The sequence below is a fragment of the Ahaetulla prasina genome, chromosome 4 (genome assembly GCF_028640845.1).
Source record: "Ahaetulla prasina isolate Xishuangbanna chromosome 4, ASM2864084v1, whole genome shotgun sequence".
Lineage (NCBI taxonomy): Eukaryota > Metazoa > Chordata > Lepidosauria > Squamata > Colubridae > Ahaetulla > Ahaetulla prasina.
In genome coordinates this window covers 24,591,215-24,714,991 of record NC_080542.1, presented here as the reverse complement: position 1 = coordinate 24,714,991, position 123,777 = coordinate 24,591,215, and the positions used below count along the sequence as shown (strand labels likewise).

Here is a 123,777-nt window from a genome sequence, read left to right as displayed (position 1 = left end):
TATTCTATTCTATTCTATTCTATTCTATTCTATTCTATTCTATTCTAACAAACAGGAAGCAGCAGGTGAAGCTAAGCAAGATCACATCAGATACCTGTACAATTAGCACAGAGGCCCCCCAAGGCTGTGTGCTCTCCCCACTTCTCTCTGTATACCAAAGACTGCATCTCTAACGATCCATCTGTTAAACTACTGAAGTTCGCAGATGCCACAACAGTGATTTGTCTTATTCAAGACAATGATGAATCCCCATACTGACGGGAGGTTGAACAACTAGCCTGATGGCGCAACCGGAACAATCTGGAACTGAACACACTCAAAACCGTAGAAATGGTGGTAGACTTTAGGAGAAACCCTTCCATACTTCCACCTCTCACAATACTAGACAACACAGTATCAACAGTAGAAACCTTCAAATTTCTAGGTTCTACCATATCGCAAGATCTAAAATGGACAGCTAACATCAAAAACGTCATCAAAAAAGGACAACAAAGAATGTTCTTTCTGCGCCAACTCAGAAAGCTCAAACTGCCCAAGGAGCTGCTGATCCAGTTCTATAGAGGAACTGCACCTGTCTGATTTGGTTCTGCAACCCAACAAGAGAGAGACAGACTTCAGAGGATAATTAGAACTGCAGAAAAAACAATTGCTACCAACCTGCCTTCCATTGAGGACCTGTATACTGCACAAATCAAAAAAGAGGGCTGTGAAAATATTTACAGACCCCTCGCATCCTGGACATAAACTGTTTCAACTCCTACCCTCAAAATGACGCTATAGATCACTGCACACCAGAACAACTAGACACAAGAATAGTTTTTCCCCAAACACCATCACTCTGCTAAACAAGTAATTCCCTCAACACTGTCAAACTATTTACTAAATCTGCACTACTATTAATCTTCTCATCGTTCCCACCACCCATCTCCTTCCATTTATAACTGTAACTTTGTTGCTTGTATCCTTACGATTTATACTAATATTGTTTCCTGATTGCTTATTTGTAGCCTATGACTATCATTAAGTGATGTAAGTGTTGTACCTATCTTTTCTTTTATGTACACTGAGATCATATGCACCAAGACAAATTCCTTGTGTCCAATCACACTTGGCCAATAAAAAATCCTATTCTATTCTATTCTATTCTATTCTATTCTATTCTATTCTATTCTATTCTATTCTATTCTATTCTAACAAACAGGAAGCAGCAGGTGAAGCTAAGCAAGATCACATCAGATACCTGTACAATTAGCACAGAGGCCCCCCAAGGCTGTGTGCTCTCCCACTTCTCTGTATACCAAAGACTGCATCTCTAACGATCCATCTGTTAAACTACTGAAGTTCGCAGATGCCACAACAGTGATTTGTCTTATTCAAGACAATGATGAATCCCCATACTGACGGGAGGTTGAACAACTAGCCTGATGGCGCAACCGGAACAATCTGGAACTGAACACACTCAAAACCGTAGAAATGGTGGTAGACTTTAGGAGAAACCCTTCCATACTTCCACCTCTCACAATACTAGACAACACAGTATCAACAGTAGAAACCTTCAAATTTCTAGGTTCTACCATATCGCAAGATCTAAAATGGACAGCTAACATCAAAAACGTCATCAAAAAAGGACAACAAAGAATGTTCTTTCTGCGCCAACTCAGAAAGCTCAAACTGCCCAAGGAGCTGCTGATCCAGTTCTATAGAGGAACTGCACCTGTCTGATTTGGTTCTGCAACCCAACAAGAGAGAGACAGACTTCAGAGGATAATTAGAACTGCAGAAAAAACAATTGCTACCAACCTGCCTTCCATTGAGGACCTGTATACTGCACAAATCAAAAAAGAGGGCTGTGAAAATATTTACAGACCCCTCGCATCCTGGACATAAACTGTTTCAACTCCTACCCTCAAAATGACGCTATAGATCACTGCACACCAGAACAACTAGACACAAGAATAGTTTTTCCCCAAACACCATCACTCTGCTAAACAAGTAATTCCCTCAACACTGTCAAACTATTTACTAAATCTGCACTACTATTAATCTTCTCATCGTTCCCACCACCCATCTCCTTCCATTTATAACTGTAACTTTGTTGCTTGTATCCTTACGATTTATACTAATATTGTTTCCTGATTGCTTATTTGTAGCCTATGACTATCATTAAGTGATGTAAGTGTTGTACCTATCTTTTCTTTTATGTACACTGAGATCATATGCACCAAGACAAATTCCTTGTGTGTCCAATCACACTTGGCCAATAAAATTCTGTTCTGTTCTGTTCTGTTCTGTTCTATTCTATTCTATTCTATTCTAGAGATGCCAAAGGAACTGAGCAGTAGAGAGTTACTACATCTGGGCTGCTCATTTTCGACCACTGAGGGACCTCAAAGAGAGGTTTCTTTTCTGTTCAGTATCTCATTGTCCTCCTCTAATTGTCCAGATTTTGAGAGTTCAGAATTACTTAGTTGTTTCCTAAATTTTAAATAATCTTTGTTTTTTATGCTATATTTATAAGTCTTCATTTTTCCCTCCCTTCTTTCTCCATATAAACAAATACAATCGCCCACATGGTGAAAACTCTTTTATCTGAAGCCTATGAGAACTACTGAACTTCTAATTGATATAAGATACCCAGAAACCCCAAGCAAGAAAGACAGAATGTATCTGACCCACCATGGGTAAGAGGTTAGGTCTGAGTCTACACAGTAGCTATATGGCAGTAAAGCATCAATATTAATACTCTTCCACTCACATTGCTTCTGTAGATGGTCATGCAACAGCACCATATAGGACAATGTTTCTCAACCTTAGCAACTTTAGATGGGTGAAGTTCAATTTACAGCATATGCCAGCCAGCTGGGTGGGTGGGTCATTCTGGGAATTGAAGTCCATGCATCTTAGAAGTTGTCAAGGTTGAGAAACACTGATCCAGGATGATTCCTCCCACATTGGAAAGAAATGGGTAAAAAGGCTTCCTGGGAGGCTCTTGGTACTTATTCACACAACTTTTTGGTAATAAAGTCAATCACATTTGCCCATTATCTCTTTATGGGATGGTTCTGAAGCAACAACTGTGAAGAGTCTTGTGGTATTACTTAGGATTCTTCTCTGTGGATTGAATCAAGTGAATAAGGGACCTTTTACATAAGTTCTGTAAGTTGTGATCCAGACCATGACCCCCCCTCACTTTTTTGAGGGCTGGATAATCTGGATCTGAGAGGTCATCCTTGCCTTGTTATGAGAGAGAGCATGATGCCAACAACCTTGAAAGTGGAACTCCATAGCATGGCATTGCAGCATCAAGTATCCCTTCACATCTATATAACAATTAAGGTAAAAGCGGATGTAATTAACAGCCACATCTTCCCTCTCCCTGGTTTTTTTATTATTATTTTTTCTTCTGGATTTTTAACTATTTGCTAGATGTATTTCCACATTCAGACAAATTCATGCTATTTTGTTAATCTTCTGTTCTCTGATAAATATCTTAATATAGGTTTGGGACATACAAAGCAGAAGTAGGCCACTTTGATGGCTTGGGGGACTATTCTTAAGTTTGTGGGTGGAGAGGTGTCTAGATAGGGCAGAAGGATGGTTCCAAATGAGCAATGCAATATCATAGATATTGATGGGATTAATATTTGATTTTTGACAGGGAGGGGAGACCAGAGAGCTTCCTTCCTTCCTTCCTTCCTTCCTTCCTTCCTTCCTTCACCTCCCCATTTTTGTTGAGTTCCCTATTGTTAGAAGACAATGCCTCTGACTTGGAGAGATTATAGTTGGAATGTGATCCAGGGGTCTCGGAGCTTTGAGATTTCAGACAATTTTGAGATGATAAACTCTTCACTCCTGATATAAATAAAAGCAAAAAAAAAAAAAAAAAGAGGAGAGGCCTGCTTCTGCAGTTGTAAATAGAAGACACCGTTTCTCAACATTAAGCATGTTGGCTGGGGAATTCTGGGAGTTGAAGTCCATGTATCTTGAACCTGCTGAGGTTGAGAAGCACTGCTTTAAATAATACTGCATCTCCAACAGTAGTCAGAAGAGGATCAGTTTCATAAAAGGATGTTGATAAAACTGGGCCAAAAAAATGTGTGCAAAGTAAGTCAATACACTTTTTCAGTTCCCATCACTTTGCAACTTAACCTCCCCCACCCCCATTTCATTAATCAATTAAATAATTATTTGTTTCATTTGTGTCAGTCATTGATATCAGAAAGAAATTGAATTGCTGGAGAGATTCATGAAGAAGAGAGGTTGATTTATTGTGTGGCTTGTGGCACAAGACTGGTCAGAGAGGCACATGACAAGGAGTCAGGGAGTGGGACAGGAAAGCATTCAATTCAACACAAAGCAACACAAGGAAAAAAAGGATGAGATGTAATCAGCAGTCACTTCTGTTGCCAGGGAGACTTTCAGATTGGGCTCCACATGCTAAGTTGCTTCCCTTTTACTTCCAGCGACCACCAAGCCTGGTTTTTCCAGCACCCTTTTTGCTGTTGAGGAGAATACACACACGCATATATATATATATCACAATGTGTGGTTACTAGCAGCAAACATTTTTGTATAATATTCACACAGAGATGTGTAATTTTTGTGTAAAATTCAAACCAAAATTCTAAGACGTGAATATGCATTTATTTCTGAACGTTATAGAACATGCAAGGGTGACCTTGCATTTAAAATGACTCCCATACACACACACACACACACACACACACACACACACACACACACAAAATGAAGAAAAATGTATAAACACAAGGGGGGGGGAACCCTTTGCAATCCTGGGCTTTCCTGCCATGTTGAAGCAATAAATATATAAAGAATCAAATTTATAAAAATAACTGATCCTTTATCTATATATCCTACTACTATATCTTATAAATAATCCATTTTCATGATACACATACAAATATAAGCATTTATGTTTCCCTTCTTTCTTTAGCGAAACAGGAGGGAGGGAGGAAGGGAAGAAATAGTTGCATTAAGAAGAAAAGGGAAATAAGAGAAAAAGAGATGGACAGGAGGCAAGAGGAACGGGAAAACTCAGTGTAAGCATTACACTAAGGGTTAAAATTTACCAGGCAAGCTGTGCTTCCCAAATCATTGGTGACCACTAATTTGCAAAGAGACTCATCAATTCAAAATTCAAAATCTTCAAAAAAAAAATGCCTTTTTCACCTTCACTTATTGATGCTCACTTTTTTTTAAAAAAATATTCTCACAATATAATATTCTCCCAGCCATGCACAAATATTTTGAAGGGGAAAAACATCTTCCTGTTGGGTGAATAAAGGTAAAAGAGTCCCTGTAGGTTTTACTCCGCTAGACGTTGCCGACTATAGGGAGCGGTGTTCATCTCCATTTCAGGGCCATTGAGCCAGTGCTGCCCCAAAGACATTTCCGTGATGATGTGGCCAGCATGATGTCACCGAGTGCTGTTACATTCCCACTAGAGTGGTACCTATTTATTCACTCACATTTGCATGTTTTCAAACTACTAGGTTGGCAGGAGCTAAGATGAAGATAGGGGTTCACCCCATCACATGGCGCTCTGGTCTTGAAACTGGGCCAAGAAGCCTTAACCACAGAGCCATGGCACCACCCTGTTTGGTAAATGCAAAAGTGCATATATTTGGTGGTGTTGATAGGGTGTATGACAGGGAAAATTGGAATGTGGGATTCATTGCTCTCTTTTTAAATAGTAGAATGAAGCACAATAACTTAATAACTCACATGCACCTTCATTCATATTTCCATAATGGGACCTTGATATTGAAATACCCATTTTACAAAAATTGAAACTTCTGGATTAGAATAAAGTAATCTGTTCATCCCCCCCCCCCAATCCTAGGGGAAACTTTCCTGATTCAGCTGTCTCCAATAGGCTGGACTAAACTATAGTTTCTCAGCTTTGTCGACATGAAGATGCATGGACTTCAGGTCACAAAATTTCCCAGAATTGCTGACTGAGGAATTCTGGGAGTTGAAGTCCACACATTTTCAAGCTGATAAAAGGTTGAAAAATTCTGGACTAAAATGACATAGTCTTCAGCCAACATTAAGGGAAGAACAATGCTTATTTACAGGCATCCACCAGTGAGACCCTTGGTAAGCAGAAAGATCATTTTCCTCATGCCCAAACGAATCAGAAGGAGGTTGGCAAGATGAGACCATTAGCTCATAGGAAATTAAGTTTTCCTCACGTGTTTTGTGTAGATAGCAGTTCTGAAAAGAACTTCATTTCCCACAAGTCTTAGCACTAATAAGCTCTGTTATGCTTTTTTGTGGCTATGGGAAAAGTGCCATTGATTAGTCTGTAAGAAACATGCAAAGCAAAAAGAAAGAAAGAAAGAAAGCATAGCAACTAAAGCATGTGATAGTCTAGAAGTAATCGAACAAACATATGTGGTTTCGTCTTGGGACATGAATTTAAGATAGTGTCTCTCGTTTCTAGTGTCATCTAGTCCTACATTAGAAATATCAGTGTTCCACTGGTAAAAACACACATGGTTGTGAGAATAAAAATAAGGGGAAGGGGAATTTGAGTTAGAAAAGTTGCTGCGTTTATGTTGCTCCCATTCACACACAGGTTACTCACAATTTCTGGGCGTGGCTGATGCGATTGTACAGAACATTGATCTGGAGAAGGGAAGATAAAAACAAACAGAATGGAAGTGATGTTAATATGATTTCAGTATCACAGAAGGCTCCATTTTTAAGAATAACTGGCTTTTAATGCTTCCTTTTCATATAAGCAACTATAAATAGTTCACCATGCTTACTCAGTAATGTATCCAAGTAATTCATTCTTTTTGACAGAACTTATGACAAATTTAGCTAAGACTGGCATTAAGAACAGAAGCTGAGTAGATACTAATGTGCGTGCAGATTTCAGAAAGATGACTGGTATCAAAATGGGCTGGCCAGGCAACAGGATATTTATATATCGGATTCTTTGGTTGTTCTAGCAGATGGATGATGGTGGAGTTAATTGTGGCCTTGAGGTACTTGAGAGAATAGAGAGTAGGTAGTCCTTGACTTACCACCACAACTGAGCCCAAAATTTCTATTGTTGTGAAACATTTGTTAAGTGAGTTTTGCCCCATTTTATAGCTTTTCTTGCCAGAGTTATTAAGTGAATCTCTGCAGTCGTTAAGTTAGTAACATGGTTGTTAAGTGAATCTGGCTTCCCCATTGATTTTGCTTGCCAGAAGGTTACAAAAGGGGATCACATAATCCCAGGACACTGTGATTCTCATAAATATGAGTTAGTTGCCAAGTGTCTGAATTTTGATCACGTGACCATGGGGACAATGCAACGGTCATAAATGTGAAAAACATGGCCATGTCACTTTTTTTCAGGCCGTTGTAACTTCAAATGGTCATTAAATGAACTGTTGTAAATTGAGGATTACCTCTATAGATTCTTTTGACTTTCTAAAACAGTTCCTTATTCCACATGCTATATTCTCCAACAGGCCATGTCTTTCTGTATGCAAGTAATCCTCAACTTACAACTATTCTTTTAGTGACCATTCAAAGTTATAAGAATTATGACATTTTTTTTATTTATGACCATTGCAACCTCACCTGGTCACATGATTGAAACTCAGACACTTGGCACTGATTCATATTTGTGATAGTTGCAATGTCCCAGGGTCATGTGATCCCCTTTTGCAACCTTCTAAAAAGCAAAGTCAATGGGAAAGTTCAATTCTCTTAACAACCGTGTTACTAATTTAACAATTGCAGTGATTCACTTGACTCACAATGGCAAGAAAGGACAAAAAATGGGGCAAAACTCACTTAACAACTGTCTTGCTTAGCAATAGAAATTTTGGGCTCAATTGTGTTTTAAATCAAAGATTACCTGTAAACACTCTATCTTAAAAATACCCCAGTTACTTTATTCCATGGAAAGGGATTACAGGGAAAGAAGTGACATTTCTGAAACTTCTTACCATTTTAAAATTTCATTACATATATACCAACATCAAAAAAAGGAAGAATTTAAAAAGCAATAAACCATTGAAATGTTTGATCAGGATACTAGAAGGGTATGATTAATCTCTAAAAATGATTAACGAAATTTTACATTAGGATTAAGAGGCACAAAACAGAATTTAGAAGATGCAGCATTGGAGAAATTAAAAGATGAGAAAGATTTCCTTTCCCTACCAAGAAATGTTATTAATTTGGGAGAAAGTTATAACTTTCTGACATTTCGTAATACCCCTCTGAATATGCTATTTCAGCTTTAACAGCTTCTTTCAAAAGACAAATCCTGCTTTCATCCTTCTCTTCCTCAAACCCTTGTCTTCTCACCTCATATTTTTGACGTCTGAGTTTCTCCATCAGATCAAACTTCTCTGATTCTAGATGATGGATCCAATCATGGAGCTCCTTGGCCTTTTCCCTGGAGACACAGGAAAATATGATCCTCCAGTAATGTCACAGAACCCTTCAGCCTAGGTCTCCTATCCACCCCACCCTAGGAATGTGATTACACAGAGTTCTCCTCTGGGTCCCACCTCAGCTGTTGCTCGCCTAAATTGTCTATGTTCAAAGGTTTTCGTCGCTCTGCTAAGATCCGGATCTTCATTTCTCGGCCAGTCTGCCGCTTGCCACGTTTTTGCTCTGCCTGAAAAACAGAATAACAGAGTTGAGAGGGACCTGGAAGTCTTCTAGTTCAATCCCATGCTCAAGCAGGAGACCCTACAATATTTTTTAACATATAACAACAGAGTTGGAAGGGACCTTGGAGGCCTTCTAGTCCAACCCCCTGCCCAGCCAGGAAACCCTACACCATCTCAGTCAGATGGTTATCCAACATTTTCTTTAAAATTTCCAGTGTTGGAGCATTCACAACTTCTGAAGGCAAGTCGTTCCACTTATTAATTGTTCTAACTGTCAGGAAATTTCTCCTTAGTTCTAAGTTGCTTCTTTCTTTGACCAGTTTCCACCCATTGCTTCTTGTTCTACCCTCAGGTGCTTTGGTGAACAGCCTGACTCCCTCTTCTTTGTGGCAATCCCTGAGATATTGGGACACTGCTATCATGTCTCCCCTAGTCCTTCTTTTTATTAAACTAGACATACCCAGTTCCTGCAACCGTTCTTCATATGTTTTAGCCTCCAGTCCTCTAATCATCTTTGTTGCTCCTCTCTGCACTCTTTCTAGAGTCTTAACATCTTTTTTACATCGTGGCGACCAAAACTGGATGCAATATTCCAAGTGTGGCCTTACCAAGACATTATAAAGTGGCACTAACACTTCACGTGATCTTGATTTTATCCCTCTGTTTATGCAGCCCAGAACTGTGTTGGCAGCTGCTGCACACTGCTGGCTCATATCTAAATGGTTATCCACTAGGACTCCAAGATCCATCTCACAGGTACTACTATTGAGCAAGGTATCACATATACGGTACCGGTGCATTTTGTTTTTTTTGCCTAAATGTAGAATCTTACTTTTTTCACTGTTGAATTTCATTTTGTTAGATAGCGCCCAATGTTCAAGTCTGTCAAGATCTTTCTGTAACTTGAGCCTATCTTCTGGAATGTTGACTATTCCTGCCAGCTTGGTGTCATCTGCAAATTTGATGAGTTCCCCATCTATCCCCTCGTCCAAGTCATTGATGAAGATGTTGAAGAGTACTGGGCCTAAAACAGAGCCTTGGGGTACTCCACTGCATACTTCCCTCCATGTGGATGTAGTTCCGTTGAGGACTACACGTTGAGTGCGGTTGGTTTCAGACAAATGGTTTTCCAATCTCTTCTTAAAAACTTCCATTGTTAGAGTATCCACAACTTCTAAAGAAAAACTGTTCTACTGATTAATTGTTCTGTCAGGAAATTTCTCTTTAATTTTAGGTTGCTTCTTTTCTTGATTTGTTTCCATCCATTTCTTCTTGTCCTGCCTTTAGGTACTTTGGAGACTAGCATGACTCCCTCTTCTTTGTGTCAACCCCTGAGATATTAGAACACTGCTATCATATCATCCATAGTCCTTTCAATAAACTAGACATATCCAGTTCCTGCAACCATTCTTAATATGTTTTAGCCTCCAGTCCCCTAATCATCTTTGTTGCTCTTCTCTGTACTCTTTCTAGAATCTCAACATCTTTTTACATCGTGGCGACCAAAACTGGATGCAATATTCCAAGTGTGGCCTTACCAAGGCATTATAAAGTGGCACTAACACTTCACGTGATCTTGATTCTATCCTCTGTTTATGCAGCCCAGAACTGTGTTGGCTTTTTAACAGCTGCTGCACACTGCTGGCTCATATCTAAATGGTTATCCACTAGGACTCCAAGATCCCTCTCACAGGTACTACTATTGAGCAAGGTACCACATATACGGTACTGGTGCATTTTGTTTTTTTGGCCTAAATGTAGAACCTTACTTTTTTCACTGTTGAATTTCATTTTGTTAGATAGCGCCCAATGTTCAAGTCTGTCAAGATCTTTCTGTAACTTGAGCCTATCTTCTGGAGCGTTGGCTATTCCTGCCAGCTTGGTGTCATCTGCAAATTTGATGAGTTCCCCATCTATCCCCTCGTCCAAGTCATTGATGAAGATGTTGAAGAGTACTGGGCCTAAAACAGAGCCTTGGGGTACTCCACTGCATACTTCCCTCCATGTGGATGTAGTTCCATTGAGGACTACACGTTGAGTGTGGTTGGTTTCAGACAAATGGTTTTCCAATCTCTTCTTAAAAACTTCCATTGTTAGAGTATCCACAACTTCTAAAGAAAAACTGTTCTACTGATTAATTGTTCTGTCAGGAAATTTCTCCTTAATTCCAGGTTGCTTCTTTCCTTGATTAGTTTCCATCCATTACTTCTTGTCCTGCCTTCAGGTGCTTTGGAGAATAGCTTGACTCCCTCTTTGTGGCAGCCCCTCAAATAATTGGAATACTGCTATTATGTCACTTCTAGTCCTTTCTTTCATTAAACTAAACATACACAATTCCTGCAATTGTTCCTCATATGTTTTAGCCTCTTCTTTGCACTCTTTCTAAAGTCTCAACATCTCTCTCTTTTTTAATATTGTGGCAACCAAAACTGGATGCAATATTCCAAGTATGGTCTTATCAAGGCATTATAAAGTGGTATTAACACTTCACATGTTTTGATTCTATCCCTCTATAGAACAAAAAGGAACAAACCAGAATGGCCCAGGATAATGTCAGGTTGGGTGGAATGTTGGACAGGCTGCCTTCTAGGCAAGTGAGCCCATGCCTTGGCTAACTCCTCTCCAGCTACCTGCCTTGCTCTACCACTAATCTCCTGGAATGAGAGCAAACCACATGTAGGCAAGCATCTCCTCTTTCTCCTTCTACTTGCTGCCACTGCCTGCCCAAGACTGCTAATCTACTGTTAAAGATGCTGGTTGGGGCCCCCAATTAACTGAAGCATCAGAGCAATGGGACTCCAAAATTGCAGCAGCACCATTGAGAAGAGACCGAGTCTGGAATCTGGGACAGTTGCTTTTCTACAAATGTGTAATCGCTTAAATAGAACTTTCCCCAAGATGCAGCTGCTTGCCTTTTAAAAAACGATGAGTAAATCTCATGAGATGTTGACATTCTCTCATAAACTCATGCCAGAGTAGCCTTACTACATAAGATCTAAGGGGTACCTTTCCCGAAAGTCATAGAATGGTGTCCATTTTTTGAAATATTATAATATATATTATCTTTCTATTGGGCACCTGGAGAATAAGATCATGTTTCTGCTCCTTAGAGTAGGAGTCTATCAAATCAAAACCACTTGATTGTGTCACCCACCATAACAGACAGAACATTTCTTATGGGATTATATTTTGCAATAATAGATTCATGTGCAGCTTTATCTTGATGTCTCCACCTGAAAGAATAAAATGAAATTGTGGTTCCCTCCCAAGTGAAGCCACCACAAGCTTACCTTGATCAGGTATCCACCAAAGTGAGCTCCCATGTTGGACAGCACTTTCTTCTTCTTGGCATCATCTTCAGCTCTTTTCTTTGCCTCTTCTTCTTCTTTCCTCATCTTTTCTTCCTGAAAAAGAGGACACCATGGAGAACATTATTTAAAGGTATTTTCCCTGCTTCCTCTTGGGAAGAACTATCAACATGCCCTTCTATATCAGATGGAAAACTATGGAGACTCCAGGCTATGCAAAGATTTCCAAAGATCTCTGGTATAACCTTCCAAGACTTTCTACAAATTATCAGCAAATGGGTCAGTCTTAACACAGCAGATGATGGATGATTTAAAATACCAATAGCAATTATAACCATTGTATTATGATTACAATACACTGTATTGTTTTTCATTGGTTTAATTACATTTAAATTAAAAGTATATATTTTCCTGCTCCTTTCCATTTCTTAGGTTATTTAGTTTACTTTATTGATTAGCCTTTGGGCCATATCAAAGTACAGAGTTCTAGACACAAATTATTACTAAAATCTGATAAAAACAATTTAAAATGGAATTGGATAAAATACATTTTAAAATGAAATTGGAATAAAATACAATTCAAAATGAAATTGGAATAAAATACAATAATTTAATATATAGATAAATAAAATATGATAAAATTATATTTCAATGTCACCCCTACAATCTACCCCAATCGGTCCCATATATGCTGATCTCAACCAAATCATTTTGCTTAAGTACCGTGCTGTGTTAAATGTTATTTTCAGATTCTGGCCATGCATAATGTAAGTTGTTTTGATATGGGGATCCTAATGGGTCATACATTTGATATGTAGACCAACGTACCTGTCTTTCATTCTCTTATACAGGCAATAATCAAATAGGATGAGTCAGATCTTCTACCTCTGTCTCTCCACAAATGCAGAGACTATTGTAGGGTATAGAATGGAAATCTCCAATATCTGATCATTGTGTCAAACTGTTTGAATCTCATTCATGTAAATATCTTTGTAAGATGTTTTGGCAGTTGTAACTGTAAATAGTAACCATGTTTTTCCCAAAATAAGACCCTATCTTATATATTTTTGAACGCCGAAATAAACGCTTGGCCTTATTTTTGGGGAGGTCTTATTATTTTGGGTGCATGGAGTAAGTCAGGGCTCCTCTTGCCGTCTTACCTGATTTCCACCTCTGTCTCCCTAGCCTTAACCCGAGGAATTGGTGGGACTGGCTGCGCATGTGCTTAAATATTTTTGGGGAGGGCTTATTTTTGGGGAGGGCTTATTTTAGCGCATGTGCTCAAAAGCCCAATTGGGCTTATTATCCAGGGTGGTCTTATTTGGGGGGAAACAGGGTATCTATTTGAAAAGTATGTTTGTATTTGCTCAGCCATTTCTTTTTTTTTATTATTGAAAAAGTTTTACAAAATTTTAACAAATATCTCCCCTCCTTCCCCCTCCCCCTCCCCCCCTTCCCCCTCCCCTCTTTGCCCCCCCCCCAGACTTCCCAGAGCAAAATACAGGGTATAACAAACATCTAACAATCATAAGCTAAACATATGCTAACTATCCATAAATTCTCATCCTCCCCTAGGACCTTAACTCTCCTTTTACATACAGAGAAATATAAATATAATTCTTGCAGTCTGTTCATTCAAAAGCTATTTGATATTTCTTGGTCTGGTATTTATTTTGAATGTAGTCAATCCATCTTCTCCATTTGACTATGTATCTTTCTTGTGAACAGTCTTTCAAATATGCTGAAATTTTTGCTATCTCTGCTAAGTTTGCAACTTTTAATATCCATTCTTCAATCGTAGGCAAATGTTCCTTCTTCCAATATTGTGCTACCAATAGTCTGGCTGCTGATATTAAGTTTAAAATCAATTTACTCTCTATTATCGTACAATCCGAGATTATACCCAATAAAAACAATTGTGGAGTAAACTGTATCTTCTTTTTCAAAATATTTTGCATGACCCACCAAACTCTTATCCTAAATGGTTTGATTTTTTTACAAGTCCACCATATATGATAATAAGTAGCATCGTCACAGTCACATCTCCAACATTTAGCTTGCAAATTCGGATACATACAGGCTAATTTTTTAGGGTCTAAATGCCATCTATAAAACATTTTGTAAAAATTTTCTCTTAAATTTTGTGCTTTTGTAAATTTAACATTTCTAACCCAAATTTTCTCTCAAGTTTCCATCATTATAGGTTCCTGTATATTTTGTGCCCATTTTATCATACAGTCCTTAACTAGTTCCGTTTCTGAATCTATTTCTAACAATGCATTATACAACCTTTTAATATGCGATTGACTTTGATCTCTAATCTGTTTTACCAAATTTTCCTCATTTTGCATAATACCAATTTTCTGATCCTCTTTCCATCTAGCTTGCAGCTGTCCACACTGAAACAAAGTATGAATTATCCTTTCTTCTTTCATTATGTTTAAAGATTTCAATTGTAATTTACCCTTTTCCATAGAAAGAAGCTCTTTGTAAGTAATCACCTCCTTTTTTTGTTCTGTACCTATGTTTTCTATTGCATGCCTGGGACTTGCCCATATAGGTATTTTGCAGTTTAACCTATATTGATACTTTTTTCCAAACCCTCAACAAAGCATTTCTAAGTATATGAGCTTTAAAAACTTTATCCACTTTTTTGTCATACAATAAATAAGCATGCCATCCGTATAACAAATCATAACCCTCTATATTCAATATTCTTTCTTCTGTTAAATTAAACCAATCATTAATTAGTGATAGGGCAGCTGCTTTATAATATAATCTTAAATTAGGCATTTTAAGACCCCCTCTTTCACGTGTATCCTGTATTATTTTCAATTTTATTCTCGGTCTTTTACCAACCCATATAAATGTATTAATTCCATTCTGCCATTCCTTCAAGTTTGCATCTTTTTTAAGTATTGGTATCATTTGAAACAAAAATAAAAACCTAGGCAAAACATTCATTTTAATTACTGCTATTCTTCCCAATAAAGATAACTGCAACTTTTTCCAATTCTCCATTTCCTTCTGCACTTTTTGCCATAAAACTTCATAATTATTTTTATATAATTTCACATTTGAAGCTGCAATATACACTCCTAAGTATTTAACCTTTTTTACTATTTCAAATCCTGTTATTCTCTCTAATTCTATTTTTTGCTGTATAGTCATATTTTTAGTTATTATTTTTGTTTTTTGTTGATTTACTTTAAATCCAGATAGCTTTCCATATTGACTAATTATATTCATCAAGTGTACAACCGATTGTATTGGTTGGGATAAAATAACAACCAGGTCATCTGCAAATGCCCTTAATCTATAATCTTGATGTCTAATTTTAATTCCTTTTATTTGATTTGATCCACGTATTTTATTCAGTGAAGGTTCTAACGTTAGAATAAACAATAGTGGTGACAAGGGGCATCCCTGCCTTGTCCCTTTTTCAGTTCTAAAAACTTCTGTTAAACTACCATTAACTATTAATTGTGCTATTTGTCCCTGATATATTGCCCTAATTGTTTGTGCAAAATATTCCCCAAACTTCATCTTTTCTATTAATTTAAATAAAAATTTCCAATTCAATCTATCAAATGCCTTCTCTGCATCCAAGAAGAAGAGCGCTGCAGGGACCTGGTTGTTTCTCTCCAGATATTCCAATAAGTTCACAATTTGTCTAACATTATTTCTCATTTGTCTCCCTTTTATAAAACCTGATTAATCATTATGAATCTTTTGTTGTATAACTAACATTAATCTATTTGCTAGTATTTTAGCAAAAATCTTGTAATCAGTATTCAGAAGTGATATTGGCCTATAATTTTCTGGTTTAGTGCAGTCTTGATCTTCCTTTGGTATCAGTGAAATAAAAGCGGATCTCCAGGATGGAGGTACATCTCCTCCAAGTTGAATTTTATTAAATAACTCTTTAAGCAGATCCACCATTTCAAGCTGTAGATTTTTATAATAAACAGCAGTTAATCCATCTGTTCCTGGAGCTTTACCTGTTTTTAACTGCTTAATAGCTAAAATAATTTCTTCAGAGGTTATAGATTGATTCAATCCTTCCCTTTGTTCTGGCGTAAGTTCAGAGATATTCTCTTCCTGTAAATATTTATCTATATCTATATCTTGAATTGGGTCGCTAGCATATAATTTTGTATAAAATTCTAAAAAAGCTTTTTTAATCATATTCTGTTGACAAAAAAAAAATGCTCAGCCATTTCAAGTTACCCACCTTATTAAGGATAGCTATATCATTTTGGGCTTCTATATCTTTAATTCTTTGGGCAGCTTTTTTTTAAAATTGTTCTCATGTTATGCAAGAGATAGGAGGCCACAGCTTCTTACAAAATTTGTTAGTTTGGTGATCCAGGAGATTTGTGATTGTGATTTTATCTGCTGTAATAGACATAACTTGAGGAGTCTATCAGTCACCATTTCATTGACTTTGTGGCAGTAGTTATATGCTCTAATTTTGTGCATGAATTGTATGAATTCCCAATTCAGCTCTAACTGCAGCAGCAGATCTTCTACACCCTTAGGTCTTATCTCGGTTACAAGATTGTGCAGAATATTTAAAAGACAAGTGGGGCTCTTGTTTTGAAATGTTCCAACCAAGAATATACAACTATTGTTGACTGGCTTAGGAATGTTTGAAGAATTTTAGCTCTGCAAATTCACATAGAAAATGCCTGGATTCACAGGCTCAGAAAGAGATTGGAACACATGAATGTTTTCATATACAGGTACTCCTTGACTTACAACAGCTCGTTTAGTTCAAAATTACAATGGCACTGAAAAATTTGACTTATGACATTTTTCACAGTTCACATTCTGATCATGTGATCAGAATTCAGATGCTTGTCAACTGGTTCATATTTATGACTGTTGCTATGTCCCAAGGCAAGACCAAACTTCTGGCAAGCAAAGTTAATTGGGAAGCCAGATTCACTTAATAACTGTTTTGCTAACTTAAAAGCTACAGTGATTCACTTAACAATTGTGGCAAGAAAGGTCATAAAGTGGGGGAAAACTCACTTAACAAATGCCTCACAACATCAGAAATATTGGGCTCAATTGTGCTTCTAAGTTGAGGACTACCTGTATTCTTGAGCACAGAGAAGGTGCTTGCAACTAGATATACAGGCATGATAAAATGCCTAAGGACAGCCCACTCGGACTTTTGCTATACAACTGTGAAAAATAATGATGGTTTTTCCTTCCTTCCAAAATAAAAATAATTGGCCCTACACAAAACGCAATGTCAAACTTCAGCAACCAATTTTAAGGCTGTCTTCAACATATGGCACCGCTACACAGCTGCTGTAGCCCTAGAGGCATTCAAAATGACAGATTTCACACAATGCATTACGCTGGCCACTGTGGGAAACTGAAACAGATTGGGCAGCTAAGAACCCACTCATATTTATAATGAGCCCTTCCATTCAAGAGACCTCAATTACCAGCTGAATGCTAATGAATGTTCCTAAGATAGCTTTCTAGATTCTGCTTCTCCTCTTTGCTCAGTGAAATTTCTCACATGCTAAAATTTATACCTTCCCTCTTCTTGGCTCCATCCTTTTTTTTTAAATGATGTTAAAATAGTGGAATACAAAATAAAAATATTGACTATGGAATAGTGATGGCTCTTCTTAGAGTTTTTGCCACAGTTTAGGTCTGATTCTCCATGGCACTGAGCCCTGGAGGAACAGACCTTAATTCTGGCAAAAATGCTAGCCAGCCCCAAAGTTTGTTCTTCTCAATGGGGCAGAGTGGCAACATAGGCCTCTCACCACACCCAAGGTGATCACACTTTCTCCCCAGCACTCCACTTAATGACCCAAGTGGTCACTTTATTACCACAACTGGGAGAGCCAGTATTGTGGTTATTGAGTGAAGCCAATTATGGTTATAAGTGGAGGACTATGTATAAAAGTCTAAGAGATCATATGAGTTAAAGAACCTTCACATTTCTTCCCTCGCCAACATAAGAAGTCTACTGATCATTCCTTTCTAAATATTTTATCAGGCTCTAGTAGACTTGGAACAATATTTTCTCATGAATTTAGTTTCATTTTTAAATCCTAAGACGTATGTTTCACTTTTTTAAAACACTAAACTGAATGATTTTTTTCAAAATTGGATACTTTGATACTGTCAAAGATTGAATCACTTTGTTTCTTTCAAACCTTAATGCTTTTCAATTTGCCAATGAACTGGTGGGGAGGGAAGGGAGAGATGGAATGCTAAGAATGTATGGGGAAATCATGAGAGCTTTGAAGCCATCAAGGCAGTGGTGGGATTCAAACAATTTAACAACTGGTTCTCTGATGATTTCTTCCAACAACCAGTTTGCCAAACTGCTCAGAAAATTAACAACCGGTTCTCCTAAAGGGGTGCAAACTGCCTGAATCCCATCACTGCATCAAGGTCATCACTGCAATGCTTGAGAAAGAAATAGACTCTCCCATAACAAAAGGACATAATTGGACAATGGGATCACCAGGGGTGGGGAAAAGGGGAAGCTATTGTTTAACTAGGCAAGTATTTGCATGGGAAAACCAGAGTTGTTTTTGTTTCTTCAGTACCAATATGGCATATCCAATAAAGTTTTTCTTTTGGGAATTCAAATCCCCCAAGAGTGTTTCCTTATTTTGGGTTCACTAGTCAGACAGTTGACAGATACTTCTTTCCATAGATCAGAAACCAAACCAATACACTACTAACTTTCATTTTACATTTTCATATCTTATAAAATTGAACCCGGCTCCCATTTTAGTACAATCTTTCAAAAATTTTAAAACAACTGCTAAAAATCAGCCAATTTAAAGTGTTAATTCCTTGTTTTAGCACAAGGATTCCAATTTAAAAAAAATCTTCCTGGCTATTTCCAGACTTGAATTATATCAGTGTTGATTTCTCATATGATTCAGAGTCAAATTTCTCACTATCGATCACCAAACATACCTAGTTGATTTGGAAGAAAGCTGAAAATGAAGCATCTAAATTAATAAATTTAGATCTTAATACCTGCTAAGTTTTCAAAGGTTTTACACGGTGGAATTCCTGGTAGTCTCTGAGCTTAGTTGTTTGTTTGCAGACATCTCACTACCCAACTAGGTGACATCATTACCATCATCGTCATCAGTTTTACATTCTTTCCTATTCCATTCTAGAAAATTATGATACTCACAGCAAGCTTGGCCTGTCGTTCGCGTTCTTTCTCAGTGCGGACTCGCTGTTGTTCGGCGCGCTCTGCCCTGCGATGTTCCTGTCAAAGGACACAAATGATGACTTGAACTCAAGTGATTTCATCAAAGCCCATTTTAGCCAAGGACAAGATGATGTATTCCCCGCTCCCTTCCTTTCAGAAAATTGTGGAACTCTATTGGCAAATGAAAGCATCCTATGTACAGGTGGTCCTCAACAGACAGTAATAGAGCCTGGAATTTCTGTCACGATGGGTCATAAGTCAAGGCACCTACATGATTGGAAATACTATGACTTTTTTGCCATGATTATTAAGTGAATTCTGGGTTCTTTAAGTAAACGTAGTGGTCGCTAAGCAGATGCTGTGGTTTTTAAAGAAATCAATGTTATTTCTATGAGTGTTTTTTGCCGGAAACTGGCTGGAAGCCAGGAACTGGGAAAAAAAATCATGTAAATCATGGTGTTGTCTTCACAGAATACTGCAAATGGCCGTAAAGGTGAATCAGTGGCCAAGTGGTCAAAATGAGGTCATGTGACCATGTGGGAGGGGTCTAGGACTTTTTCGCCTTGAACTCTTGGTGCTGCCTGTTTCTCCACCAGGGTTTCACCTCTGTGTTATTACGCCTCGGCCCTTCCTTCCGTCCCAGTCCCTTTGCTGCGGCCCATTCATCATAGTACAGTTTGCGTCGGGCTTTTGGGCGCACAGGACAGTTTGAAGCCAGCCAATTGGTTTGGGGGCTTTGGGAATAGAGCGGGGGCTGCAGTTTAGAGGGAGGCTTGAGAGCAATGTGGTGGTGGGGGATCCAGCCACAAAAGACAAGGGGGCAGGCGAGAAAGAGGTCTATAGAGGAAAATTCCCAGAAAAGAGTAGGAGTTTACTAGGAAAAGGCTAAACAGTCTCAAGTGCTTGTTAGGAGACAGAAGGGGAGGGGTGGAAGCTTCCGTATGTAGGGAATGAGGGAATTCAAAAATAAAATAGTAATAAACTTGTTTATTCTATTCTATAATACGTTATGCTGCTATAAAAGTATTTTCCTTTTAAGCATTTATTTGTTAAGCATTTATAACACATGTACCTATGTAAAACTTACATATGAAATCAATTGTATCCTTCCTGCATTAAGATCTAAATCCTTCATAAATCCTTTTTCTTTCTTAAATGCCATCCCATTTTCCATAGGGGACCAATTAGTGGCCAATTAGGAAAACAAAAGGAAGGAATCTGTCTGTTGCAGGGGGATGTAGATCTAGATTAGGGTATATAACTGAGTTTCACAATGTAGTTAGAGTATATGCTTTGTGGAAATTTCTTTCTGTGCCTATGGTGCACATGCTTGGAGAAGGACATGTGGGCATTATCTTGTTTTTTTGGCATAGGAGAGGGGCCTGCTGAGGGTGCACGGAGACATTCCTTAAAACTGAGATATGCTATGTAGATGTATAATGGACAGGTACGGAGAGGTACGGGAGGTGCTGAAGAGAAAGTAATCTGAGAAAACAAATAGAGAAATAATGTATTCCTTTGTGGCATCTTGGATTAGCTGAAACCTCAGAGGGCCTGTTCAATAAGTCCAAAGGAGGTGGGGCATTGGGGGCTTCGGGATAGGGAATTATAAAATGTAATGCTTTTGAAATTTTAGGTGTGGCTTCCTAGCTCAAACTCCTTGTTGAGATCTGCTGGGATACCATCCTATTTTGCAAAGTTGTTTTTATTATTTTCTTTTAATAAAGTCTGTTTTGATCGATCCATGCTTGTTGGTTGAATTCATTTCCAACATCTATACCTGATCCTGCCTCCCTGACACCGAATGGGAAGAGAAGAGGGGGGGGGGGAGAGAGAGAGAAAAAGAAAGAGGAGAGAGAAAGAAAAAGAGAAAGAAAGAAATGCCTCCCTCTGAACTGCAGCCCCCGCTCTACTCCCAAAGCCCCCGAGCTCCTGCACTGACTGACTGGCTTTGAACTGTCCTCTGCACCCAAAAGTCTGACACAAAGTGTACTATGATGAATGGGCCGCAGCGAAGGGACTGGGATGGAGGGGCCATAGCCCAAAGTGCCAAGGCTTAATAATGTGGAGGCAAAACCCTGGTGGAGAAACAGGCAGCGCCAAAAATTCGAGGTGAAAAGTCCCATTCTGACTGGAGTGTGCAGCCATAAGAACTCTGAAACCAGATTGTAAATAACTTTTAGGAAGTCTGTTGTAACTTCAAATGATTGCTAAACAGCCAGTCATTAAGCAATGGCCACCTGTATTTGAGAATTTCTCACAGAAGACTTTGCAGACCTTGTTTAGGAATGATCACACTTAATTATCTGGAAATGCAACTACAGATAGTCCTCAATTTATAACCCTTCATTTAGCAACTGCTTAAAGATAAAACAATATTGAAAAAGTGACTTCTAACTGATCCTCACACTTATGCCAATGTAATATCTTCAAGGTCATATGATCAAAATTTGGGTGCTTGGCAACCAGAATGTATTTATGGCAGGTGCAGTGTTTTGGGTTCATTTGAAGTGCTGTCCCGGTGTCTGGAAGCCGTACGGGCCTGGATGGGGAGGAACAGGCTCAAACTTAATCCCTCCAAGACGGAGTGGCTGTGGATGCCGGCACCTCGGTACAGTCAGCTGCAGATGCGGCTGTCTGTTGGGGGTGAATCATTGGCCCCGATGGAGAAGGTACGCAACTTGGGCGTGCTCCTGGATGGTCGGTTGTCCTTTGAAGACCATTTGGCGACCGTCTCCAGGAGAGCATTTTATCAGGTTCGCCTGATCCGCCAGTTGCGTCCCTTCCTGGACCGGGATGCCTTATGCACAGTCACTCATGCTCTCGTTACCTCTCGCCTGGACTACTGCAATGCTCTCTACATGGGGCTCCCCTTGAAGAGCACCCGGAGACTTCAGCTAGTTCAGAACGCGGCTGCGCGGGTTATTGAGGGAGCGGTTAGGAGCTCCCACATAACACCTATCCTGCGCAGACTGCACTGGCTACCTGTTGTTTTCCGGGTGCGCTTCAAGGTATTGGTTACCACCTTTAAAGCGCTCCATGGCTTAGGACCGGGCTATCTACGGGACCGCCTACTGCCGGCTTCTATCTCCCATCGTCCGGTACGCTCCCACAGAGAGGGACTCCTCAGGGTGCCGTCAGCCAAACAGTGTCGACTGCTTCTCTGTGGGAGCTCCGACCCTGTGGAACGAACTTCCCCTCGGACTTCGACAATTACCTGACCTTAGGACCTTTCGCCGCGAACTTAAAACTTATTTATTTCATATGGCTGGACTAGCCTGATTTTTATCTTTATTAGATGGGTTTTTAAAATTTTGTGATTTTACGGGGGAGTATGTTTTTTTAACATTTTGGGCATTTAAATTAGTTTTTTAAGGGATGTTTTTAATTATTGTGTGTATCTATATTTTATCTGCCTGTTCACCGCCCTGAGTCCTTCGGGAGAAGGGCGGTATACAAATTAAAATATTATTATTATTATTATTATTTCCGACCTTCCCAGCTGGCTTTTGATAAGCGAAATCAATAGGAAAAGCCGGATACACTTAATGATCGTGCGATTCACTTAACTGCAATTATTTGCTTAACAACCATGGCAAAAAAGGTTGTAAAATCAGTCAATGCTCACTTAACAACCGACTTGCTTAGCAACAGAAATTCTGGTCCCAATTGTGCTTGTAAATTGAGGACTCCCTGTATCTCATATTTTGGATTCAACTTTCATCATGGTGCCTAACTAGCCACCAGGTGGCAGTGAAGAGCAACATTTTGTTCCCTTGAAAGATTGAGTGTTCCTGATTTATTAAGACTGTACAAGTTCAGTGTTAGATTGAATGCTATGTGTTAAAACCAGTGGTGGGATTCAAATAATTTAACAACCGGTTCTCTGCCCTAATGATTTCTTCCAACAACCAGTTCACCAAACTGCTCAGAAAGTTAACAACCGGTTCTCCCGAAGTGGTGCGAACTGGCTGAATCCCACCACTGGTTAAAACCCTCTTTCCAACTTCCCTGAGTGGGAAAGCAATTACAGTTCTACTTATTTCAGTTGGCAGAGATGGCTGTAGAAAATTACAATAGAAGAAAACAAAGCAGAAAACGTATCAGTTAATACAGTAGTCCTTGACTTACAATAGTTCATTTAGTGACTGTTAAAAGTTAACCCAACACTGGAAAATGTGACATGATCATTTTTCACAATTACAACCTTTGCACATGATGTCCAGGATCACTTGATCAAAATTCAGATGTTTGGCTATCTTGTTCATATATATGATGGTTGCTATGTCCTGGGGTCATGTGATCCCCTTTTGAAATTTTCTGACAAGCAAAGTCAATGGGGAAGCCAGATTCGCTCAACAACCGGGTTATTAACTTAACAGCTGCAGTGATTCACTTAAAGCTCACTTAACAAAAGTTTCAGTTAAGAACAGAGAATTTGGGCTCAGTTGTGACCATAAGTAAGGGACTACCTCTATACCAACAGAGAATAAATTGAGGAAAACAAATGAGGCCAAAGAGTAAACAATGATCCACTTGGTGCACAGGGGAAGTTGCGAGGCTAGAAACTAGAAGGCTGTGAGTTCTAATCCTGTCTTAAACACAAAGTCATTTGGGTGGCCTTGGACCAGTCATTCTCTCTCAGAGGTAAAAAGGAGGCCATGGCAAATCACTGCTGAAAAAAAATATGCCAAGAAAACTGCAATGACTAGTCCAGGCACTGGTGTAGTCACACTGCTTTGAGGGCACAAATAAACATAAATATGTTCTAAAAAAATATTTCATGTAAATGAAAACAAAAATATCCCAAAGGTGCTTTTTTAAGGAGGCAACTGGAGTTTTTTTTTCTCTGAAGACGTTTCGGTTCTCATCCAAGAAGCTTCTTCAGTTAAGCTCAGAACTGAAGAAGCTTCTTCGATGAGAAGTGAAATGTCTTCAGAGGAAACCAGAAAGCCCAGCTGCCTCTTGAAAAAGCACCTTTGGAACAAACATGACTTGGATGACTGAGAATCTCCATAGACAAAACCAAAAATAACTTTCCCAAACCGGGCAACGCTCTCAACTCCCCCCTTCCAAAAACATCAGGATAAACGAGAGATAGTGACACAAAGCTATGTACTATAAACTTATCGAAAGCTTTCCTCCCTCTGGCAGTGCATTCAAGGAACAAAGGCACCAGGAGAGATAAGAGAGAGAGACTCCTACAAAAACATGACAAGCACCAAGTTCAGTGATGTGCGGTCTGGTTGATTTCAGGGCCCCTCGGGAGTTGGAGTTTATGGATTCTTGGGCTTGCCAGTAATTGAACTATTTGGCATAGGTGTTCAAACACTGGAATAGGAGTGGGAAACCTGCCAAGTGCTAGTCCAGCTTTAAGTAAAGAAGCCAGCTGAGAAACTGGGGGGGGGGGGGTTTCACAAAATCATGTGACGTATTAGTACCGCTTTAAAAATCCTTTTTAAGATCAGACCTGGAATACTGCATCCAGTTTTGGTTACAACATTACAAAAAAAGATTTTGAGGCTTTGAAAAAAAAAAGTGCAAAGAAAAGCAACTAAGATGATTAAAGGCCTGGAGACTAAAACATATGAAGAATGTTTGCAGGATTTGGGTATGGCTAGTTTAGAAAAAGGAAGACTAGGGATGACATGATAGCAGTATTCCAATACTTGAGGGTGTGCCACAAAGAAGAATGGCTCAACTTATTTACCAAAGCACCAGAAGGCAGGAAAAGAAACAACGGATGGAAACTAATGAAAGAGAGGAACAAGCTGGAATTGAGAAATTTCCTAACAGTGAGGACAATTAACAGTGGAACAGCTTGCCTTCGGAAGTTGTGGGTGCTTCATCACTGGAAGGTTTTCAGAAAAGACTGGATATCCACCTGTCTGAAATGGTATAGAGTCTCCTGCTGGGTTGGACTAGAAGACCTCCAAGGTCCCTTCCAGCTCTATTCTGAATGACTAACTTGCTCTAAGGTACTCTGGGCTGCCTAGGAAAAGGTGGAGGAAGGGAAGAAGGAAAGTCTGGTCAAAGGGAATAAATTTTTAAAAATGGCAGAAGGCAACTGAGATAGGGGTAGTGGCAGTGGTGAAATCTGAACTGGTTTACTACCGGTTCGCTGGCTGCGCATATGTGCTATGCGTGCATGTGCAGTGCACACCATGTGCCAAATGCAAGGTGTGTGCACGCTTTTGCACGCCAAAAGGAGGCATAGGGTAAGTAGAACAGCATGCAGGGGGGTGATCAGCTGTGGTGCACAATCTTTTTTTTTACTTTTAAAAGCATTTTTTTGCAACCTATTTGGCCAAATAGATTGTAAAAAAATGCTCTTAAAAGTAAAAAAAAAAAAAAAGCTCCGATGATCATGATCATGCAGCTCAGCTGGGATCGTCATAGCATTTTTTTTAACCTTTTAAAATCATTTTTTACAAGCTATTCGTCCAAAGAGGTTGTTAAAAAATGCTTTTAAAAGTAAAAAGAAAGGCTATGACGATCAGGCAGCTCAGCTGGGATTGTCAGTGTCTTTTTTTTTTAACCTCTTAAAAGCATTTTTAAAAAGAAGTGGCAAGCGGGGAAGCAGGCGACCTGGCATTGGGTGCTCATGGGCGGGCGGGGGGGGCCGGATTTTTGCTACCGGTTCTCTGAACCACCCACTGCCATCGCTACCGGATCGGCCAATCCAGTCCAAACCGGGAGCATTTCACCCCTGGGTAGTGGTGACATAATAAGAGCTAGAAATGAAGCAGCGCTAGGTGAGGAGAAAGGGGGAAGATCAGGTTGGGTCCTGGAGAGACCGGGTAGGAAAAGGAAGCATGAAGACTGGAGCTAGTTTGGAAGGAAGGAGTTTGGAAATGTGGATTGGGCTGGTGTGAAAAATGGGTTTAAGAAGGATGAGAGGATCCACTAGAGAAGTAGGGAGGGAGGTATCTTAAGGGAGAGTTTAAATTTGGGGGTTGTATACTGTATACAGGTAGTTGTCGACTTACAACCATTCGTTTTGTGACTGTTCAAAGTTACAACAGCACTGAAAAAAGTGGTCCGTGACCGTTTTTCAGTCTTATGACTATTGCAGCTACTCTTCATGGTCCTTTGATCAAAATCCAGGCACTTGGCAACTGGCATGTATTTATGAGGATTGCAGTGCCCTGGGATCATGGGACCCCCATTTGTAACCTTCCCAGCTGGCTCCTGACCTGCAAGGACAATGTGGGAAGCCAGATTCGCTTAACAGAGCTGCATGATTTACTGAACAACTGCAAAAATTCATTTAACAATTCTGGGGAAAAAGGGCTGTAAAATGGGGAATAACTCACTTCAAAACTCCTTGCTTAGCAACAGAAATTTTGGTCCTTGTTGTGGTCATAAGTCAACGACTATCTGCAGGTATAAAGGGCCAATTTGGTGTAGTGGTTAAAGACATCAGGCTATAAAGTGGAAGACTGTGTCCAGCTGAAGGCATAAAGCCATTTGGGTGATCGTAGGCCAGCCATTGTCCCTTAGCCCTAGGAAGAAGGCAACAACAATCCTCTTCTGAAAATCTTGCCAAAAAAGCTGGACTTGTCCACGTGGATGCCGGATCTCAAAATTGACTCAAACTCATAAAAAAAACCCGCCGACCTCACCCTTGCAGATCCTGTCGCGTATGTGGCTAAGTAAAAGAATCAGGCTGGGATTGTAATTCATGTAGCAGCAGCTTTGTTAGCTTTTAAGGTGCCACAAGACTCCTTGCCTAAGTCAATGTGGTTTTGGTTCCATCTGTCAACAAATATTTGGTTTCTTTGCAGTAAATTCAACACATGATGTGCAAGCACAGCCAGAAGAGAAGCGTGTTCTTAAACACCCACCTCTGCTTGGAATTGGATGGTTAGACTTCAGTGCCTCAGGGGCTATCAATGGGGCAGACACGGAGTCCTGGGGGCTTTCTGGATCACCTTCAATCATAGTGGAATTGTTGGCTTCAACACTCCTGGAATCACAGTCTCCAAGACTGTTACCCCTGAATTCCCTTACCTCTTCTTGGCTCTAAGGTTATCAAAGATAAGGATTAGTGGGGGACATCACAACTGCCTTCCGGTTTTTGGAAGATTGCTGCTACTGATCTCCAGTCACAGAGAAGAGGGGATTAACTTGTTCTCCAAAGAACCAGGGGGCAGAACAAGAAGTAAGGGGTGGAAGCTTGTTAAAGAGAGATCTAACGTCTACATGAGAAGACATTTTCTGACAGTGAGAACAATTAATCAGTGGAATAGCTCGCAGCCTGGAGCTGTGGGTGCTCCATCACTGGAGGTTTTCAAAATTGGCTGACAACCCTTCGACCAGGATGGTTAAGGTCACCTGCCTTGAGCAAGGGGTTGGAATAGAAGATCTCTGAGATCCCTTTTAGCCCTATGAGTTCAGGCTCTACTCCATCCTCCTCCTTCAAGCCCCAGTCCAGAAGGCCATTACACCATCCTGCTCAAGGTTTTGCAGACCATGGTAGGGTCAGATTGTATGGACTACAAAGTTACAATGGCCTTAGAAAAAGTGACTTATGACCCATCCTCGAAGTTATGACCATCGTATTATCTCTGTGATTGTGTGATCACAATTCAAGCACCCAGCATTGCATTGCTCCCATTTCTGAAGTTTGCAGCATCTTGTTTAAAATGCTTTTAAAAGTAAAAAGAAAGGCTATGACGATCAGGCAGCTCAGCTGGGATTGTCAGAGTCTTTTTTTTTTTAACCTTTTAAAAGCATTTTTAAAAAGAAGTGGCAAGCGTGGAAGCGGGCGACCTGGCATTGGGTGCGCATGGGCGGGCGGGATTTTTGCTACCGGTTCTCTGAACCACCCACTGCCATCGCTACCGGATCAGCCAATCCAGTCCAAACCGGGAGCATTTCACCCTGGGTAGTGGTGACATAATAAGAGCTAGAAATGAAGCAGCGCTAGGTGAGGAGAAAGGGGGAAGATCAGGTTGGGTCCTGGAGAGACCAGGTAGGAAAAGGAAGCATGAAGACTGGAGCTAGTTTGGAAGGAAGGAGTTTGGAAATGTGGATTGGGCTGGTGTGAAAAATGGGTTTAAGAAGGATGAGAGGATCCACTAGAGAAGTAAACTGAACAGTGGGGACAGAGAATTAACTGATACAGAAAATTTCTGTCCCCAGCAATCAAAAACTAAAAGGGTTATCAGTGCATGTAACATAGATGTCTGTATGGGTAAGACTATCAGCCCTGCTATCAAGCAAAACCAAGCATTTAACAGTGAGTGCCATACCATGTGCACTAAACCAACAGGTGGCAAGAAAGTAGGGGCAGTCAACACAGGTTATGTAGACAGTAAACACAAGGTCAATCCAAATGGACTCAAATGTCTATACACCAATGCACAGAGTATGAGGAATAAACAGGGTGAATTAGAAATTCAAGTAAATGAGGGCAGATATGATATTGTTGCCATTACGGAAACTTGGTGGGATGAAACTGACAAATGGAACATACAGCTAGAGGGATATAAATTATTTAAAAGAAATAGACCAAATAAAAGAGGAGGTGGAGTTGCACTATATATAAGAAATAACTACATCTCTACAGAAATAGAGCACAACAATGATGAAAATCATCTTGAATGTATTTGGGTCAATATAAAAGGGGTGAAAAACAATATTGCCATAGGTCTATACTATAGGCCACCCAACCAAACAGAGGAAGTAGATGAACTTTTTGCTAGTCAGCTAACTAAGGTATGTAGGAAGCACATCACAGTAGTAATGGGGGATTTTAACTACCCTGACATCAACTGGGAAACAAACTCTGCACCAAGTGGAAGATCCAACAGGTTCCTAACAAACCTAGCAGACAACTTTGTTTCCCAAAAAATAGAGAAGGCGACAAGGGGATCAGCCATACTGGACTTAATTCTCACTAACAGAGATGAAATGATAGAAAGTGTTGAAGCTACAGGAACCTTGGGGCAAGTGACCACGCTATATTGGAATTCGACATTAAGCAAACACAAGTAGTAGAACAAAGTCAAACTAGAGTCTTGGACTTTGAGAGAGCTAATTTCAATAAACTTAGAGAGAGCTTGAGAAGGATTCAATGGATGAGATTCCTCAGGGGAAAAACAACTCAAGAAGCTTGGGAAATTTTGAAAAGTGAGATTATAAAAGCGCAGTCTAACACAATACCAATGAAGAAGAAAAATAATAGATCTCAAAAAAACCCAGCATGGATGCATAAAGAACTATCTGACAAATTGAAAGACAAAAAGGACAAATATAAAAAGTGGAAAGAGGGGTAAATAACTAAGGCAGAATATCAGCAAATAGCCCGAGCCTGTAAAGATGAAGTGAGGAAAGCTAAGGCTCACAATGAACAAAGGCTAGCGACAAAAGTAAAAAATAACAAAAAAAGCTTCTTCCAACATGTTAAAAACAAGAAAAAAGTCAAGGAAACAATTGGCCCATTGCTGGGAGAAAGTGGCAAGAAGATGACAAGCAACAGGGAGAAAGCAGATCTACTTAACTCATATTTTGCATCTGTCTTTACACAAAAGGAAAAAACAATCCAACCTATCAAAAGCAGCACTACAAAAAACAGATTAGAAACACAAGTTAAAATAGGGAAGAAAATGGTAAGTAAACACCTGTCTACCCTAGATAAGTTCAAATCACCAGGACCGGATGGATTACACCCCAAGGTTCTGAAAGAACTGGCAGACGTGATTTCAGAACCACTGAATTATATCTTTCAAAGATCCTGGAGCACAGGGGAGCTGCCAGAGGACTGGAAAAGAGCTGATGTAGTTCCCATCTTCAAAAAAGGAAAAAAAACAGATCCAGGAAACTACAGACCTATCAGCCTGACCTCAATACCGGGGAAGATTCTGGAAAAGATAATCAAGCAACAAATCACTAAACACCTAGAAGCAAACAAAGTAATAACCGAAGGCCAACATCGGTTTGTCAAAAACAGATCATGCCAGACTAATTTCATTGCATTCTTTGACAAAGTGGCAACATTAGAGGACCAGAGGAATGCTGTCGATATAATTTACTTGGACTTCGGTAAGGCATTTGATAAAGTAGAACATAACCTACTACTAGATAAAGTAGAAAAATGTGGGTTAGACAGCACCACCACTGATGGATTCGTAACTGGCTGACCAACCGCACTCAACGTGTAGTTCTCAATGGAATTGCATCTTCATGGAAGGAAGTATGCAGTGGAGTACCCCAAGGCTCTCTTTTAGGCCTAGTACTCTTCAACATCTTCATCAATGACTTGGACGAGGGGATAGATGGGGAACTCATCAAATTTGCAGATGACACCAAGCTGGCAGGAATAGCCAACACTCCAGAAGATAGGCTCAAGTTACAGAAAGATCTTGACAGACTTGAACATTGGGCGTTATCTAACAAAATGAAATTCAATGGTGAAAAAAGTAAGGTTCTACATTTAGGCAAAAAAACCAAAATGCACTGGTACCGTATATGTGGCACCTTGCTCAATAGTAGTAACTGTGAGAGGGATCTTGGAGTCCTAGTGGATAACCATTTAGATATGAGCCAGCAGTGTGCAGCAGCTGCTAAAAAAGCCAACACAGTTCTGGGCTGCATAAACAGAGGGATAGAATCAAGATCACGTGAAGTGTTAGTGCCACTTTATAATGCCTTGGTAAGGCCACACTTGGAATATTGCATCCAGTTTTGGTCACCACGATGTAAAAAAGATGTTGAGATTCTAGAAAGAGTGCAGAGAAGAGCAACAAAGATGATTAGGGGACTGGAGGCTAAAACATATGAAGAACGGTTGCAGGAACTGAGTATGTCTAGTTTAATAAAAAGAAGGACTAGGGGAGACACGATAGCAGTGTTCCAATATCTCAGGGGTTGCCACAAAGAAAAGGGAGTCGGGCTGTTCTCCAAAGCACCTGAGGGTAGAACAAGAAGCAATGGGTGGAAACTGATCAAAGAAAGAAGCAACTTAGAACTAAGGAGAAATTTCCTGACAGTTAGAACAATTAATAAGTGCAACAACTTGCCTGCAGAAGTTGTGAATGCTCCAACACTGGAAATTTTAAAGAAAATGTTGGATAACCATCTGACTGAGATGCTGTAGGGTTTCCTGCCTGGGCAGGGGGTTGGACTAGAAGGCCTCCAAGGTCCCTTCCAACTCTGTTGTTATATATATATATTATATAGTAGGGAGGGAGGTGTCTTAAGGGAGAGTTTAAATTTGGGGGTTGTATACTGTATACAGGTAGTTGTCGACTTACAACCATTCGTTTTGTGACTGTTCAAAGTTACAACAGCACTGAAAAAAGTGGTCCGTGACCGTTTTTCAGTCTTATGACTATTGCAGCTACTCTTCATGGTCCTTTGATCAAAATCCAGGCACTTGGCAACTGGCATGTATTTATGAAGATTGCAGTGCCCTGGGATCATGGGACCCCCATTTGTAACCTTCCCAGCTGGCTCCTGACCTGCAAGGACAATGTGGGAAGCCAGATTCGCTTAATAGCCGCAGAGCTGCATGATTTACTGAACAACTGCAAAAATTCATTTAACAATTTTGGGGAAAAAGGGCTGTAAAATGGGGAATAACTCACTTCAAAACTGCCTTGCTTAGCAACAGAAATTTTGGTCCTTGTTGTGGTCATAAGTCAACGACTATCTGCAGGTATAAAGGGCCAATTTGGTGTAGTGGTTAAAGACATCAGGCTATAAAGTGGAAGACTGTGTCTAGCTGAAGGCATAAAGCCATTTGGGTGATCGTAGGCCAGCCATTGTCCCTTAGCCCTAGGAAGAAGGCAACAACAATCCTCTTCTGAAAATCTTGCCAAAAAAGCTGGACTTGTCCACGTGGATGCCGGATCTCAAAATTGACTCAAACTCATAAAAAAAAAAACCGCCGACCTCACCCTTGCAGATCCTGTCGCGTATGTGGCTAAGTAAAAGAATCAGGCTGGGATTGTAATTCATGTAGCAGCAGCTTTGTTAGCTTTTAAGGTGCCACAAGACTCCTTGCCTAAGTCAATGTGGCTTTGGTTCCATCTGTCAACAAATATTTGGTTCCTTTGCAGTAAATTCAACACATGATGTGCAAGCACAGCCAGAAGAGAAGCGTGTTCTTAAACACCCACCTCTGCTTGGAATTGGGTGGTTAGACTTCAGTGCCTCAGGGGCTATCAATGGGGCAGACACGGAGTCCTGGGGGCTTTCTGGATCAGCTTCAATCATAGTGGAATTGTTGGCTTCAACACTCCTGGAATCATAGTCTCCAAGACTGTTACCCCTGAATTCCCTTACCTCTCTCTTGGCTCTAAGGTTATCAAAGATAAGGATTAGTGGGGGACATCACAACTGCCTTCCGGTATTTGGAAGATTGCTGCTACTGATCTCCAGTCACAGAGAAGAGGGGATTAACTTGTTCTCCAAAGAACCAGGGGGCAGAACAAGAAGTAAGGGGTGGAAGCTTGTTAAAGAGAGATCTAACGTCTACATGAGAAGACATTTTCTGACAGTGAGAACAATTAATCAGTGGAATAGCTCGCAGCCTGGAGTTGTGGGTGCCCCATCACTGGAGGTTTTCAAAATTGGCTGACAACCCTTCGACCAGGATGGTTAAGGTCACCTGCCTTGAGCAAGGGGTTGGAATAGAAGATCTCTGAGATCCCTTTTAGCCCTATGAGTTCAGGCTCTACTCCAACCTCCTCCTTCGAGCCCCAGTCCAGAAGGCCATTACACCGTCCTGCTCAAGGTTTTGCAGACCATGGTAGGGTCAGACTGTATGGACTACAAAGTTACAATGGCCTTAGAAAAAGTGACTTATGACCCATCCTCGCAGTTATGACCATCGTATTATCCCTGTGATTGTGTGATCACAATTCAAGCACCCAGCACTGCATTGCTCCCATTTCTGAAGTTTGCAGCATCTTGTAGTCACATCAGGGATAAAATGCACTTATTGTCGCTACTGGATTGGAAATGTGAGCACTCACATGTGCTATGTTTGCTCGTGCCTTTTCTGCACAGAGAGAGGTGATGTTGTCCAGGCGGGTGGACGGAACCTCCCACCTCTGGCCCTACCAGTTCACGCGAGCCTGATAAATCCGGCTGGATTTCACCACTGAGTCACATGATTATGTTTTAATAATAATAATAATAATAATTTAATTTGTATACCGCCCTTCTCCCGGAGGACTCAGGGCGGTGAACAGGCAGATAAAATAAAAACAATACATTTCAATAAAAACAATATTTAAAAGATATTGCCACCTCTCCAGCCCCCTTGCAACAAGAAAAGTCAGTTGGGGAACCTAAGTTGATTAACTTATAATATGTTATAATATATATAATATTTGTGTGTATATGTGTGTGTGTGTGTGTGTGTATGTATGTATATGCGCGCGCACACACACACACACACACACACACACACACACACATAAATAAAATGCACAGGTACCGTATATGTGGTACCTTGCTCAATAGTAGTAACTGTGAGAGGGATCTTGGAGTCCAAGTGGACAACCATTTAGATATGAGCCAGCAGTGTGCAGCAGCTGCTAAAAAAGCCAACACAGTTCTGGGCTGTATAAACAGAGGGATAAAATCAAGATCACGTGAAGTGTTAGTGCCACTTTATAATGCCTTGGTAAGGCCACACTTGGAATATTGCATTCAGTTTGGTCGCCACGATGTAAAAAAGATGTTGAGACTCTAGAAAGAGTGCAGAGAAGAGCAACAAAGATGGTTAGGGGACTGGAGGCTAAAAGTTATGAAGAATGATTGCAGGAACTGGGTATGTCTAGTTTGATTAAAAGGACTAGGGAAGACATGATAGCAGTGTTCCAATCTCTCAGGGGCTGCCACAAAGAAGAGGGAGTCAAGCTATTCTCCAAAGCACCTGAGGGTAGAACAAGAAGCAATGGGTGGAAACTAATCAAGGAGAGAAGCAACTTAGAACTAAGGAGAAATTTCCTGACAGAACAATTAAATCAGTGGAATAACTTGCCTCCAGAAGTTGTGAATGCTCCAACACTGGAAGTTTTTAAGAAGATATTGGATAACCATTTGTCTGAAGTTGTGTAAGGCTTCCCGCCTAAGCAGGGGGTTGGACTTGAAGACCTCAAAGGTCCCTTACAATTCTGTTATTCTGTTATTCTGTTTTCCCAATGGGATATGGCCTGGGATCAAATGATTTGCTGTGAATAATAAATAGATTATGCAATGCAAAAAGGAGCGTAGGTGTGGACATTCATGTATGAAAGCGCAAGGTAATTGTGTTTGACAAGGAAATTACAGTAAACAGTTGCAAGTTTTACATAAACGGTAAAAAGCTAGAGCAAATAGATAGGGTTGAACCTTTATTGAAGAAACTTATGGGTAGAGAAATTGACAGATGTACAAATATTTGTCAAGAAAAATGGACGATACATGGTCTGTTTGATCTGTGCATATTTCTCAAATAATAAGATGCTTCTTCCATGTTTCATGGAAATGCAAGGTGAGTATATCAGAACTATAAAAGAAAGCTGGCATGGAGTTCAATAGAATAGAATAGAATAGAATAGAATAGAATAGAATAGAATAGAATAGAATAGAATAGAATAGAATAGAATAGAATTCTTTATTGGCCAAGTGTGACTGGACACACAAGGAATTTGTCTTTGGTACATATGCTCTCACTGTACATAAAAAGACAAGATACATTCGTCAAGAATCATAAGGTACAACACTTAATGATAGTCATAGAGTACAAATATGTGAAGTAGAACAAGAAGTAGAGCCAAGAATTAATAGGTGCTGAATTAATGTGGACTGGACAGAAAAATATTCAGTCCATAATAGTATAGAGAAAAAAATTAGCACGAAAGAACTGTATTAATATGGTTTGGTCATATAGAGACAATGAATGAGATTCAGATTGCAAACCAAATACATGAAAGAACAGCAAACAGATCAAAAGAAATGGGAAGACTGAGAAAGTCCTGCTTGGGTAGAATGATCTCATATTTATAACAAAACAGGTGAATTTAAAGAACAAATGGCAATGTATGAATTGGAGTAAAGACTTGGTGGAAAGAAGGATGATTTGCAAGAAGGGAATTTTATGGTATTATGCAAAACCTTTTCACAGTTTATATAATACGGATAGAGTTTGGTCGGTCTGTCTGTCTTTCTGTCGGTCAGTTTGTCTGTCTGTCTGTCGGTAGGTCTGTCTGTCTGACTGTCGGTCGGTCGGTCAGTTTGTCTGTTGGTCGGTCGGTCGGTCAGTCGGTCGGTCAGTTTGTCTGTCTGTCTGTCTGTCTGATTTTAAGGCAGTGTTTCCCAACCTTGGCAACTTTAAGATAAGTTGTCTTCAACTCCCAGAATTCTCCAGCCAACCATGGTCCCTAGACAAGACAGGAAGGTCTGGAAGATTGGCCTTTGGGTTTCTTTTGTTTACTCCTTGAAATATTTGCCAACTGCCAACAAACCGTTCAGAATTTTATCCAGAGGTGGACAGCCCAGAAAAATGAACTAATTCAAATAGAAATGTAAAAAGATAACATGGCTGCCCCTTTAGCATCAAGCTACACACAGAACTAGAACTCACAATCCTTGACATGAGGCCCACAAGTTCTTCCTCTTCTTTTTTCCTCTGCTCAAAGTGTACATCAATTAGAGTTTGCAGTTCCAGGAGATCTTTCTCCATACGCTTGCGGTGGATGTCCTGTTCATCATCATCAGAAGGAAAAAAGAGATATAAATAATGAAAAATATTTCTTTCTAATATCTCTGAAGGACATTGTTGTCCTTTTGTGCTTGCCAATGTACTCCATCTGAAAGAACTACGTTAATTGGCAATAGTTGTAGATATGAAGGGCTGGGAAATGCCCATTAGCACATTCACTCATGTAAAAAAAATATTATAAATGATAAAGAAAATACTCACATCAAAATCCACTCTCTCTCCCTCAGGGATTTTTGGAGGAGCTAACTGTGGAACCATTGGCCTTTGTTTGGGAGAGCACAGACCAAGAAAGAAGAATATTGTTAAATTGAAGTGTTATTTTGGGTACCAATCCCACCTCCCCAACTATAAAATCTTTAAATAATTTTTTTCATGATATTGATTGGTGAACACAACCAAGTCAAGTTTACAAACTATATAAGGCTAAAACAATGCTTATTACAAGTAGTCTTCAACTTACAACCATTTGACCATCTGAAGTTACAACAGCACAGAAAAAAGTAATCTATAGCAGTCTGAGCCAACTCTGGTGGCTCAAACTACTAAGACAATCTGTTATTAACACAGCTGCTTGCAATTACTTCAGGTTCAAGTCCCACCAGGCCCAAGGTTGACTCAGCCTTCCATCCTTTATAAGGTAGGTAAAATGAGGACCCAGATTGTTGGGGGCAATAAGTTGACTTTGTATATATTATACAAATGGATGAAGACTATTGCTTAACAAAGTGTAAGCCGCCCTGAGTCTTCGGAGAAGGGCAGGATATAAATGCAAATTAAAAAAATAACAACCATTTTCACATTTATGACCATTGCAGTATCCCCATGGTCATGTGATCAAAAATTCAGGTGCTTGGCAACTGGCATGTGTTTATGACAGTTGCACCTGTCCCAGAGTCATGTGATCACCATTGTTACAAATGGTTGTAAGTCAAGGACTACTTGTAATCACATCTTTTGATTGTAAGATCGCATCGCGGAGGAAAAATGGGATTTCATTGTAGAAAGACACAGGAGCTGAAAAAATGATTGCAACACTACTGGGGTATAACCCCTTCTTCTTACCTCGGTCTAGGGCGTTCTTCTTCTGTGAGAAATAGAAGATAGAAAGACGATTATTAGATGCAGAGAAAGAAGAAAGCTTTGAACTGCGAAGGACTTGTTAGAGGTGATGCAGGAAATTGAATTATGCATCATCCTAACAGGGGATGGCATACATTTCTACACATTCATAAAAAGAGGCTAATTAGGGCAGGAATAAAAACTGGCTGACAATGTTGAACTTTCCTAGCGAGACCTATATTTCAATAAAGTGACTGTTTGCATTGGAGTGACTGAACTGGAGAGGTGTTTTGGTGACTGCTGAGATGTGTTTTATACTTGGGCTGGATAAATGATGTTACAAGGCAGTCCTCACATTATTGTCATCATCTGCTGGGCTATTCATTTAATCTTGGCACCCAATATTTTGATCAGCACTGGGGTGGACAACCTATCATCTTTCAATTGTTGCAGACTTGCAATTTCCAGCAACACCAGTAAGCCAGAATGAGACAATTTGCTACCGTTAACTCACCACAACCAATTCACTGAAGTCAACTTGCCATGGGCAGCATGCTACGGGACAAATCGCCATGAGAGCAATTCAACAAACACAAAAGTTATCTTCATGTCAATGAAACCATGGCCGCTAATAATAAAATAAAGTAAATTCAGAAATACAAGAGTTACAATAGTTTTGACGAAAACGTGGTTACCAATAATAAAAGTAACTGAATTAAAGCAGCATTGGATTGTCCCATGGTGAGTTATCCTGCAGTGAGTTGGCCATAATGAGTTGTCTGGTGGCCAATTGGCCATGGAGAATTGGTTGCAATGAGTTGTCCTAGACCCCTGGTAAGCCAGCACAATGGTGAGGGTTGCTAGAAATGATAGCTTGAAGCAACTGGAGAGACTAAAATTGCCATCAAAATTGGCCTTCTGTAGGGTTGCTTACTTAAAGTGGAATTGTTCTGCCCTTTAAATGGCTATTTAACCTTCAGAGATCTTGCCAACCTTTCGTTGTCACTGTGTGATATCAACAATCCTTAGATTGCCTCTCTTAGTCAATAGCTCCCTCCTCTGCCCCCAAAAAGTGATTTGACAACTCTGGTTTGAAAATTGAGCCTAGAGATGAGCTCTAAATCTAAACCAAACCCCAGAAATCACTCCATGAAGATAGATACCAAACAAAATACAGTTTTCATGATCTGACATTGGTTTGCTCACAGCCATGTCTATAGGTACTGGAAAATATCTACAACCATCATGTGGGCTTCGATATGTTGCTTCCCTTATAGACATGAGAGGGGTATGCGTGTTCTTAGATATATAGATACATGGTAAGAACACAGTGCTACACACTACATGCATGTATCCAGAACATACATAGCACACAGACAACATCAGAGGCCCACAGATATATCTTTACAAAATATATCAGCTAGGCCTGTTCTTTTAGAAACCTGCAGAAATCCTTTTCTTTTGGGGATGTGGATGGGTGGGGAGGAGGAAATACAGGTAGTCCTTGACTTACAACCATTCATTTAGTGACCATTAAAAGTTACAACAGCACTGAAAAAGTGACTTGTGACTATTCTTGACCACACAGCTGTCGCATCCCCATAGTCACATGGTCAAAATTCAGACATGTGGCAACTGGAATATATTTATGACAGTCGCAGTATCTCAAGGTCATGCAATAACCTTTCGTGAACTTCTGACAAGCAAAATCAGGTTCACTTAAAAATAGTGTTATTAACAACTGCAATGATTTACTTAAGAACTGAGGCAAGAATAGTGGTAAAATGGGGCAAATGTCATTTAACAATGGTCTTGCTTAGCAATAGAAATTTTGGGCTTGTTGTAGTTGTAAGTCGAGAACTACTGTACATTGGAGGAGATGGAGTAAGAGCAGTGAGAGAATTTCTGGCAAACAAGACCAAGAAGCCAATGGCTTTATAGTGGGCACATGAAGAAACAAGATGGCGGAGAGGAATAGCATTTCAAATTCATTCAACACCTTATAACTTTCTTTTACCACTATAAATTCATTTATCCCTATGTCCATTTCTACAAGTCCCATCCTCCACTCTGTCTCCAGTGCTTACTATCTATATGGGGAACTCTCCCTAGAAGCTGCTAGCGATGGTAAATGAAATAGCATTTTGTTAGATCTTATTTCAAGCAATGACCCCTTAGATAGAATTAAACTAGTATTCTCCCTGATGTGCAAGATTTTTGCAGGGAGGTGCTTATCAGGGGAGCACTAAAGATTATTTCTGCACTTGCTTATAGAGACTGGATCACTATTGCTTGTCTCTTGGCTATTCTGGGAGATACTGTACTTATGAATAAATCGAGAATTTTAGGTGCCAAAATGCACCCCCCAGAACTGGGTTTGATTTGTCTGTAGATGGGCTTACCATGAGTATATATGGTAATACATTTTAAAAGTACCCATATATCTTGCATATTCTCATGTATAAGCCTCTCTATAGATAAGTTCATTTTTTTAAACAAAATACCAAGAAAAATGGCTAATCCACAGGTAAGCCGACTGTGAAAATTAAAATATACAAGCATTTTCAGGGCTGTACATTTTATCTCTGTGTTGTATGTTTTTCACAGTATTAAAAATTCAAAGGTCAGCCTATCTGCAAAGGGGCTTATACATGGGACTATAAGGTACATTAGGACCATAAGTTTCCCAGGATAAGAATGTTGCAAATATCACCCACCAACAGGCACCCAGTCTAAAGCGTGGGAAGTATAAAGTAGGATTTCTGTTAAGCTCTAGAAAAGTCAGGAGTAAAAAAGGAGTCAGTTTTAAACCCAAGAGCAAGGAAGCCTTGGGTGTCAGCTGCCAAAAAGCAATCAATGTTTTAAGTGGTTTCAGTTGCAGCATTACAATAAAGGTTTGTAACTACAGTACTCCTATGACATCGAATTTCTAGGAAACTTCACCCTAAATGTGGACCAGCCAAGGACAGCCTGACAGCTGGCACCTTCTATCCAGCCTGTTCGCTATCTAAGACCATGATTCAGATCCAAAGAAGGAAAGGATTGTATCTTGGCCTCCCCAAGAGATTTTTCTCATCCCACCCACCCTCCCAAGAGGGAGAAATGTAGTGAAGGATAAATGTACCTGGCTCAGGAACCTGGTCAGGTTCTTCGGCTACTGCAAACAACATAAATCGCAGAGACGAGAGGTTGGAAAACAAATATTGGGCAGTGGGGAGGAAGAAGCAAGAACAGAGAAGGGGGTGGTAGAGACCAAATCCAGGAGAAAAAGGAAAAGGTAGTTAGATCAATCCATCTGTAGATCACTTTCCCCAAACTGGTGCACACCAAATGGATCAGATACAAGCTTCCCATTGAATCGAGAGCCAGAAAAATCTGAAGATGATGAATGCAAGAGTCTGATACATTTAAAGGACACCAGATTGGAAAAGATTTCATTTAGAGATGGAGAATAAAAGGATGACTCATTAGCCAAAGGAAAGAAAGGCCATCCACTGTATCATGGATAAAGATTGTATGGGGAGCAATCAAGGATATCTTTTTCCCTACCATAACTAACCCTTTTGTTCTATTACACTTCAAAGGCCTCAGATTAAAATGCTGGGACCATTTTTTCTAAGGGGAAAAAAAGTTGTATGTGTGTGTGTGTGGGGGGGGGAGAGAATCAAGGAAGTGCTTATAGGAGTCAGAAAGTTCTGGTATATTTAAGGTAGGGTTTCCAAATTTTGTTAACTTTAAGACGTGTGGAAGTCAACTCCCAGAATTCTGGGAATTGAAGTCTGCACATCTTAAAAGTTGGCAATTCTTGGTTTAAGAAATCAAGCTTGTTGTCTCTTTGCAGATTTCGAATTGTCTGTTTTCAAACTTGACTGCTTTTTCAAAAAATCTTCCCACATCCCTAAGCGGGACCAGGATATGATAAAGGATCTTTGGGTTTCGCTTGATAGCACATAATCCACTTGGCAAATGCAATACGGGGCCGTGTTCTTAAAAAAGCCTTCCAGAAAATTAAAAAAGCACGATTGTCCTAATTCCACATTATAAAAGGAAAATAGCAGTAGCAAACACATTGACTTCTGTAACTGATTTTTTCCCCGCAGGCTACCCCAACATTCCCAGGGCGCAGTTCCATAAAGTTTCACATATGCTTGACTCACAATCACATAAGCAGAAAATCACACCAACTGGCCCAGCGAAGACTTTTGAGGAAAGCGCATTCCTGAGAAAGGTAGCGTGCATGTATGTGAAATGTTGCCTGAAAATTTACCCAAATTGAACTCATGGTTCCTTTGATGTTCCTGCCTTGGTGGCAGTTTTGACTGGAAGCCATCTTAGAGTTATTGCCAGCCAATCAAATATCATACAGAAAGTGTAGTCGCTGGTTGTGCAGTAGTGTCCCTAAGGGCAAATTGTCCTCCTTCAAAGAAGAGAATAAAAAGTTTGATTCAGTACTATAGCTTCTCCCTGGTCAGATTTAAAGCATTAACAGCATCAATTTGCCCTCTGAGATGTTATTATTTGACTGCTATTCTTCCTACGTTGCTTAGTGCTTTTTTGGACTCCTTGACTCCCAAACATTAAAAGAGGTCCCATTTCTTAAGAAATACAACAAACATTTGTAGAAATAACTCTTGGCTCTGCACTGATTGAAAATGTGTGTTATTCAAAATGATCCAAAATTACTCAAAAGGACCCAAAGAGTGCACTCAAGATGTTTTTTCTGGATACCAAAAGCTGAAGAAAGACATGTTGCAAAATTATCAGATGTTAGAATCAGTTAAATCAAAAGAAAAAAGCAAAAAGCAAAAAGAAAGAAAGAGAAAAGAAAAGAAAAGAAAAGAAAAAAGAAAAAAAGGGAACTATTTCAAGGGTAAATCAAACAGCTTCAAGCACATAAGTGAGGGGATACAGATCATAAAAACAATATTGGATTTAAATATTTTTAATGGATCTAGCTATACTACAGAGCAACCTTCCTTGATCTGAAAAACTTGGCAGCCTGTTGTAATCCCAAACATTCCCCTTCAGTCCCATTGGAATGGAGCCCTATCTTCCAAATCTTATTTACTATGTCCCACTCCCTTCAGGAAGGAAGAGAATTGGCGGGGGTGGTGGGTAGATCAGTTTAGGATTTGCCACTCCCATTATTGATCCTTATCATTCCCCAGAGTATCTGTGTCCAGTCACTGGATTCTCTCCAAATAATGTGTGATAAAGCCTGAGAGAGGTTCTCCACCTTGGTGCTGCCCTTGGACTTTATCAGAATGTTACTTGAACACTGGGGCAACCTGTCTTACTCAGAATGAGATAGAGGCAAATTCATAGGATTGCAGGTGGGAATGACAATAAGTTGCAAATGCATGAATGGGACAACCATGTCCTGGACGATTGAGAATCTCCACTAACATTTACTCCATGGTAAGCACACCTTAATCACAACTGTGCACCTGATCATTGTCTCACCTTCTTCTTCTTCTACTTCTTCTCCAGCAGCATGTTCCTCTTCTTGATGAAACAAAGAGAAAGAGAGTGAGACAGATGTGGAGATGTTCTTAAATTAGCAGATGAGGAAGAGATTTGGTGATCAACAAATATGGAGTATTTAGAGCAGAGGTGTCAAACTTGGGGGCCGCTTAGATCTGGCCCACAGGGCCGCCCTGGAAATAGTGAAGGACCAACCCACAGTGCCTCTGCCAGTGAAATCAGAAGGGCTCCTGAGCTCCATTTTCATAGGCAGAAGGTTGCAGGAGGCCGTTGCAGCTGAAAAGGGAACTCGGGAGCCGTTTTCGCTGGCTGAGTGCTCATGCCACCATAGGCGCCCCCAACATGAGTAATATCAAACTGGTCATGCCCATCCCGGCCCCCCCAAGGTCAAACACATGCGGCCCTCAATGAAATCTAGTTTGACACCCCTGATTTAGAGGTTGCTTAATAATTGCAAGTTAGAAAAGATGATGGAAATAGCTATGGTTAATATATACAATGATAGCCCATCTTTTAACATGGGGGCATAATAAAGATAGTCTTTGACTTACAACCATTTGTTTAGCGACTGTTCAAAGTTACAACAGTGCTGAAAAAAGTGACTTGTAACTAAGTAGGAAGACAGCCAGTCTTCATACTTACAACTGTTGCAACATCCCCACGGTTAAAATTTAAAATTGGATGCCTGGGCATATATGCACTGTGATGCAGTGGTTAGAATGCAGTATTGCAGGCTAACTCTGCCCAATGCCAGGAGTTCAATCATCATCGACTCAAGATTGACTCAGCCTTCCATCCTTCCAAGGTCGGTAAATGTTGGGGGCAATACGTTGAATCTGCAAACCGCTTAGAGAGAACTGTATAGCACCGTGAAGCGGTATATAAGTCTAAGTGCTATTGCTATGAATTTACAATGGTTTCAGTATCCCAGGGTGATACATCCCCATTTGCAACCTTCCCAATCAGCTTCCAACAAGCAAAGTCAATGAGGGAAACCGGATTTGCCGAAAACCGCATGATTCAATTAATAATTGCAGTGATTCACTTATGTAAAAATACGGCAAAAAAGGTTGTAAAATTGGCCCAAAGATACTTGTTTCAAACGGCAAAAGAAATGAATAAGCTTCTGGATGAGGAGCGAAATGTCTTCAGGGAAAAACAAAGAAAGTCCCACTGCCTTTTGAAAAAGCACCTTTGGGAGAACCATGACCTAGATGTCTGAGAATCTCCATAAGATATAAAATTGGATACAACTCACATAATAACTGCCTTGCATAACAACAGAAATTCTGATTCCTGTTGTAGTTGTAAGTTAAGGACTACTTGTAACTTGCAGGACTACCTGTAACCAGTATCACATATGATCACATTGGTCCAAGGGGGAACAAGTGAAACATCCATCATGATGCAAGCTTTGCTCCTTTATCTACTCGTACTTTAATCTGATACTGTGATGCAGACACAAAAGAGCAAAGCTTGTATTGAGATATCACAACACCCATTTCCACCTTTTGGCATCAGCCTGGTTATGCATGTGATCTGTCAAAGTCTAAAGGGTGGCCTTGAAGCCTTTTCCAAATTCACAGCTCCCCATTAATTTTTAATGCAATAGATCTAGAAAATGTTTTGATGCATTGGAAAACCTTTCTCTCAAAGAAGTTGACATTGTTATATAGCAACAGACAAAAATTCCATACAGACAGTAAATAAAGAGATATCAAAGCTGGATTTTATGATGAGAGGAGTTGAGCAAACTGGGACATTGGTCTTCAGGTTTCATTACTCTGAATTAATAACAATGACAGCTTTCTGATACTTGCTATGTCTTTAAGAAAAACAGATTATTGTTACAACTATGTTTTAAAATTAGAAAGAAACTGAGAAACTACTCTTAGAATTGAGGGAGTAATAATGGGTGGATTAGAAATCCCTTACCTTCCTGCTGCTCCCTGGGAAGTAGGAATCACAGTTGGCAGAGAAAGAGACAAAGAGAATGAGAGAAATTGAGAGTAAATATGAATAAATCCTTTGTTTATAAAACTGTAGGCATATTGACAGTAGATAATGAAAGTATGTTGAAATAGCATTAGCTCAACAATAGCATTTAGGCTTATATGTGCCCCATTGTGGTTGCCTCTCTGGATGATTTATAATGTAGAAGCATTATTTGCATGTTGCCCCAACAATCTGGGTCCTCATTTCACTGACCTTGGAAAGATGGAAGGCTGAGTCAATCTTGAACCCTATCAGGATTGAACTCCAGATTGTGGGCACAGTTTGCCAGCAATGCTGCACTTTGACCACAGTGCCATCAGGGCTTATCCACAGAAATAGATACGAAACTACTATAATGAGTTCCTCTCAATTATATTATTAATGCAATTTTGTAAAGAGCTGAGTTTTAAGAGTCCTTTCAGAGAAGTCTTCTTGGTTGGTTGGAGGCATGAGAAAGCTCAGATATGTGTCTCTTTGCAACACATTCATCTCTTGTAAGGCCTTGTCTGCAGCAGACCAATAAGCAGTACAATACAGGTAGTACTAAACTTACAAGCATACATTTATATACCATTCAAAGTTACAATGGGATTGAAAAAAATTACTTATGATTGGTCCTCACATTTTACAACCATTGCAGCATCTCCACCATCACATGACCAAATTCAGACATTTGGCAACCAGCACATATTTATAACAGTTGCTGTGTCCCAGGATTTCATGATTGGCCTTTTCAACCTTCCCAGACAATTTTCATCAAACAAAGTCAATGGGGGAATCTGGATTAATTTAATAATCAGATGGTTAACTAAAAAAAAATGATTTGCTTAACAACTATGGCAAAAATTGTAAATTTGGGCAGAACTCACTTAACAATAGCTCTGCTTTTGCCCCCAATTGCAGTCATAAGTCGAGAACTACCTGTAGTCCTGCTTGCTCTATATATTTCTCTTCTATACATAGTGTCTGTCAACGGTCCCCAATATAACATAAGAATCCAACGGAAATAAAGGTGGATGTTTTGGAAGGGAGGTAAATAAAATGGGAACAATTGTTGTTGTTTTCCTACATTTTCCTTGTTCTGGGAGATAAGTAATTTGTTTAATTTACTTATAATTAATTTTCTTAAACAAAATGTAATTTTGTCTAATTCTGTAAAAACTATTGCTGGGTATAGGTGCTGAAAAAATGAATAAATTATAAAGCTGATTTCAGGCCATTTCATTAAATAGGCTTTTCAGCTTTTATATCTGCTTCACATCTTTTTGGACAAGTCAACAATCTATTTGCAATTCATCAACCTGAAATAATAACTAATGCCATATTTCAAAGTTTAAAGCTGCAATTTCAAGTCAGCACACTTTAAAATATGAATCTAATTATTGACTCTGAAGGCAAATATTATGTAAACTAAGCAATTGCCCCAATTCTTCTAAAAATCCCCAAATCCAATAATAATCCCATCAGAGAGTGTCATTAATAACCACAGAAGGAGAATTTATATGGGAATACTTGAAAATGCTCCAAACTTTGTACATATTTAATTATACATTTGGGATTGGATGTTGATCTACTTACTCCTCATATTCAACTTCTTCATCAGACATGGTGGAAGTTATTAGGTTTTATCTAGAAGAAAGAAATAGATAAGCCATAAAAAGAGTGGTGTTTTTTTTTTGTTTCTTTGCAGGTAGGAAAGATTGTGGAATTAAATCTCAGATACTATCTCTGTCTATGAAAAGGCTATTAATAAACCAGTTTCATTGCCATAATTATAGTAATCACAGTCATCTTTATTTTTAGCATTGTTATTATGATCATTTTCAGCACATTGTCTTAGTTCAAAACCGTCTTAATGACAGCAATAATGAAATAGTTAATAATGGCATGCTTAACCGCCCCCCCACCCCCAGGCCAGTGCCTGGTGCTCTGGGCTCATTCTAAATCCATGTGGAATCCTTTGACCTTTTATGGTATGGATTGTAGTCAAGAGCCAGTAAAGAGACAAAGAAGGACTGTGATCAAAGACAGCAGGCTGGGTATATAGGAACAAGGTTAGGGAAGATAATAGTTTCCATCTCAATCTATTTTTAATGTTTCCCATTGCAGAGTCCAGAATGGAACACAAGTCCTTTCCAGTGAAGCAACCTAGCCATCAGATTTATGGGAAGAGCATATCTGTGGGAAACCAGGTTTTGGTTGGATATTAGAATATAATTGGATCCTCGTAGGAGAGAATCTGAGAATGTAACTCCACCTTTCTTTTTACTGAATGGGGTTATTTGCTCACACGAGGCTTCCATTGGCTGAACTGGGTTACCCCTATTTTCATTTTCATATCTTGCCCTTTCTTTACAGCAATGGCTCACAACCATTTTTGGACCTGAGACTGCATTGAGCATTTGAATACAGTCGCAGGTTGGAGGCTAAACTTCAAAATGAGGAAGGGCCTAGAACAAAAATGGCATATTTTATTTAAATTGAATGAGAATTATATTAATATTGTACTTAACAGCCTCCTCTTTGTTGCATTAAGGATTGCATACATTTCAAGCAACTTCTTAGCAAAGTTGTCATTATCGGAGAAAATTTTTATTTCCAGCAATTTATTTGGATAACTGAGGTACTATTTAACTGTTCACTCTTTTTGCTTTCCTCTTTTATCTTCCCAGCAATTGTTTGAGGTAGATTAGACCAGGGGTCTCCGACCTTGGCAACTTTAAGCCGGGCGGACTTCAACTCCCAGTCCTCCAGGCTTAAAGTTGCCAAGGTCGGAGGCCCCTGGATTAGACAGAAAAGTAGGAATTGCTCAAACCTAGCAGCAAGCTATGTGACCGAGTGGAGTTTTAAACCTGACTTCCTCCTACTAACTAGAGTCTGATGGCTATTTAGTGCAAATGTTCAAAGTTACTACTACTTAGAAGAATTGTACATTGCCCTTGTGCAAGCTTAAAGGGCTTGTCAATCTGGTTTAATTTTCTTGGTCATCTTCCAACAACTAACTGATCTTTTTAAGGAGGCAAAATTTCCATTCTAGTTGGTCTTCATGCCAAGGAAATGCAAGCGAAGAGTTTATATAATTCCCTCAACATTGTCAAACTATTTACTAAATCTGCACTACTAATCTTCTCATCGTTCCCATCACCCATCTTCTTCCACTTATGACTGTATGACTAATTTTGTTGCTGATAATCCTTATGATTTATATTGATATTGATTGTTTCCTGATTGCTTATTTGTAGCCTGTGATTATCATTAAGTGTTGTATCATTAAGTGTTAAATTTGTACCCTATGATCATCATTAAGTGTTGTACCTTGATGAAGGTATCTTTTCTTTTATGTACACTGAGAGCATATGCACCAAGACAAATTCCTTGTGTGTCCAATCACACTTGGCCAATAAAAATTCTATTCTATTCATTCTATTCTATATCCTAGGCCTGTGGACACTTGGAAAATCTTTTAGAAAAAGTGATTTGAACATCACCGAAGTGCAACACACCTGCATTTTTAAATGTGTTGTTATAATGACAGAGAGTTGCTTGGCTTTGCAAAGTCTAGAGTATGCAATGATGCCTCCAAATCATTCTTGCAAAGAATATCACTTGTATACAGTATATCAATAGCAGAAACTATGGAGAATTTGTGTTTTCAGGGCTGTGAGCCAAAAGAGGAAGAGGAGAGATTTGATATAACTTGTGAGAAATCCTAAAATGGAGTGGCAAAGCACCAGAAAGAAAACATACATAAAGAAACTTTTCACCAAATAATTATTGCAAACAAATGTAGCTAATATTGGAACAAAGTATGTACTGTAATATAAAATGTATCCCAAGTGTGAATATATTGAAAATCTATCCCAGTCTGGGATGAAATTAACAATTTTAGATATCTATGCTTCTGTAACAAACTTTCAAGTAAAAATATATCTCTATAATATAGCAATATAATATGTAACAACTCTACCCAGAGAATAGACACTGTATTTATTGTACTAGAGTTAGCAGCTTCTAAACAATATTAAAACTTGTAGCAATATAAAAAATTAAAATAGAAAAAAGATTTAGAATACATACATTTTACTAGGAGGACTTAAATTTGTTACGATTGTCCAGGAAAGGTATGAACCATTGACTTATCGGAGTGCTTTGGCAATGTTCGCCCAACACATTGTGTGGTTTACTGGGGTACAGTTTAGTGACTTAATTGTCTGGGTTCCCATCATAAGCTAACCACTCCAGCCTGATTTTCGAAATCTAGCATCAAACCACAAATAGCTGACCCTCATTTAGCTTAATAGCTTAGGCAAATGATGAACAACTTATTAAACTCTGGGTCATAATCTTTGGGCTCAGTAGCAGGTTCATCTACAAGAAATCTCTACTGTGTATAAAAATGGCTGGATATAGTAGGATGCATTTAGCATTTTAGTGTTCTAATAAGGGCTATCTTGTGACCAGAGCAAAAGATCAACACAATAAAAATGTGACACGACTTCAGATGGATACTGGTAGCTGCTGCATCTTTCTTTTTTTTTGACCCTCCCCCTCAGATGCCCCTAATTACAGTCAACAATTATTAGCTAAAAATGAAAATCATAGAAAGCATTTAGCCAATATATAATTTCCTCATCTAAAAAGGACAGAAGTTGTCTGGACAAAATACAATGTGGAGTAAGAAAATAGAAGGAAATATTGGAAGATCTACTAAAGGACATTTAAACCTCAGGGAAAAACATTTATATATTAAGTTGTTCCTTTTCCAGTCAGTGATATATAAATGAAATTAAACTAGTTTCAATTAGTTTTCTTTTGAAAAATGATATAATTTAAAAATTGACTGCTAGTTGGTTACTTTTCTGTAGTGTCCCAGGTCTCCTTAAAGAGGGTCCATTTAGGATTGAACTGGGGTGAGAATATTTATTTATTTATTTATTTATTTATTTTATTTATTTGTCACAACAGTATATATAAGCATAAGCATGAAATAGCTATACAATATATAAGCATATATATAAGCATAAGTATGTAATAACTATGAGAAATTGGATATAATCAAAGGGAACATTAGGACAGAAATGGTAGGCACGTTGGTGCTTTATGCACGCCCCTTATAGACCTCTTAGGAATGGGGTGAGGTCAATAGTAGTCTTTGGTTAAAGCTTTGGGAATTTTGGGAAGAGACAACAGAGTCTGGTAGTGCATTCCAGGCATTAACAACTCTGTTACTGGAGTCATATTTTCTGCAATCAAGATTGGAGCAGTTTACATTAAGCTTAAATCTATTGTGTGCTCCTGTATTGTTGTGATTGAAGCTGAAGTAGTCTTCAACAGGAAGGACATTGTAACAGATGATTCTATGAGTTAAACTCAGGTCAAGTCGAAGGCAGCGGAGTATAGAAATAATAGAAATAATAATAGAATTAATAATAATATATAATATATAAGTAATAATAGATAATAGAAATAATCTTTTCTTCAAGTCCTCCCTCCCAATTTAGTTTGTCTTGGAGGACCTGAGTTTGTTTCATATTAAGCTCCAATTGTGGAAGTCAAGAAAAGGATGAGGGTTGAACCCAAGAGCATTATAACTGAACAGGGATTGAAACCTTACACGAGTTGTCCCAAATAGGATTGACCACAGGAAATATAACAAGTTATCCTTGTCTTTTGTCAGCTTAGTGATGATCTGCATTCACCATGACTCAGACTTCTGTGTCCCTTCATCCTTCAAATTTTGATCTGCCCTACTATTGAGCAAGGTTCACTCAGTGCCTCGAGGAAGGGCCCTACAGATTTTGGACATGTATGAAAGAGCAGTTAGGGCCAACTTTCTTCACATTCCTCACACATATTTGTGGACTTTATTTGACACAGCCAAAGGGGGAAGGGCATTTTATGCTCTCATTAGAAGCAGCTGTTGTAAAAGGTCAGACATACTTTGGAAGTGCTATTGTTTCTCAGTTTCCAGTTTGAATCTGCTTCCTCTGTGCTAGATCTTTAAATAACTTTGACCATGCTGGCATTTGTATCACTTGCCAAGGCAGAACCATTGTCTCTTGCTACTGTTCAGTTGACCCCAAAGATGGGATTCAATAACTTGCCAAGTGAGTTGAACTATGTAATGGAGGCTTTTCTTAAAATAGTAATAGAAGCATAGAGTTGTAAGGGCTTAAAGAGATCCTCGAAAAACCAATGACATGATTTCTCCGATGCAGTGTTAAATACATTTTCTTCCTGAACTTAAGGGGGGTAACTCTAAATTATTATCTACCTGTCTGGCAATGGAACTGAGGCAAATGTCTTGTATGTTGGATTGTCATAATATATAAACATAAGTAATTCTTTTTCCTGCTGACTTCCTTTCAGACAAAGGTAGCAAAAGACTACGAGAATTTTATTCTACTTTGACAGTGTCTGCACAGTTGAGGGAATAAAAAGCATCCAACTCAACTTTTAAACCTAATTCAGGCACACTGCAATGCTGAATTTGGTTACTGAGAATTAAGTCCCACTGAATTCAATGCGCATCTTTTCCCGTAAAAGTACAGGTTTGGATCCTTAACTGGAGTAGAGTTGTATAAGAACTTAACGGGGTTCAAGGAAAGACTAAAGAACAACAATGAATTAATTCAAACACAGCCAATCTTCTACTACAGCTTCACCTCTCTCTTTTTTTAAACCAACAGGTTCTTCAGTATGAAAAAGTATGAAAACCATGATCTAGAGCAGAGATCTCCAACCTTGGCAAATTTAAGACTTATGGACTTCAACTCCCAGAATTCCTCAGCCAGCAAAGCTGCCAAGTTGCCAAGGTTGGAGAACCCTGATCTAGAGGTCTTTCTCCCTTTCACTTAACTACAGAAGAAACATGGCTCATTGATTCCTCCCCCCCCCCCGCTGTTTTCCTATGATGGTGTCTTCATCACTTTCTTAATTCTAGAATGTGCTAAACTTTCAATCCATGAATTCATTTTGCTGCATATTTTCAGCAAAGTATTTCATACATCACATTCAGATTTACTTTCTGCTTTTAAAATCATGAATTGTTGAAACGTTAAAAGGAAGGTTTTCCCAGAAGGCTAAGCCAGTAGTGGGTTTCAAATCCTGTCACTACCGGTTCATTTGTGGGCACGTGCATGCTTGCATGCATGTGTGTGCAATGCTTCTGTGCTAGCTCGGCCCAGTGGTGGGTTGCTATTAGGGCGAACCGGTGGCAACCCAACCCTGGGCCAAGCCATACAATATCTGCCTTAATATACTGCACAAATATACTGCCTGCAAATCAATCAATCACAGCTTAGTGATATATGAGAATCCAGCTATTATCTTGACAATGCCATCATATTAATGCTGAGAAAGGCCGGCTGCTTCCCTTTTTGCAATGGGGAGGATTTTTTGGGGTTGAGTCACAAACATAAAATATAGCAACTTTTAGGTCCTACAATTCTGTGGCTAACCTTGGCAGAAGATTGGTCAGGAATGATATCTGATTGTTTACCTTTTGTCTTGGTCTACAGTCAAACCCTGTCAGTATGCTTGGGTTATGGTTTATTGTGTGATGAGAAATTAAGCAATTGGGCTAATTCAATATCTAAGGGGCTGCCACAAAGAAGAGGAGGTGAACCTATCCTCCAAAGCACCTAAAGGCAGAGCAAGAAGCAATAGATGGAAATTAAGTAATCAAGGAGAGAATCAATCTAGAACTAAGGTTATATATTCTGACAGTTAAAACTAATCAGTGGAATGACTTGCCTTCAGAAATTGTGAGTGCTCCAACACTGGAAGTTTTTAAGAAGAGTTTGGAGAACATTTGCCTGAAATGGTAAAGGGTTTCATGCCTGAATAGGTGGTTCGACTTGAAGACATTCCAGGTCTATTCCAACATTATTCTGTTAATAAAGCCAAAATTCAATCAACCATGGATGGTATGGAGGAAAAAAAACTTCAATCTGAGATGGGTTTCTATACATTCTGAGATGGGAATGACCCTTATTGGCCTTTAGGTAGACAGAAACTTTTGATCAATATGTGCATTTCACATATGAAAATTGAGGGATGTGTTTATTTATTTATTTCTCACATTTCTGTATGACCTATCGCACCAAAGTGGCTCTAGGGAATGCTTCAATTCTTACGAGAAAAAAACAGTGACTCTTAAGTTCCCATGGACAGTGACCTAGTCTCTCAAACTTCATGACTAGGTTCAAACAATAGGGAAATGTAGGCTAGAATAGAGTCATCATTGAAACAATAAAAAACAACAACCCACAATTAACTTTTTATGTCTTGTGTGAACTTGTATACATTCAATCTCCAATTGTTTATATGATTTTTGACTTCATACCCAATATTGTTTTTGTTCTTCTTTTAGGGAAATCTCCCTCCCTCCCTCCCTCTCTCTCTCTTTCTCTTCCTCTTCCTCTTCCTCCCCCTCCTTCCCTCCCTCTCTATCTCTATTTCTATCTCTATCTCCTGTCCAATTCTCTATCTATCTGGGGAGGAAATGTACAGAGAAAGAAGATATATATGAAGCACAATTCTCTGAAATTATGCTACAATTGCTCAAAATGTGTTTATGAATTTCAATAATCCTGGACTTTGAAAAAAAAACCAGCGGTGCTGAAAAGAGCATTTAATTTCTGTGCATGGATATTTCTCTGCACATATTCCGCATGAGTTTAATATTTTATTATTCAGTTTGATTGTCCTCAGGGCAGCAATGAAAGAAGATCAAGAGTCAAAGAAATTCAGTTTGGAACGTAATTCCTAACCAGCTTTGTGGGGGAGATAGGAATCTTAGGATTTTGGCTGGAATTTGAGAAGGAGGTTCAGCTGTGAACTACATTAGACATTTTAACTGACCTGGATGGTCATTGAATGGAAAAGCACCTGCAGCAAATGTAGACACTATAAATTTGACCCCAGGCTCAGTCGGAAGGAATCTGGGGATTTCTGTGATACATTATACAAGAGGTAGAATCTTTGAAGGGTATATCTATATCTGCAGTTAGTAAACTCAAGAACTGCAGATATAGGATTATAGGATTTTTCTGTTTTTTACTGGCTCTTCATTTGTTTCTCGCTATGAACCAAGCACTGGTTTTAACTTCTAAATCCCTGTTTATTTAAAGCCCAGCTCTGCAGCTGGACAACCATGTGCTCCAGGATGTCCAGTCATAATGCTCTGGGAGGTAGCACAATCACTACTCTACTTGTATTATTACTTACATTTAGTAGAAGGGAAGGAAAGAAGGAAGAAAAGGAAAGAGGGGAAACTGAAGCATCACCCTCAAGTTTAATCTGTATTTTGGATAGGGCATTTGGATCTCAAGAAGACACAGGGGAATTTTTGGGGAGAACAAATGATAGTTGGTTGCATCCCCGTGGAAGTTGGCCATTTACCCAGATGATGGAATGGTGAGATACTTTGGGGAGGCTGGGAAAACAGTAAGAGGGAGACGGAGAAAAATGGGCACTGAAGGGAGCTTGGGAGCTTGGAACCTGAAAGAAGCATGTCCTGCACAGACTGCACTGGCTACCTGTGGCCTTCCGGGTGCGCTTCAAGGTTTTGGTAACTATCTTCAAAGCGCTCTACAGCATAGGGCCGGGTTACTTACGGGACTGTCTGCTGCCACCAATTGCCTCCCACCGACCCGTGCGCTCTCACAGGGAGGGACTCCTCAGGGTGCCGTCAGCCAGGCAGTGCCGGCTGGCGACACCCAGGGGAAGGGCCTTTTCTGTGGGGGCTCCCACCCTCTGGAGCAAACTTTCCCCAGGACTTCGCCAACTTCCTGACCTTCAAACCTTTCGCCGCGAGCTTAAGACACATCTATTTATTTGCGCAGGACTGGACTAGAATTTCAAATTTTAAATTTGGTTTTAACGGGGTTTATTATTTTATTGTAATTTTTAATATTCGGCCTTATTTAATAAGTTTTTTAATTGGTGTTTTATTTTGTATTTATATGTATGTTTTTATTAGGCTGTAAACCGCCCTGAGTCCCTTGGGAGATAGGGCGGTATAAAAATGCGATTAAATAAATAAATAAATAAAATGTCAAATTATTGATAGAAACTCAGTCTCAATGAGCTCCATGAAATGAGATTGGGAAATTTCTCAGACTGGTCCCAGATGAGTATGGAAAATCCATTCCTGAAATCTGCATAGCTCTTTCTTTCCCAGCTTTAAAGGTTGCACACCTAAAAAGCTGGAGGGGAACACCTTTATTGGTTGACTTCTGATAAAGGTGTTTTAGGATTGTCCAGATCTCATGCCAGCCATGTTGGGAGTGTGCCCCTAATATAGCAATAGCAATAGCACTTAGACTTATATACCGCTTCACAGTGCTTTACAGCCCTCTCTAAGTGGTTTACAGAGCATATTGCCCCCAACAATCTGGGTCCTCATTTTACCCACCTTGGAAGGATGGAAGGCTGAGTTAACCTTGAGCTGGTGACATTTGAACTGCTGAACTGCAGCTAGCAATCAGCTGAAGTAGCTTGCAGTACTGCACTCTAACCACTGCACCACCTTGGCTCTATGCTTGCCACATTCCAAGCTTGGCATCATAGATTTGAGGGAGCTCCTCTTCTAAATTGGGGGTATCTAATCATGCTGGCTAAGGAATTCTGGGAGTTGAAGTCCCCAAGTCTGAAAATTGCCAAGGTTGGACATTCCTGTTCTAAATCATGGAGAAATTTTATCTGGTGTTTAAGAATTGACAACAACTTGATAGCACATAATCCCTTCTAAAAGGTCATCTCTTCACCTATTGTATTTTTTCAAAGTCTTACTCTAGTCTAGATGTACAGTCTTTCTTTGCCTACTTTATAGAATAACAGAGTCAGAAGGGACCTTGGAAGTCTTCTAGCCCAACCCCCTGCTCAGGCAGGAAACCCTGTGCCATTTCAGACAAATGGTTATCTAATCTCTTCTTAAAAATCTCCAGTGTTTGGAGCACCTGCAACTTCTGGAGGCAAGCATTCCACCAATTAGTTGTTCTGCCAGGAAATTTCTCCTAGTTCTCAGTCTTATTTCTTGCCTTCACATTTGAGTGAGTTAATGATGAAAATACCTTTTCAATGGCACATTCCTTGGAAACATGTAATGGAAAATACCCCTTAGAAATATGCACCACGTGCCAAGCATTTTCTCTTGCTGCCCTGGATTTTTTCACCTCATTTTAATAATTTAATAAGAGGATATTAACATTTTCCTCTTTGATTTTATGGTAGGTTGTAGGTGCTTTCCATGAAGCTCTGCTAATTCAGTTGTTTTCTATGTTTTGTTCTCTATATTGTTAGATTCTACTTTTAAGCCAAGTAACCCATCCATGTTTCACTCTCTTTTTAATTAAATTTGCATTTCCTGTAACTGTTGTTAATCATTTTACATTATAAGTACACATTAGAAAGGCAGAGTAGAGATTTTGATTGGGTAAAAAATAACAGTGAATGTCTGTGCCTGGTTATTTTATTTCATAGATCCTGCACTGTAAACATTCTACACCTTTGGTTTAGTAATAGGAGAAAATCCAAGTTAATGAGTAGAAGAGACATAACTGAACACTAAAATCAAATTCAGTTAGAGGGCTGTTCCTCCTGCAGAGCAGCCAGGTAGCTACTTGTTGGATAAGGAATCAAGCTGGAATGGGCTGTTGCTTAAATCAGTTAGAGAGGAAGGAAGGAAGGAAGGAAGGAAGGAAGGAAGGAAGGAAGGAAGGAAGGGAGGGAGGGGACCAAGGTAGCCTAAGGCAATGTCTTGAGCTTATATAAAGACTCACATTGGTTTTTTTTTCAAGTCCAAAGTTACATTGCCCAAAGCATCCCAGCATCTGTTCCTTCCACGTATTCCTGCACCCCAAGCATGCAGACCAAATGTCACCCCACAAAGGCACCCATGGGCAATGCTAGGTCCCCACATGCTAGTCTCCCTTCTATCCTCACCTGGAAGCAGAAAGGTCAAAGATCTTGCTGGCTCTCTGAGCAAGCACTGGCTTCTGCAGGAGCAGGGGTAGCAGGGCAAGTTGGGAGCCCTTATAATGAGGTAACCAGATACCTCTCTCTCTCTTCCTCCCCACTTGGCCCCACACCCCTTGTGTGGGATTGCTGTGATTTGTTGAGAGGAAAATGACAACGGGTATGGGGTTGATCCTGCATTCCTGGGACAGAATGTGCAGGATCATAAAGGAACAAAAGAAGCTCCTGAAAACTGAGATTGTTCTCCTTGGAAGCAGGCCGGGAGGAGTCTAGTTGCCTTCTCCTGCACCCATTGGAAACCGTTTTCAAATGCTCCGACATCTGAAATTCTACTACTTTTAAACATGGATATATCTATCAAGTTTTTCTATCCACGGCTTAAGCAAGAAACAAGAATGAGTTCTGGGTAGAATAGTTTTACTTAGTTTTAATAGTTCTACTTTTTCTTTTCTTTTCATGTTTTATTGAAGTTTATTACAAAACACAAAGAAAACCAAAGGTAATAAAATAATAGAAGGTGAAGAAAGTGGAAAGTATATAGGGTAAAAGAAATAAAAAAACAATGACTTTCAACTTTTTTCAGTGCAGTTAAATAAAAAATACAGATTACAATAGCTCGCTCAATGACCGTTCAAACGTTACAAAGGTACTGAAAAAAGTGACTTATGACTATTTTTTACACTTATGACAGCTGCATTGGCTACATGATTTAAATTTGGATGCTTGACAATTGACTCACATGTATGACAGTTACAGTGTCCTGAGTAATATGATCCCCTTTTGCAACCTTCTGACAAGCAAACTCAAAGGGGAAACCAGATTCACTTAACAATCATGTTTCTAACTTGACAACTGCAGTGATTCACTTAACAAACATGGCAAGAAAAGTCATAAAATGGGGCAAAACTCACTTACCAACAAATTTTTGGCTCAATTATGGTTGTAAGAAAAGTAATGACCTCAATTTTTTGCTTTGCATATTTAGTAAGGACTTGCATTCCTATCACCGCAAAATAATCTAATCCAGTATAATAATAATCCAATAATAGTAAATAAATAATAATCCAAACCTAAACTCAAAGGTTTTTTTTTTCTGTTGCAAGCCTATTACCACAGTTTCCAAGTGGAAACAAACTGGATAAATTCTTTTCTTGATTAAAACCATTTCACCATCTTTGTCCGCTCCATCCACTTGCCATGAAATAAAGGTAAAAACAAAATAAGATATATATTATTTTAAACAATGCTAGTGTTGCACAGTTATTTCTGACCATCATATTCTAGAATGTCAACTTATCTATCATTCTAATACTTACATTCTAATACATACATAGTATCTCTTTCCATGTCCACCTAACCTGATTCTTTTGCATTCTAACTTCTTTTGCATTCTAACTTTAGCATGCCATCACTCTGCTAAACAAATAATTCCCTCAACACTGTCAGACTATTTACTGAATCTGCACTACTATTAATCGTTTCATCGTTCCCATCACCAATCTCTTTCCACTTATGACTGTATGACTATAACTTGTTGCTGGCAATCCTTATGATTTATATTGATATATTGATCATCAATTGTGTTGTAAATGTTGTACCTTGATGAACATATCTTTTCTTTTATGTACACTGAGAGCATATGCACCAAGACAAATTCCTTGTGTGTCCAATCACACTTGGCCAATAAAAAAAAATAAAAATTCTATTCTATTCTATTCTGCACAGGTTAATATTTTCCTTATCATCTTCTCCTCTGAAGGGGTGTTTTCACTCTTCCACTGCTGCGCATATACAATTCTTGCTGCACTCAAGATTTGTAAAGTATATAGGTATATTATCCCTTTATCATAACCATCTGATATAATGCCTAATAAAAATAATTCTAGCTTAAACTCTATATGTTGTCTGGTCAGTTTTTTCTAACCACATATAAATTTGTATCCAAAATTTCCTTGCATTTATACGGGTCTACTATATGTGGTAATATGTGCCAGGTATTTGCTTACATTTCCAACAGTTTGGGGCTTTTTCCTGGCATATTTGTTCAATTTCCAATCTTGGCTTGGAACCAAGTACTGTAGTACTATCACCCTGCCTATTTAACTTATATGCAGAACACATCATGAGAAAGGCGGGGCTAGAGGAATCAAAAATTGGAATTAAGATTGCCGGAAGAAATATCAACAACCTCAGATATGCAGATGATACCACTCTAATGGCAGAAAGCGAAGAGGAACTAAAGAGTCTCTTGATGCGGGTGAAGGAGGAGAGTGCAAAAGTTGGCTTGAAACTCAACATTAAGAAAACTAAAATCATGGCATCCGTCCCTTTCAATTCCTGGCAGATAGATGGTGAAGAAGATTTTATTTTCCTGGGCTCCAAGATTACCGCAGATGGGGACTGTAGCCAAGAAATTAAAAGATGCTTGCTCCTGGGGAGGAAAGCTATGGCAAATCTAGACAGCGTACTAAAAAGCAGAGACGTCACCCTGCCAACCAAAGTGCGTATAGTCAAAGCTATGGTTTTCCCAGTTGCAATGTATGGCTGTGAAGGTTGGACCATAAGAAAGGCTGAGCGCCAAAGAATTGAGGCCTTTGAACTCTGGTGCTGGAGAAGACTCCTGCGAGTCCCTTGGACTGCAGTTCTAGAGGAGATCAACCCTGACTGCTCTTTAGAAGGCCAGATCTTGAAGATGAAACTGAAATACTTTGGCCACTTAATGAGAATGAAGGACTCACTGGAGAAGAGCCTAATGCTGGGAAAGATTGAGGGCAAAAGAAGAAGGGGACGACAGAGAACGAGGTGGCTGAATGGAGTCACTGAAGCAGTAAGCATGAGTTTAAATGGACTCCAGAGGATGGTAGAGGACAGGAAGGCCTGGAGGAATGTTGTCCATGGGGTCGTGATGGGTTGGACACGATTTCGCAACTAACAACAACAAGTACTAAGAAATGTTGACAGTTTTTGAGGTTGGACAAAGTTCCTCACTCACTGAAATCAATTAATCTGTTAATTTATAAAATAGGAGCATTCAGTAGACGTTCTTGAGGTCACTCCCTTTCATTATTGGATACTTTCAAAAGTTGGTAGTGAGGCAGGAGGTCCAGAACTATTTTTCATTATATATCTAACCCTTATTGTGGTACCTACAGAGATTATACTGGTTTATACTGTTCCTATAGAATTCATACTTAAAGTTTTATATTTTATATCTTTTGATTGTCTGCTTCTTAACTTCACTATAAATGAGGAACTGAAACTGCCAGCTTTACGGGAATATTGCTTAAACTTACAAGAAATGGAACATAACAAGAAACAAAGTGTGTGGTGTATGATATTTGTACAAGCATTACCATATCTGGAAGTTAGGTGGTTTTGCTACATGAAACGTATTGTTAGGTATGAAACTGTATTTTCTGTATTTTTCCAAAGTTACTTCTCCTTTTTTGAACTGAAGCCTTTAAAACCATCTGCCTGGGCACCCCCAGGCAATCCAGATCTTGGTGTTTGAACACTCTGGTACACCAATAAAGTCTGTTTCACTCACCTTCCTGGTCTCGAGTCTCTCTTGGCATACTGTGGCAGTAACTGGACAACTGGACTTTGCTGCTACAGTAGGGTTGCCAACTTTTTTACTGGCCCTTGTCATAGGAGGATGAAAGAATTCTGCGATGAGATTATTAATGCAGAGATTGAAATATTCAACATTATTCATTGTGGAGGAAAGGTTGGTGAAGTTGGCAAATTTTGCTGAAATGGATACATTTTCTCTAACCTTCTTTCTAACCTTCTTTCTTTCTTGATCTGTATTTGTTGTTGAGGGGAAGTCTCTTATGGGCTTTTTGTGTAATTTTTTTTTAAAAATGTACTTGCAAGTCATGGTTTTGATGATTAGATAGGATAGATTATAGAAAGAATTTAATGTAACTTTAGAGAGAGGTTAAAGTATATTTGTACTTATAACTGCTGTGTCGAATATTTGAATATTTTTCTTTCTTTTTTTTCTTGCACTTTTTTCTTTCTCTTTGCTTTCTTTTGTTTCTTTCTTTTTCTGTATATTAGTGTGTGTTAGTTTTTATCATTTCGTTAAAATTTATATATAAACAATTGATTTATGATGATTGTAGACTACATATGACTTCCAAGTTCAATTCCTTTTTTAAAAAAAATGGCAGCCTAAAGCTAAACCTAAAGTTGTTTTGCAACAACTAATCCTACATACTGGATAGCAACCATTCCTGCTACCGGGTTCTGACAGATAGTATGAAAAGTAATGAACTGCCCAGTAATAGTTTTCTTCTATGCCACCAGTTGATTGACACAGTAGAAAAAAAAATAGGATGTCCTATTTTATTAAAAAGGCAAACTAGAGTCAACATGAAGACCACACAGAAAGAGAAAAATATGGAGTCAATCTCCAATAACTAGAGATATCTAGAGCAGGGTCCTCAACCCCTGATTTGTGGACCACTACCAATCGGTGGGCCATTGGAAACTGTGCCACCCAAGTGGTGGGTGATTGTGTAAAGCTCCATTTGCACATGCACAATATTAGGTTGCATGTGAGAAACCATCCCTTTCCGCTGCTGCTGCTGCCCACTGCCGTGGCTGCTGGTCAACAGAACCAAAAAGGTTGGGGACCATTGATCTAGAGCAGTGATGGTGAACCTTTTTGGCACCGAGTGCTGAAAAGGGAGTGTACATGGAAGAGGAGCTGCCCAGGGCGTATGCGCGCACCTGAAAATGAACTTCCGGTTTCAGCTACTGAGCTTCTGGTTTCAGCCAGCTACTCTTCTGGGTTTTTGGCGCGCATGCACATGCAACGATCAGCTGGCCAGTGCGCATGCTCACACAGGAAAACAGAAGACCAGCTCTTCTAGTTTCCGGCACTGCTGCATGCAAAAAGGCCAGCTGATCATCAGGCGCTCATGCGTGCCAGAAACCCAGACACACTGAAAAAAGTTACAAAAAGTTATTTTTGTATTATGTTGTTGTTAGTTGTGAAGTTGCGTCCAACCCATCGCAACCCCATGGACAACATTCCTCCAGGCCTTCCTGTCCTCTACCATCCTCTGGAGTCCATTTAAGCTCACACCTACAGCTTCAGTGACTCCATGCAACCACCTCATTCTCTGTCATTCCCTTCTTTTTTTGCCCTCAATCTTTCCCAGCATTAGGCTCTTCTCCAGTGAGTCCTTCCTTCTCATTAGGTGGGCAAAGTATTTAAGTTTCATCTTCAGGATCTGGCTTTCTAAAGAGCAGTCAGGGTTGATCTCCTCTAGGACTGACTGGTTTGATTGCCTTGCAGTCCAAGGGACTCTCAGGAGTCTTCTCCAGCACCATAGGTTTTTTTTGGTTTTTTTTGTTTTTATTTCATTTGTCACAACAGTATACACAAACATCGTCATAGATAAAAAAAACAATACATTATAAAATAAATAAATAAATATATAAGTAAAAGTATGCAACAGCTATGTTAATTTGATATAACGAAAGGAACAATAGGACAGGAACGGTAGGCACTTTTGTGCTCTTATGCTCGCCCCTGAGTTCAAAGGCCTCAATTCTTTGGCGTTCAGCCTTTCTTATGGTCTAACTTTCACAGCCATACATTGCAACTGGGAAAACCATAACCTTGACTATACGCACTTTTGTTGGCAGGGTGATGTTTCTGCTTTTTAGTACGCTGTCTAGTTTTGCCATAGCTTTCCTCCCCAGGAGCAAGCGTCTTTTAATTTCTTGGCTACAGTCCCCATCTGCGGTAATCTTGGAGCCCATGAAAATAAAATCTGTCACTACCTCCATTTCTTCCCCATCTATCTGCCAGGAATTGAGAGGGCCAGATGCCATGATCTTAGTTATCGCAGTTATTATAAAGTTACTATAAAAGTTACTATAACCATTTTTTTCACTTTAAGACCATTTCAGTGATCGAAATTCCGATGCTTGGCAACTGACACAAATTTATGAGAGTTGCAGGGGCCTGAGGTCATGCAACCCCCTTTTACAACCTTCTGACAAGCAAAGGCAATGGGGAGGCCAGATTCCCTTAACAACCGTGTTACTAAATTAACAACTGCAGTGATTCACTTAACAACTGTGGCCAGAGAGGTCGGAAAATGAGGCAAAATTCACTTAGCATCTGTCTCAATTGTCATTGTAACCCAAAGACTATCCATAGCTATACAACTGGAATAGCTGGATATATGAATGTTGGTGTTTTTGCCCCTCTTATATTTGTGAACTCAGTAACGCAGAAATGTTTTTGTGCATGTTTCTCTAAATACACCCTATTTTGTTTGTGAGTTTGTTGAATTCACCCAGCTTTTGCAAACAAATGTCTGACATTATGATTTAAACGTTATTAACATTAAAAATATTAATGAATATAGGCATATTCTGTGCAGATAGTTCTCCATTTTTCTTCAAAAAGTGACAAACTGCACTATAAAATTCAGAAATGCATATAGGTAGTCCACAACCTATGACTCCAACTGGGACCAGAATTTTGGTTGCTAAGCAAGACAGCTGTTAAGTGAATCATGCCTGATTTTGCAATCTTTTTTGCCATGGTTGTTAAGCTGCAATTGTTAAGGGAATCAACACAGTTGTTAAGTGAACTTGGCTTCTCCCACTGACTTTGCTTGTCAGTAGTTGGTGAGAAAGTTGCAAATGGTGATCACATAACCCAGGGATGCTGCAATCATCATAAATACATTGCCAAATGCCCAAATTAAATACATACATTAAAATGAAATTTCATTGCATTCAGCTCTCAAAAGATAACTGTTATGCATATACCCACAGAGACACAGAGAAACAACACAGTCCAATTCAGATGTATACATCTACATGGTATGTCTACACAATGTAAGCCGCCCTGAGTCTTCGGAGAAGGGCGGGATATAAATTCAAATTTTAAAAAATGGTGAGAAAAACAAATCTTGTGAGTTTACCAAATGGATGGCACAGGGAATAAAGCTGTTACAGACTCTATAGTCCTGCTATAGATACTTTGAAACCTCTACCCAGAGGGGAGCAACAGAAACAGACCATGAAGTGGGTGTATGGGGTCTCTAACAATGCTTCGAGCCCTAAGAACGTAGTGCTTATAAGCGGTATCCTGAATAACGGGAAATGGGCTTCTTATAATCTCCTTGGCTGTCCTTACCACTCTCTGTATGGACTTTCTATCTGAGGCACTGCTGCCACCAAACCAAACAGTGATGCAGTTTGTTAAAATGGTCTCAATCATGCCTCTGTAAAAAGCAACCAAGATAGAATAGAATAGAATAGAATAGAATAGAATAGAATAGAATAGAATAGAATAGAATAGAATAGAATAACAGGGTTGGAAGGGACCTTGGAGGTCTTCTAATCCAACTCCCTGCTTAGGCAGGAAATCCTACACCACTTCAGACAAATGATTATCCAACATCTTCTTAAAAACTTCCAGTGTTGGAGCATTCACAACTTCTGGAGGCAAGTTGTTCCACTTATTAATTGTTCTGTCAGGAAATGTCTCCTTAGTTCTAGGTGCTTTGGGGAGTAGCTTGATTCCTCTTGTATATGGCAGCTCCTGAGATATTGGGACACTGCTATCATGTCTCCCTTAGTCCTTCTTTTCATTAAACTAGACATACCCAGTTCCTGCAATCGTTCTTCATATATTTTAGCCTCCAGTCCCCTAATCATCTTCATTGCTCTTCTCTGCACTCTTTCTAGAGTCTCAACATCTTTTTTACATTGTACTGACAAAAACTGAATGCAATATTCCAAGTGTGGCAGCTGTGGCCTTATCAAGGCATTATAAAGTAGTATTAATACTTTATGTGATCTTGATTCTATCCCTCTGTTTATTCAGAACTGTGTTGGCTTTCTTGGCAGCTGCTGCACACTGCTCGCTCATATTTAAATGGTTGTCCACTAGGACTCCAAGATCCCTCTCACAGTTACTGCTATTGAGCAAGGTACCACATATACGGTACCTGTGCATTTTGTTTTTCTTGCCTAAATGTAGAACCTTACTTTTTTCACCATTGAATTTCATTTTGTTAGATAGTGCCCAATGTTCAAGTCTGTCAAGATCTTTCTGTAACTTGAGCCTATCTTCTGGAGTGTTGGCTATTCCTGCCAGCTTGGTGTCATCTGCAAATTTGATGAGTTCCCCATCTATCCCCTCGTCCAAGTCATTGATGAAGATGTTGAAGAGTACTGGGCCTAAAAGAGAGCCTTGGGGTACCCCGCTGCATACTTTCTTCCATGTAGAAGCAATTCCATTGAGGACTACACACTGAGTGCGGTTGGTCAGCCAGTTTCGAATCCATCTGGTGGTGGTGCTGTCTAACCCACATTTTTCTACTTTATCTAGTAGTAGGTTATGTTCTACTTTATCAAATGCCTTACTGAAGTCCAAGTAAATTATATCGACAGCATTCCTCTGGTCCTCTAATGTTGCCACTTTGTCAAAGAATGCAATGAAATTAGTCTGGCATGATCTGTTTTTGACAAACCGATGTTGGCCTTTGGTTATTACTTTGTTTGCTTCTAGGTGTTCAGTGATTCGTTGCTTGATTATCTTTTCCAGAATCTTCCCTGGTATGGAGGTCAGGCTGATAGGTCTGTAGTTTCCTATTTTTTTCCTTTTTTTGAAGATGGGAAAAGCTCTTTTCCAATCCTCTGGCAGTTCCCCGGTGCTCCAGGATGAAATGCTCTCCTCATCCGACTGATTGTAAATCAGTTTTTTTCAGTGTCGTCGTAATTTTGAACAGTTGCTAAATGAACAGTAGTAAGTTGAGGACTATCTGTGCACTTCAAGGATAAACTACATAAACTTCTTTTAGCATATTATTAGTATTATTCAGCGATGCCTGAAACTGGACACTGAGGTCTAATTCTGGCTAGGATGCAGAGGGAGAAAATAAGGACTGTCTTTCTCTGAGGCAGTTTGCTTTCTTCAGCAGTATTCTTGCCTATTATATCACTGCCCTGCTGTGGGTTGAAAGCTTATATTCAGAGGCCCTTGTAGGAAAGACAATTGGCATCAGAAGCAAAGCAAAGAATAGAAATCCATGCTCTCTACCTCCCACCCATTGTTCCCTTAGTGGGATGCCAATGTAACAAGAGACCTCCCAGCTGTTGGGAGAAAGATAAACTTAGCCTGTTGCATGTGTGAGAGTGTGCATGTGTGTATCAGAGGGAGAGAGATGGATGATGGGATGCAGACAGGATTCTGAATTTCTGGGGGGTGGTGTGTGTGTGTCTGATTAGAAGACTGAGCACCCTTGAGATGAAAGGAGTAAGCAACAGTTGCAGATCTCCTTTGCTTTTGTAGAAAGTTAGCACCTACTCCTCTCCTAGAAGAATGAAATATTTTAGGGAATATTTTAAAAAGGCGGGATAAAAGAAGAATGAAATATTTTAGGGAATATTTTAAAAAGGTGGGATAAAATATTTCCCCTAAAAGAGAAATAAAAGAATCTTAAGGAAGATAGAAACTCAGAGCCCCAGCTCCCTGCCCCTCAGCAGATATTTTGTGCCCATTAAGAAAAACTGGGCCAGCCTATTTACAAAACAAAAGGGATTAAGACATGACCCTTCAGGACATAATAGGATTAACCCACTAAGACACAGACCTCACTACATTGCACAGTCTCTTAAGAACATTGCATCACCCTCAGAAACTTCAACCAAATTTCTCAGACAACCTACAAAGTCAGCTATGACTCCTACATAAACCCTACATGGCCCCATGGGAGTCTGACAACAGCCAATAGAATACATGTTCTTGTACAGGAACAGGAAGCTCAAGTGCAAAGCCCAAGAGAAGGTATAAAAACCCGTCATTCTCAACTCCATGTGGTCAGCTGCCCAGAACCATGTGCTTGGTGGTTCTGTTTTTCATCACACCATCTTTCTAATCAGCCTCCAGCCTCCATTTTGTCTCCAGGGTCTTTCTCCCAGCTTGGAACTGAACCAGATGGATGTTTCTTCCAGCACTTTAATGCGACCACAACTGAGCCCAAAATAAATGAGACATTTGTTAAGTGAATTTTGCCCCATTTTACAACTTTCCGTGCCGTAGTTGTTAAATGAATCCCTGCAATTGCTAAGTTAATAACATGGTTGTTAAATGAATTTGGCTTCCCCATTGACTTTCCTTGTCAGAAGGTAACCAAAGGTGATCATATGACTCTGGGACACAGCAACTGTCATAAATATGAGTCAGTTGCCAAGTGACTGAATTTTGATCAGGTGATCATGGGGATGCTGCAACGGTCATAAATGGAAAAAATGGTCATAAGTCATTTTTTTAAAGTTTGTTGTAACCAAATAGTCATTAAATGAACTGTTGTAAGTCAAGGTCTACCTGTATTGTTTTATCTATCTTCTCAACTAATCTAGATGAGCTAATTGGATGGTTTTGTATGAGGAATGGGTAGATGATAACCAGGGACTTGACAAGAGTTAACAGTTGTTACTTTCTGAATAGAATAGCCCACAGAGTCTTATAAAGGAAGAGGAATGATCTAGAAGGTCTTTAGATGAGGGCAGAAGGATACAATTTTGGAACCACCTCTGTAACCAGGATGCAGTGCCTTAGGCATTGCCATCATTTGTCTGAAGTGGTGTAGGATTTCCTGCCTAAGCAGGGAGTTGGACTAGAAGACCTCCAAGGTCCCTTCCAACTCTGTTATTCTATCACTGCAGGACCCAATCTGGGTCAATCACTGGGACCAGGGGTTTAGTGTTCCAAGCTTTCGGACTCTTGCGAGAGCCCATTGTTGGGGAACTTCTCTCTACTGGAATTCCAGTAGAGAGAGGTTCTCTGAGAATGGGCTCCTACACAAGTCCGAAAACTTGGAAGACCAAACCTCAGATCCCAGTAACCGACCCAGATTGGATTCTGCAACATTACCCTGGGACACATATATTTGTCTTCATTCATTGCCATCGTTATACTTCCTTCTGCTATTAAATGTTAATATTTAAGTAAAATAGGGTATCATGAAATACATAGAGAACAATTGCAGGATACGGTGCTGATTAAATCACAATCTGGCATGGCCTGGGACCAGAATCCTTGAGGAACCAGTCTCATCTGAATTTTATTGACCTGCCCACCCAGTCAAGCTGCCTATCCCATCAGTCAAGGAATTTTGATGGCAAGATCTATGTAGAACGTAACTTTTCTTTTATGTACACTGAGAGCATATGCACCAAGGCAAATTCCTCGTGTGTCCAATCACACTTGGCCAATAAAAAAATTCTATTCTATTCTATTCTAGGAGAAGAGCCTTCTAAAATGCTGCCCTGCCCTATGGAATCTTATGCCCTCAGAGGCAAGGCAAGCCCCCACTTTTCTAGTTTTCCAGAAGAGTTTAAGACCTGGCTTTGTGAATTAGCATGAGGGTTTAAAAGTATGCTGCAGCCCTGGGGATGGCTGGTGGCCATCCAGCTGCCTTGCTTATCTCCTAGCTTTTTAAATTTTTTTACTTGATTTTTATCTTTATTTGTAAGCTTTCATCTATTTTTAATTCTGTTTTTAATCTGGGCTTTTATTCATTATTTACAGAGTTTTATTATGATTTTAGAATCGCCCAGAGTCACTTAGGTGAGATGAGAGGTATAAAATTGAAACAAACAAACAAACAACAAACAAATAATACAATGTTATTAAAGAGTTAATCAAATTATAATTGTTTACAATAGTAAAGTTTATGATAAAATTATTATAGATTTCATTAACAATGATTAGTTCTTACTGCAGCTCCAGAGTAAATTATTTTGATAACAGGGACCTCCACATGTTCCTCAAAGGCCAAATGTGGCCCTTGGTTTATCCAGAGTTTCATGCCCCTGATTTAGAAGAAGGAGAATTATCTCGAGTAGGTTGACAGCAAAGCCAGCCTTGTTATTGGACCGAGAAACTTAACAGTTAAATATGGGTGAAATATTAAAAGACAAAGTTTTATTTCCCATTTGCTCTGCACTGTACTTCCTAACTCGGCTGCTGCTTCTGTGTGTGGTGATCACTGCCCTATTCCAGTACTGAAGTATGATGGAGGCCCTTTGTTCCTAGAAAAGTACAAACATTCCCTCACAACTGATTCTGTGTCCTGATAATGTCACCTTTATCTCCTTTCCCAATCCATGACTGAGACAAGGCGAAACAATTTTGAACGATATCAGAGCTCAACTAACTTTTCTCCTCTCTTCAAGGGCAATTTGAAGCTGTACAAAATCTGTTAAGACTGTCACCCATGTTGGAGGTGACTGGGAAGAGAAAGACAGTAGATAGGCAAAATAGATATTTGGGGTATTGTTGTGGCCCAGTGGCCAGCAGAGCAGACAGCAGATTTGGACAGTAAGGAGGTTGAGGAGGAACATGGACCAGTCCTGGAGTCTGACGAAGGCTCTGAGTTGGAGACAGAGAGGGGGCCGACACCATCTGGTAGTTCTTTGCTGCCTCTGGAGTCTCCAGAGTCTGACATTAGCGAAGTAGAAGAACAGCGTGAGCCTGTTCCCAGCATGTGCATGTGCAGAGCTGCCAGGAGAACAGTTAAGTAAACAGGGTCCACTTGGGAGTAAGGCTTGGAGATGATTGGTCCCTCCCATAAGACATAAAAGAGAAGCGAACAGGATGTGAGCTTTTGCAGGAAGCGATTAGTTCATCTGGCAGATTCAAGTTTTTAAACTTCTGTTTGTGACTCTGTACCGAGTTTGGCCTTGTCCTACATTTGGAAATTAGCTCTTTGGCAGCGTTCCACGTGAGATAGGTGAGTGTTAATAACCTTCCTCTGAAAGACTGTTTATCAAGCCTTGTGGACTGTAAATGAAAATAATTCACAGCCATATGAATAAAGAGGTTTGTCAGGACTAAGTTTGTGCTGTTTAATTTCTAAGGAAGCCTAGGTCAGAACAGGTATGCAAATGCCACTGAAGGCCAAGTCATTCTCTTTCTCAACCCCACAGAAGAAGGACATCTCTGCTTTATACTCTTACTTAACCTGCTGAATTGTTTGGAAGGATTTTTTAAATATACTTTCTTATATAATATAAATTTATCACATTTTCTGTATGGGTATTCAGTAAAATGCTTCACTTGTTTCAGTTGCAAATAGTTGAGTCCATAATCTATTACTCATTTCAAGCACGTCCAACATGCAGCCTTTGACAGCTTTAATATGTCCCATATGATAATAAAAATATAAAAAATAAGGAAGCCTGTTATTTATATGCATTGATTATATTATATATTTTAGATGCAGTCCAAAACAATTCTTCACTCAGTGTATCCTGGGCAAGACAAAAAGTTGGACAACCACACAGTAGATGCTCCAGAGTACAGTTAGAAGCCCATCTTAATACGTTTCAGGGTCATTAACAGAGGTATGCCTCAAATTCATCTGCTAGAAACCTTATCCAACTGGAAGCTAAAACATATAACAAATGGTGGCTGGAATTGGGTATATCTAGTTTAGTGAAAAGAAGGAATAGGGGTAACATGATAGTAGTGTTCCAATATCTCAGAGGTTGCCACAAAGAAGAGGGAGTCAATTTATTCTCCAAAGCATCTGAAGGCAGGACAAGAAGCAATGGATGGAAATTAAACAAGGAGAGAAGCAAGGAGAGAACTAAGAAAAATTTTATTTTTTATTTGAAAATTTTTATTTTATTATTTATTTGAATTTTATCCTACAAACAGAAACTTTTCACAAAAAAACTTGGATTTCTAGTCGAGGCAGGTGAGTTGTTTACTTTTACTTTTCTAAATGTAGCTGAAACCATAATCATTTATTTAAACCACAGGTATATTTGCTGACAGTATAATCAGATTTAAAGTTGCTGGGAAATGAAGAGAACAATTACTAATCAAGTTACTAATTGCCAACCAGAACATAAATAAACGTCAGGAAATGCATTAAAAAGTGAATTCTCAGCTAATTTGGATAACCGCTAGATAGCATCTTTTTGTCCTATGGTAAGGTAAGCTAAGGTAAACTAAGGTAAGGTAAAGATACAGGGTTGAGGAATATTAGGGGCTACACATACACACATTCAGCTATTCACTGAAACAATTTACTTCTTTTCAAACTTTTGCATGGACCTGAAAAAAAGGTATAATTTTTCTGAAGTCTGCCCTCCCCTAATTTATAGGGTGACCTGTCTCACAATTGTGACTCTTGGCAGTGTACAAAGTAAATAACAACAATTAAAATAATCCAAAATAATATATGCCCGAAGTTGCAAACAGAGCAGTGGCATTAAAGGGATATAATGAGGACTACCAAAAAAATAAACAAAGAGTCACTGTGAGTGAGACCTCCTTGTTGAAAGATGTGTGTTATCGATGCACACCTGGTAAAAGTCCCCCTGGCATTGCCTGACCCTTTTTCTTTGCGGAGCAATTATGAATCCAAGGTTTATTTATTTATTTATTTTATTTGAAAATTTTTATTTTATTATTTATTTGAATTTTATCCTACGAACAGAAACTTTTCACAAAAAAACTTGGATTTCTAGTCGAGGCAGGTGAGTTGTTTACTTTTACTTTTCTAAATGTAGCTGAAACCATAATCATTTATTTAAACCACAGGTATATTTGCTGACAGTATAATCAGATTTAAAGTTGCTGGGAAATGAAGAGAACAATTACTAATCAAGTTACTAATTGCCAACCAGAACATAAATAAACGTCAGGAAATGCATTAAAAAGTGAATTCTCAGCTAATTTGGATAACCGCTAGATAGCATCTTTTTGTCCTATGGTAAGGTAAGCTAAGGTAAACTAAGGTAAGGTAAAGATACAGGGTTGAGGAATATTAGGGGCTACACATACACACATTCAGCTATTCACTGAAACAATTTACTTCTTTTCAAACTTTTGCATGGACCTGAAAAAAAGGTATAATTTTTCTGAAGTCTGCCCTCCCCTAATTTATAGGGTGACCTGTCTCACAATTGTGACTCTTGGCAGTGTACAAAGTAAATAACAACAATTAAAATAATCCAAAATAATATATGCCCGAAGTTGCAAACAGAGCAGTGGCATTAAAGGGATATAATGAGGACTACCAAAAAAATAAACAAAGAGTCACTGTGAGTGAGACCTCCTTGTTGAAAGATGTGTGCTATCGATGCACACCTGGTAAAAGTCCTCCTGGCATTGCCTGACCCTTTTTCTTTGCGGAGCAATTATGAATCCAAGGTTTATTTATTTATTTATTTTATTTGTCACAACAGTATATATAAGCATAAGCATGAAATAACTATACAATATATAAGCATATATATATAAGCATAAGTATGTAATAACTATACAATATATAAGCGATATTAGTAGACCAGAGGAATGCTGTCGATATAATTTACTTGGACTTCAGTAAAGCATTTGATAAAGTAGACCATAACCTACTACTAGATAAAGTAGAAAAATGTGGGTTAGACAGCACCACCACCAGATGGATTCGAAACTGGCTGACCAATCGCACTCAGTGTGTAGCCCTCAAGGGAACTACATCCACATGGAGGGAAGTATGCAGTAGAGTACCCCAACGCTCAGTTTTAGGCCTAGTACTCTTCATCAATGACTTGGACGAGGGGATAGATGGGGAACTCATCAAATTTGCAGATGACACCAAGCTGGCAGGAATAGCCAACACTCCAGAAGATAGCCTCAAGATACAGAAGGATATTGACAGACTTTGGGCGCTATCTAACAAAATGAAATTCAACAGTGAAAAAAGTAAGGTTCTACATTTAGGCAAAAAAACCAAAATGCACAGGTACTGTATATGTGGTACCTTGCTCAATAGTAGTACCTGTGAGAGGGATCTTGGAGTCCTAGTGGACAACCATTTAGATATGAGCCAGCAGTGTGCAGCAGCTGCCAAAAATGCCAACACAGTTCTGAATAAACAGAGGGATAGAATCAAGATCACGTGAAGTGATAGTGCCACTTTATAATGCCTTGGTAAGGCCACACTTGGAATACTGCATTCAGTTTTGGTCGCCGCGATGTAAAAAAGGTGCTTAGACTCTAGAAAGAGTGCAGAGAAGAGCAACAAAGATGATTAGGGGACTGGAGGCTAAAACCAGTGGTGGGATTCAGCCAGTTCGCACCACTTCGGGAGAATCGGTTGTTAACTTTCTGAACAGTTTGAGAACTGGTTGTTGGAAGAAATCATTAGGGCAGAGAACTGTTTGTTAAATTATTTGACTCCCACCACTGGCTAAAACATAGGAAGAACGATTGCAGGAACTGGGTATGTCTAGTTTAATGAAAAGAAGGACTAGGGGAGACATGATAGCAGTGTTCCAATATCTCAGGGGCTGCCACAAAGAAGAGGGAGTCGGGCTGTTCTCCAAAGCACCTGAGAGTAGAACAAGAAGCAATGGGTGGAAACTGATCAAGGAAAGAAGCAACTTCTTCTAAGGAGAAATTTCCTGACAGTTAGAACAATTAATAAGTGGAACGACTTGCTTGCAGAAGTTGTGAATGCTCCAACACTGGAAATTTTTAAGAAAATGTTGGATAACCACCTGTCTGAGATGGTGTAGGGTTTCCTGCCTGGGCAGGGGGTTGAACTAGAAGGCCTCCAAGGTCCCTTCCAACTCTGTTGTTATATTATATTATATATAAGCATAAGTATGTAATAACTATACGAAATTGGATACAATCAAAGGGAACATTAGGACAGGAAGGGTAGGCACATTGGTGCTCTTATGCATGCCCCTTACAGATTTCTTAGGAATGGGGTGAGGTTAATAGTAGATAGTTTTTGGTTAAAGCTTTGGGGATTTTGGGAAGACACCACAGAGTCTCGTAGTCCATTCCAGGCATTAACCACTCTGTTACTGAAGTCATATTTTCTGCAATCAAGATTGGAGCGGTTTCCATTAAGCTTAAATCTATTGTGTGCTCGTGTATTGTTGCGATTGAAGCTGAAGTAGTCTTCAAAGGGAAGGACATTGTAACAGATGATTCTATGAGTTAAACTCAGGTCATGTCGAAGGCAGCATAGTTCTAAGTTTTCTAAACCCAGGATTTCAAGTCTGGTGGCATAAAGTATTTTGTTGTAAGGTTGACCCCAAATTGTATCCCCATTCCAACTGGGGAAATGCAGCCTCATAAAGAGTTAAAGATGGAACATCTCCAAATTAGGGGTGAGGATCTTAAAACCCACAGCCACTCAGTCTTGACAGGATTCAGCCAAAAACTGTTTCCTTCTGTTCACAGAGGCTCCAGGCAGTGGGAAAGAAAGAACCTGAATGGCATCACGTAGTTAGCCCATGACAATGATGTATAGTTAGGTGTCATTGTTATACTGATCATTTCTGATCCATGTTGATGGATGACCTCACCTACAGCCCCATGTAGATGTTAATTAAGAGCAGAGAGAAAGAGGAGCCTTGAGGTAGCCCACAAAGCAGAGGCCACCAGACTTGATCATTCTCCTCTACCAACATTGACTGGAACCAGCCCCAAAGAAAAGAGGAAAACCATCAATGTACCATGACATCTACTTCCAATTCCTGAGTCTTCCCAGAAGGATACTATGTTCCATAGTATTGAAAGCCACTGAGAAATCAAAGAGGGCCAGGATGGGTATAGTGATCATCAATAAGGCAGTATCAATGTTCTTTCAGTAGTATGACCAGGTTTGAATCTAGATATAAAGGGATACAGGTAGTCCATTTCATCCAGAGCCCTTTAGATTTCTAAGTTGGCTACCTTCCTAACAACTTTCCCTAAAAAGGAAAGATTGGAGATTGGATGAGAATTGCTCTGATTCATTGGGTCTAAGGCAGGGGTGTAAAACACAAGGCCTGTGGGCTGGATCCAGCCCATCGTGTGGTTGCATCTGGCCCGTGGGGCTGTCCTGGAGAGTGTAAGGGGCCGGCCCACATCACTTTGGCCTGGTCTACCCAATGCAAAGAGGAAATATCGGGCCAGTGTGGCTTCGGGATGGTCTACCCAGTGTGAAGAGGAAACATACCAGGAGTTTGGGGAGTGGCGTCAAGTGGCCATGCCCACCCAGTTGACCCTATCCAGTGAGTGGCATCAAGCTGGCCCTGCCCACAAAGTTGGCCACACCCACCCATTTGCCCATGCCCGGCCGGCCCCCCGAGGTCAACCACAGCCCTGATGCAGCCCTCAATGAAATTGAGTTTGACACCCCGGGCTAAGGAGAAAGTATTCTGTTTACTATTTGAATGGAAGACCCTAAAAATTTGAATGGAAGATCCTACTCTAAGACTATAGGTAGATTGAGAAGCGGGGAAAATACCAGAAATGGGAACAAATCCCAGAAGCCTCAAACCAAGAATAACAGCAGAGGTGGGTTGCTCCCAGTTTGGTTCGGTTCTTGCGAACCAGTAGTAAAACTGGGAGGAGGCTCCGCCCACCCACCTGGATGTCATCATAAACTATCTGCACATGCGCAGAAGCTCGGCGTGCATGCAATCCCATTGCAAACCAGTAGTAAAGGTAAGTAGAACCTACCCCTGAATAACAAGTAGTAATTCTTCCATGCTGAGTTCTTTAGTGTTTCACATCTTTGGACAAAGTTTTGCCAGACTGAATATTTTGCTGTCTGCATCTACAAAATACTCTGTAAACTCTTAAGGAGGAGCTGTCTTCACCTTCTTTCTCTCACACATGATATCTGGGCTAAGCTGCTCTGGAATGCAGATCCCCCTCTCTCCTGGGGATCCACTTTCTACTACATTTCATCTTAAAAAGGGGACAATAAAAACAAAAGGATGTTAAAACAAAACAATACAGAACAACACTTCTGTATAGCATTGTTCTAAGGAAACAATATTGATATGTCTGCAAAGCCAGCAGGAATAACATTCAATACCTGAGAACTATTAAGAAGGAGCTGTCTTCACCCTCTTTTTCTAACACAAACTATCTGGACCAAGTTGCCTCGTCTTATTCCTCTGGAATCCTGCGAGTCCATCCTACTACACTTCATCACAGGATGCTTCTGGAGTCCTTATCTGCATTTTTGATGTAATTCTAACATTTCCCCTGCAGACTGTTGAGAAATTAAGGTTTTTGCCTCTAGCTTAGAAACAGGAATCATGACCTCTTGGGCTAACATCTTGCCATTCCATGGCAGGCAGTATCTGCTGAAATTTGTTTTCATACATGCTAGCAAAGGGGCTTCAAATTCATCATGAAATAGGAAGAAAACAATCTTGGATAGTAGGTTACCTATCTCTAGAAAAAACCAGTGGAACAGTGGAGTCCAGAAGTATTTCATGAGAAGAGTACTCCACTCCTCTGCTCACAATAGAATATCTTATGCCACCAGGGTTGAAATTTTGGACTTGGACAACCTAGAACTATACCACCTACAGTCTGACCTAAGCGTAGTACACAAAACTGTCTGCTACAACATCCTACCTGTCAATGACTACTTCAGCTTCAACGACAATAATACACGGGCAAACAATAGATACAAACTCAAGGTAAACCACTCCAAACCCGATTGCAGAAAATATGACTTCAACAACAGAGTGGTCAATGCCTGGAATGCACTACCTGACTCTGTTGTTACATCCTCAAACCCCCATAACTTTCACCTAAGACTGTCTATTGTTGACCTCACCCCATTCCTAAGAGGTCTGTAGGGGGTGTGCATTAGCGATTAGCCTGCCATCCAGGGGTGGGTTCTATTTACCTCTGCTACTGGTTTTCAATGGGAGTACATGTGCAGAAGCTTCTGCACATGTGCAGATCATTCATGATATCGTCTGGGCGGGTGGGTGGAGCTGCATGCCGTCGTTACTACCAGTTCACAAGAACCGGACCAAATCGGGAGTGTTGTGACTCCAGTCCCCCCACCCCCGGGCCTGGCCCCCTGCCAGAGAGTGACTCAGAGAGTGAGGGGGAAGGGCCGTCAGGGCTCCCTTCTGCAGGCCAGGTGGAAGAAATAACAAGGCCTCTGTCTCCTGTATCTCCCCCAGTCCAGGCAATGTTCCCAAACCCAGCTGAGGACAATCAGTCCTGGTTGGACCCTAGGTTTCATAGACAGGAGAGGCGGGAACAACAGAAGCAGGGGTGGGGCAGGTCTAGGAAGTGCTGAGTCATGGAGCCACACCCCACAGGGTATAAAAGCAGCAGGGGCTGCTAGACTACTCCGTGGCAAACAAATCAACTGCTTAGAGAGAACTTGAGCTGAAGTACTGTTTGTTCCTGGTTTCCTGGTTGACTCGCCGGCATCAAGAAAAGATAACAGAGAAACTTGGCAGATGCTCGCTAGTTTGCTGCCAGAGCTGATAGCTGCCATGGACTGAACTGCTGACTAATTAAGTCATCGCTTGTGCCTCTGAGGTGTGGGGGGTAGAACAGGGAGCAACCCACCAGTGCTACCATCCCTGTCCCACTGTCCCCATTTATTTGTAACTCATTTCCTATGTTCATGTCCATGTTTGTACATGTTCATGTGTTCATGTCCATGTTTATATATGTTTTCTCATATATGTTTGACAAACTAAATAAAATAAAATAAATAAACTTGCCTCCAGAAGTTGTAAATGCTCCAACACTGGAAGTTTTAGAGAAGAGATTGGATAACCATTTGTCTGAAGTAGTGTAGGGTTTCTTGCCTAAGCAGAGGGTTGGACTAGAAGACCTCCAAGATCCATTCCAACTCTATTATTCTAGTCTAAAAAAAGATTAGAAGAATTCCTTTGGGACAGGAAAGTTTTTAGCTCTTTGGAAACTGTAGGCCGTTACTACTCTGTTCTGATAATTTGATCTTAGCCTCAGAAATGTCTTCATTTGATGCCTGCAAATGTTGTCCTACCTGAGGGAATATTTACTATCAGATTTAGATGAAACAGTGGATCATGATTTTAGTCAGTAGAGTTTTAATAAAACAATTCGTATTACATTTCTTGATATTCCTATAGGTTTTTTTTAGAAAATTTCAAGCCAGCCAATATTTACTGGTGACCAACCAGATAAAATATTTGAAATTGTATTTGATTTTTCTTCAAATTAAATAAAAGCATTGGGGAAGGTGTCCACAACCTTGTTGAGGCTAGAGGAATATTTATTTTTTGGCTTAGACGAATATTTATTCATTTATTTATAGAGAATTATGGCTGTCACATTGCAAGTGATTCATATATTTTCTATTTGACCAGTGTGGAAGGGGGGAAAATTACTAGATTTAGGAGTTAGTAGAACAGAAGGCATTCTTACTTGCTTTGTATCAAGTTACAGCACGATCCATGGGAAGAAGATAAAAAAATAATTTGAATATTTATAGGTTATGCTCAAATAGCTAGGTCCTTTTAAATGATTGAGTAGAATTTAATGCTCCCAAGTTAATCTTTCACTATGAGCCAGTTAAAAAGATTTGTGTTGGGTTTTTTTTTTAAATCACAACTAGGAACAAACTCTGGGGAGAGTGGAGGCAAAATTAAACTAGCCAAACGAGACATTGGAAGAATGGTCATTGTATTATATAGAAAGAGCAATGTTGGTTTATGATAGCCTAAATTAGAAGAGAATTATGACCAACAATTTAATTAAAAGATATAAGGTTTTGTGAGCTGAAGCAAATTTCATCAAAAGTGACAAAGAATAGAGGATTTGAATATTCACTCAAACCCACAGTTTATGATAAATATATCTTGAGAAAGTGGAAACTGATAGTCACGAATAGAAGAAACAATGGTAGGAGAATGCTGGGGAAAAAGGTAAGGATTATGGATATGGGGCTTATGTGTGTGCATGTGTGTGTTGGTGTACATGTGCTATGGTGGACATAAATATAGCATATATAAATATAGTAGATATTTTGAGATTTCAAAAAAGGGAAAAGAAAGGAATACAAAGGATGGGATGGTTCAGATTTGCTGGTTAAGGGCCCATGGAAAGCTAAGGATTCATTTGATTCTGAAAAGAAGGACCAAGGCATTTAAAACACTAAGCTATTTCCCTGCTTTTGATGACCTTCTCCTCTCCTTCAGAACCAAACTTCTCTTTCCACTGGAGTGGAAGCCACAAGATGCAATTCCCCCAGTTCAGCACTTGGGCAGACAAGCTGCTGTAGTGTCACCTGGCCAGAGACAAGGAATAGCTGTGTTGTTAAGGTAGAGGAGAAGAAAGCCAAACTTTTGCTTGAAGCTATTTTGGTGAAAGATAAAGACAAGGTAATGGCAATAGCAATACAGAAGGCCCAGAGAGTTGTGACAAGAAGCCAAATGAGGAACATTGCCCATGGCATTTTCCAAAAAATGAGCCTGACTTCTCATGGTGTGAAAGATTACAAGGGTTTTTTTTTTTAGTCTCTTTCAAAATAAGAGCAGGTCCAACACCACCCACCCAATTATTATTTGAATAATGGTATGGTCCAGCCATCTGAGCAGCCAGCCAGGTGATTTTAAGTAGAACATTAAGGTAAGAGACTTTGAATCACAAAATCAGAAGGATACTAACAAATTGCGTTAAAAGCTTATGCCTTGTAATCAATCAGTTAGTTATCAGACTCCTTTTGTTTATTTTACGAACCAAATATTTTAAAAGGCTTTGTTGTCCTCATTTTCTGCCATAGAAGTCAGTGTGACACAATTTAACATCTGTGCCAAGCCACATAATTTTACTTACTATTTACTAATAAGGGTTAAGGGCTATTCCCAGCCAAGCACAAACCAGGTTTAGACCTGTTTATGGACAGCATCATGAGCTTTCAGTTCCCTAAATGGATATGAGTTAATGTTGAGTTCACAGCTTGTGCTAAACCAGGGGTGTCAAACTCGATTTCATTAAGGATTGTGTTTGACCTTGGGGAACTGGGGGTGGGCATGGCCATGGTGGGTGTGGCCAGCTCGATGTCACTCATGCCGGGGGCACCTGTGAGGGTCTGAGCGCTCTGCCAGCAAAAACGGTTTCCCAAGCTCTGTCTTCAGCAGCAATGGCTTACTGTAACCATCTCCCAGCAAAACCTCCCAAGCTCCGTTTTCACTGGCAGAGGCAACGCAGGCTGGTCCTTTGCTGTTTCCAGGGCAGCCCTACAGGCCAAATATAAGCACTCCATGAGCCGGATCCAGCCTGTGGGCCTTGAGTTTGATACCCCTGTGCTAAGCCATCATGTATTGGGCAAAGGGGTTGTGAAAAATTAGCCATAATAATTTATCAGAATAACAGAGCTGGAAGGCAACCTATGGTATATCATTTCAGACAAATGGTTGTCCAATCTCTTCTTGAAAACTTCCAGTGTCCACAATGGTTTATGGTAGGGGTGGATAACCATGGCTGATATCTTACGTAACCCCTCAGATTGCAAGAATACATACACCAAATTCTATAGCAAGTGGCAAATGTTTGACAAAAAATGACATTTTTTCCCTTTAAAAAAATAAGAATGAAAGGGAAGACAAAGGCAAATCGATCTGTTTTTCACCTTAAAAAAAATCAATTCACTCAAACCAAACCAGGTCTCAAAACATGCTGGTGAAATCTTCTACTGTTAAATTTAGCAAGAACTTTGTAACTATTGAAAGATGGGAGGTTGAAGGATTTGTAAATATGATAAATACTTTGCCTTCCAGAAGCTTCTCTTTCCCATTTCCACCCTTAAATAGCTAAAAAATACTCTCAAGTGGGCTGAAAAATATTAGCCCCACCACTTCCTGTGGACACCATGAACAGCAAGGTTATTGTTCGGATGAGTCAGTTGTCAGTTCTTGAAATTGGAAATGTTGCCTATCTCTGATGTAAGTCCTAACAATCTGCAGGAGCTTTATTCCATAAACCAGGATGAAAAGCTAACAAGGTTAAAACTATTTTAAACATAATATAGTTTAGTTATGCAACTCCATTTCCTCTTCATTTTAAGAAAATATCATGTTTGAACAAATGGATATTTATTAGGAGTAAATCCCATCAACATTAGCAGGCCTTACTTTTGAATAAATAAATGTAAATTTGAACTATCAAGAGTGTCAGTGTGCTGTCGTGCCCGAATATTGAATTCAATTTACTTTCTCTTTAGGATTCTCTCTTTTGTAACAATTAAACATCAAGAAAGAGGTACTTCTGGTCAATCCTCCCTCTTATATTTATTTTACATTTTGGGGTTCCTTTCTTTGTCCATAATTTTTCATCTACCTGAGAAGATCTTATACTATGACGCATCCACCAAAAACACATTTAATTCTTCCTTGATAGAACAAATTTTACTCCGGCACATTGCCCCTAATACTAGTTTGTCCTTTGAGGCTACTGATGCTGGAATATGGACAGTGAACTCCATTGGGCGCCTCGGGAACCAGATGGGACAATATGCCACTCTTTATGCCCTAGCCAAGCTAAATGGATATCAAGCCTACATCCGTCCAGAAATGCATTCAGCTTTATCACCAGTCTTCAAGATCACTTTGCCTGTAATCTCTGCTGAGGTGTTTAGGAAGATCCAATGGAGGAATGTTTATTTGCATGATTGGATGTCAGAAGACTATCGTCACATCCAAGGGAAATATGTCCAATTGATGGGCTACCCTTGTTCTTACACCTTTTATCACCACATCCGCCAGGAAATCCTAAAGGAGTTCACTTTCCATGACCACATCAAGGAAGAGGTCAACCACTACCTGCAAATCTTGCGAGGAGAACGCCAGAACGTGACATATGTTGGAGTGCATGTTCGGAGAGGAGATTATGTGAGGGTAATGCCCAAAACCTGGAAAGGTGTGGTGGCTGACAAAGGTTACTTGGAGAAAGCCATGTTCTACTTCAGAAAGAAATACCTCAATCCCATCTTTGTAGTCACCAGCAATGGGATGGAGTGGTGCAAGAAAAACATTGATGCCTCCAGGGGAGATGTTTACTTTGCTGGGGATGGGAAGGAAGCCTCTCCAGGAAGGGATTTTGCTCTCCTTACTCATTGCAACCACACAATCATGACCATTGGGACTTTTGGCATCTGGGTTGCCTACCTAGCAGGTGGGGAGACTGTTTATTTAGCCAATTATACCCTCCCAGATTCTCCATTTCTCAAGGTCTTCAAGCCCTCTGCAGCCTTCTTACCTGAGTGGATTGCGATCCCAGCTAATCTTTCTCTACTGCTGCCCAAATAGAATAGAATAGAATAGAATAGAATAGAATAGAATAGAATAGAATAGAATAGAATAGAATAGAATAGAATAGAATTTTTTATTGGCCAAGTGTGATTGGACACACAAGGAATTTGTCTTGGTGCATATGCTCTCAGCGTACATAAAAGAAAAGATACGTTCATCAAGGTACAACATTTACAACACAATTGATGATCAATATATCAATATAAATCATAAGGATTGCCAGCAACAAGTTACAGTCATACAGTCATAAGTGGAAAGAGATTGGTGATGGGAACTATGAGAAGATTAATAGTAGTGCAGATTCAGTAAATAGTTTGACAGTGTTGATGGAATTATTTGTTTAGCAGAGTGATGGCCTTCGGGGAAAAACTGTTCTTGTGTCTAGTTGTTCTGGTGTGCAGTGCTCTATAGCGTCGTTTTGAGGGTAGGAGTTGAAACAGTTTATGTCCAGGATGCGAGGGATCTGTAAATATTTTCACGGCCCTCTTCTTGATTCGTGCAGTATACAGGTCCTCAATGGAAGGCAGGTTGGTAGCAATTATTTTTTCTGCAGTTCTAATTATCCTCTGAAGTCTGTGTTTTTCTTGTTGGGTTGCAGAACCGAACCAGACAGTTATAGAGGTGCAAATGACAGACTCAATAATTCCTCTGTAGAACTGGATCAGCAGCTCCTTGGGCAGTTTGAGCTTACTGAGTTGGCGCAGAAAGAACATTCTTTGTTGTCCTTTTTTGATGATGTTTTTGATGTTAGCTGTCCATTTGAGATCTTGCGATATGATAGAACCTAGAAATTTGAAGGTTTCTACTGTTGATACTGTGTTGTCAAGTATTGTGAGAAGTGGAAGTATGGAAGGGTTTCTCCTAAAGTCTACCACCATTTCTACGGTTTTGAGTGTGTTCAGTTCCAGATTGTTTTGGTTGCACCACAAGGCTAGTCGTTCGACCTCTCGTCTACATGCGGATTCGTCATTGTCTCGAATGAGACCAATCACTGTTGTGTCATCTGCGAACTTCAGTAGCTTAACAGATGGATCATTGGAGATGCAGTCACTGGTATAAAGAGAGAAGAGAAGTGGGGAGAGCACACAGCCTTGGGGGCCCCTGTGCTAATTGTACAGGTATTTGATGTGATCTTGCTTAGCTTCACCTGCTGCTTCCTGTTTGTTAGGAAGCTTGTGATCCACTTACAAATCTGTTCTGGTACCTGTAGCTGGTTTAGCTTAGTTAGAAGAATGTCTGGAATGATGGTATTGAATGCTGAACTAAAATCTACAAAAAGGACTCTTGTATAGGTCTTTGGAGACTCAAGATGTTGTAGGATGTAGTGCAGAGCCATATTAACAGCATCATCTGTTGATCTATTTTCTCGGTATGCAAATTGCAAGGGGTCTAACAGCGGATCCGTCTGTACAAATCATCTGTACAAACTAAAATCCATAAGTATCTGTCCACTCATAAGGTCAGGTAGAGCAGGCATGCTCCAGATCCTTTCCTGGAATATTGCCATTTAAGGGTATCTAGGAAGCTGCTTTTCCATGGGGGCTCCTACTCTATAGAATGTCCTCCCCCCAATGATCTGGCAGCCTGCTACCATTTTAGCCTACTGGAGGGTCATAAAAATTTGGCTGTTCCCCCAGGTGTTGGGGCAGACTGCAATGGGAGAGGGTGAATGGTTGCCAGAGCATCCCAGGAGGATGACCGAGGCACTGGGTTTTAGTCTTGTTTTTATGGGTTTTGTAGTTTTTTGAGGGGTGTTTTTGTGAGCCACCCAGAGTTGTGTTGCAAGATTGGCAGCCATACAAATTGGTCAAATATATAAACTGAAGCAACTGGATTAAACTCATGTTTAATCATATACTACTAAAAAGATGTACAGGTAGCCCTCGACTTACAATCAGCCATTCAGCAATCAATTGAAGTGAAGTGTAGAGTGGATGGTCACTAAGCTGATCCATCTCATAATTCTATCAAAACTTGCTTCAGTGAGAGGTCAAGAGATCCATGGGACACCACCCTTGATGCTCCACTGCACATCAGCATAACAACTATATTTTTAGCTGTTTCGCTCTCTCTTTCCTACATACATGTACTTTTGGTCATGCCTGGGTAGTCTGAGGGAGGATTCAGCCAAAGTTCATGTCTCACATCTGTGACATCAGCTCTCCCCATCATGCCATATAACTTTTCATGTTATACAAATGCTTCATGTATAAAAGAGGAAGAATAAAACTGTCTGAACATGCTTGAACAAACGCTTGCTCAATAAAAATGTGTGAACACGCACTTGCTCGCATGCTTGCAACCATGTCAAGTCTCATGTGCAATTATTGAAACCCAACATCTGATGACCCCGACGTGACTGACTCTCTGTGGGAAGCAGCTCCCAACATATCCACCGTCATCTGAAGATAGATCTCTTTCGGTGCGCATCTTTCGTCCTTCGGGACCCCATAAAGCGGTGAGTATGGGCTGCAATCTATCTCGACATCAGGTAAAGCATGTCCAGGAACTGCAGTTTTTGTTACAAAAATCTGGTATAGTGGTATCCAAGAAGGACATCAGGAAACTGGTGAGTGAGATAGGGAAACAGTGCCCCTGGTATGCAGAACAGGGGACATTTCGTTTGTCGGATTGGGAAAAAATAGGGAAAACCCTTTATCAGGAACTACGGGCTCCTGTTAAAATACTGCACACTTGGCATCAGTGTCGATATGCGATGGAGAAATTAGGAACAGACAGTATAGTTCAATCAAAATTAAGTTTCAGTCCACCCCCCGACCACGATCAAATAAAAATAGTTCCTCCCATTGCTCTTGTGGCCGAAGTGGGGAAAGAAAAAAACTGAACATCTTAATAATTATGTACCTTTGAGGAAAATATTGGAAGAGCAAATGGACAAAGGAGAAGGAGATATGAAGGAATTAACAGACATGTTAGCCTTTTGTCCGGTACATATGACTGGGCAAATAGATCAAAATGAGGCACAAGTAGCTGAATATTGCCCTCTTTCCTATGCAATCTTAACTGAACTTTGCAAAGGAATAAGGGACACTGGATTGGGAAGTACCTATATGCAGGGAATGTTGGAACTGGAAAAGATCCTGATTTGGCAGATATGATTAAAGCATGTCAAGATATAGGAACATCCTCTTACCAAACCAATTTGTTAGCAGCTGCTTTATCAGAAGGCAGCAAGCCTCAAGGAAAGTGTTATAGAGATCATGATAATTTACCATTCTCAAAAGAGACAGAGAACTCTGAAAGAACTAAGAATAAAAAAGAAAAATATATTGGCCCTTCTGGGCCTCCAGGGGTTGGTTGGATGCTGTTGCCACCCAAGAATTAAAGCCTGTCTAAATGGAAAGACTCAGATAATTTGAATTGATTAATTTGATGTGATTTCTGTTAAAAAATATTTTGTTGATATGCATCTATAATAATAGCATGTAGAATTGAATTGGATTGAATTGATTGCAATATGTCTGGCCAGCCTGCAATTAAATAAACTTCTCAGCTTGGAGCTGTGGGGAAACGGAGAGTGGATAGGGTCCACAATCACATTTATGATTGAAACTGCTCTCTGAGTTTTCCCACTGCTTTAAGAATGGCTGGCCAAGGAAATAAAAAGTGAGGATTTAAAAAAGAAAATGCCACAGTTCTGGAAATGTTGTTTACTGGTATGTGTGTGTATGTGTGTGTGTGTAATCATTTCCAGACCTGGATGGAGGATGAAATCCTCTAATAATAGTACACAAAATTATTTAGAAAACGGAGCCCATTGGCTTGTGAAAAAGCTCCCTGAAATAAATATAATGATTGGTTTGCATGGAGGAAGCACTGAATGAAATGTTTGTATGTGAAACCGGTTTATACAAAAAAGGTCTGATTGCAGTACAAATGTGCATGTATGTGTGCAATGTGCCGAAGCTCATAAGGAGTGATAAGGCGAAGTGACCTGTGAATGCCTGTGTGTTGACCCCACCTTAGAGAGATTCCCTTTTGTATAAACAGTAAGTTGTAAGGTTTTGTTGTTGTTATTGTTTTGAAGTAAGTAAAGATCCCATGGAGGATGTGGGAGATAAATTTGTGGAAAATGTCTGTGAGTTATTGAGGCTAGAGAGAAATGCAGAGTGGGTTGTTTTGTTGAAAGGACGCTGAGAGGCACAAGGAGGTGAGAATTCTGTGTGGTTTAAACATTTTTTCTCCCTGTACTCCCCGCACCCTCATTCTTTTACACAAGGATTTTCCCCCCTTGGAGGAGCAAGGGGGGGCTGCAGGGTTTTGTTCTTTTCACCATTTTCTCTCTCTCTGCTGAGTCAGCTTGAGAAAGGCGGGATTAAGGGTGACATCTGATACCTGCCTTTGCAGTTGCACTGTTTTTGGCTCTGAATGCAATTTTGATTTTCTTTTTCTTTCTGGAAATTTTTGAGGTTTCAAATGCTTAATTATATTTCAGAGTATTGGCTCAAAATACCTTATTTAGATTGATTGTTTTATTTTTGAAGCTGTTCATATTTTACCTACTTTGTTCACAGATCCATTTTGTAGTCATTCTTTTTTTCCATCAAAATGCCAGGGGGCTGGCACAAGCTTGCCATATTCTACTCGATCAAGCCAAGCAAATTGTTTCATCCTGTCCCCAATGTTCTGGGGCATCTCCCTCAGGAGACACGGGGGTTAATCCCCGTGGTTTCACCTCTAATCAACTATGGCAAATGGATGTTACCCATGTTCCCTCTTTGGCTCCCTGGCTAATCGGTCCTTTAAGGACTGCCTTCACACACACAAAAAAAGAGGGTTCTCTAGTAAACATGGTTAGGGCCGTTCCCTTGATTACTTGGGGATGGGGATATGCTGCTGTGCTTGCACCCACAGGTCCTCTGTGGGTTCCCGCGTGCTGTGTTCGCCCAGCCAAGGATGTGGCACCAGTCCCTGAATCCGATCCCAGAGATGGCAAAACTGACTCTGCAGACGGCGCAGCGACCATTCCAGCTCCGTCGAGCCAGTCAACCAGTGACATGGGGAGATTGAAGAACCTGACTACCAAAGTGCAGACAGTGCTGCAGCGGCAGCAGGCAGAACAGACCCCCGAGAATTTGTGTGCTGCCATTTTTGTGGTTTTAGCTGCGAATTCCTTAGCCATAATTTGTTTGTGCTTGATTGCTAATCAATTGGCAAACATCACAAACAACAATGCCTTTTGCCTATCTGAAGCTTATGACATGGGAAATCTGCTTTCCACCTGCTTGAAATTTTACTGACTTAAATGGGTTTTTACTCATTCTCTGTGCTATCTTGATTAATGGTTGTTGTTTTATTCAATGTATTCCCTTTTTTGCAAAACCTTTCGCCCAAAACTTCTTTCACACTGCTCCAGGATCAGGTCACCGTTTTATACAAACACATCCAGGAGTGTCCCTCTCCTGATTATGATCCTTTCACTAACCCTTGACCTCTCATGATGATGATGCTTTGGCTACAAAAACAGAACAAAGTGAGGTGCAGGGAAGGAGAGTAGAAAACTACCCCTCCCCATCAATCTCATAGTTCTGTTGGCCATTAAAAACAAAAAGAGAGTGGATGGTCACTAAGCTGGCCATCCTGGCCCATCTCATAATTCTATCAAAACTTAATTCAGTGAGAGGTCAAGAGATCATGGGACACCACCCTTGATGCTCCACTGCACATCAGTATAACAACTATATTTTTAGCTGTTTCGCTCTCTCTTTCCTACATACGTGTACTTTTGGTCATGCCTGGGTAGTCTGAGGGAGGATTCAGCCAAAGTTCATGTCTCACATCTGTGACATCAGTTCCCCCCTTCACGCCATATAACTTTTCATGTTATACAAATGCTTCATGTATAAAAGAGGTAGAATAAAACTGTGTGAACACGCTTGAACAAATGCTTGCTCAATAAAAATGTGTGAACATGCACTTGCTCGCACGCTTGCAACCATGTCAAGTCTTGTGTGCAATTATTGAAACCCAACAGTGAAGACAGATCTCTCCAGGGCTATTTACAAGTCAGTTACAAAGTTATGACACACACACACCCTTCCCATGATCATGTGAACTGCATGTCAGGGATGCAGAAATCATCCTGCATTTACAGCGGTTTGGGGCATTCCTTGGTCACATGACTGCGTTTTACAACATTTTTGCAAAAAAATCAGCATTTATTTCCAATTTTGGGGAAAACTGGCCCATACCAAACAATGGGGGTCACTTTACAATGGTGGCATTTACTTTATGACTGTGGTGTTTGCTTTATAACTGTGACATTCGCTTTATGACTGCGATGGTCGCTGTACAACCACTCCAAAAAAAAGATCATAAAATCACACTGTCATGCAATTTACAACTTACGATAGATAAGTTGGGTAATGCAATTTACACCAATGTTGGAATACATGTTAAGACGTAGTTGGCTGGAGAATTCTGGGAGTTGAAGTCCACAAGTCTTAAAACTACCAAGTTTGAAGACCTCTGCGCTAGAATGCATTTTCTATTGCAACAGCTACAGAATCATTTAGCCAGTAGGTGGCAGTATTTAGTTTGCATCTATGGTTATAACCTATGGTTCTGTTTGTTCTGAGGAGTTTCCTATGACAGTTAAAACAATTAAGCAGCAAGACCCATGATGACTTTATACCATACATTTTATTTGATCTGTATGGCTATATAAATATCCTCTGCTACCAATCTATATGGCTATATAATAATCCTCCACTACCATTTCTATATAATAAACAGATTTTCTAACAATAGTAATGGGTCTGAATTCAATGTTTAAGAGAACTTCCTATTTAAATTCCTTATGATTATTTCAAGCAAATATCTACAGTTTCATAAAAATCTCTCTCCAGATCACCCATTATGATTTGTACTACTGTACAGTATATAAATTCTTCACTGGAAAGTGAAGATTTAATTTTCTATTATCCCTTGTCTTTGGTGGTTATTAATTGGAATAAAAGGTTTCAGAATTCATTTGATCTCTGGACTTGGCTTTCTTCATCCCACTGAATTATCAAACATTACTAATCTCATTTATTTGGATATTAGTTTCAATACCTGCACTAAATGCTTCAAAATATATACAGATAAAATAGGCAATAGTTTTGACACTCTCACTCATAAAAAGTTTACATTATATGATAGAATTTTAAAATAGCTGATAAATTCTGTTTCTTCTTTCTTCTTAAATCAAATCTCACACAGCTATTCTTTGGAACAAGTAAATAGCAATAGCACTTAGACTTATATACTCCTTCACAGCGCTTTACAGCCCTCTCTAAGTGGTTTAAAGAGTCAGCATATTAGCCCCAACAATCTGGGTCCTCATTTTACTGCTAAATTAGTTTTAAAAAGTTTTGTATCCCTTGAAGATGAGATTGAGTTATTTCAAAGTGCTTCTTGACATTTTGTTAAGCATTTCAAATTTGTTCTGTTTTTGTTGTTGTTAGTTGCGAAGTCGTATCCAACCCATCACGACCCCATGGACAACGTTCCTCCAGATTTTCCTGTCCTCTACCATCCTCTGGAGTCCATTTAAACTCATGCCTACTGCTTCAGTGTCTCCATCCAGCCACCTCTTTCTCTGTCATCCCATTCTTCTTTTTCTGTCAATCTTTCCCAGCATTAGGCTCTTCTCCAGTGAGTCCTTCTTTCTCATTAGGTGGCCAAAGTATTTCAGTTTCATCTTCAGGATCTGGCCTTCTAAAGAGCAGTCAGGATTGATCTCCTCTAGGACTGACTTGTTTGTTCGCCTTGCAGTCCAAGGGACTCGCAGGAGTCTTCTCCAGCACCAAAGTTCAAAGGCCTCAATTCTTTGGCGCTCAGCCTTTCTTATGATCCAACCTTCACAGCCATATATTGCAACTGGGAAAACCATAGCCTTGACTATACGCACTTTTGTTGGCAGGGAAATGTCTCTGTTTATTTTGTTTCTATTGCTATTTCTGAAGTAACATACCTTAGAGCTGTGATGGCGAACCTATGACACGTGTGCCACAGCTAGCATGCAGAGCCCTCTCTATGGGCACACAAGCCATCGTTCAGCTTAGCTCCACCACGCATACACATGCACCTCCCGCTAACCAGTTGATTTTCAGGATGCATATGGGGCACATGTGGGAGACACGTGCATGCAAGTGGGGGAGTCGCACACATGCACAGGAGTGTGGGGGTTGTGTACGCATGCATGGGGGGGGGATGCGGTGTGCCCTCCCCCACAGCTCATTTTTGGGCCCAGGACGCTGCAGGGAGGCCTGCTAGGCCCAAAACAGGACATGGGGGGGTTGAGGCCCGCCTCCCCCATGGTCGTTTTTGGGCCCAGGAGGCTGCAGGGAGGCCTGCTAGGCCAAAAACAGGGTGCAGGGGAATTGTGCATGCATGGGGGGGTTGCAGGGGTTGCGAGGGGAGTCGCATACGCATGCATGGGGTGTGGGCGGAGCGTGGGGATTTGTGCACGCATGTGCATGGGGGGCAGCACATTGCATTATGGGTGCCAGCACACGAGCATGCTGTCATGCACGCACACACATGCTTTTGGCACACAACGAGAAAAAGGTTAGCCATCGCTACCTTAGAGGTTTTGGAGAACTGAAAATGAGGTTTTTAGAAGAAAGTGGAGGGATTGGGTGATACCAATTAATTACCTGAGGAACCTCAAATGAATGTAAAATTATTCAGTTTTGATCTTAAAAATAAAAAGAACAAAACATTTTGTGCAATATGTGGATATTACATGTAATAATCATCACCATCATCATCATCCTGAAAAAGTGATTGAAAATGAGCATGCAAAACTACTGTGGGATTTCCAAATGCAGACTGATAAAGTTTTGGAACACAATACCCCAGATATCACGATTGTAGGAAAGAAAAAAGTGTGGATAGTCGACATTGCTATACCTGGTGACAGCAGAATCGATGAGAAACAACTTGAAAAAGTCACCAGATATCAAGATTTGAGAATCGAATTGCAGAGACTCTGGCATAAATCAGTGCAGGTGGTTCCAGTGGTACTTGGCACACTGGGAGCTGTGCCTAAAGGCCTAGGCAAGCACTTAAAAACGATTGGCGCTGACAAGATCACCTTTGGTCAGCTGCAGAAGGCCACCTTACTGGGATCTGCTCACATAATTCGCCAATACATCACACAGTCCTAAACGCTTGGGAAATGTTCGACTAGTGATCTGTGATACGAAATCCAGCATAGTTATCCCGTTTGCTGTGTATACTGTCATTTTGTGTAAATAAATAAAATAACAACAACAACAACAACCACAGAGTTGGAAGGGACCTTGGAGATCTTCTAGTGCAACCCCCTTTTCAGGCAGGAAATCTTACACCATTTCAGATAAATGGTTATCCAACATCTTCTTAAAAACTTACAGTGTTGGAGCATTTACAACTTCTGGAGGCAAGTTGTTCCATTTATTAATTGTTCTAACTGTCAGGAAATTTCTCCTTAGTTCTAAGTTGCTTCTCTTCTTGATTAGTTTCTACCCATTGCTTCTTGTTCTACCCTTAGGTGCTCTGAAGTGTAGTTTGACTCCCTCTTCTTTGTGGCAACCCCTGAGATATTGGAACACTGCTATCATGTCGTCCCTAGTCCTTCTTTTCATTAAACTAGACATACCGAGTTCCTGCAACCATTCTTCATATGTTTTAGCCTCCAGTCCCCTAATCATCTTCATTGCACTTCTCTGCACTCTTTCTAGAGTCTCAATATCTTTTTTACATCGTAGCAACAAAAACTGAATGCAATATTCCAAGTGTGGCGGCTGTGGCCTTACCAAGTGGTATTAACCTTACCAAGTGTTATTAACACTTCATGTGATCTTGAGTCTATCCCTCTGTTTATGCAGCCCAGAACTGTGTTGGCTTTTTTGGCAGCTGCTGCACACTGCTGGCTCATATCTAAATGGTTGTCCACTAGGACTCCAAGATCCCTTTCACAGTTAATACTATTGAGCAAGGTATCACATATACGGTACCTGTGCATTTTGAGTTTTTTGCCTAAATGTAGAACCTTACTTTTTTCACCATTGAATTTCATTTTGTTAGATAGCACCCAATGTTCAAGCCTGTCAATATCCTTCTGTATCTTGAGGCTATCTTCTGGAGTGTTGGCTATTCCTGCTAGCTTGGTGTCATCTGCAGATTTGATGAGTTCCCCATCTATCCTCTTGTCCAAGTAATTGATGAAGATGTTGAAGAGTACTGGGCCTAAAACAGAGCCTTGGGGTACTCCACTGCATACTTCCCTCCATGTAGATGTAGTTCCATTAAGGACTACACGTTGAGTGCCGTTGGTCAGCCAGTTACAAATCCATCTGGTGGTGGTGCTGTCTAACTCACATTTTTCTACTTTATCTAGTAGTAGGTTGTAGGTTGTAGGTTGTAGTAGTAATTATTATACAATACTTAAACAGCATCAATGAATTATTGATATATGTTTGTCAATCTCTGAATAAGTCCTTTTTTGATAAATAGAGTTATGGCATATTGTTTTAACATGTATTTTACATATTTACAACAGAAAAAAATAAGAAATTAAACACACTCAAGGATACACTAGTATGTGCCATCCAGATTTTTAAAGGATCGTTCAAGATCTCTAGTAATAAAATAGATGCTGAATATTAAACGATAAGAGAATGAGAGACTGATAATGAATAGCCTTCCAAGATTTGAATATCATTTAAAAAATTTTTTTAATTTTTATAAACATAAAAGTGTGCATTCATTCTTTCTTCCAGTATCTAACTTACAATGGATGAACAGCAATCTGTGAGTTTTCTAAAGTAAAATTAATAATTGAAATAAATTTTGTCCTATTAAACAAAACCATGTCCTATATTTGTTGTATTCAATTACACTTCTAACGATCAGCAAATCTCATAAATTTTTTTCCTGAAAAAAGGGGTATCAGTCTCCAGTAGATAGGAAGTCATACTCTGTTGAATCAATTCTGATTTTAAATATATAAAGACCATGCAAATGATCTTTGGTGGACATACAAATATTTGATAGGCGAAGCCTTCATACTTTTCCTTCCTATTTTTCTAATAAACTAATTTAATATAAGAAACATAGTTTAGCTTGTTACAATAAGATATATTCATTGGCACTCTCACTTGCAACATATGCGGCATAACAGAGAGGGAGCATCAACTGAGGCTGTCTCTAAAAGAAGCCAACCAGATGAACTAATTCTATTTTATTGCAAGATTGTATTAACAGAATCTCTCCCTGCTTACCTTTACAGATCAAGAAACTAGGGAGGGTCCCTTCTGAGATACTCGCCATGCTCACCAATTCTGTTATTATACTCTATAACCTGAAAGTAGAATTCCAGTATGCATAAATACATGTCCCAGGATAATGTTGCAGGCCCTGAGATCAGAAGTTTTGTCTTCTGAGCTTTCAAACTCGTGCTGAAGCCCATCTTCAAGGAATTTTTCCCTAGCAGTGTCTAAGGTTGCTTTATCCATCTTTGCTTTCAGGGATCAGCATTTTTCTCACTTGGTTTGTTGCACTGCCTGCTTTATGATGGATTTTATTGTACCAGGTTGTTTCTTTATGGTTTTTTAAGAAACTGCCTCTGGTGACTTTTCATGCTTGAGGACAGCATATAAAATTTCTAATAGCTGATGCAACATGATCATAATACCGTTGAGTACATCTAATGGTTACCTATGGAATTGTTTTGTGCCTTCTTTTTAATCCTGATTTTTTTTGTTTTGTTTTTCTTTCTTTATGACTCAGGAATATGACTGCTTTTCAACATCAGCTGGTATTTGACCACAGGAGATTTTTCTACAGATTGAGAGAGCTCAAATAGACTTGTTATTAGGGCAGGATAATAAATAAGAAGCATCCACTTCAGTTATAATCTGCAAGATCAAATTAGTTTTATCTTTTTTTAAAAAAATCTAATAAAGTTATCCAAAAACAAGTCTGAAAAATTATATAATTATAAAATAGCCCTCCACAAATAACTGCACTGTCATATAAAAATGGCAAGAGCTCGTCATGTATTGTCCCAAAGTACACTGGAATAATAGACATGTCTTTGGACTGCAAATTTCAGTTGAATGTTAGGAGAAGCATTTTCAAAGTACAGTCATTTCTACTTAGTTGTTTCTAGGAGTTAAGAATAGAATAACAGAGTTGGAAGGGACCTTGGAGGTCTTTAGTCCAAGCCCCTGCTCAGGCCTGAAACCCTATACCAGTGGTAGTCTACCTGGTCCCTACCACCCACTAGTGGGCATTCCAGCTTTCATGGTGGGCGGCAGGGTTTTGTCCGATACTGAAACACTTTCCTTTTTTTAATTTAATTGACTTTTTAAAAAAAAATTCATAGCATTATTTAAAAACTTTTCATTAGATTTTCATAAAATCCCCCATGACAATTTAAATTTCTGAAAATATACTATTTGTATCGCCCACGCATAAGTTTAGTTTACGTTATGTAAGTGAAACTAAATGGCGCTATAGTGCGACCACAAACAAAAGAGCCTAGTCCCAGAATAGCTCACACATCTCCCTCCATATCACCCAGCTGTAACAGACAAGCAGAGCTGGTAGCCGGAACACACACCCCAAACCCAATCCACGATGCGCGAGAGGCATGCGCAGATGACGATTCAGTTTATAAATCACCATTTCTGTGGAATTGGTGGGCGGTTAGAAAATTTTACTACTAACAGAGATACAAAAGTGGGCGGTAGGTATAAAAAGGTTGACTACTCCTGCCCTATACCATTTCAGACAAATGGTAGTCCAATCTCTTCTTTAAAATGTCCAGTGTTGGAGCATTCACAACTTCTGGGGGAAAGTTGTTCCACTGATTAATTGTTCTGTCAGGAAATTTCTTCTTGGTTCAGGGCTGCTACTCTCCTTGGTTAGTTTCCATCTATTGCTCCTTGTCCTGCCTTCAGGTGATTTGGAGAATAGCTTGACTCCCTCTTCTTTGTGGCAACCCCTGAGATATTGGAACGCTGCTATCATGTTGCCCCTAGTCCTTTTCATTAAACTGGACATACCCAATTCCAGCAACTGTTCTTTATATGTTTTAGCCTCCAGACTCCTAATCATCTTGTTGCTTTTCTCTGCACACTTTCTAGACTCTTCCTCTTCAAGTAAAGGCAGCATAGCCATCATTTAGGGATCCTTTTATCTGGAATGCAGCCCTGAGCAAAAGCTTGAACTTTATGACCCAAACAGCCCTTAACAACTCTAATTCTTTAATTTTACCTGTGCATTGATCCAGCCTAACCAGACTTGTAATTTTTATGAAGCCCAATCAGCTGGTTACCCTCAGGAGACAAGTGATGTTCTCCTGAGTAGTTCAAAATGGGCCAATGAACATCTTTATCCATAAGGAAGATCAATGTTAGAGTGTGGCTTTAACCAGGGATGAAATGCTACCGGATCGGACCGGATCGGGCGAGTAGGTAGCGGAGTTTGGTTCTGGTTCACTGATCCGGTAGCAATCGCTGGCTGGCCACGCCCCCGAATCAGTCCACGGCCCACAGTCCAGCCTTCATAACACCGGAACACCGGGAAGGCAACTCGCCACCTGCTCGCCCTCGGGTCAGGGGCCGGGGCCCATTCCCCGAGGCCCCGGAGCCACCGCCTTTCCCAACCGGGTCAGGGAATGCACCATTCCCCAACTCTAGCCTTTCCCCGGAGCTGCCACTTGCTCTTCCTTCGTCCACTTGCTGCCCGCTCACCGCCTGTTCCCCCTTTGCCTTTGGTCAGGGCCCAGGGATACCTCATTCCCCTGAGACTCCGGAACCACCCCCTGCTTGCCGCCTGCCTCAACCAGGTCAGGGAACGCACCATTCCCCAACACCAGCCTTGTCCCGGAGCCGCCGCCCACTCTTCCTTCGCCACGCAGCATATACTTACTTTCTTCCAGTGGCTGGTTGGCAGGAAAGCCAAGAGTCCAAAAGTTAGAGTCCCTCTCCTTGAATCTGCCGCTGCCATTGCTGCGTTTTCCATGCACCGAATGTGCAAGCGCACACCCGTTTATTTCATTTATTTATCAGCGGCAGGTGGGTGTGCGCTTGCGCAGCTAGCACATAAAACAAGGCGGCATGTTCAAGGAGAGGAACTCCGGTAACTTTTGGATGTTTGCCTTTCCCGGCAGCCAGCCGCTGGAAGAAAGTAAGGATATGCCGCGTGGCAAAGGAAGAGCGGGCGGCGGCTCTGGGACAAGGCTGGTGTCGGGGAATGGTGCATTCCCCGACCCGGTTGAGGAAGCGGCGAGCAGGGGGTGACTCCGGGGCCTCAGGTAATGGGGCGTCCCTGGGCCCCGGCCCGACCAAAGGCGAAGGGTGACCAGGCGGGGAGCGGGCGGTGAGTGGGTGGCAGCTCTGGAGAAAGGCCAGAGTTGGGGAATGGTACATTCCCCATCCCCGTTGAGGCAGGTGGCGGCTCCGGGGCCTAGGTGAAGGGAGAACAGGTGGCGAGGGAAAGGGAAAAGAATTTTTTCCCCTACTGGGTTCTGTGGGCGTGGCTTGGTGGGGGGAGTTGTGACTGAGTGGGCATGGCTGTGAATGACATTGACTTGGCCACGGCCACTCAGTCACAGACACACCCACCCACCAAGCCACACCCACAGAGTACAGAGTAGGTAGCAAAAAAATTTAGATTTCAGCCCTGGCTTTAACAAGGGTGACCCTTTTCATCATGAAAGTCACTGGGGAACATGGTGGGATATTATATCTGTAGCTGGAATCATAAAGAAAGCTGAGTTTAGTTCCCAGAGCAAAGCAACAGCTGTAATTTGGGGATAATTTGCATAGTCTTCTTCAAAAATCTCATGGATTTCTTCATGAGCTCAGATGTGAGTTCATTTTAAAAATTTGGGGGGGGGGAATCTTGGAAAAAAAAGTCTTAAGCAAATTTTCTTACATGAAATTAAATGAGAACAGGTAGAGAAAAAACACAGAAGTTATTATTATATTAAGTTATTATTATTATATCCAGCACAAAGGATAGTTTTCAGATGTTTGATCCAAGCAGATAATTTAATTAAACATTTTGATTAAAAGTTTATCTTTCAAATTATTTTATCTCAAAAAGTTGTTATGGAGAGAACAGAAAAGCTCTCTTATTCTATGTTCTATGTTCTATTCAGAATGTGGGAATGGGAAGGATTTTTTCAGAGAGTGTTTTTTTTTTTCTTAGTCTAATTGCTATTGTCATTCTCATTCCACTTTCTTTTCTTTTCTTTTATTTCATTTTGTCACAACAGTATACACAAACATCGACATAAAAAAACAACACATTATAAAAGAAAAAAAATATATAAGTAAAAGTACGCAACAGTTACCGTATATACTCGAGTATAAGCCGAGTTTTCAGCACGTTTTTTGTGCTGAAAAACGTCCCCTCGGCTTATACTCGGGTCTATACGGCTTATACTCGAGTTTTGTTTTTTTTTTAAGCCCCTCGGCTTATACTCGAGTATATACGGCTTATACTCGAGTTTTGTTTTTTTTTCTTTTTTTCACATTTTACCGGACGGCGCGGGGAAGCCCTGCCGGTGCAGTGAGAGGGCGGGGCGGGGGAGCCGCCAGCCTTCTCAGCTGAGGGAGGGAGGGTTTCCCCAACCGGTAGGTGCCTCATTTCCCACCCTCGGCTTATACTCGAGTCCCCAGTTTACCCCAGTTTTTGGGGTAAAATTGGGGACCTCGGCTTATACTCGGATCGGCTTATATTCGAGTATATACGGTATCTTAATATGATATAATGAAGGGAATAATTGGACAGGAATGGTAGGCACTTTTGTGCTCTTATGCACGCCCCTTATAGTCCTCTTAGGAATGGGGTGAGGTCAGTAGTAGACAGTTTTTGGTTGAAGATTTTGGGATTTTGAGTAGAGACTATGGAGTCAGGTAATGAGCTCCAAGCGTTAACAACTCTGTTACAGAAGTCATATTTTCTGCAATCAAGTTTGAAGCGGTTGACATTAAGTTTGAATCTATTGTTTGCTCTTGTATTATTGCGATTGAAGCTGAAGTAGTCTTTTACAGGAAGGATATTGCAATAGATGATTTTGTGTGTTAAACACAGGTCATATCGAAGTTGGCAGAGTTCTAAGTTTTCTAATCCCAGGATTTCAAGCCTGATGGCATAAGGTATCTTGTTGTTTTCGGAGGAGCGAAGAACTCTTCCAGTAAAATATTTCTGGACTCATTCAATTGTATTAATGTCAGAGATGTGGTATGGGTTCCAGAAGGTTCTCTTCCTCTCTTTCTTCCTTCTTCCCTAAACTAAAACCCTCTTATACTGCATTTAAAAAAAAAAAAGCACAACACCTGTAGATAGGAAAAAGTAGGGGAGACTGTGACCCTAAAGAAATACTTGAAATAATGTTGAATGACCCTCCCCCAAAAATGCTGGTTTTTAGATCTGGTACATCCATTCGTTTTCTTACAAAACATCCTGAATCCTTACAGCAGTGGTGAAATGCTACCAGTTTGCATCGGTTCAGGCAAATTGGTAGTGATAAAAGCTACTGGTTCGGGTGAAACAATAGTAAAAAAAAGCTAGCAGTTCCTCCAAACTGGTATTTCCGACGATCAGCTGTGCCGCGCGATTTAAAATCGCTAGAAAGCAGAAAATCCTGCTTTCTAGTGAATCTAAATCGTGTTCCCTCCCTCGCCGTTCTACTGACCTTCCCAAACCTCCTTTTGCCGCGTGCAGTGCGCGTTTGGTGAGTACTGTTCATGCACGTGCACACAGTGTGCATTTGGCGCAAATTGCCATGTGCATGCACAGCATGCATTTGGTGCGCACCGCACATGCACAGGCAGCAAATTGGTGGCAAACCAGGGAAGCTTTCACCACTGCCTTACAGAATTGTGTGTGTGTTGTGTATCTGCGGGTATGTGTGTATAAAATAGTTTATAAGAAATATGGAACCTGTTCCTGGATTATCAGTCATCAGAACATAAATCATTGACACAATGAAAAAATTATGCACTGTAAAGGTACGGTAACAGACGTTATCATATTTTTCTATTCTGCATTCAATCACACATGATTCATTGCTCTGCTACACATTTAGGGTTAAATGTATTTATATATTTGAGTTATTTAAAGGCACAGCTTTCTGGTGAGTGTTCAGTGCAGGGCTTTTAAAGGCTTGTCATCTGTGCAGAAATTAGATTTCTCATCCACATGGCTGATTTATTTTTAATGAGCTGTTGAAGTGATTTTCTACTTATAAATCTTTATGTAGCATATATATATATATATATATATATATATATATATATATATATATATATATATATATATATATATATATATATATATATATATATATATATATATATATATATATATATATATATATATATATTTGATATATCTAAAATTCCAGATATGCAAATCAGTATAAGCCCTGGTCCAATTTTCATTTACTTGATCACAGTTTTTAGAAGAACATACTTTTTAAATATATTATAGGAGCCATGGTGGCACAATGGTTAGAATACAGTATTGTAGGCTAACTCTGCCCACAGCCAGAAGTTCGATCCTGATTGGCTCAAGATTGACTCAGCCTTTTATCATTTCGTCAGCAAAATGAGGATCCAGATTGTTGGGGGCAACGTGCTGACATTTTAAATTGCTCAGAGAATGCTGTAAAGCACTAAAGCACTATGGAGCAGTATACAAGTCTAACTGCTATTGCTGTTCTACCACAACAACTTTTTGAGCTGATTTTGGATGATATAAAGCATGGTGCTAGTGAAGTACATCTTGTGTCGCTCTGTATGTGTGTCAAATTTTTGTGTCAATGTTCCAAGAGATTTCTTTTAAAATAAGGTGGTGCTCAAGTTTGTAATTGCCATTATGAGCTTTCCAAATCCTTAATTCTGGGTCTTGGAGAGCCCATTCCTGAATTCATCCTCTGAAATCCCATTTCTTTTCCATGAAAATCACTACTCAATGAGACTTGGACTCCAACCTTGTAATTTACAGTGTTTGTCAACTGGGATCCAGTTTCTTCATCTTTTGAGTCAATGATTTAATCTATGCTGCCAATCTGTTAGACAGATTAAGAATGATGAAGGGGTAGAAGTCTCAAAAGACAATTTCATCCAAATATGTACTGGGGGGGGTCTTTTTTATATTATATCATGAGCAAAACTTCTGATACTTGCAAGAGCTTTCTCTCCTTCAGAATTCAGCGCATGAAAAGATGGTAACGAAGTAATTAATGCATTAGAGTTTGAGCACCCAATAAAACAACATGTCTCAGAGCACACTAAAAACTTTGGTTTTCAGTGATAGCTATTTTTAAAAAAAAATATAATTGTAATCTAGTTTCCTTATAGAAAGAGTTCATAAGGGATCATCATCATCATCATCATCATCCCCCCCACTGGGTGCCACCTTGACGTGGTGGGGGGCTTAACTGCTTCAATGAAGCTGAGAGCTGTGCTGGCGGTAGTATAAACTACCAGCAGGTCCAACCATGCCAGAGAGGTCTAGGCCGAGGAGCAGAACTGAGTGCACCCAACCACTCATGCAATGATTCATGGTGAAACACAACCGAACGAAGCCTATACCGGCTCAGTCGTTGCCAGGGTTAACAAGGACCGCGTCAGGTGTTGGGGAACCTGGCCATCCGTCGACAAGTGGGCTACAGGCCATGGGTCCCATAGCTGAGCAACCAGGGCATGGGCCTGTAGAGCTACTGGAAGCAGAACAACCTCAGAAGCGGCAGAGACACACTATGTCAGAGAACTGCAATGTAATGAAATGCTACTACAAAGCAGAACCAGAAAAACGAGGCTATCAAAAAAGGATGTACAAATTATGGAAACAAGAATACCCAGATTCAAGGATAACTGAATTACGATTAGCCAATCAGCAAAGATTCATCACTCGGAACAAAGTGCTCAGTGAAGTGAAACTGGAAGAAATACAGAAAAATTGTGAAATGGGAACACAGACTGAACAGCAGACTGTTGAAGTAGCAGCAGAAAATACTTCAATAACATCTGGAGCAACTGAACAGCCTGAATTAGAAGAAAATGTAGATATTTTGCAAAAACAGGATCAGCAAGGGCCTGAAGCCATCATTGAAACACCAGGAGTACTCAATGCCAGGCAGCAAGAATTGAAAGTTAAAATCTTGGCACATTCTGCAACAAATGCAGAAAGAAGAAAGCTTCCAACATGACAAGATTACCAAACTAATCCAAAAAGAACCCTCCACTAAAACCCAAGACAGAGAACAAGAAAATGGCACAGCCCTCCTCCCATATATAAAAGGCACCACAGACAGAATCAGCAAGATCCTCCACAAACATAACATCAAGACAGCATTCTGCACAAACCAAAAAATATCCACCATCCTAAGAAACCCCAAAGACAAAATTGAGTTAGAAAATCAAGGAGTATATGAAATCCCATGCACCACCTGCCCCACCACATACATCGGACAAACCAACAGAAGAATAAGTGCACGCATTGAAGAACACAAGAACTCAGTCAAAAAAGAGGAACCAACTTCTTCCCTGGTCCAACACCTTAAAGCCACAGGACACGATATTGACTTTAAAAAGACCAGAACTATCGCCAAAACTGAACACTTTAACAACAGAATAATCAGAGAAGCCATCGAGATAGAAAAACGCCCACACAGCATGAACAAACGAGATGATACCTCCTGCCTACCAGCCATTTGGAAACCCGCCCTTATTGACAAACGAGTCCTTAACACGAGGAATGACTCCAGACCCACACTCACAAGGTCCACACAGGATGTCACCACCACACATCCACCCAGAAAGCAGACCCAAATCATGAAGCACGATTAAGGACCAGAAGCCAGACCGCAGCTGCAACATTAGCCATTTCAAACCCCTCCAATCCATACATGCAGCAGACTGACACCCACTATGAAGATGTAGCACGAACACGAACACGAAGCCAAACAGCAGCAGTGCAGCTCACCAGCTCAAATCCCCCTGCAACTCAGACTAATCTGAACACAACCAAGCCCCCACCCAAACAGGTCTCTCTCTGTTAAAAAGGACGCGGTGGCTCACGTGGCTAAGACGCTGAGCTTGTCGATTGAAAGGTCGGCAGTTCAGTGATTCAAATCCTAGTGCCACGTAACGGGGTGAGCTCCCGTTACTTGTCCCAGTTTCTGCCAACCTAGCAGTTCGAAAGCATGTAAAAAATGCAAGTAGAAAAATACATGCGCCTTTGGCGTTTAGTCATGCCGGCCATATGACCACGGAGACGTCTTTGGACAGCGCTGGCTCTTTGGCTTTGAAACGGAGATGAGCACCACCCGCTAGAGTCGGGACCAACTAGCACATATGTGCAAGGGGAACTTTTACCTTTACCTTTACCTCTCTCTATTAAGGGTTTAGCAAAAGAGCACGAGAAACTTTATTGTCCATCAAACTGTTGACAAACAGCCTTGTGAAACCCCTCATCAGGTCATACTTACTTCCCCCCCACTTGTTCTATCCCCCAAAATGAAAAGTAACAGAAAAAAAACAGCAGAACTGTGCGTATTCCTAGGACAGTAGGAAGAATTTGGTTACCTTGACAATCATCTAAAAAAAGGGAAGGAAGTGGGAGAAAAGGAAACTGAGAATAGCTGTAGAATGGGTTTGCCATTGTTTGCTTGGTTAGCTTGAAACATTAACTCTCAGTGACATCTATGGAAAAAGCAAGGTACTAGTCCCAAAGGTGTTTTTTCAAGAAGTAACTGGACTTTCTTTGTTTTTCCGTGGAGACATTTTACTTCCTATCCAAGAAGCTTCTTCAGTTCTGACTGGATGGTGGGGAATTGAAGGATTTATATGACAATAAAAATTATCTTATCTTATTTAGCAGGTGCTAGAGTTATGTAAAAAGTGTGCTGACATTGTGATGCAAACTCTTCCATATACATGATGATGTCACAACCATACGACACCCCAAAGCAGGGGAAATTGTAGTGTGACATTGTTTTGGTCATTCTGATGAAAACAGGGAGACCTTGTAGCAGGGGTGGGTTCTAAATTTTTTTACTACCGGTTCTGTGGGCATGGCTTATTTTGTGGGCGTGTCTTGATGGTCATGTGACAGTGGGTGTGGCTTGATGGTCATATGACTGGGTAGGTGTGGCCAACTCAACGTCTCTCATGTCAAGGGATACCTCGCCTGGCCCCTCCTAGCCATTGCTTGTCACACCCAGCCTCAACGTATCTATAGTTCTGCAAAAATGTTGTTCACCTTTTTGCAACTTTATTATCTACATACTATAGATCAGGGGTCTCCAAACTTGGCCACTTTAAGACTTATGGACTTCAACTCCCCGAATTCCTCAGCCAGCTTTGCTGTCTTAAAGTCTTAAAGTGGCCAAGGTTAGAGACCTCTGCTATAGATGCACTTTCATGGACCACTGAAAGGAGGAAATGGCTCACATGCTTTGCCCAAGAGTGTGATAGGCAACAGGCTTTTAAGGGGCTGTTAGAAATAAGGGGTGGGGGCGGGCAAAGTATTTTCCAAAGCACCAGAAGGCAAAACAAGAAGCAATGGATGGAAACTCAACAAAGAGAGAAGCAACCTAAAACTAAGGACAAACTTCCTGACAGTGTGAACCTATATAGGTTTCAGTCATAATTTCACATATAAAATAGCCATTCATGTAATACAACCTGCATATTGTTCAAAACAATCATTAGTATTATGGCTGATGTTTGACAGCAAGCCTAAAATCCCCATTCCCTCCCCACTCCAGGGGAAGGTTACTTCAAAATCCCCATTTCCTCCCCACCCCACTAATCTGTTCTGGGAAGGAATCAAACTCCCCCCTCTTCATTTCCCAAATAAAATATCCCAGATAATTAAGGAATAATCAAGCTGCTAGCAAGGAACCTGCCTGGAATTCCACATTCCTGCCAGCTGCATAAAGGAAACTTTGTAAGCAAAAAACAGCGTGCTTAGAGATTATAGAAAGTGGAAGCCGGAGGTTCGGCTCCATTTACAAGCAGGCAGAAAACTCATTCAAGACGGGATACTTCACAATGGAAATCACCCAAACTTTTTTAGAAACACAAAGCCCATGTTGCACAAACCCCAAAACTTCAAAAACATTGAACCATATAAGAATTCGTCCTCTTATCCAATTTGTTGTTCAGCTGACCCAGAAAGGAGCTTCTAACCCCTCTGTCAATTTAAAAAACTCTGTCAATTCCCCCCCCCTTTCTTCTTTGCCAAGCCATCCCCTGGCTGAGAAGCGAGCCGATCACTTGGGAGGCTTCTTGGCTTCTCAATTTAAAGGGACGTTTTGTTTTGTTTTTTTTCTTTTCTTCGACAAGTGAGTCTTGATTTTTTCCTTCTAGCCAATCAGCTGGGAGTCGGGATGCAGCAGTAGATTGGGGGCGGGGCCAGGCAGAATTTTTAATACCGGTTCTCTGAACTACTCAAAATGTTTACTACCGGTTCTTGCGAACTGGGGAGAACCGTTAGCAACCCACTACTGCCTTGTGGTCACTACTGGTTATGTCCTCCCAAAAACAGAAACTTAACCAGTGATTAATCATCCTAACATTTTTACTTCATGAGGGAATCAATATGGGGAGATATGGGGAGATCCATGGCATTAATGAGGGAATTAATTCTGCTTTTTTTTTTCAAGAAATGAATTGCTGTGAAAGCCACAGACATTATTTGGTTCTAGTCCTTGAACCAAGAAATGATAAACAGAAGAGGTGTACAAGTACTGCTCGACTTACAACCATTTGTTTAGTGACCAAAGTTACAATGGCAACAGTTATGATAATTTTTCACACTTATGACTGTTGCAGCATCCCCATGGTCACATGATCAAAATTCAGACATTTGGCAACTGGCTCATATTTATGATGGTTGCAGTGTCCTGGGATCTTGTATTCAGATTTTGCGGTCTTCTGACATGTAAAAACTAGTAACTAACAATACAAGACTCAACAACTGCCTTGACCTCATCTTCTGCAACAATGCAAACTCAATTTATGGACTACAAATAAAAGAACCCTTTTCCAACAGTGACCACAGTATGACAGACTTTTGTCTTAATATACGCCCTTACAATAATCTCCATAATAATGGTATACCAAACTACAATTTCAAAAAAGCCAACTATGATCTTATAGACACCAACCTCTCATCTCTTGACTGGCAAATTCTATTCTCTAACTGTATCACTGCTGAAGATCAGTATAGCGTTTTCTAAGTCAATAGAGTCATTAAACTATACGTACCACAAACTACCACCAAAATCAGGAAAAACAAATTACCCATTTCAATAAAAAAGCTCCAATCCAAAAAAAAAAAAAATTCCCTCTGGTGAAAAAACAAAACTGGCTATGTAGCCAACTTTAAAAACCGCTACAAAAATATATGCCAACAAATAAAGACTGAATGCACCAATTACTACATCAAACAAGAAGAAGACCTTCTGCACACAAAATCCAATCGCGCTTTCTATAATTTTGTAAACAACAAACTTAAAGACTTGAGATCCATCCCAACCCTAAAAGGATCTAAAGGTAAAGAATGTAATGATGAAACAGTTAAAGCAAACCTCTTTAACACATTCTTCGGCTCAGTCTTTGTTAACAGTAATGGCTCATACCCAAAATTCCCCAGTCGTACCAACAATGATTACAACGATCTAACACAAATAGATTTCACAGAAGATAATGTTGAAAAGGCCCTTCGCAGACTGAAACCATCTCTATCTATTGGACCTGATGGTCTATGTGCATACTTCTTAAAAAAGCTTTCCACTGTTATAGCAAAACCTTTAAGCATAATCTTTGAAAAATCTTTCAGGACCAGCTCCCTTCCCTAACTATGGTCACTAGCCACGGTCATCCCTGTTTTCAAAAAAGGAGACCCCAGCCTAGTTGAAAATTACAGACCAATTTCTTTATGCTGCGTCATCTGCAAAGTAATGGAATCAATCATCAACCAATCCATCACCCTCCACCTTGAAACCAACAACCTACTCTCTAATAAACAATTTGGTTTCAGAAAAAAATTATCCTGTAATTTACAACTTCTTCACTGCAAAAACATATGGACTACAAATCTTGATCAGGGCAAAGCAATAGATGCAATTTACATAGACTTCTGTAAAGCTTTTGACTCAGTGGTACATGACAAACTTCTTTTAAAACTAAAATCCTACAGCATCTCCGGATTCCTCCATAACTGGATAACAGCATTCCTGTCAAACAGACAAGTGGTCAAAATAGGCAGTGCCCCATCAAATCCTGCTCCTGTCAATAGCAGTGTCCCCCAAGTCAGCGTTCTAGGACCAACACTCTTCATATTATACATTAATGACCTCTGTGACCATAAGTAATTGTGTTCTCTTCACTGATGATGTTAAACTATTTACTACTACCAACAATGCGGCTACCCTTCAAAAAGACCTTGACTTTGTTTTGGAATGGTCGAAAATTTGGCAACTCCAAATCTCAACCAGCAAATGCTCTGTTTTACACATTAGAAAAAAGAAACAGAACACTAAATACAAGCTTGATGGACATAACCTTGTAGATGACCCTCACCCCATCAAAGACCTTGGAGTTTTCATATCAAACGATCTAAGTGCCAAAGCCCACTGCAACTACATCGCCAAAAAGGCTTTAAGAGTTGTGAACTTAATCTTGTATAGCTTCTTCTCCAGAAAGATTACACTACTAACCAGAGCATACAAAACATTTGCTAGACCAATTCTCAAATACAGCTCGCCTGTCTAGAACCCACATCTCATTTTGGACATTAATACAATTGAGCATGTCCAGAAATATTTTACAAGGAGAGTTCTCCACTCCTCTGATCACAACAAAATACCTTATGCCACCAGACTTGAAATCTTGGGTTTAGAAAATTTAGAACTCCGTCGCCTTCAACATGACCTGAGTATAACTCATAAAATCATCTGCTACAATGTCCTTCCTTTTGAAGACTACTTTAGCTTCAATCGCAACAATACACAAGCACACAATAGATTTAAATTTAATGTGAACCACTCCAATCTTGATTGCAGAAAATATGACTTCAGTAACAGATTTGTTAATACCTGGAATGTACTACCTGACTCTGTGGTCCCTTACCAAAATCCCCAAAGCTTTAACCAAAGACTATCTACTATTGACCTCTCCTCATTCCTAAGCCCTTTCATGGACTACTGCCTTGTCGTGGCGAAGGAGCTTGCGTAGCTCAATGAAGCTATGAGCTATGCCGTCTATACCCAAGATGGACAGGTCATAGCAGAGAGTTCTGACAAAACGTAATCCACTGGAGAAGGAAATGGCAACCCACTCCAGTATCTTTGCCATGAAAACCCCATGGACAGTACAAAAAGGAAAAAAGAAATGACGCTGGAAGATGAGTCCCTCAGGTCGGAAGGTGTCCAATATGCTACTGGGGAAGAGCGGAGGGCTAGTACTAGTAGCGCCAGAAAGAATGAAGCGCCAGAAAGAATGAAGCATTCCTAAGAGGTCTGTAAGGGGCGTGCATAAGAGCACCAGCATGCCTACCGTTTCTGTTCTAATGTTCCCTTTGATTCCATGCTTATACTTATATATACTGTTGTGTTTGACAAATAAATAAATAAATAAATAAATAAATAAATAAATAAATAAATAAATAAATAAATAAATAAATAAATAAATATCGAGTTCACTTAACCATATCACTAATTTAACAACTACAGAGATTTACTTAATTGTGGCAAGGAAAGTCATAATATGCGGCAAATCTCACTTAACAGCCATAGAAATATTGGGCCCAGGTGTGGTCATAAGTCAAGGACTACCTGTGCAGCATTTTCTAAACTGATCATCTCACTAGTTTTTTGTTTGGGTGGCAGAGGATCACTCTCCAAAAAGTTGCAAGTGGAACCAGAAAAAAAGTTATTAAACATAATTAATTTCAATTTATGACCACAATTAGGAGCAAAATCTTGGTCTTTGAATGAAGTAATCATTAAATGAGACATCCACATGACTGCTTTGCTCAATGACCATAGTCCTGGCTCTTCTGGTTGCGGTCATTAAGCAATTGCACAGGTCACTAAAAGGCATAGAGGTACCTGAGTGGGTGGAGGATGCCTTGGTGGCTCAGCCAGCCACAGAGCTCACCAGCATGGCTAAAGAGCTCCACTTACCTTCTGTGCCCAGCTGATGTAAGGCATGGCCTTCCTACAGAAGCTGTCTCATGACAATCTGCAATAGGAAACTATTTTCTTGAGGCTTCCCGGGCATGATAGGGCACGTGATCTTTTTTTTTTTAATTCAAAAAGTTTTACAGAAAATTTTTCCCCCTTTCCCCCCACCTCCCCTCCCCCCTCCCTTCACAACCCCCTCCCCCCCGACTTCCCGGAACTACACAAGGTATAGTTAAAAATAAAACAAACATATGCTAAAAAAATTTCGTCCCAACTTAATTATACCCCTACAATCATCAATTCCTAACTTCCCCCGAAAATAATCAAAAATAATACATCATAATCATTCAAAGGCAGTCTGATAACTTTTAGTCTGATATCTACTTTGAATATAGTCAATCCATTTTTTCCATTCCTTTAAGTATCTTTCTTGCGTATTGTCTTTCAAAAAGGCTATTTTCGCCATCTCAGCCAAATTGGCAACTTTCAATATCCATTCTTCTATTATAGATACTTCTTTTTTCTTCTGGGCACATGATCTTAAGATCCTTTTCTGCACCCCGCAGAGGGAGTTCAGCTCCCTTTCATGAATAATAATAATAATAATAATAATAATAATAATAATAATAATAATAATAATAATAATAATAATAATAATAATAATAATAATATTTTAATTTGTATACCGCCCTTCTCCTGAAGGACTCAGGGCGGTGAACAGGCAGATAAAATACAAATACAAATACACCCAATAATTAAAAACATCCCTTAAAAAACTAATTTAAATGCCCAAATGTTAAAAAACATACTCCCCAATAAAATCACAAAATTTTAAAAACCCATCCAATAAAGATAAAAATCAGGCTAGTCCAGCCATACGAAATAAATAAATTTTAAGTTCGCGGCGAAAGGTCCTAAGGTCAGGTAATTGTCGAAGTCCGAGGGGAAGTTCGTTTCACAGGGTCAGAGCCCCCACAAAGAAGGCCCTCCCCCTGGGGGCCGCCAGTCGACACTGTTTGGCTGACGGCACCCTGAGGAGTCCCTCCCTGTGGGAACGTACCGGACGATGGGAGATAGAGGCCAGCAGTAGACGGTCCCGTAGATAGCCCGGTCCTAAGGCATGGAGCGCTTTAAAGGTGGTAACCAATATCTTGAAGCGCACCCGGAAAACAACAGGTAGCCAGTGCAGTCTGCGCAGGATAGGTGTTATGTGGGAGCTCCGAGCCGCTTCCTCAATAACCCACGCAGCCGCGTTCTGAACTAGCTGAAGTCTCCGGGTGCTCTTCAAGGGGAGCCTCTTGTAGAGAGCATTGCAGTAGTCCCGGCGAGAGGTAACGAGAGCATGAGTGACTGTGCATAAGACATCCCGGTCCATGGAAGGGATGCAACTGGCGGATCAGGCGAACCTGATAAAATGCTCTCCTGGAGACGGTCGCCAAATGGTCTTCAAAGGACAACCGACCATCCAGGAGCACGCCCAAGTTGCGTACCTTCTCCATCGGGGCCAATGATTCACCCCCGACAGTCAGCCTCATCTGCAGCTGACTGTACCGAGGTGCCGGCATCCACAGCCACTCCGTCTTGGAGGGATTAAGTTTGAGACTGTTCCTCCCCATCCAGACCCGTACGGCTTCCAGACACCGGGACAGCACTTCGACCGCTTCACTGGGGTGGCCCGGGGTGGAAAAGTACAGCTGGGTATTATCAGCGTACAGTTGGTATCTCACCCCAAAGCCACTGATGATCTCACCCAGCGGCTTCATATAGATGTTGAACAGGAGGGGTGAGAGAATCGACCCCTGCGGCACCCCACACATGAGGCACCTTGGAGTCGATCTCTGCCCCCCTGTCAACACCGTCTGCGTCCGGTCAGAGAGGTAGGAGGAGAACCACCGATAAACGGTGCCTCCCACTCCCAACCCCTCCAACCGGCGCAGCAGGATACCATGGTCGATGGTATCAAAAGCCGCTGAGAGGTCTAATAGGACCAGGGCAGAGGAGTAACCCCTATCCCTGGCCCTCCAGAGATCATCCACCAGTGCGACCAAAGCTGTCTCCGTACTGTATCCAGGCCGGAAGCCGGACTGGAACGGGTCTAGATAGACAGCTTCATCCAGGTACTGGGGTAGCTGACATGCCACCACACTCTCTACAACCTTCGCCGTGAAGCGAAGATTGGAGACTGGCCAGTAGTTCCCTAAAACAGCTGGGTCCAGGGAAGGCTTCTTGAGGAGGGGTCTCACCACCGCCTCTTTCAAGGCCGCGGGAAAGACCCCCTCCCGCAGAGAAGCATTTGTAATCCCCTGGAGCCAGCCTCGTGTCACCTCCTGAGTAGCCAGTACTAACCAGGAGGGGCACGGATCCAGTAAACATGTGGTGGCGTTCAGCCTACCCAGCAACCTGTCCATGTCCTCGGGAGTCACGGGATCAAAGTCATCCCAAACCACCTCAACAAGACGGGCCTCAGAACCCTCGCCTGGATCTACCCAATTTTGATCCAATCTGTCCTGAAGCTGAACAATTTTGTCGTATAGATAACTGTTAAACTCCTCGGCACGCCCTTGTAGGGGGTCCTCCCGCCCCTCCTGTTGAAGGAGCGAGCGAGTCACCCGAAACAGGGCGGCCGGGCGGTTATCTGCCGACGCAATGAGGGAGGAAACGTAGGAATGCTTCGCAACCCTCATTGCCACTAGGTAGGTCCTACTATAGGACCTAACTAGTGTCCGGTCAGCCTCAGAGCGGCTGGATCTCCAGGCACTCTCTAGGCGTCTTCTCCGGCGCTTCATCTCCCTCAGCTCCTCGGAGAACCAAGGAGCTGGTTGAGACCGATGCCGGGTCAGCACGACACGGTCCAAAGCTCCAGCCGCGGCCCGTTCCCAGGCCGCAACTAGTTCTTCAATCGAGTCGTGGGCCAGGTGCTCGGGAAACGGCCCAAGCTCCGTCAGGAACCTCTCCGGGTCCATCAGGCGCCTGGGACGGAACCAGCGCATTGGTTCCGTCTCCCTGCAGTGGTGGGTAGCGGTCAGAAAGTCTAGACGAAGGAGAAAATGATCTGACCATGACAAAGGTTCAACAACTAGATCATTTAAAACCAGATCATTAGACAACTGGCCAGAGATAAAAATCAGGTCTAGGGTGCCTCCCCCGACGTGGGTAGGGCCGTCAATTAACTGAATCAGGTCCATGGCCGTCATGGAAGCCATGAACTCCTGAGCTGCCGAAGATGCTACGCCGGCTGATGGCAAATTGAAATCCCCCATGACCAACAGTCTGAGGGTTTCAACTGCCAACCCGGCCAGCAACTCCAACAGCTCAGGCAGGGCTGTAGTCACGCAGCAAGGAGCCAGGTACGTGATCAACAAGCCCACCTGAGTCCTACGACCCCACTTCACGTAGAGGGATTCACACCCAGCTATCTGAGGCACAGTGGTTTCCCTCGGCTCAAGACTCTCCTTAATAATAACCGCCACCCCTCCACCCCTACCCTGGGCCCTCGGCTGATGGAATGCTCGGAAACCTGGTGGGCACATCTCCACTAGGGGGACCCCCCCCTTCGGTGCCCAACCAGGTCTCCGTAATGCCCATAACGTCCGCGGTCCCTTCCTGAATAAGTTCTGAAATCAGGGGGGCTTTATTAACCGCGGACCTGGCATTACATAACATCAGCCGAAGGCCCAGGTCCCGATTACTCTGGCCACTCGGGTCACGGGAAATTTCTGGGGGGCCGGAGCACGCAATCGCTCGTAAACAGCGAGGGCGAGCCCCCGAAACCTGATGTGGCCCCCCCCTTCCGTCATCTAAGATTAGATCTTCCGTGAAGATCTAATCTTAGTTTCTGTATCACAGGGAAGGATGGCAATTTTTCTTGGTACCTGGAAAGGAAGTCCTCTGGATGTGATGTAGAAACTAAGCATAAATCATGAAGATCTAAGGTCCAGTTCTGCACCTCACAAAGAATGCATGGAAGACAATTCACATCCTTCTGTGGAGTACAGAAAAGAAGTTTAGATCTTCATGAATTGGCAGAGGAACTGAAATTGAAAAGAAAAAAAAATCAAGAGAAGTGGAAGCTTCTTACTAACCTTCAAGATTCAGAGGAAATAAGGCAAAAACTCTCCAGTATAGGCAATGCAACACTTTCAATCCACTTGGACTGGTCAATCTTCTATTGAATAAAGACACTTTCAAGAAGGATAGGAGTAGTTTATGTGCATCTGTGAACAACATTAGACACGTTAAATATTAGAAGCTGCTTTCTATATTGGCACAATTGATGTCTGCTAGCAAAAAAAAAAAAAACTTATTGGGAGCAATGCTTATTAAGAAACAAGGAGTATGCTGTCAGGAGCAAAGCATCAGGTCCAAATATGAAGTTGCAATTGAGATGAATTGCTCAAGCCTATACAGAAAAATCTAGTCAACTAAATCTAGTCCATACAACATTGGCACGAGATATGGGTCAAAGGAATTCGGGAGGGTTTGAACTTACAGGATTTGTGGCAATGTAATGATTCTAGACTAGTGATTTGCTTAACTCCACCCCCAGCTCTGCCTGCTCTCCTCCTACACATTTAAGTGATAGAACTGCATAAATAAATAAATCTTCAATTTTTCCTTCTAAACATTTTCTAACTTAATTTTCTAAAGTTTTCTTATTTTTAATAAACTGGGTATTTCCATAAGCAGATTGCTCACAAGGAGGCCTGGCATAGCCTTCTATTTTTATTAGAAGTTTACCAAAATTGGCAAATAGATTCATTTACACTGTACTTTTCCACCCCGGACCACCCCAATGAAGTTGTTGAAGTGCTGTCCCGGTGCTTGGAAGCCGTACGGGTCTGGATGGAGAGAAACAGGCTCAAGCTTAATCCCTCCAAGACGGAGTGGCTGTGGATGCCGGCACCCCGATTCAGTCAGCTGCAGCCGCAGCTGGCTGTTGGAGGCGAGTTATTGGCCCCAAAGGATAGGGTGCGCAACTTAGGTGTCCTCCTGGACGATCGGCTGTCGTTTGAAGATCATTTGACGGCCGTCTCCAGGGGGGCCTTCCACCAGGTCCGCCTGGTCTGGCAGTTGCGCCCCTTCCTTGATCGGGATGCCTTATGCACGGTCACTCATGCGCTCGTTACCTCTCGCTTGGATTACTGTAATGCTCTCTACATGGGGCTCCCCTTGAAGTGCGCTCGGAGGCTTCAGTTAGTCCAGAATGCAGCTGCGCGGGTTATAGAGGGAACTACACGTAGCTCCCATGTAACACCGATCCTGCGCAGGCTGCACTGGCTGCCTGTGGCTTTCCGAGTGCACTTTAAGGTGTTGGTTATGACCTTTAAAGCGCTCCATGGCTTAGGACCTGGGTACTTACGGGACCGCCTGCTGCTACCACACGCCTCCCACCGACCCGTACGCTCCCATAGAGGGACTTCTCAGGGTGCCGTCCGCCAAACAATGCCGGCTGGCGGCCCCAGGAAGGGCCTTCTCTGTGGGGGCGCCCACATTCTGGAATGAGCTTCCCCCGGGTCTACGTCAAATACCTGACCTTCGGACATTTCGTCGCGAACCAAAAACACATCTCTTTATCCGCGCGGGGCTGGCTTAAATTAGTTTTAAGGGGAAATTTTATTAATTTTAAATGGGGTTTTTTTAGTATGAAAATTTTTAATCTCAGGCTAATTTAAATAAGTTTTTTAAATGGTATTTTAATCTGTATATTGTATTGTTTTATTTTTGCCTGTACACCGCCCTGAGTCCTTCGGGAGAAGGGCGGTATAAAAATTAAATAAATAAATAATAATAATAATAATAGAAAAGTGAAACTTCTGTAAGAGCTAAACTGGGCTGATTGTGGGAGAAAGGGATAACAGACAGTTCTTCCAGCTAGCCAGCAGGCTTTGAATGTTTAATTCTTTAGCGTTTACTTCCCAAACCATGATAGGCATGGCACTGGCTGTTCAAGAGAATGAGATTTTTAAAATAGGCTTTTGTTGATGCTAAACAGGAGACAATCTATTGTGGTACAGGTAGTTCTCGACTTATGATGATAACTGAGTCCAAAATTTCCATTGTTAAGCAAAACAAAGTTGTTAAATGAGTTTTGCCCTATTTTATTATCTTTCTTACCACAGTTGTCAAGTGATTTGTTGGCTAGTTTCTGGAAAGCTAGACAGGTCCTGAAGGTGTGCATGTGTGATGTCAGAAAAAGAGAAAGGAAAAGAGGTACACCCTCCATTTTATTTATTAAGTTTATTTTCTCCACACCATTATCACTACGTTTGAGTTTCTCTTCTTTCTCTTTTAAAGAGCAACTTGGAAAGAGGAGTCTGGATCCATTTCTCCTTTACATGACCACACAGTGAAATACGGCATCTCCATCATCATTAACATCTCTTCTCCCACTTGGTCTTCGTCTTATCTTTGTTTTTATAGTTTTCAATGTTTTTACTAAGGATAATGATCATTGTTTTAGATATTTATTATTTTAGCTGTTACACAAAGTCTAGAGTCGTTTTGTTTTGTTTTATGAGATGGGGGCTGTATAAAACGGACAAATAAACATGGATAGACTCTGAAGTGAGATGTAGCCTAGGTTCACATACCTGTCACTCACACAAATGGAGCTACACATGTGCTCTCCTGCCACTTGCGTGCTATCATCCCTTTTCCCGCCCCACCCCCTCTGCCGGTCTGTAAAGCCAAAAATGTGGGGGACCTGCTGTTCTACAATATCTGTATGAGAAAAAGACTGTATGCCTTTTTATTTTATTTTTTTTGCTTGCTTGTTAATGCAAGGAAATCCATCCAGGTAACGACATTTCTTTAAGTCCCAACTAAAGGATCTTGCTGGAAAGAGACTCAAACACCATGTTATGGTATTTGCAATAGATGGCCTGGACCTAATTATTAAAAACATGTCTTAAAAAAAACCAGGCTATTTTTTTCTTACACAAATGGGAGTAGAGTCTTAACAAATAGGAACCCTTAGCCATTCTTGGCTTGAAGCTAATCAAGATCAGCCCTGTTTAGTACCAGGATGGGAATTGGAGCTCACCTAAACTAACATCCTGCCTTCAACCCCACCCCCCAGAAAGAAAAGTCTTCCTGGAAGAAGGCAATGGCATCCCATAATGCCAAAGCTCTTCCATACTGCATCCAAGAAAGCAGCATACAGGTCGCCCTAAACTTACAACCACAATTGAACCCAACATTTCTGTTGTTGAGTAAGACAGTTATTAAATGGGTTTTGCCCCCATTTTATGTCTTTTCCTATTAAGTGAATCACTACAGTTATTAAGTTAGTACCATGATTGTTAAGTGAATCTGGCTTCCTCATTGGCTTTGCTTGTCAGAAGGTCACAAAAGGTGACCACATGACCCTGGGACATTGCAACCGTCATAAGCACAAACCAGGGGATGTTGTAATGATCGTAAGTGTGAAAAACAGTCATAAGTCACTTTTTCAGTGCCACTATAACTTTGAACAGCCACTAAACAAATGGCTGTAAATCAAGGACTACCTGTGGACGTTGTTACCAAGAGCCCCTCTAAAATGGGTGGTGTCTTTACTTAATGGAAACAGACATTATTAGAGGAAGGATGTTCATTTTACATTTTTTTTAAATGTTGGCTACAATAATTACATAAAAGGAAACCAGGCCATCAAAGAATGAGGTGGCTGGACACCATCAAACTTGAAACCAGCCAATGATGTAGTTTGTTAAAATGGTCTCAATCGTGCCTCTGTAAAAAGTGGCAAGGACAGAAGGAGAAAGATATGCTCTCCTCATCCGATGCAGGAAATGAAAATGCTGGTTTGCACATTTCACTAAAGGTAACGTATGAAGAGAGCAGTGGTGGATTGCCCCCAGTTCAGACTGGTCCTATAGAACTGATAGTAAAGCTGGTGGGAGGTTCCACCCACTGACCCAAACATCATCAAAACTCTTCTGCACATGCGCAGAAGAGCGCGTGCACGAGCAGAGCAAGCTCACGCACGCAGGCACGATGAGAACCGATAGTAAAACTAATTAGAACCCACCCTGAAAGAGACCAAGTCTGATTGTTAGCTATGGATAACTTCATCACAATAATGGCAAGGATGAGATATGCATGTCTATTCCAACCTATACTTGGAGCTAGTTTAGCTTGCCAGAAGACAGGAAGTTGCTGGATAAATGTGAAGGTTTTTTTTTTTATTAAAAAGTTTTACAAAATTTTTTAACAAATACATGCCCTCCTCGTCCCTCCACCTCCACCCCCACCCTCTCCCCTCCACCCCCCTTTCACCGCACTCCCACCCCCATCCCCTGGACTTCCCAGAGCAAAATACAGGGTATAACATCTAACAATCATAAGCTAAATTACGCTAACTATTCATAAACTCCGATCCCTTCCATAGTAGACTTTTCCCATATACAAAAGAAAAATATATACAAATACAATTATTACTTTCTATTCATTCATAAGCTATTTGATACTTTTTAGTCTGATATTTATTTTGAACATAATCAATCTACCTTCCCCATTCCAATATATATCTTTCTTGTGAATGATCTTTCAAGTACGCTGAAATTTTTGCCATTTCCGCTAAGTTCATTACTTTTAATGTCCATTCTTCAATAGTAGGCAAATGTTCCTTCTTCCAATATTGCGCCACCAATAGTCTGGCTGCTGATATTAAATTTAAAATTAATTTAGTCTCTATTGACGTACAGTCCGTAATTATACCCAAAAGAAACAGTTGCGGGGTAAACTTTATCTTCTTTTTCAAAATATTTTGCATAATCCACCAAATCTTTATCCAAAATGCTTTGATTTTTTTACAAGTCCACCATATATGATAATAAGTAGCATCATCACAATCACATCTCCAACATTTAGCTTGCAAATTTGGATACATACACACCAATTTTTTTGGATCTAAATGCCATCTATAAAACATTTTATAGAAATTTTCTCTTAAATTTTGTGCTTGAGTAAATTTAACATTTGTAATCCAAATTTTTTCCCACGTTTCCATCATTATAGGTTGCTGAATATTTTGTGCCCATTTTATCATACAGTCCTTAACTAATTCCCTTTCTTCTGATAGAATCTATTTCTATCAGTGCATTATATAACCTTTTGATATGCGATTGACTTTGATCTCTAATTTGTTTTACCAAATTCTCCTCGTTTTGCATAATACCAATTTTCTGGTCTTCTCTCCATCTAGCTTGCAGCTGTCGATAAATGTGAACTTTATAGCACCTTATAAACCCATCATTTCTGCTGTCAAGGATTAACATGACTGCTTCATGAAAAATTGTACTGATTCAATATTTGAGGAATATGACTTCCTGAAAATATTTATTTCAGGTCTGTTGAACATTGTATTCAAACAAAGAAGGCTTGGAATTTTGTAGATGCTTAGGTCCCAACATAATGTCAATTATGGTAAATGAGCAGCTTTGAAAGACAGCTGGATTATCACTCTCTGCTAAGGTTCCTTTTCAGGGGATTTCCTGTCATTTTTCATTCTCCCCTTTGATAAATACATTGCGTCTACAAGAGCAGGTTAAGTCTCCATTTTCACCATAAGGGGGAACCATTGGCTTAGGAATGAAATTGTTGGTCATTGTGGGAATCCCATTCTCAATGTCTAAATGAACTTGGCCATCGCTATTGCTACAGACATATTCCTCACCCATGAAGAAGACGCCTAGAGAGTGTCTGGAGATCCAGCCGTTCTGAGGCTGACCGGACACTAGTTAGGTCCTATAGTAGGACCTACCTAGTGGCACTGAGGGATGCGAAACGTTTCTACGTTTCCTCCCTCATTGCATCGGCAGATAACCGCCCGGCCGCCCTGTTTCGGGTGACCCGCTCTCTCCTCCAACAGGAGGGGCGGGAGGATCCCCTACAAGGGCGTGCCGAGGAGTTTAATGGTTATCTATACGATAAAATCGTTCAGCTTCGGGACGGATTGGATCAAAATTGGGTAGATCCAGGCAAGGGTTCCGAGACCCATCTTGTTGAGGTGGTTTGGGATGATTTTGATCCTGTGACTCCCGAGGACATGGACAGGTTGCTGGGTAGGCTGAATGCCACCACATGTTTACTGGATCCGTGCCCCTCCTGGTTAGTACTGGCTACTCAGGAGGTGACACGAGGCTGGCTCCAGGGGATTGCAAATGCTTCTTTGCGGGAGGGGGTCTTTCCCGCTGCCTTGAAAGAGGCGGTGGTGAGACCCCTCCTCAAGAAGCCTTCCCTGGACCCAGCTGTTTTAGGGAATTACTGGCCAGTCTCCAACCTTCGCTTCATGGTGAAGGTTGTAGAGAGTGTGGTGGCATGTCAGCTACCCCAGTACCTGGATGAAGCTGTCTATCTAGACCCGTTCCAGTCTGGCTTCCGGCCCGGATACAGTACGGAGACAGCTTTGGTCGCACTGGTGGATGATCTCTGGAGGGTCAGGGATAAGGGTTACTCCTCTGCCCTGGTCCTATTAGACCTCTCAGCGGCTTTTGATACCATCAACCATGGTATCCTGCTGTGCCGGTTGGAGGGGTTAGGAGTGAGAGGCACCATTTATCGGTGGTTCTCCTCCTACCTCTCTGACCGGACGCAGACGGTGTTGACAGGGGGGCAGAGATCGACTCCAAGGTGCCTCATGTGTGGGGTGCCGCAGGGGTCGATTCTCTCACCCCTCCTGTTCAACATCTATATGAAGCCGCTGGGTGAGATCATCAGTGGCTTTGGGGTGAGATATCAACTGTATGCTGATGACACTCAGCTGTACTTTTCCACCCCGGGCCACCCCAGTGAAGCGGTCGAAGTGCTGTCCCGGTGTTTGGAAGCCGTACGGGTCTGGATGGGGAGGAACAGGCTCAAGCTTAATCCCTCCAAGACGGAGTGGCTGTGGATGCCGGCACCTCGGTACAGTCAGCTGCAGATGCGGCTGTCTGTCGGGGGTGAGTCACTGGCCCCGATGGAGAAGGTACGCAACTTGGGCATGCTCCTGGATGGTCGGTTGTCCTTTGAAGATCATTTGGCGACCGTCTCCAGGAGAGCTTTTTATCAGGTTCGCCTGATCCGCCAGTTGCGTCCCTTCCTGGACCTGGATGCTTTATGCACGGTCACTCATGCTCTCGTTACTTCTCGCCTGGACTACTGCAATGCTCTCTACATGGGGCTCCCCTTGAAGAGCACCCGGAGACTTCAGCTAGTTCAGAATGCGGCTGCGCGGCTTATTGAGGGAGCTGTTCGGAGCTCCCATATAACACCTATCCTGCGCAGACTGCACTGGCTACCTGTTGTTTTCCGGGTGCGCTTCAAGGTATTGGTTACCACCTTTAAAGCGCTCCATGGCTTAGGACCGGGCTATCTACGGGACCGTCTACTGCCAGCCTCTATCTCCCATCGTCCGGTGCGTTCCCACAGAGAGGGACTCCTCAGGGTGCCGTCAGCCAAACAGTGTCGACTGGCGGCCCCCAGGGGGAGGGCCTTCTCTGTGGGGGCTCCAACCCTGTGGAACGAACTTCCCCTCGGACTTCGACTACTACCTGACCTTAGGACCTTTCGTCGCGAACTTAAAACCTATTTATTTCATATGGCTGGACTAGCTTGATTTTTTATCTTTAGATTTTAATTGAATTCGATGGGTTTTTTAAATTTTATAATTTTATAGGGGTGTAAGTTATTTTAATATTTGGCTAATTTAATCAGTTTTTTAAGGGTTGTTTTAATCAGTATGTATATTTGTATTTTACCTGCCTGTTCACCGCCCTGAGTCCTTCGGGAGAAGGGCGGTATACAAATTAAAATATTATTATTATTATTATTATTATTATTATTATTATTATTATTATTATTATTATTATTATTATTATTATTATTATTATTATTATTATTATTATTATTATTATTATGAAGAAAAAAGAAGTTGCACAAATATAAACCAAAATTAAAAATTGCTGCTGTTTGAATTGTTTTGAGTTTCATACAATTCAAAGAAAGAAAGAAATTCTATCAGCAAAATATAAATGGGGGGTGGGAAAGAATGTTAGGTTTTTGAAAAAGTGAGGTAAAATTTGCCCTGCGGTTTAATAAGTTAATGTAAGATCCCCAATGGAATATAAAGCCTGCTTTTTTACAAGGAAGGTATATCACAAAGGAGAGAAGCTGGAATGCTTTTTTAAATTCTGCTTAAAATACTTTCAGCCTTAGGTGTACAAAAGACAGGAAATATTCCCTGCTTTTGATTTTCAAGTCCCAATTAGTCATTTTATCTGAATGTAGATTTGTCTCGAAAAGGGATAACAAAAAGCGATAGGGACACTCACCCTTTAAAAATTCTTTAAGACGCCATTGTTAAATGGCTACTCCTATTTTTTTTCCCCTAGTCACACCTTCTTCCTGGATCACTCAATCATCATATAGAATCTGTATAATGTCATGATGCTAAACCATCAATTGGATTTGACCATGCAATGATGTCACCAATGGTAATTTAAAATAAGGCTAAATCAATATCCATTTGCTTTTATGAAGTAGACCCAAAACTAGAAAATAAAAGTGTTTTGGCAGTGCCAAAAATGTTCACAAAAGCACCAAGTTGATTTGGCTATCCGTGGTTGATCCTATAGTCATTCATTCTTAACATAAGAAATGTTTATCCAGTAAATCTCAAGAACAAGCAGCTTTTGACTAACAAGCTATTCCATCCATTGTGCTATCATTGATTGGTAGCTGTCAACATTTATTAAGACGAATGGCTGATCATTCACTATCAGCCTGAATATCCAAGTTCAGCCTTCTACAGCCCTAGATATCTTCCAGGGTCCTTAATAATTCATCACGTTTTGAGCAAATGTTGACATTTAATCATTTATTGAATGCAGGTTGTGGTTTTTGAGAGTTATCAGAAAGTCTGTTGGACGTCAAGTCAATGGGCCTGCTTTGGATGTTTACCAACATGTCCTGGCAAGTGATAACATTGAACAGTAAATCATGATAACAAATGAACCATGGAAGAGATGCATTCTTTATTTATTATGCCATTCATATATTTTGCAGGTAGGGAGGGGTCCCTGCAGCAGGAAAAGGCAATCCTGCAGACTTGAATCTTGGCTGTCCAAAGTCTGACGTTTTAGTGGATTCAACTAGGCATTTCTGATTCCCCTGAGAGCTTTTTCCATGCATCGATTTACAAGCATATCACTTTATTGCTAAATCTGGGGAGAGTAAAATAAAGGAATGGAAGGAATTAAAAAAAAAGACAATGACAAACTTAATGGAGTAATTAATTCAAGAGGGGGTGAAATCCATAAATAGAAAATTGTATCTTTATACATTTATTCTCTGAATATTTTTTTCTCATCTGTCTGGCTCTGTCTTTCCAGCTGCCCAAAGCATAATTGGAGAGGGACACTCAAGATCAGCCAATCCCAAAAGGGCAGGGGAGGGACTAGTGCTTGCCTCATTTTCAACTCATGGTAAGTTGCAAAGACCCCAGGGATTTGCTGGGATCTACATTCCTAGCCATTGAACTGGGAATAATTGAGTGAGAAAGAGGGAGGAGGAGGAGAAGAAGAAGGGGAAAAAAGAGGAGGGAGAGAAGAATTAGACCAGGAGATATCTTGACCTTTCAACATCCAGGAGACAAGAAGAAGGAAAAAAGGAAGCTAGCAAGTGTGAAGGAACAAGCTAACATTAAAAAAAAAAGATGCAGAGATGCCCAATTGAAATGTGGTAAGTTGTTTCTTTGCGAAGTCATGTCAAGGGCAATGTGTGATGCCACAGAGGTTGATAGCAATTTGCAGAGCACCATTGGACTTGGTGTCCCACCCAAATGGACCAAAGTTGAAAATCTGGATATACCAATAATGTAATAATAAGGTATAAAGCAGTTTGCAGCTAGGAAAGAAACAATTTTAATAGGATGTATAGACAGAATCAATTTTAGTAGACTGATGCTCCAGATAATAGGATGAAACAATGAGATAGAAGCCAAAAGAAATGTATCTTTATTAGGTGAAGCGTTATGAGAATGGTTGAACAAATAATCGATGTGAGATACACCCTAAAGAGTTGAATGTATGAAATATGGCAGGATGAGAGTGATAAACTATATTTGAGGAATAGGGGTGCTCCTCTGATTGGAGACTTGGAGTGCCCCAAAGACAAGAAGTTTTAATGTTGCACATTGCTTAATTTTAAGATGTAATTGGTCATTTATTGCTAATAGATTTATAGAGTCTAACTTTTTTTTTATTGTAAAGGGGTCACCTGTTCAGTTATAATTACTTGGACTTTTAATGTGTCTATTTTTTTATGCTCAATTCTATCTGAATTTATATTTTATTACTATTTTGTGCTTAGTTCTAAATATGATATAAATGTTAATAATGGCATATTTATTAGCTATTGCCGTTCATCACACAGTCAACCAGATTTTTAGACCGGATTTGGCATTTTTATTCATCTATGGAATTCTTTCCAAGAGATGTTGTTGTTTGATGGTGTTAAAGATGTCATCATAAAATTAATGTTATTAATTATTATTATCTGTGTAGTCTATAAGCATAATAATTAATGATTAACCACTAATATCAATCATTACATATAAAATAATAATTAATTGATTATAATTAATTTTATAACAATTATTATTAGAATTAGAGTAAATCATAAAGTATCAAGATCTGAAAACTGAAGTTGAAAGATTATGGCATAAACCAGCCGTGGTGGTCCTAGTGGTTATTGGCACACTGGGTACTGCAGTGAAAAATCTTGGATAAGACAATCTCTGCATTTATAAAATCTCCATCAGCCAATTGCAAAAGGTCACATTACTTGGTTTCCCAGTATGCCATACCGATATATTACAACTTTCTAAAATCTTGGGAAGAACTCAGTGGGGATGAAGGTCAACACCAGCTAAAGAATAGGATTTCACATTGTTATGAACAGATAATAAGAAAAATGTTTAGAGATAGATGTTTCTGAGTTAATTATGTAACTGGAAAGGGGATAGAGAAATACAATTCAGCAGTGAGGGACAGAGGGAGGGAGGGAGGAGAATAGAGAAAGCAACAGTGAATTGCATTTCGGAATAGCAGAATAACAGAGTTAGAAAAGACCTTGGAGGTCTTCTAGTCCAACCCCCTGCTCAGGCAGGAAACCCTGTATCATTTCAGACAAATGGTTGTCCAATCTCTTCTTTTAAACTGCCAGTATTGGATCACCCATTTCATCCTGGTTTACAAAGATTAAGAGAAATTTGCATCCACTGCATTTCCATTGCCATGTTCCCATCTTAATTTGTTTTCATCTACTATATTTTTCTGCAATGAGATAGTACGTTATCTAAAGCCTCAGAAAAATGTTCTTGAAATTGCCCTTGCCTGTTATCTGGAGATAATATATATCACCATAATATTATATGGTGGCATGGTGTACAAGTTGCCAGATAATGTTGCTAATATTATCGCTCTTGCTGTTATTTAATTTCTTAGCACAAGGTGACTTATTTATTTTTATTGTATGATAAATGCTATCCCAACTTTTTGATGCCTACTCATTACTCATTCTTCTAATGTTGGCATATGTTAGTTCCTGCATTAAACACCCCGCAACCCATCTCCAAGAGTTTAATCCTTCTGTATTCAAAGCCATGCTTTCTCCCACGCAAATCTTTTCAAATGCTGGATTATCCCTTCTCCATGGTCCTCTGAAGTTTGAAGTGTAACAGATGGCAATTGTCTCTTGTTTCGATACTCAGCTGCGGCATGCTCTCTCTGTGAAATTTCACCTGGCATTGGATTCTTGATGCTAATTGCAGAACTGTTTCATTGCCCAGGCCATTAAGTTAATTAGGGCTGAGATTTCTCTGGTGCTGCAATTTTCATGCATTGGATGTTAGCCAGATTCTATTTTAAATTGCTAGCAGTCCAAATAAAGAAATGTGTTTAATTCAGAAATGCAGTGACAACAAAGATCACCAGCATTTTGTTTTCTAATCTATAGACTACTTCATTCAGACTAATCTTGATGCTAGCCACAATCATGAATAC

The 123,777-nt window shown here is 40.4% G+C and overlaps 2 protein-coding genes across 7 annotated transcripts; one reads left to right on the top strand and one right to left on the bottom strand.

Annotated features, from left to right (window-relative positions):
- Positions 1 to 4,247: 4,247 nt before the first annotated feature.
- On the bottom strand, positions 4,248 to 56,509 carry TNNT1 (troponin T1, slow skeletal type). 6 transcript variants are annotated; one of them, XM_058181227.1, is made up of 15 exons: positions 56,380 to 56,509; positions 52,186 to 52,322; positions 46,009 to 46,059; positions 44,371 to 44,384; positions 42,415 to 42,456; positions 40,076 to 40,108; positions 36,955 to 36,976; positions 36,094 to 36,154; positions 35,755 to 35,871; positions 19,149 to 19,226; positions 11,939 to 12,052; positions 8,544 to 8,653; positions 8,338 to 8,428; positions 6,611 to 6,651; positions 4,248 to 4,499 (listed from the first exon to the last, which is right to left on the bottom strand). In XM_058181227.1, the coding sequence occupies exons 3-15, from the start codon at positions 46,035 to 46,037 to the stop codon at positions 4,454 to 4,456; spliced, it is 798 nt and encodes a 265-aa protein (XP_058037210.1). In that variant the 5' UTR covers positions 46,038 to 46,059; positions 52,186 to 52,322; positions 56,380 to 56,509; the 3' UTR covers positions 4,248 to 4,453. The 6 variants fall into 6 exon arrangements, with proteins under 6 accessions (XP_058037210.1, XP_058037211.1, XP_058037214.1 ...); XM_058181228.1 differs by having other exon boundaries at positions 40,076 to 40,105; XM_058181231.1 differs by lacking the exon at positions 40,076 to 40,108 and having other exon boundaries at positions 56,380 to 56,508.
- Positions 56,510 to 59,924: 3,415 nt separating this feature from the next.
- Positions 59,925 to 86,303, top strand: FUT2 (fucosyltransferase 2). The gene is made up of 2 exons (XM_058183255.1): positions 59,925 to 60,139; positions 80,436 to 86,303. The coding sequence occupies exons 1-2, from the start codon at positions 60,084 to 60,086 to the stop codon at positions 81,517 to 81,519; spliced, it is 1,140 nt and encodes a 379-aa protein (XP_058039238.1). The 5' UTR covers positions 59,925 to 60,083; the 3' UTR covers positions 81,520 to 86,303.
- Positions 86,304 to 123,777: the final 37,474 nt, after the last annotated feature.

Bases quoted from the DNA above. Each gene is read 5' to 3' on its own strand.
- TNNT1 (XM_058181227.1), bottom strand. From the start codon at position 46,037: ATGTCTGATGAAGAAGTTGAATATGAGGA. The intron at 35,872-36,093 runs GTGAGTATTTTC...GATGATGAACAG, and splicing joins GAGAGAGAGTGGATTTTGAT to GACATCCACCGCAAGCGTAT. The intron at 8,429-8,543 runs GTGGGACCCAGA...CTGTGTCTCCAG, and splicing joins TTAGGCGAGCAACAGCTGAG to GGAAAAGGCCAAGGAGCTCC.
- FUT2 (XM_058183255.1), top strand. From the start codon at position 60,084: ATGAGATTATTAATGCAGAGATTGAAATATTCAACATTATTCATTGTG. The intron at 60,140-80,435 runs GTTGGTGAAGTT...CTTTCTCTTTAG, and splicing joins TTATTCATTGTGGAGGAAAG to GATTCTCTCTTTTGTAACAA.